The sequence below is a fragment of the Argiope bruennichi genome, chromosome 2 (genome assembly GCF_947563725.1).
Source record: "Argiope bruennichi chromosome 2, qqArgBrue1.1, whole genome shotgun sequence".
NCBI lineage: Eukaryota > Metazoa > Arthropoda > Arachnida > Araneae > Araneidae > Argiope > Argiope bruennichi.
In genome coordinates, this window is record NC_079152.1 from 101,060,596 (window position 1) to 101,204,774 (window position 144,179).

The 144,179-nt window shown below is 27.1% G+C and overlaps 5 protein-coding genes across 11 annotated transcripts in view; 2 read left to right on the forward strand and 3 right to left on the reverse strand.

Annotated features, from left to right (window-relative positions):
* Window positions 1-2,429: 2,429 nt before the first annotated feature.
* LOC129961594 (SEC14-like protein 4) lies at window positions 2,430-33,571 on the reverse strand. Of its 2 annotated transcripts, none has more exons than XM_056075098.1 (13): window positions 33,296-33,571; window positions 25,375-25,456; window positions 22,437-22,512; window positions 21,991-22,034; window positions 19,968-20,030; window positions 18,708-18,801; window positions 17,447-17,541; window positions 13,015-13,093; window positions 12,026-12,106; window positions 9,695-9,781; window positions 6,600-6,706; window positions 3,630-3,942; window positions 2,430-2,642 (listed from the first exon to the last, which is right to left on the reverse strand). In XM_056075098.1, exons 2-13 carry the CDS (start codon window positions 25,423-25,425, stop codon window positions 2,539-2,541), a joined length of 1,194 nt encoding a protein of 397 aa, XP_055931073.1. In that variant the 5' UTR covers window positions 25,426-25,456; window positions 33,296-33,571; the 3' UTR covers window positions 2,430-2,538. The 2 variants fall into 2 exon arrangements, with proteins under 2 accessions (XP_055931073.1, XP_055931074.1); XM_056075099.1 differs by lacking the exon at window positions 33,296-33,571 and adding an exon at window positions 25,572-25,643.
* A 14,599-nt stretch (window positions 33,572-48,170) lies between these two features.
* On the reverse strand, window positions 48,171-78,371 carry LOC129959702 (retinal-binding protein-like). 2 transcript variants are annotated; one of them, XM_056072593.1, is made up of 13 exons: window positions 78,276-78,371; window positions 75,258-75,324; window positions 73,316-73,391; window positions 66,506-66,549; window positions 63,837-63,899; window positions 62,721-62,811; window positions 61,444-61,538; window positions 58,746-58,824; window positions 56,933-57,013; window positions 55,786-55,869; window positions 54,289-54,395; window positions 52,188-52,500; window positions 48,171-48,387 (listed from the first exon to the last, which is right to left on the reverse strand). In XM_056072593.1, exons 2-13 carry the CDS (start codon window positions 75,306-75,308, stop codon window positions 48,269-48,271), a joined length of 1,203 nt encoding a protein of 400 aa, XP_055928568.1. In that variant the 5' UTR covers window positions 75,309-75,324; window positions 78,276-78,371; the 3' UTR covers window positions 48,171-48,268. The 2 variants fall into 2 exon arrangements, with proteins under 2 accessions (XP_055928568.1, XP_055928573.1); XM_056072598.1 differs by lacking the exon at window positions 48,171-48,387 and adding an exon at window positions 51,272-51,921.
* Window positions 78,372-96,598: 18,227 nt separating this feature from the next.
* On the forward strand, window positions 96,599-102,075 carry LOC129956317 (uncharacterized). The gene is made up of 6 exons (XM_056068292.1): window positions 96,599-96,953; window positions 97,652-97,710; window positions 98,781-98,885; window positions 100,149-100,184; window positions 100,823-100,864; window positions 101,922-102,075. The coding sequence occupies exons 1-6, from the start codon at window positions 96,833-96,835 to the stop codon at window positions 101,967-101,969; spliced, it is 411 nt and encodes a 136-aa protein (XP_055924267.1). The 5' UTR covers window positions 96,599-96,832; the 3' UTR covers window positions 101,970-102,075.
* A 3,455-nt stretch (window positions 102,076-105,530) lies between these two features.
* LOC129956261 (putative phosphatidate phosphatase) lies at window positions 105,531-139,091 on the reverse strand. Of its 5 annotated transcripts, none has more exons than XM_056068290.1 (9): window positions 139,023-139,090; window positions 122,967-123,052; window positions 117,298-117,375; window positions 116,104-116,177; window positions 111,772-111,926; window positions 111,133-111,440; window positions 109,902-109,959; window positions 108,421-108,597; window positions 105,531-106,513 (listed from the first exon to the last, which is right to left on the reverse strand). In XM_056068290.1, exons 4-9 carry the CDS (start codon window positions 116,171-116,173, stop codon window positions 106,415-106,417), a joined length of 867 nt encoding a protein of 288 aa, XP_055924265.1. In that variant the 5' UTR covers window positions 116,174-116,177; window positions 117,298-117,375; window positions 122,967-123,052; window positions 139,023-139,090; the 3' UTR covers window positions 105,531-106,414. The 5 variants fall into 5 exon arrangements, with proteins under 5 accessions (XP_055924265.1, XP_055924263.1, XP_055924266.1 ...); XM_056068288.1 differs by lacking the exon at window positions 139,023-139,090 and adding an exon at window positions 123,144-123,258; XM_056068291.1 differs by lacking the exon at window positions 117,298-117,375 and having other exon boundaries at window positions 139,023-139,091.
* LOC129956334 (uncharacterized) overlaps window positions 133,836-144,179 on the forward strand; it is an 11,413-nt gene continuing 1,069 nt past the window's right edge. The window contains exons 1-6 of the mRNA XM_056068293.1: window positions 133,836-133,851; window positions 134,159-134,283; window positions 136,587-136,645; window positions 137,645-137,749; window positions 143,066-143,098; window positions 143,255-143,293. Of these exons, the coding sequence (XP_055924268.1) occupies window positions 134,238-134,283; window positions 136,587-136,645; window positions 137,645-137,749; window positions 143,066-143,098; window positions 143,255-143,293 (282 nt within the window). The 5' untranslated portion in view covers window positions 133,836-133,851; window positions 134,159-134,237. The remainder of the gene's footprint in view (window positions 133,852-134,158; window positions 134,284-136,586; window positions 136,646-137,644; window positions 137,750-143,065; window positions 143,099-143,254; window positions 143,294-144,179) is intronic.

Here is a 144,179-nt window from a genome sequence, read left to right on the forward strand (position 1 = left end):
TTCAAAACCACTTAAATAGCTAAAAACAAAGATGCTAAGCATTTTTTAAAGGTCATTGATTGTTGTATAAGAATGATGTTCAAAAGCTCTTCTTAACTCAGTCGATTTCAGCCTCAAAAGAGTGTCATTTTCTTTCGCAAATATTGATTCCAAAAATATTTTACTAAAAATAATTTAAAGAACTGAGGGATTGTATAAAAATAAGATTGCGGAATTTTTTCTGCATATATTTATTGACAAACGACTTAAAATATAAATTTTTATACTGCAGTTAAAACATTTGCTCATTTGGATGTATATTTCATTTTTTAAGGTTTAAAAATTAAATATATTGTCATTATTTGAATGGTAATCCCACATATAAATAAATAATCCGGAATCAACTTGTTTCATACGCATTTACTCATATTTTTTTTTAAATGCTGCTCTTTTGTTTTGAGTTCAGTTATGTTTTAGAATGACCAAATTTCATAGTATACTTTCAGTTGGAATTACCAGAACAATCGATTTCGAATTCGGATAGTTTTTTATTAAATAATAAATATTATTGCTGAATTTTAATTCATCTTTTAATAGCATCAAAGTCACAGACATTTATTTATATTTTTTCCATATCTGCATATCTTGTAATTATGTATATGCATTAATTATCCTTATTTTATGTATATATATCTATATTTTGTATATTTATGCTTATCTCTAGTTATCTATATGCTTATCTCTAGTTGTTCTGAAACTGGACATAAATGAACCCTCTATAATTATCGTCTGTAATAGAAGGATAATGAAACTGATAAAAGAAAGTCTTTCGAGTTCTAAAGAATTCCTTGTGCCAACTTCACTAAATAAATTGATTTGGGATTATGAAAATATGACTTTCAAAGAAGAAAATTTTTTAAAATTTTTTCGAGAATTGGAATTTGCTTTTAATGGACAAATGTATTGGTATAATGTGAATAGTGCAACAGATCTTGTGAATGGAATAAGCACATTCTACATAGAAGACACTTCAACAAAGCAAAGTAGATGTTTGATGTTTCTGGTAAAAAAAAATGCCGAAGTAATCAAATATTTTAAAAATTGTAAACTAAACTTGATTTCAACTTTAAAAGTAGATTACAATAATATACATTATATTTCATAAAAAAAGAGATTGCAAAAGTTTAGGAAAATTTTACAAATTGATATATGTGTTCACTTCTCTACAGCTTTAAATTTATTAATATCTTGAAAACTCAGCTTTGCTCGGCACTTTTTTTTTTGTAAAACTATATTTTTTTGGAGAAAATATTTAGATATGAAACATATACTGATTACATATGAATACTTCTCAATATTACCTGCATATGAACTGGTCATTTAAACAAACAAAAAGAAACATTAATGCACTTAGTTTAACATGTTATTCGAAACAATCTGGTATATTTCAGTATTCATTTTACAGTTTATCTATCATTACTTATATTTGTGAAATTACACTCCGTTTTACCTTGTTCATATCTGGTCCGAGATGGCGTTATATGACATTGTCAGCATGAGAGCAGACAGTAAAAAGATCTACTAGTTAGTTATAAAAAAAGGTTTTTTTTGTGTGCAAAATCACATTTTTTTTGGAAAGACACCTATGCAGAGCTGTTTCCGAGGTACGAGGAATAAATAAATTTGTATATATACAAGAATTGCTAGTTTAAAATTATAAAATAAAGTTATGATTTAGAGATATAAGATTTTTATTTATACAAGTTTAAAGTTAAGTTATGCTATAATTCTTCACAGTATTTGAAACATAACCAATTAAGATATGCTTAATAATTAATTATTCAAATGTTCAATTTCAATTATAATAACAAATTGTATTAAAAACTGGATTCAAATTCTTGCAATTACTCTAAAATTTGAGAACTATCTTTTAATATTATATTGTTTTGCATATTTATAGTATTATAAATGAGCAGTTCCAAAAAGTTTCCGAAACTAGATACATTGTAAAATCTTCAGAAAATGAAACATAAGTTTTAGTAAGAATATAGATACAAAAATTAAATACTTGTAAATATTAATACTTATGCATTTATAAGTTTTTTTAAATGTATTTATCAAATTTTAGCTGTTTTAAAACAGAAAGTTCCACTCTTATAGCAATAACATAGGACGAATTTATTTCAGAAAATCATCACTTCCGAAACTGAAAATAGTTTTCAACTTGATGCAAGAATATAATAGTTATTTGAGTTTCTTTTTTTACAAAAGATTTTTAATCAACTTTTAATACTTACAGATAGTTGTATTATATTTAAATATCATATTAAAAAGAGAACTAAGCTGAAGATAATTATTAGAAATAATAATCTTGAAAATTTATTGCTAAATAATGTTTGATTCAAATGCCTAGATGTGTAAAATATGACAATGACAAAAAGGAAATGTAGTAGTGTTTTATAAAAATAGTGTTTATAAAAATGATCAAAATATTACATCGATAGAAAAAAATACCAAAATTTATAACATAATATACAAAAAAAAAGTTGATAATCTCAATTAAAGCAAGGCATTAGATTTCTCTTTAGGGCTCGCGAGACAAGTTAGGTAATAGACTTCCTTAGATTTAAACCAACTGTAGGTGTTATCGAAAACGATGATATCTGCAAAAGAAATAATAAGCAAATAATGACATTGAATGTTTTGTAAAATACAATTTCTTTCAAAATGTTCAAATTAAATTGGTCTGCCTTTGTCTGGCTGATAGCAAAACCGATATGATTTAATGGTTTGTTTCATAGTGTAAAAGTCGTTTTTAACCATGGCTCTCCTACAGAGCATGTTGTCTTTAAGGTAATCATTTTTATAATAAAAATATTAATATACTACGAATAATTACTGATGAAAAGAAATTGATAGCAAAGAGCTAAAAATACTTCAGTGATTTATTTTATTGGTTACATCATGAAAACATAAAAGAAGCTTTGGATAGAGGTCATTTGTCTTTTTATGAAGTCAGGCAATTATTATCAAATCTGTTTAGTCTAATTCTTTCAATTATTTCATTATTCATTCATTCATTTATTATTCGTAATAAGCATTTTATTGATAGAATGCATTGGCAATTGAAGAAGAATAAATATTTCCATTAATTTGATGTATTTCATCTGTGATGATGTATTTTAATCTAGTTTCCTGTTTAAATAAAATTCTGTATAATAATTTCTCAATAAAATAACTAGTTCATAAGTCAGATTTTTAAACAGTTCATTCCAAATATTCTGACATTTTTCAAAAAAAGAAACACGTTTAAGGTATCAAAGGTATATATAACAAAAATTCTTCCAATTAAATGTTTGAGCAATTTACAGATTAAAATTACAGCATATTTTAATTCTTGATTTACTAGTTGAATAAGCAAACAGATATTCTACACTTCTTAATTTATATTTTTATTTACGTAACTCAATATGCATTTAATTTCGACATGAAAATCTTAAATGAATCTAACTATTAGAACTCAAATAAAAAAAGTAACAATTTTGGCAAAAAAAAAGTCGCCCCATTTTTTTCAGAAATTTATTTATATATTTAAATAATATTAATAATAAATCAGTAATAATTTTTAATGTAAAATTCTTTATACTTACAAATTCCTTGTTTTTTACAAATGATGGATCCTCTTAATGGCTCATATTCCGTTTCAAATTTCTCCATTGGAATAATTTCTAGAGTTTCAGTTCCATTATGACATTTTTCTTCAAACAAAAGTTTGAAACCAATATCATGATACGCCACTTCGTATTCCCACTCTAGCATCAGTCCAGGGCGATTTACTTCCACTTTCACTTCAAAACTTGCTTGTCTAGGTATAATGACTTTCTTTACACCATTTAGCTTTGCGAAATTTTTAACATCTTTAGTCTTGAAGTAATGTTCGGGCACTGTACCAGCCCAATTAATCTTTAACAAAAATAAAAATAGGAAATGTTATTTTTTATTAATTAAACATATGAATATTTTGTGATATATACAATACCTGTGATGAAAAAAAAATTCAGTTTATGGTTAATTTCGTAATTATGTTACCATAATTATGAAAATTTCTTACAATGAGATTACTTAAATATCTCATGTACTATTTATTGAATGATAATAGGATATTATAATCATAATATTAATTTTATAGCAATTATGGGAGGTGTTTATTTTACATTCTTTATAAGAGATGGAAACGTTCTTTATCTTTCATTAATAGTTTTCATTATCATAGAAGAAAGAGGATAATATTAATAATGGTATAATTTCTTACCTATTTTTAAAATAAATAAATAAACAGATAGAAAACATTGAATCGACATTGAAATGTAATGTGTTCTAAGAGATTTGAAGTAAAGAAATTAAATACAGTGTTAAATGTGAAACAAAAATGAGCAATCGTGGAAAAAAAAGGAGCCATCCAGCTTTATTAAGCTGTCGGTTATAGTTTTATGAAATCCAAATTTATCATTTTAAAATTAATAATGGAGTACCCAAATATTATGTTTCTAAATTGTTTTGAAGTAATAATTTACCTAATTTAGACTGTACAGTCGTTAAAATTTCCTACGGCAACAACTTTTTTTTAATGCTATGAATAAGTTCTTCATGATAAAAGGTAACCGGAGTACAAATTTTGATTAATATACCATGGTAATTAATATATAATATATTTGAAATTTTTTGTCAACAGGTTTTTAAAAATATTTAGATGTATGTAGAGTTTTAATTAGTGGCCATTACCATTCCACTGTTATACTGAACGCATCCAATTCAATTTAGTTTTATTGCATTGTCATAGATGGCACCATGGGCTCTACTAATCGGAAGTGCTAAGTCACGTGATCATAGATTTTATATAAAACGAGCTGTTGGCAAGTCTCTCCTTACCGGGGATAAACCCCTGCCGGGGCTAGGCGCCCCGTCAACCCAACCATCAACGCTCGAGAGCAGAGAATTTATCAATCCTAGTAAAACTGAAAAATCATGTTCACTAAAAATCGAGTTTTCAAGGATTTCCGCCCAATTAAAATTAAAAATCAAAATATCCCGTGATCTAAGGAATGGAAATATTTAGGTGTCATTCTTGACAATAAACTTACTTGGAAACCCCACTTTATTTATGTTAAAAAGAAGTTTCGAGACCTAACTCGTAAATTTTATCCCTTAATTTCTCGAAACTCCAAAATGTATAGGGACAACAAAATACTTATTTACACAGCCTATCTGCGTCCAGTTTTAACTTACGCATGTCCGGTTTGGGGATACGCTGCTAAATCAAACCTAAGAATTATAGAAATTCAACAAAATAATCTTATTAGAAGATTTTGTAACTGCCATTGGTATATGCCAAACACCAACATGTATAAAGCACTTGACTACCCACCACTTAAAAATTTTATTAAAAAACTTGCTGAAAAATTCTTTAAAAATATTGACACTCATGATAATAAAGCAGTTCTAGATATTCCTAAATATACTCCTAATCTTCGTATTAAAAGACCCCGTAATATTCTGATTTAGCCCCCCCCCAATCTTTAGTTTTTCCATTTTATTTACATTTCATTTTATCTTAACTTAATTTTTTCATATCCTTATTAAATTGCTCGGCAGCGTCTTCCCAATCCATGTTGCACCTCCTTTCACATCCTGACAGCCAATAGAAACCTTAGCTTCGTCAAGCACCTCCCACCTCATCTCCTGCTAATACTATTTAAGCCAGTGCATCGGACTACGCTCGCCAAATATGGAAAGCCAGGCTCTTTAAAAGTTTGTCATCTACCGGAGATTAAGCCCCAACCATAAGGGCTAGGCGCTCCGTTAAACATATCATTAATCGCTCGAGAGCAGAGAAGGAAAGAGGCGTTGCATAGTTTAGCTATGAGCAGACATCTTGCTAGGCTTCGCCCTTTGTGCCATCTAAATATTTTACTTCTAACTTTAATGTAAATAATCTTTCCCGTCCTAATTGTTAATGTCCTTTTAATCGTGTTTACTGTAAATAAATTATTTGTTTTTATTTAAAAGTTTCTTAATCAGTACCCTAGACACTGATCTAAATGGGATTAAATGGGCATTTTGTCCCACCCAGTCCTACATGTATAAGATTTAAAATTTAGACGTCAGTAATAGTAATGTTATTTTCATACTTTAAAAGTATCTGTAAAGTTACAATGTATTTGTGACAATAGATTGCTATTTAACGCATGGTAAAATAGTAATAGATGTTGTAGTAGATGTTGATCATTTTCCAAACCTAAAAAAATGTTCTAAATTTTTGAAAATTTTGCCTAAATTGCGCTTGAGTCTGAATCTCCATTGTATTATTATATTATAGAAATATAAAAATTATAGTGGAAGACTTTGTTGAATCGGAATTATATTTTTAAATTAAATAAATATTTTGTTATTCGTTCGAAAGAAATATTTATTTTAGTGATAAAATAATATCTTACTAACAGTGAGAAAGAATAAAACTGATTTAATTACACATTTAATTACTGATTTAATTTTATCGAATTAAACTACATTATAAAGGAAAAAAAATGAAATTTTTACAAAGTAAACACAACGTTACTTACAATGGTATTACATTGCGGATTTCCATCTGGATCCGTTTTCTTTCCTCCAAGGCAGGCAGGTAACTCTTCTGCATCCATTATTTTCAAGAATTCTTCTTTCCATCCATCTATGATTAAATATTAAAGGCATAAATTAAAATACATGCATTGAGGTCTACTTCTATAAATTTAATTTATTTCCCTTTGACAAAAAAATAATGATATAGGAGAGATAGCTGAATGTCTTGATGTAAATTGACGATTGTTCTTTTTTTGCATTGTATTATTTTAAATAATGTTCTTAAAATTGCTGATATTGGAATATTGTAAAATGTTTATTCTAAGAAGTATTGTAATCATTTCTTCTGTTCATCTACAATCAAAGGTTCAGAAATGTTAGATGAAACACCTGAGTTCTTACTTCAGATCTGATTAATAACACATTCTACGGAAACGTGCATTAGGACCGACGTCTGAAAACTATGCTGTAGGACATCTATAACAATTTTTTTGTACGGTGATATATTGAAAGACTGATAATTGATTGGCTTGTCTTAGAAGGGTTATGGTTAATTTTTGTATTGTTTTGTAAGATCGCTGGATTCGTTAAAATGTTACCTGTAATTTGAAGGCTAATATTTTCTACATTTTTATTTTAAATTGTATAAATCAAAATATAACATAAAATTCCTAGAGAAACAGCTCTATTGGTTCATTTTTATGTTATTAAATTATACAGAAAATTATTTTTTATATTTATTCAAAAATAGTTTAAAATGCTGATTTTTATAATTAAAGAAGAATGTTTTATTTTTTACTTATAAGTTATAATTTTGTCTTATTAAATTATGAAATTTCTCAGGTTCATTCTCAAGTTCGAAAACCCTCAACGCTTTTGCACATACGTCAGGAAGCGTTTATTTCGTCAAAAAAGGAGAGAAGGATCGATGAAAAGAGACGTTTTTATTAAGAGTAAAAGAGTGAATTCATATTAATTGCGGAATTAGAGTAGTGATAACTTCTCCTCTTTCTATGTACCACCTATTTATGAAGTACAATGGCCCGAGATCCTGAAACGACTGGTAGATATGTATGTTTTTTTACATTTGTTAAGAAACATTTTTAAGAATAGATGATCTTAAAAAAATCCCAAGAATCATTAATGATATAGTTGAGACGAACATGAAAGAATTTATTAAAGGTAACTTTATGAAAATGTGATTAAATGGCCTATTACTCATTAAATGAACTTAGTATGAGTTGAAAAAAATTTTTCACACAACAATATATAGAAAATCTTAAAGAACATGGAACTTCCCTGATTCCTGTTTAAAAACTATAAATATATCATAATATTTATAAAGAAATGCCGACATAGTAAGGAACCAGAATTTATCGAACTGTAAACTAATTTCTATTTGTAACTGTTATTCTAATTTTTCGGTCGATTCTAAAATGTTAAGCCACCGAACCACAAGTATGCAAGAGATTTAAAAATATGAGTTATAAAGTTCCTGAAATGAGAATTGGTATTGGCAATAATACCAATAATATGTAATGATAGTAAATAATATGCTATTTGTTCCAATGCAAATAAATTAATTTGAAAAAAAATTCTGCAAATTTTTATACTTTTAGACACTATGCATCTGTAAATGCTTACTATCACCTTTCAAAAACAAGGGATATCCAAAAATTGTGTTTTCTGCCATATTGTCACAACGTTCAAATATAAATTATCAGAATATGACGAAATGATTTAAGTATCCTAACTTTGAAACCTGGGCCATTTAGATTCCTTCGAATAACCTTAATAAAGATTTGCTGCAAAAGAATCTTTTGCCTCATTAAATTTATAGTTTCCCAGATTTTTGAAAGTCTGAATAGTAACCTTTCCAGAGCTTTATAGCGTTGCAGACATAACATCTACAGCAGCAAACTGAATGGATATATTAAGTTGTATGTTGAAAATAAAGATTAATTTAGAAATGAAAACTTCTGAACATTTTATGAAACTTTATTGTAGGCAAGTTGCAATATTTTCATGTGGATTTCAAGAGCTGCAAAAGAAAAAAAAAATAATCCAATCCCAGCATTGCTATTCAGTACGATTAATTTAACTTGATTTATTCAAGCTTGTGTATTCGTTCTGAAAGTATGAGAAATTATGCAGGATATAAAAATTATCTGTGATTAAATCATTCGTCTTTCTCGCATTCTTGAATTTCAGAAAAAAAATGAGAAAAAGGATTCAAATAAAAAGTTAATTTCATATAAATGTATATTGCATAAATTATGAAGAATAAATTTTTATGTAATAGAAAATATTGAAATTACAGAAAGAAATAAAATCGATAAATTTCAATTGTATTAAATTGCGATTTTAATGAATATTATGAAAAAAATAAACATGTGTTGCATGAAAGACAAATTACGAATAATTTTTCACAAATTCATTTATTTAAGTTAGTCCCGATATATAAAAATTATTATTATTTTATGATTGTTGTAATATTAAATTTATCTGATTTATATTAAATATTTCTACTAACGATTGAATTATCCAGATGGAGCATTTATGCAGCAAAGAAGATATGAATAGGGAAAGAAGATATGAATGCTGCTATGAATGACAAATAGTAACACATTGTCACTTACCCTTGAATTGAATTAGATATGAATTGAATGGATTTTCCTTATCATAATGTAATTGACCTTTCTTAATATAATTAAACCTTGTTTATAAGTATTGGGAAATATTGCATTGAAGTTATAATGCGTGAAAAGAATTACGAAAGCAAAATTTAAAAAATAAATATATTAGTTGCATTATATTGATATATTTATTTCTGCAGTTGTTCATGACGATGTCAGTTTGTTAACAAGAAATTAAGGAAATAAAGGACTGAATTTCTACAATTAGTATATTTTTTGTAGAAAGTACATTTTTTTTTGTCTCAGTATAAAAGTGTTTTTTCTTTAACTTTAAAAAAATATTTTTTGAAAACAATAATTTAACGCTGAATAGCTTCAAATAAAATTTAATAAAAAACGACGTAGCACTTTTATAGCAAAACGCATTAAAAAAATATTTCCAATAGTAAAATTTCCCATACCTGTACCAAATATTTTCAATTTTCCGAGTATGGATCCAGAAAGTATAGCTTTGACGACTGGAAATACCATTGTAAAATACGTTGAAGCTATTGATAAAGCAGATGTTTTTCAACACTTAACATCGTAAACATTAAATAATCAAAGCAGCATTTTACGAAAAGAGACAATCCTTTAACAATAATTATTTAAAGCGAATAAATATTTATATAATTGCACAAATCTGCAGATTTCAATTTAATTATTTAAATTATAATCCTTATCTGAAAAATACAATAGTTATTTTGCAATCTTGTAATTTCGAATCATGGGCCAAGGAAGAGAAAGATATATTAATCAGTTTTACACCTTCTATAAAGTATCAGAAAAATATTTTGTTTCTATAAATTTAACTTGTTAAGGGCCAAGTATATATGTGAGCCCTTTTCGTCTAGTCCACAATGGCAGATTTCTTTGATATGCTGACAAAAAAAAGCTGCGATAAGACTGCGTGCATTTACATAGTTGCATTATCTAGCTATTTTCAAATTAAGATTCATTGATAGAATAATATAATTTACGAAACTTACGAAATAAGAAATGAAAGTATACTGTCAGTCTCCGGTGGATGACGGATGAATAGAAAGTTCATTGTTAGACACGAATGACTAACCAGACTCTAAATATGATAATGTCAACAAGATTCAAATACATCTCAGAATTTCCATGGAATTGGGTCATGAATCCGAGATTCTTGTATGAGGCTACGGCAGAGCCCAAAACGTTTATGATTATGTTTATTTATTTACCTTTATTATTGTAATTTGAAAAAATTTAAGGAAGAATTCAAGGTTTTCTCAATCATTAACGAAGTTCGCTTACTTTGTAAATGGTGGTACTAAAAAAATCATAATAATTTTTAACTATCTTCTTTGATGTAACAATCATCACTTGAACATATGGTATCTTTATTTTGTATATGTTTACTTATTGGAATTTCTTTAACGCAATTACTTATTTTTAATAAATAACATTGTCAATAATTTGAGAATATTGACAAATATAAATAAAATATATTCTTTATTTATTTATTTATTTTGAAATCTGTGCTTAATTATAATATATATTATTGCCATTTTAGAATCGCAATAGAATTTAAAGAATGTTTTCCTTTAATTTTCATATTAAGAATGTAATAAGGCAAATTCAACAATTAATGAGCTGTAATCTTGTTTACTATTATTTATTCGAAATCGTTAATTTTTTTTTTTTTTTTTTTTTTTTTTTTGTTTACTATGACATGATGAAGTATTTATGGAACTGCATTTTCTTTCCTTTTTACAGTTGAGAGGAAAACAAAATTAAAAAAATAATAAATGGTAAGTTGTGACTGCATTCAGGTTTTGGTTTATTTCTTCTTTTGAGCCAAAAGATGAATGAAAACTTGGTATTCAGTATTATAACATTTATTAAGCATATGTTAAAAAAGGTTTCAAGTTAATTTATGGTATACAACAGCATCATTAGTTCATTCGCGCATGTTTTTTTCAGATTCATATACCTAAAACTGAAGAAACATTAAAAAAATATCATATTTTAGCATGTTATTATATTAAAAATAAAATTTGCTACAAATTTTCATCGTGGGGAATTTATGTGCTATGTTTATATCAAGGCGACTAAATTTTTTCTTAGATATTTACCATATGCGATCATCATTTGGAAATTTGTTGACACCACTGATGGTATGTGTCTAGATACTCAATATCTTTTCTTATAAAGAATATTTAATATCATGACACAGTTTTATTTCATCTTAGTATATGTAGACAAAAACATTATGATTTGAAAATTAATGAGATCGTAAACAATATAACAGTACAAACGAATTCTGTATTTTATAAGAATTAAATTCTCATTCAAATATGTTGAATTTTAAAACAAACTCTTCCACTTGAGCTACATGAGTGTAAAAGATAATTCAGTTGCGGCGTTATCACGAGATACTCACGTTTTATTTTGTAACAACTCAACTCTCTGTGTATAGCTGGACCAACTCAACTTTTAATTTTTAAGTTTAAAACTGTTGTTGTAACATTTTTAAGTTTATAAAAAAAAGAATTCTAATTGCATTTGTGTTTGCGTTTGCGTTTAGAAGTCATTTATTACATGAGTGTTGCATAATATAATGATCCTGCTAACTTTAAAGCCAGATAAATAGAAGGAAAAACTATAGATAATAATATATATTGAGATAGATAGTAATATACATTGAGATTACAAACCAATAAATTATTTACAGGAAATATATAAATAACAAATTGAAATACAAAATATATATTAAAGATACTTACCATTTATGACATACACAGATTTCAACAGTTCAGGATAGTTGTCTTGAAATATATTGACCGCTATCAAAAAATGTTCTATACCTGCAAAGTGTATTGAATCACGAGAAGTAATAATTTTTAAAAATCTATGTTTTAATCTGTATATGAAATGAAACAATCTTGAATTATTTTAAACTCACTTTAAATTTTTCTATTTTAAATTATCATTTTTTTCAATTTCTTTTATTCGTGATTCTAAGTAACTAATTATAAACCAGCGGGAATGGCCTACCCGAAACGTTCTTGGATATTATGAAGTAAAGACCTGCACCCTCTGTCCGTATAAATTTGTGGACTATGGATACCCTTTGGCTTTGGCGACAATATAAATGAAATATAGATTTTTGGCATGGATCTAACATTTTCAATAAGTGGATCGTGTGAATATATATTTTATGAAAATAGAAATCTGAAAATTTTATTTAAATAAATTTCGTTCAAAAGTTGATAAAAATCTGCAAATTTTATTTAAATAAATTTCGTTCAAATGTTGATAGAAATCTGCAAATTTCATTTAAAGTACTGATACTAATTCAGATGATATATTCTGACATAATATCAGCTGTTTTTCTGCTAAATTTCTAAAATTTCGTTTAGTATCATCAATTGTTCTTTTCGACTCTAAACTGTCTTATGATTCCAGATTGTAAAGTGCTCTCTACTTTATTGCAAGTTGATGACATCCTGATATTGAGACAATTCGTATAAATATAAACATAATATCGAGCATTCTAGATAAAGTCTCAGAATGAAAGTTTCAGAAATATGTCGAATTGAATTAAAAATTGATTTCTCGTCAATAATTTAATGGTTTATTATGAATTCATATGTATTTTTAATTTATATTTGTTCTTTCCTCTACATTTAAAAGATACTTATTGTGAGCTCTTGGAAAAAGAGCAGATTTTTATAATTTACGATTACAATATTAAAAAAAAATCAGTCCTTACTGTATCTGTCAGTGGCTTTCGCTAAAGTCATTTTGTCCATATCATAGATATACACGCACTGAGTAACTGGTTTACCTAGCTTTAGAAAAACAAAAATAAAAAAGAATGTTTATATTTCAGTTTTGTGATCATTTTTGACATAAAAGAAAACCACGCATTTTTCGATTCAAAATAACAACTCTGAATTAATAAATCATATCATAAAATACTTACAATTTTTTTACAAATAATGGTAATTTCTATTCTATCAAATACCAAATAACAAAAATAAAAGTAACAGTAAATCAGAGCGACTCAATTTTGGCTCAAATAAATGATAACACCTAATTTCCTTCATAAATCAATGAAAATTTGATATCTTTCTGTAAATATGACTTAGCATTTGATGTTATAATAAAAATGTTATAATAAAAATAATAATGTTATAATGTTATAATAAAAATAATATTAGCGCCATGAGTCATGATGGCGCTAATATTATTTTTATTATAAAATCTATCTTAAAAATTTTACGCACATCACATGCAAATTTTAATACTAAAATTGTTAAAAATCTAAATAAAAATTTAAAATTTATCTGCAACGTATCTCAGTATTCAACTATTTTATTAAAAAAAATTGATTATAAATTAGCAACTTATGCAAAATTTTGTAAAAAATGATATATTTTGTTATGGTAAGCACTTTTTAACGATCTTATAACATAAGAAATTGGTTCAAAATTTCCTGATTATTCCTTTTACTTCTGCAAATCCGGATATTTCAAAAAAGTGTTTTATCGAAATAATAAAATTAGCAATACGTTTCGAAATTATGCAGCTGTATTTGGAACGCACCACATTCTTTAGAACCATGGTCACATGGAGAATACGGGATCTACTCCGGTAGTTAGTCTACAAAGTTCCACCCCTATCCGGCAAAAAATATTAGATTCCTCTGATTTTCCCGTAAATCATGTGGTACATAATATAGAATCGGATTACAAAGTAATGCCCCTACTACTCACTGAGCCTCTTCTATCTCTTGAAACAAATATTGTACAATTCATAAGATTGAATAAGATTTCGTCATTTTGTTCTCTTTCAATTTCCAAACAGATTGTACAAATTGAAATGAAATAAAATAATTGAATGAGCATTCTATTAGACTCAAAACTACATATCAAGCGTATCTAATCAATCGTATCTTAAAAATTAAAATAAAATTGAAATGAATATTATATTCCAAGGTTGAAAATAGCTTTAGAAATAATTTAGTGGCAAATAAAACAATTCAAAGCTTGATTATCTTTCATTCCTACTGCATTTAGAAGCCTATAAGCAATAGACATTCTGTAATAATTATAATTATGAGAAAAATATAATAAATCATAAACTATGGCGAAACCAGATCAAGCGAAAAAGTCTTTTCTGTAAAGAAGTATTGTTTCAATATAATTAGTTCAGACAGATAGAAGTGAACAAAGTATACGTCATATAGACAATGGAAAGAGGAAGCTTAACTATTCTTTCTGAAAGCTAAATAAGTTTAAAGTGACATTCAAATTATGTATCATTAGTGAAAAATGTTATTGTGTAGTTGATAATGATCGTTTGCTTGTTAAAAAATAGAAGAATAAATCGATCCTTATCTGGCAGATATTAGAAATGTGTTTAATTATTGCATTTAGCTTTTAATTCATGGTGAAATAAGAAAATGTTAATATTATGGAATAATCTTTTATGAAGGCTATACAATTTATGTTATTTATTCGAATGTTATCAACCAGTTCCAAAACAAGAAAAATGTCAAAGAAACTTAAAAAAAAAAAAAAAACACTTCAAAAATTTATAAACATGCAGCCGATGAAAAATATATAAAATCTATACATTTTAGACTTTGTTTTATTATAAACCAATTCTCATAATTTTTAAATAGTAAAGGGTTCTGCAACAAAGGAAAAATTATTATTTTTATTATTTGTAAATTATTTTTAATGCAGAAGATAATCATTTAGAAATAATATAATATTAAGAGAATCATTTAAAATTAATTTTTATATTAATTTAAAATTTGAATTAATTAAAGATTTTTATCTATAATTGTGCGAAATACCTAACGCAAATTTTCAATATAAAAAGCACTGTATCGTAATAACAACACGATATCATTACGATATATTATATTCGGAATATTGAATATATTGTGGAGATATCTTTCAATATTTTGTGCTTATAAAATTTAGTTGGTAAGATAGCAAGAAATTGTGACACATTTAATAACCGGGTGTCCCATAAATTTGTAAATACTTTAAAAATTCATCAAAATTGAAGTACTGGTATATTTCAATGCGGTTTGCAAAACTATTATTCTCATGAAGGGGGATTTTTTTTTTTTTGATACAGAAAAAAAAATAATAATAATTTAAAAAATTGTCAATAGAGGGCGCTGCACACAAGCAAATCAGTGGAAATATGCAAATTAAAGACTTATGAAAGGCAAAGTGAGCGATTGACACATCATTTCTAAAGGTTTGCATAAGGTTTGTATTAAGATGTTGACACTGGTGGATAAAGCACTATTGGTAAAGTTGTTTTATGTTAGCAACGAATCGGCGGCTGAAGCGTTACGAAAGTTTAGGACCCAGAAAAGATTGAAGAAAGGTTCAGGTCCAATCACTCCTGCTGGACTTGTTTCCCTAGTACGCCGTTTCGAAGAAACTGGAAGTTTGTGTCATCGGCCACGCAGTGGTGCACCTCGTTTAACAACAGTCCGTACCCCCGATGTCTCTTCGCAAATGGACACGCTAAGGGAACAGTCTACAAGTGCAGTCAGTAGCGCGCGAGAAGTGGCACGAATAACTGGTATACCAAAGACTTCGGGGTACCGTATTCTTCATGGTGTATTGCAATTGTACCCATACAAATTGCAATCGCTACATCAGCTCTTACCAAATGATAGAGCTAAAGCGGCGGTCCAACGACCTGCCACCTCACGGATTTGGTCATAAATCTGACATCCGACCCATTGGGGGACCACACTCCCCCGTCGCCCGTGGTACGCCCGTAGACGTCGGTGAGTTTCCCGCAAAATGTCGGTAAATGGACAAACATCAAAAATCCGGAAAATCTGTTTGGGCTATGGGGGTGGAGGGGGTAAAAAAAAACTGAGGTTTTTGAGCGGTCGAAAGGGGAACGCGTGCCATCTGAAGATTTCTCCGGTCGTAGGTCCGCAGCCACAGACGAGGGTGGCACCACGAAGGAAGGGTGACAGTTTTGTGACCACATCTGTGAAGATCCTCCGGTCGTAGGATCGCGGCTTAAGAGATTGGAATTCTCAAATTGGGCTTTGACGAAAATTGAAGATGATCCGCGATGGCTGCTGAAAATATTGTGGACAGATGAGGCTCATTTTGCTTTGCATGGAGCAGTTAATACCCATATCTGTAGAATATGGGCACATGAGAATCCACATGCTTACACTGAGAAGCCCCTGCATTCACCACGGGTTACTGTTTGGTGTGGTTTCACTGCATCCATTATTGTAGGCCCTTTTTTCTTTGAAAAGGCCTGTAAAAAGGCAGGATGGAAGACATGTTCAGTTAATGGAACAAGTTACTTGGAAATGTTACAGAAGGAAGCGATACCGTCCTTATTGGAACACGATGTCCTTGACACAGTGACATTCATGCAAGACGGGGCACCTCCTCACATCGACACCGAAGTGAAGGCATTTTTGAGAAGAACTTTTACTGATGAACAGATAATCAGCCGTCACTTTACACATAAATGCCCCCCCCGCTCACCAGATTTAACACCCCTTTATTTTTTGCTATGGGGTTACCTTAAGTCTCGGGTGTACCGCCATAGGCCAACTTCGTTAATGCAGCTAAAGGAAGCCATTCGCCACGAAATCTCATGCATTCATCCGGATATGCTGTATGATGCAGTTACCAGTGTTGTCTCCCGCTTCCAAACTGTTATTTGTGGTGATGGCGAACACATAGAACAAGTACTGTAGTACTGGTGTGATACGCATGTAAGCAATTGCTTGCATGCAAATAAAAGTATTTTTCCCGAAGAATTGTATGTTTTGCTTGTGTTTAGCGCCCTCTATTGACAAATTTTGGAACTATTTCTTTTCTTTTTTTTTTTTTTTTGTATGAAAAAAAATCCCCCTTCATGAGAATAACAGTTTCGCAAACCGCATTAAAATATACTCATTCCTTCAATTTTTATGAATTTTTAAAGTATTTACAAATTTATTATGATATGACATGAAGTAAAAAGATTTAACTAACTATATTAAAACAAATTATATCTGACATTAATTGGCCAAATTATAAGACTAGAAAACTTTCTTTTAAATATATATTTTTTCAGAAACTGTTTTTGAACATAATTAAAAGCAGTTAAAATGCAGTCATATTCAGAAAACTTAAAATTACAGTTACCTTTAAAGTCTGAAGCTTTGTCTGATAAAGTCCTCTTTCAATTACTTGGAGACAACATTTTAAGAAATCTACTTTATTTGCAGATCTGAAGACACCTATATAAAGCGTAACAGAAAAAAAGAACAATGTATTAAAATTAATATTTTTAATTATTAGATATACATAAAACATGGAAAAATAAGTTTTGATCTTTTTTCAGTCAATAAAAACTTTTATTAAAAATTTCTTTTCACATTTACGTAGAATTATTCTTGGTTATTCACTTTACAACATAGTAAAAATTCGAGTAAAATTTATAATTTCATCAGATTTGATCTGACTTTTCAGTTTAATATTAACACATTCAATGAATTGAGAGCTTTCAAATAAAATTTTGATTTCTTTTGAAAATTAAAAATGTATTTTGAAAAAAAAATTATATAAATTTAAAAAAGTATCTATTTTTTTCTTTCAAGTCAAAATATTTTTAAAAAAATATTTTTTTCCCTTCAAATTTATCCATTTTTATGCACTTTCAAAATGATAGTTTATTGCAAAATAAATACTTTGTATTATTATACAAAATCTTACTTTAATTATATATATATTTTATAATGTTGACATGAGTTATATTTCTGTAATATTAATGATAATTGTATGTGGAATCGGTTATACAATTTCGGAATGACATAGAAGATATTTTTTCCCATCTTTACAATACAGCAACATCTAAGAAAGATTATTTTTTGGAGTAAAGTTGTATCTCATCAATTCAAAATCAGACTATTTCTTTCAATGTACTAATTAGCATTGAATCCAAGGGGCATTCGAATTTTTCTGTACACGTTTAACCAAAAAGTTACATTGCAAAACATTTGAATATGATACGGTAAACTGAATACGGAATATGGAATAGCTGAATAATAAATCCATATTTGTTGATAGTTATATTTTTGGGAGATCCAGAGATAATACATGATTTTTTTTTAATTTATTAACAAACTCTAATATCTTGAATGTGCATTTCATGTAAAGGAAAATTTTTAAGTTGAAAAGAAAAATATAAAAAAATAAGAACCAAATGCTATATTTGAATAAAAGTAACACGGTAAAATATTTTCAATAATTAAGGTAAATGTACTGCAAAGAAACGTTCATCTTGTATTCAATAAATTTAACAAATTATTTTTTATTTTTAATACATTAAACAAAAAAAAATAATGTAAATATTACGTAATAAAATAAAATAAAATAATTTTTAATAAAATTTACTACTTATTACCTCTACTATCTATATTCCCAAATGCAGACATATAAACTGGAGAACCTTCTTTATCATAACCAAGAAAATTTTGAGATATATATTTTTCACATACCTATAAATATAAGATGTTCATATACTAAATCATATTAAAGGAAAAAAGTTAATATATGATTTCTTTAAAATTTAAGCGATTTTTCTGCGATAATTTGTAAAAATATTTCAACAAAAATGTTATCTTCAAATTCAAATCGCATCTTTATCTTTGATCTTAAAATTCAAATAGTTATCTTTTCAGCGATTCAAACATTTTTCCACCTAATATTTCCATTTTAAACGATTTTTTTTAAATATTATAAGCACATTTTTCAATTTATTGTTAAAATGAAATTTAAATCGCTTTCATTGTTACACATATTTCATCCCGGCCTATTTAAAATTTTGCTGATCGAAAAATAATTTAGAATTATTAATTTACTTTTTATGTTGATTATGATTACAATATACTTCCAATATTACAAATGGAAATTATTTGTACTTACACTTAAAGTTCAGTTTCAAAATCAAGAAATGTTGAAATTATTTTTAAAGTGCACCTGGCTTTTTTTATTGCGATATAAATGAAAATATAAATAGAAAATTAGAGAAATACATAGCACAATGAAAAAAAACGGAATAAGGCTTAGAATATAATATAAATTACATGTTTATCAAAATTTGAAATTAAAAAAAAAATGTGGCAGATAACTAAGTTTTCACAAAGTATTTACTAGAAATTTTTAGAAGCCATTAATCCGGCAAATCAACTGGTCATTAAGGCAACTAGAAAATCATATACATTTATTATAGCAAAAAATTTAATGTTCCTTTTTCTAATGTTGGGCACATTTTTATGTATGAAATTTCTTAATTGTTAGGAAAAGTAAAAGCATATAACTTGCAATTAAAGATGCGAAGGAATAAAACGATACAATTCTGAAAAAATCGCTTTTCATTTTCACCTTTAAAAAAGCATTTATATGGAAGTCATATTCTTAGAACTATGAACAATTCGACAGGAGAAACGATCTTTCTAGAAAATTTGGTATATTAAAAATTAAAGCAACGACTAAAAAGAATCTATATCTTTATCTGAATTTCAATTTTGTAACATAAGCAGCCTATGTACCATTAAATAAGTAATGAATTAAGAGAAATAATTCATTGAAAAAAATTAATTGAAATAAAAATTATGTGTGTATAATCGTGTTATTAAAAATGACAAAAAAGAAAAGATATTACCTCTGGTGCCTTATAATCTGTTAAAATGGTGTCGATTTGCGCAATTTTTCTGAATTTCAAATGCTAATAGGTTGAAAAAAATATAGAAAATTGAATAATTTGTTTTAGAAAATAGAAATGAAATTTAATAGAAATAGTGAAAAGCTACAGAAAAAAATAAATAGTACTTTTTCTTTCCTCTGAGTTATTCAAAACACATAAAAATATTTTCTTAAATTGTACATGTACCAAAAACTTAAAATTTATGTAATTCATTAGAATCCTAAGGTAAATCTTGTAATTAATATGAAAGGAATCATATTTTCCACTAATCTGCTTTGTTATCGAAATTATTAAATAAGATTTCATGGAACTAAATATTTAAATTATGTATCTTCACATTTCATCAAAATTCTTTTTTTACCTCCCTTGCATCTCTTTGGAAAATTCAAATTATAACATAATTACAAGTTGTTGATCATATGATACGCGTTAGCTTCTGCAAACCAAACACATTTCTTGGACATTATATATTATTTCAGTAGCTAGCATTTAGAGTTTTGACTAATTTTACTATTGTACAAATATAAAATACTATCAAAAGCATAAAACGTCAAATTAAGATAATTCTTAGCAAATAGAATTTAATACTATTCTGATAGTATTAAAATTATGTATATAATTCTAGATTTTTTTTTTTTTTTTTTGAGAAATTCTGCATTTTAGAAAGATTACGTTGATAATACGAAGGCTATTTCATTCTTTGTTCTAAACACCGACAGAAAAATATAAAAAAAGCGTACATGACAAAACGAATTCATTATAAAAGATAAGTTAAAAATATGTTTACTTTTCAACATTATTGTTGTAAAGATTCAGGCATTTGACATATAGAAAGATAGTTCGCATTCCCTTCTTTGAAGAATTTTGCATCCCCCCCCAAGGATGCGAAATGGACTTTAATGTTTCTTTGAAGTTTTCCTGTAATGTAGAGTTTTCTGTTATATTTTCTTTGAATTGAAAAATGAGAACAAGAATGTTTAAAGATTCACCATCTTGAATCGCAATTTCGGTATGTCCATTGCCTGGAATTTCAGAACCTTCTATTTCTTTTGAACGACATGTTCAACTCGTCGAGCAAATACTTCTGTTCAAGCATTATATCCTTGTACCCCTTCATGGAGGCCTTTAAAGGGTTTTTAGGGCCGAGTAATCTTTGTCTCTTCTCTGAATGGAAGAATTAATTAAGATGTCAAAATAAAAAAGTCAGACTAATGAGGAGCTTCAATGGAATGTTAAAGTCTATCTGACATCACTTGTGGCAATGATTAAATCCATTAGGATCTAATGTCCTCCCTCAGTTGTGGTGTGGAAGTTTGAAGAGGGGAGAGTCAGCTCAGGTATCCTTCTCGTAAAATAGCCACTATACGAGGTCCTTCCCATAATAGTGTTGCTGTAGTTGTTTAATAAACGGGACTTTAATTAACTAAACTAAACTAAATGGAACCCTGGAGGCAATTTCCTTAGAAAAGGAGAAATAAAAACTTTTCCACTAATATGATAAATGACTGAATCTTTACAGTGATTATATCGAACTGTAATTATACAGATTATGTTGAGCACAGATTCGTACAGATTACGTTTTTTATATCTAGGATCCATCAAAGCTAACAATTTAGTTCCGAATTTAGAAAGTTACAACCTTCTAATTCTTCCATACATAACCTCTTTATTCAGCAAATGTTCCTCAGATATTACAATATATATTAAAAATAATAAATATTATTCTCAGTATAATTTCCTCAAATTGTTATTCTGAAAACTAACAGATTAATCGGACTTAATTAAATCGGACCTATTTCAGTTAGTTAATTTTTCCTATAGATAGAAAAAAAATATATCGTTTATGGCGAATGTATATGACATATAAGAGGAAGGTAAGAAAGCGAAGAGGAAAATTATTAATAAATATCTTTTTATCAATAATTATCAATCCATAGTATTAAAATATAAGAATTAGGTCAGAAAGAAATTATTTTCTTACCTTTCTCAGCATAGATTCTGCTTGGTTGATGTTAAAATTGCGGGCTAAAGGAACCAAACATAATATTTTTGATTCTTTTATTACAAAGATTAAATCAATTTATGAGCACTTTATTTGAAGTTCGAAATAAAAATATTAATTCAAAGAGAATTGCACAAGTAATTACTAAATTAATAACTTGCTTGGCTACGGATATTTAGGAAAATATCCATTTTAATACTTTGAAACTGAAATTATGAAAACTTTGTTCAATATCTTATTAGCAGATGTATGATCCTTTATAACAATACATTTAATTTTTTTTTATTATAAAGCTGAAAAGTAACCAATTTTAATTCAATAAAAAATAATGCTTCTCTAATATTTTCCCCTTTAAATAATCTTTTTATAATGATTTCTTGAATAATGAATAATGTTAATACAAAGATTCCAGAATACAAATTTACCTTTGAGAAACTTGTAAAATGTAATAGTATCCTCATACATTTCTGGTGGAACATCATCTTTCAACCTCTGCCGTAGCTAAAAAATGAACAGGCTTTACTTATAAAAGTGGCTAATATATGTAGATTTCATAACACAAACATATCTAACACTTGATTTGACAGCATACAAAACACTATAAGTGTAAACGATAAACCTTTTTTTAAATTTTTTCAAACAAATTGATTTTAAAAAAAGGAATGTCTACTAAACGTTAGAGAAAGTTATTTAGTTTTGGAGCGTTAAAGTTTTAATCAAAAATTAAAATACATGAGCGCATAGTAAAAAAAGCAGTTCAATGCAATACAGCTACATGAGCTACATATTTATGGTAACGAAACATGTATACATATCATATAATACATCAACAAATATATGGAAAAATTCAAAATTGAACTGATGAATGCAAGATAGAAAAATTCCATAGCGTCAATAATGAATAAAGACGCTTTTTTCCACAAGGATACGTGGAACACAATCTCAAAAATAACAAAATGCAAATACACAGTAGCATGCAAGCCACAAATTGCTATTGTAAAACCACAAAGAACACAATTCACTCAGACATAAAAGATAGAGATTTTATTCAATTACTACTCTCTAAAATTGTCTGGTTCATTGCTGACTCATCTTTCGGATTCTCATAGCCCCCATAATAGGATATTAACTATTCTTGGACAAACTCTGGAAATTTAGACATAATGGAACTGCCGGCGAGATTCTAGAATATTCTGGGTTTTTCATTTGAGTCACAAATTTGTTACTAAATTTGACATTAAGATCAGATACTAATTGACCCGGAAACGACTGATCAACCGTTACTATATCTGCAAAATTATCTTCCCCACCAAGAAACTTGTTGAGGAGGGGGGCAATATTTTAAATTCGTGACAATTTATTCTTTGACAGAGTGTTCGTGAAATTAAAAACAAGTATGTGGTGTGTGATTCGACTGTAAGAAATGAATATTATAAGGTTAATACTAAGTTCGGAAATCTCTTAGTTTGAATTTTTTTTATCCATCATATCTAACTTTTAATTTTTATGAATAAATACCCACAATATATTGGCTTAAACTCTTTAATCGTTACAATGCATCAAAAATATTGCAGAACGTATTCATCGAAAAAATATTCTTTTCAAAGACAATTTTGAATCTTGGATAGCATGACTCGCTCTCTTCTTGCATAAGCATTCCAAAGTTTGAGAAATGATATCAAATAAATAACACAAAACTTTCATAAAATAAATAAAGTGAATTACTTCAAATCTCTAACTGTAGAATGAGGAAAGAGAAACGCCGTTAGAAATAAGTATATTCGTGGATGAACCACTTAAAACTTAATTCAAAGCTAAATATACTCTATCGACTAGATCACAAGCATGACTATGGTAAGATTAAAATAATATAACAATAACAAAACGATCATTTATATAATATGAATTATTTTGCTGTGACATTATTTAAATAGATTCATATGTTTTCCCTGTGCAATGAACTTACAGTTCACAATAACTTACAATTTATTGTAATTTGCAAATGTTTATTATATTGATTCGATAACTCTTAATGGAGAAAAAAAATGTGTGAAAAGGGGATTTTTTTTCTGTATTCCGATATTCAGAAATATGTGTTCAATGTTTAAAAACCAAATTCGGATTACTAAATAGGCAGAGAAGAAGATAGTCTAAAGGAATCCAAAAATCTGAAGGCCCAGAATCATAGATTTTTTTATATATATTTATATTTTATTTATGGCTATATTCAAAATAATAATTATTTGTGTTTTAATTTAATTAAAAATGAAGCACAATTGGTCTTAAACTGCACTGAAATAATATTATTCTTGTAAAATTAACAATTATTTGCCATTTTCAAGTTTTATATTAGGCTATTTTATAACTCTAAAAACGGTACTTTATAATTTTAAAAATGTCTGATCTGACAATTAAATGCTATTGAGAACGCATTAAAATAGTTTTGATTTTTTTTACTATATTATTTTAAGTTACTTTACAATTTTTAATTGCTTATTATTTGCACTTAATATACTGAAATGAAATGAAAGTAATCTGCAACAAAACATTTTACTATTTCAAATAAAACTTTGCTATTATTTATACATAGGTTAACATTACTTATATATAGGTTCAATTAAAATCGATTAATTATAACTGTTTTTCAATATCTGAGTAAAGAAAATATAGCGTTGAGACTTGAAGAACCGGATTAGAAGGCTAAATCCGGTTCTGTAAATAAATGCTAATAATAATTGAGATAAATCTCATTTTGCAAATAAATAAAATAATAAAAGTATAATGCAATGACTAATACAAAAAAATAACAACATTTTATTTTCCAACATTATAAATAATCTTATGTTTTTGAAAAATTATGATATGTAACTGTGATTTCATTCCTCAGATTTCTTTAAAATAATACTAAGAGATATAATAGAAATTAATATTTATTTTTGCATCAAAGTATGTATTTTATAGATCTAATTATATTAACAGGAATATTTATATGAACACATAGTTAATTTTTTTAAATGAATGCATTTTTTTAGTTTTATAAATATTTATACTTCTTACACTTATATACATACATGCACATTTACATATGCACACATACACACATGTCTGCACAAGTACATAAACACACACATGCGCATATACACATACATACTCATATAGAATAAAATACATGCATAAATAAACACATACACATACATACATAAATACACATATAAACAATGCACACACACATATGTATATATCTCTCTCACTCACTCTCACTCTCTCTCTCTCTCTCTCTCTCTCTCTATATATATATATATATATATATATATATATATATATATAAGCAGAGAAAGAGAGTATAAAATAAATTAAACTTACTTCTGCAATGGCATTTTCTTTCTTCTTCGTCAAGTCTTTCGGCAAATACATTGTATTGTAACAATAAATTATAAAAAAATACCTAGAATTAAAAATATATATTACAAATATGTTCCGTCAACCTGACAGAATAGCTAAAGTATAATGATTATAAACTATTGAAGAGGCAGCACGAAACTGTTTCAGAATTCAAATACCTTTTAAGAGTGAAGAAAGTGCCTGAAGTCAATTGAGGGTTGCTGAAGATTTGCTCTCTTTTATAAATTTAGCTTTCGCTTTCAATTTTTAAGGAAGCAGTGGGAGGTCATTAGGTATGCTAATAACTTCCGTGGAGATAAGTAAATCCCAGTCAATTGCTTAATAGAATGCTTGAGCGAAAAAAATAAGGATTTCAAAAATATTCCTTCTCAAGTATTGAATTCTCATAGAGCTCAACAGTTGGAGTTTTGCACGCTAATCGATGGAAAGTTATTGAAAAAAATTTTATATCTTGAGTTTTTACTCGCGCAAAGCCCTAAAATTTGGAAAATATGCAAAAAATATCTAAATTTACCTCTCAGCTAAAACTATGAAAATAACATTTTTTTTCCCGTTCTAATAACTTCCATAAATTTCATTTTAATTATCTGATAAAATTATATTTATAAACCACGTATTATAGGTCGTGTTTGGACAAAAAAAATTCAAATGTTTAAATTCTTTAAGGAAGCTAAATTCTAAAATTTAGAATTTAGTTTAAATGCTGATTTTTTTTTTAAATTTTACAAAGGGATGTCCTGTGGTATTCTAAATTATGAGAGTTCATCTTTTTAGTAATTGGTTAGTGTAAGAAATTTTATGCATTTTATTTTTGATAAGAATAAATCATTTTGCAATTTTACCCGATTTAATGTTTTTCATGAAATAATTCAGAACTCAACATGAGGGAGTGGGTGCACTTCGAGTTCTATTTAACCAAACAATATGTGCTAAATCATGTTTTCAAACTCAAAAATGTTATCTTTAATTCTTATTTTTTATTCTTATTTATTCGATCTGGGATGACTAAAATAAGAGTTCTTTTGCAGTAAGATCTGGAACACAATATCCGTCTGAATTGCTCTGACAGCATTTGGATGTCACTATCGGTCTTTATTTTGTTTAGTTTTATTTCATTTAATTTACTTGGTTAGTAATTTATAATGATTCCTTTTTTTCAGAATTAGTGAAATTTTTCACCATTTTTTTATTTCACACGAAAGTTTATTATTTTTAGTTATGTCATCAGTGGTTTTCAATTGGAGAGAAATAAAAAGACAATGTTTCATCGTACGTTGGATGTATGAAAAATTCATGACACAGTTCGTCAGTTCCAAAGACTGAACTGATTTCGAAAATCTGCAATTCATATGGAAGCTCATGGTCTCTAGATATGTGATCGTTTTTCGATTCACTCTATCACCCAACATTTTCGAGAAAAAAAAATTAACAAATACTTCACTCTACATTTTCTAAGGAGAAAATACACGATAGAAATCAATAGTCAAATCTATTCAACCAATTTCGAAAAGTATTCATTTGCATGAAAACCCATGGTCACTGAATGCGTAATCAACGGCCAATTATCATCTTTCCCATTTTTCACTTTGTAAAGTAAGTGTTCTTCTCTGTGAGGAAAATTTTGACAATGAAGACAACCATAATCATAGTACCGATTTTGAAAGTTTTTGCTTTATCTGAATGATCACGATTCCTAGATATGCCAAAAATTATCGTTCGTCTCTTACTTTCCATTTCGAAAGACATTCCGAAGTAAAATTTTTCTCTAGTATCAACAACAGGAAAGAAATTCCGAAATCCTCAATTTCAACAACTGGATGGATTAAATTTGGGAATTTATGTTACTGACTTCGCATTTTCGCCACTTTGTAGTTAACTAATTAGAGGGCTCTATAATTATTACGCAGTTTAAAATAATAAATTTGTTTGCTTTTAATTATATTATTGTAATTATACTTTTATTGTAATGAAATGTAGTTAATCAATATTGATTGAGCTGACAATAAATCTTACTAATGCTAGCCATCTTTGAAAACCATAATAATGCAATGATTATAGTTAGATCGAGAAATTTTGATGCAATTATTGAAAGCAAAAAAAAAAATATGTATTACTAATTTTAATGATAGAGTATTCTGATTGATTAGCTATGTTATATTAGCAATAAGCTAAGTCGAAAAATCGATTCGCTATAGAAATTCTCAAAATCAGTCCAGTTGGAGGTTTTACTAATTTTATTTTGAAATATATCTCGCAAAAAGAACTTGGTGATCCCGATGACTCTTGATGAAGCATCTTGGAATATTGAGCTTTCATAAGAAACAAGCATTGATGGAATCAATCATCGCATAATTTATTTAGTTTTTCTATTTGGGAATGCTGTTACGTTTCTATCCCAGAGAATGTACAGAGAAGTAATAAATGCTATTAAGATTTTTCTCAAAAATGGACCGTGGATGAAAGCAGAGGATAATTGATGGCTTATATCGGTGGCTCAGATGAGACAAAAATTGGCGAAATTAATACAGTTCTTGTTTTTGGGTCTTGAGTTCTGCTACTTTCAAATATAAAGATGTAGACGAGCAGCTGGATGCCGAGGGTATATATATATATATATATATATATATATATATATATATATATATATATATATACTAATCAAAAGAGGGATATATATATATATATATATATATATATATATATATCCCTCTTTTGATTAGTATATATCATATAATCAATGTACTTTCTCAGCAAATGATAATAAACAATGCAAAAGACAAATAACAGAAATAAGCTGCATGAAAATTCAAAATCCTAATTAGGAAACAAATGCTGGCTTAAAAAAAGCAGCCAAATATACCTTATACGAAATTTTCAGTAAACGAAGTCTACTGCATTACAGCTTTCTACTATTTGTATTACAGTAATTTTTTCAATTTGTTAATGCACCGATTTGATGCGCTAAAATAAAAAAAAAATAGCAACGAACCTTCAATTTTTTAAAATTTAACTCGAAAATAAAGACAATGAGCAGAATAGATTCAACACAAATTACGTTTACAATGAAATTGCTGATCTTAACAAATAGTTGTAGCATATATTACAGGGATTTCTGGTGCCCTGGACAGAAATTTTGGGAGGCTGTATAGTGAAAAACGCTAAATAAATTTTTCAGTGTAAGAAGAAAATTTCATTTGCATTATTTACATAGAATTCTATACAAATTATGTGGGTTTTTAAACATTTTAATAATTATTCACAATTTTCGATTTTCCACGACGTTAGATCAACTGGTACATTTAAAACTAAATTTTGTCAGTAATTGGAATTTTTTTCTTGGATTTCTTGTGAAAATAATTGTAAGAACCGTATGTAATTTGAAAATATTTTGGTTGATTGAAGGCAGCTATTAAAATTTTGATTCTTTTCTGAATTGTTTTTATTAATTGAATGTATCCATACTTTGCGTCTTAAATGATAAAAGGAAAATTATATTATATAATAAAATACCATACAAGAGGGAAAAAAATACTACTTTAATTCTATAATTATTTTTCATGTTTACTGTTAAATTAGACATATCATGTCCTATTTTAGCAATATACTGTATTAATGAACTAATAAGGAATACGTAGAATAATTAAAAAATCTGAAGATTATCTTATTTCTTATAACGTGATGGTTTAATTTGAGTTTGTAAATTTAAAAACAGAAAATTTGCATTTAACTTTATAAACTGAATTATCAACTTAAATCCTACCCAGTACTAGCTATATTTGATATGCTCAATTTCATTTACAATTTGGGAAATATTCACCTATGTGTTCGATATGAAACTGCCATATATATGCATACCATATTCTGTCAAAATACACAAATTTTAATATCCAGTATTTGCTGTTTATTGGAACGCTAACAATTTCATAACCAATGTGAATTAACAAAACTCTTCATGCTCAACTGTTCCCGTTTTTTAAAGTCCATGAGTTTCATCTATTCTTTAAATTATGTTAATATGAGTACCATTTTCACCTTTTATTTTATAGTTTTATGATAATTTACATGAACGTGATTTTAATACTTTATTCCGTTCATCATAATTAACTTCATGGCTCTTACGCCAATATATAATTAAATAAATAAAAATAAATCGATATCCTTATGATGCAAGGTGCGAAGAAAACAAAAATGCTAATTCACTCGAGAGGTGACTGAAACAAAATGTTTGGAAATCCGACTGTTATGAAAAAATTGTACCACAACTTATGTTAGCTCAAGATATTAATTATACAGTATATTTGAGATCGTGTTCGAAGCTCTGAATGCCAGAAAATAATCTAGGAAATATCGGTGGCAGTGCTATTGGGTATTTTGATTAATAAAATTATGAACTTTAATACGTTGAATTCGACTTTGCCTCAACAGTAAACAATGAAACCTAAAATTTTTAACCTACTTACGGCAGTCATTTTCTTGCATGTTATTCCTATGTTTAATATTTGCAGTATGATTCCATTGTGCTTACTCTACTCTACAATGCTGTCAAATTTTTGAAGAGGGAATATTGGAGTAGTTTAAAATTCTTTGTAAGTAAAGTGAGTGCCATTTTTATAAAATCAGAAAAATTATTTTTCACTCAGTTTTTTTCTAATTACTTTTTGAGGGTAGTAGATTCAGCAGCAAATTTTGAACACAATTTGATCACAAATTTCCAACTGAAAGTAAAGTCTTTAATAAATGATATAGGGTTCAACAATATTGGCACATATGTAAGTTATACACATGAAAACATTGTTTATTTTTAAGTCTGCAACATTTATTCTTGGAGTTAGCATTTTTATTGCCTCCGTTTTCTCAAAACTGAAATGTTAACCTCATTCTTGAGTAAAATTGCAAGGATTTCTTATCGTAATTATGGGACATAAAACGTGTTCTGTCAACTCCCTTTGATATTTTCATATGGTAAAATGTATTAAAATAGCTAATTTTTCCTTAATACTTTTTCTGAATTTCTAAATTATTATTAGAATAAACTCATTACTTTTAGTATAGAATTATTTAAAAAAATATTCATCATAAAATAATTTATATTCCATCACTAGAAAGAAACAATGATATAACTTTTTTTTTATATATAAACGATTCTTTTCCTTTACCTATACTTATATAAAGCTCAATGCGTGTGTTGTTGCCGCTCCACAGGCCAGACCGTTTGACCTACAGCTACCAAATTTGGTACATGTATACCTTGGAGGTCGGGAATGTGCACCTGGGGTTTTTTGAATTTTTAATTAGAATTTTAATTATTAATTAAAAACTAACTTTATCGCCAAAAAAAATCTTTTAATTTTTCCCACCGCCAAATGAGTAAGGCTTCAGTTTTTTTTCCCACGCTAATGAGGCTAGGCGTAAGATTTTTCGGCTGATTTTTTCTAACGATTCTGTTTATTTTCTTAATGTTTGATGCAGTTAAAATTAAACATTGTTAATTAATCTATCTTTCAGATTCATTCTGAAGTACTTTTGAATTAAAATAAAACAGAATAAAGGAAATTAAACATTTATAATCTGCATAGCTTTACCCCAACTGGCGTAGAAAAATTCAGGCATTTGCGTTACCGTAACTGGCGTTGAAATTCACGCATGCGCATTGTGTTCTGATTGTTGACAACCATTATCAACGGATACGGACTGGATTTAAATTATTTTTAGGTTTGTTGCATGCTTTTGTAATTAAATTGTATTTATGTTAGTTATATATTTTTTGTATATGCTTATAGTTTTAAGTACATCGTTTTTTAAATAGGTTTTTTTAACCGGTTTTCAACCGATTATTTTAAACGATTCGTTTTATTTTTTTAGTGTTTGATGCATTTAAAATTAAACATTGTTAATTAATTGATCTGATCATAATGAATCTGAGAAAATTTTGATGACAAATTCTTGAAATATTACATAAATTAAGAAAGATATTCTTTAGTGCCCATAAGGTTTAAATGCTCAGTGACTCTGTTTTCAGTAATCATATTACAAAAAAAATGATTTGTTTCAGTAAAAAATATTATTATATTAATTGCAGATTAATCCTTTCCACTTTAATTTAAAGGATAAATTCTACGGGAGCTAACAGAAAATTAGAGATATACATATTGCGTTATGACTGAAAGCCTTTATGATATTATGAGTGAATTATATGACTATCAAATTTGAAGTTTTAAAATTATTTGATGAAGAAGCTATTAAAGTGGGAATTGCATTAAATATTTAATTATTAAAATTTTAACGAACATTAAGATTGGTGAACCGGCTGGTCACCAAAAGCGGCTAGTGTAATATAATTTTTTAGAAATAATTCGAAATCCTACAAGACATAAAGCCAAAAAATTTGCCACTTGAAATATTAATAAAATGAAGCCGAAAGAAAAAAAATGCATTTATATATTCAGTTATGATAAAGAAAATTGAAGAAAAAATGTTGTTAAAAATGAGCAAAATAAAATTAAACAAGAATCTATAAAAGAATGACAAAAGCCAGCAAAGAAAAAAATTACTTCTGTTCATTTAATTCTCATAAGAAATTACTTCTGTTCATTTAATTCTCATAAAATTTATTCAGTTCATGATAGAATCAAAGCATTTCATTCTTTGAAAATTTATTACATCTATTTTTTAGTATTGATCGCTATATAAATTAAAGTATGTGCAACTGTTGTTGAAATATATTTATTTGGTTGGTTTAACAATATTTTTTTTTAAATTTATTTTTTAAATTGCAAATTCTAAATTAAGTGGGAAAATGCATAGTAACAAAAATATAAAGTCAGAAATGTTGACGGTACATGAAAAATATATATATAAATAATAATTAAACAAAAAGAGTTTCCAGCACTTCAAAAAACTAAAAATGCATAATCTGTAAAAGAACTGCCAGTGAATCAATAAAATGACAAAAAAAAAATCTCAACACACTTTAATACAAAAAAAGAAAAGAAAGAAAAAAAAACCGAGATAGAAACTTAATGTATATCAACAAAATCAAATACAAATTCAAGTAAATAATAATTATTTTATAAATTAGAAATAAATACTAAGTTTAAATTTAAAACAAGGAATAAAAGGGAATAAAAAGGAAGGAAAAGATGAATCCGGCCTGAAAACTTTATCAAGGGTCACCCTTAGGCAAAGATTCGAATCAAGGATTTTTTTCTGTGAGGCCCTTTTATCGCAAATACCTACCCAAATTGTTTGTTTAGAAACTTCTATTTTTAAATTAAAAATAATTATAAACATTAAATTAAAAATAATCTTAATGTGCTTAATTGAATAATAATTACATAATATTATGGTCTATAAGTATTAATTTTATTTAGATTTGGAATATAAATGCAAGTAACAAATTTTATGAAATTAAAATGATGGCTTAGAGTTTCTCAAATTTTTTGAAACTCAAACTTTACAAATGCAATTTAAGAAAATTAAAATATTCTAGTTTGGAAGGATTAAAAAATTCGATTTGTTATTGGAAGAAAAGAACCGTATAAGGCCTGAATAATAAAACAACTTTGAGTTTTCGATCAGTCAAAGAAATTTTTGTACAATGAAGAATAAAGTTTTTTTTAATTATTAAAAGAATAAATTAAAAACATTTAACTATATTATTAATAAATAATAGAAAACAAGTGCAATATCTAAAACTAAAAAGGATAGTACTTGATATACAATGAGTTAATTTTATCTAGAAAATATTTTTGTATATGCTGATTCAGCAAATTGCTATCTAAAAATTTAAGATAATACTAACTAAATGATGGATAATATAGTAATAATCCAAAGTAAAAAATAAATAAATTACCATTACAATTCACTTCAAAATTTTTCTTACCTTTCTGAATAACTTTTCACAATAAGACAACTTTGTTTTAATTTTTTTTAAATATCACTTAGCAAAACAGCGATGCTGGCAGTTTTTCTCCTGTTCCATAAATGGCAAACTGAATTTTTAATTTGAACTGTATTTTTCGAGCCTTTTTCACTATATATGATTCCAACAAAACTCGCAAAGATAGAGTAATATTTTCTTCAAATAAACTCAAAAACATTAATATTCTTCGAGTTTTTGACTAATTTCCTTCAAGTATGTATAACTCTTGAAATATTTCCTACAAACTAAACATCATTCAGTTTTCAGTTTATGGGAAATGTTTTTAAACATTGTCTCGATCACGTAATACACTTAAAGGAAAGTCATTTCAGTATAAATGTTGCTACTTTATTCATCGTAAAGGCTTCATTGCATTTCTCATTATTTTAACAAAAGTTCAACAAATTATCTTTCGTCAAATTATGCAATTTCTAGAGGCCAATTCATGATTCTCTGCAAAATTATATTTTATGGCGCGCTTCAAGGTCAATTGAAAAAAAAAAACATAACAGAATAACGAAACACGTAATTAAGATGTAGTTAAGTAATAAATGAATAATTATTTTGCATGCAAAATTTTCCTTTTAAAATACCGAACAATTTCTGACTCATGTTCATCAAGATATCATCAACTACATATGTAGATATGATACGTTTACTTATTTTTCTTTGATTTTAGGATCATATAAGAAATAATTATGGCATGACTCTTTTTACGTGATATTTTTCTTTTAGATCCTTGCATCTTTTTTTAAAATTCGTAGCGCAAATCATGTGGATTTAAAAATATAGACTTTGTCGGATTTTCTACTCATAAGTTTAAAACTTTTAACTTACCAAGAAATAAAATCTCAATTTTTCCTATTTTAACATGATTCTAAGAGAAAAATAGATCGAAATATCTTCCATAGAACGATTTATTATCTCTTTTGACTATTGAAATATATTTTTATCTTCCTTTTTCTATTTAAAACTTCTTATTTCTACAGATCTAGTAAAAAAACATGCATTCAAAGCAATTTGTTATTCAAGAATTTCATAATTCCAAAGCAAATGTTAACAAAATATTTGGTGTATCAGTCGTAAGTTTGAATTTTTTTCTTTATTTTTGAGAAATATTTAGCTGCAGATTTCAAAAATATATGAAAAATTTATTATAGCCTTAAATTTTTCTAAGCTTTTTTTCCGAAACTGGCTCAATTTAAAGGAAAGATAAAATGAAAAAATAAAATTGACTACTATTGATTTTGTATATTATATAACTATTGATATGTATATATATAAAACAGTAGAATTTCGGAGGTGTACGCTTTTACTAAAAATTCTTTGTAATTTTCAGTAAATTACAAAGAATTACTGATTTCTAGTATTGTGCTAGAATTCAGTTATTTTCAGAATCAGTTATTCAATTAATTATTTGAACACAGACTTATAATAGTAAAAATGCATCACACTTTTAAACAGAAATTGATGCAATCAATAGAGAAATGATATAACTAAAATTTCATTTTGTCTCATATATAATCCATTATAGTCGACAAATTGTAATCATTTGAAGTTCAAATATTTTAATGCACAAATTACAGTTATAATTACAGTAAACCAAAAACCTTAAAAAAAATCAGGATCATTGAAAAATGTCTCGAAATAATTTTACATCTGTGATGAAAGAATTATTCAATGATGTTAGATGGTTTTATAATGGTCAGTTTAAAGGAAAATGCTGTGAAAATTGAATTTGTTATCTAACTCTGTGCTGCTGAATTTCGAAAAAAGTCTGAAATACTACTGTTTACCAATGTAAAAGTGTGTATAAATTTAGTAATGCTATAGGACATTAAAAATATTATGGCACTAAAAATATGGCTGAAAAAAAGTATTACTTTCAAAATTAATTTCCCTTACTTTTGTGTATAAAAATTCCATTTTATAAGGCCATAGAACAGCCGTTTTAAATTAGGGTTTTTTAATTTTTTTTTATTCAAAAATTTACAACGATAGAAAATCCTTTTTAAGCCTCTTTCGTCAACCTAGATTTTGTTGGCAGAATTTTCTTGAAAAGTACTGCAAGTATAGATCTGAAATTTTATTAGTTTCTTTTTTTATTTATACTTTTTTTCTTTATACATACTTAAGTGGAGCACCAAAAATTTTGCTCAAATTAAAAAAAAAGATATATATATTTCTTAAATTATACGTTTTTAAAATTATTCCTGACTTAATTAAGCTACTTTTGATAACTCATTTTATTTTTTTTGACTTCTATAACTTTTCTATCTAAATATTCCTTCTCAGATTAGTAGTATTTTATTTAAGCTTGAAAAACCGATGTTTCAGTCTTCTCTTCTTTCCACCCTTCATCCGGCCTGATATCTGGGAGCAAATATTACGGCCTTTTATGAATGATCAACACAGCAATTTAAAGCAATGAAACTGCTGTAATGTGTTTGTTTCACATTTTGATATTTTTCTTGACGATTTGTCTAACCAATGATTGTAACAAATTGGACATTAATTTAAAGATTTCTTTATTTCTATCTTCTTCATCGATTCTAGAGCTGATATTTTAACTTCATTTACTTTTCAAAAGAGTAATTCTTCTAAGAAACATGGCGCTCTTCAAGCAATACTAAACAATCTTATTGACATGATAGCGAACCGCTTCCAGATGATGTCAAAAGTAATACAGAAGATGATGCAATTGTTTGCAAAAATTATAGCTACAAAAAAATTAAATTTTAATGTCCCTGATTCCAACCTAAAATATGTTACTCAAATGAAAGGAAAATTACAGTTGCAGCGGCGTTGTATCAAATATCAGTAAGTTAATGTCTTAGTAGATAGATGTCGTAGTCGTAGTCCCAATTTTATATCCGTAAGCAGCTTCTCATCAATATCCTCTCTTTTGGTTAGTTGCTTCCGAATTTCCTTGCGTGATGGATTCTACTAGACCAACACAAAGAGCAGTTATCTATTTTCTTGGATTAGGATGAAAAATTTGTACAGAAAATAAAAATTCGCATGGTGTACCATATTCCAGAGGTGTCAGCATTATTAGGCAGGAAGCATAAAAACCAAGGACTTGCCACTCCCTGAGCTGACGAATTTTTTGACAATGTTCCACGACTTTGGCTTTAGAAGAACTCATACAGCAGATTCATCCGATCACCGCAAACGAGATTGCTGTTGAAATGACAATAAGCTAAAGAACTGTGCATCAAATAACCTACAAAAAGCTTTGCCAAACTTTGCTCACAGTAGGTGGTATCTAAGCACCTGGATCCGTCAACAAGCCCGGAGTTTCTGTTTTGAGACCATCATCTCTTTTCCTGCGTGATGATATCAGTGTTTCAATGTCAATGGCGATTATTTCTAGCTGTACCCTTCTGGATGAGATGCCATTATATTATATATATTTTTTTTACTTTCTTAACATATAAATGTAGTCTTCATTTTATTTGGGCACACTTCATAAGTTTGTAGACATTTCTCCATGTTTTATTTATCAGGTGAATTTTTATACATCCAACTAAATAAAAATGATTTTTAGCACTAGGACTCAAGTAGCAATTTAATATCAAGCAGTATAAACATGTATTATGTAAAATACAAATAAATTAATATAAACTGTATAAAAAAGATGGTGTCTGTGAACTCTGCACCTATTACAAAATTTACATAAATGAAATTATTCTTGCAATAACTGGATATGTCCCAACAACCCATTGTCTTCTTAGTACTTCTTTAAGCTTGTTTAAGCCTATCAAGGTCAGTAACATTGATGACAAACACAACGAACTGTAGCTCAAAGTGTCACCTTGGCTACTTTACCTTATTGCTTACTATGTTGAACTTACAATAATTTGGCGTTAATCATATAATTGTCTCGTTAGCACAGCTTGAAATTCTATAGAATTTTAAACTGTTTATCCTTGTATGTTTGACTTCCTTGTCAACGAAAAGTACAAAGAAAAGGTGTTGTAATTATTGAATATATTGTCCACCAATTTTTCAAAAATATCCGCGTTTGAATTCCTTGAATATAGAAGTATTTTTTAGAATATTTTACAATTTTAGACTAATATGAAATGGTAAACCAAATCAGTCAAAGGAAACGTACCTAAAACGAATATTTCATTGTCTTCACTTACGACAATGCTAAACAAATGAGTATATTTTCATGTATAGCATTAGCATATGAGAAAATCAAGAAAATATCCTTCATAATTTTAAAAATTATTGAACAGACTTTATTTAGTGGAAACAGCCTATTCGATTCTTCAATTAAAATAATAAAACAGCTTAAAATTGATTATTTTGAATAATTAAACTGTAGCGTATAATTTAATTATTCTATATTATTCAAGATAAAAGCTAATATAGACTAAAATGTCTGATATTTTGTTAAACATTTAACGTGATTTTCCATTTGTATGATAATTTTATATGGAAAAGAGTTGATTTTTTTTCCAATTTGTAAAGAATGCATTTACATCAAACTTCAAATATTTTGTAAAATCTGGCAACAATGACTTTGAAAATGATGAGAAAGATAATTTAGTTAAATTTTGAAGTATTTTATGGGAAATGTAGAATTGAGTGGAATTGAAAAAAAATTATAATCTTTAAGTAATTTATAAAAATTAAGGAATTAATATCTTCCAAACCCCTCAAATTGAATGGAAACTTATTCGTTGCCTTTCTTTTTAAACTTGCAATATTCATATCAATCCTTATTTACTTGATACTTTTCACTCAGTAATTCATGCCTTCTTTTCTCAATTTTAATTCAGAAATTAAATGTAGCCGCTACTAGTTGTATAAATAAAAAAATGCATCCAACATTGAAAGTTAACTCTATTTAATGGAAAATATCCGAGACACTAAATTATTATTTCTGATATAAATAAGAAAAATATTATATACTTTACATATAAGTAATTGCCTTTATATATAATTACAAAAGGTTACTTCAAACCAACCAAAAGACTTCGGATAAATCTGAATAACCGGATCAGTGTGACCTAATTGGTGGAAATTAAGCGCGGCAACATCCCTTTTTTAGAAAACACGATCGTCCTTCTTCAAAGAACTTCGCCGCTAACAATATGAGATGTACCTTAATTTTCCTTTTACGTTCTTCGTTAATCTGGAGGTTCTTTTATAAGAATGTTTAAGCATTCACTGTCAAACCTGCAGTTTTGGTGTGTTAGTCTTCCAGTTTGTTGCTTGGCATTCATTCATCCACCATTTCCTTCAAATTACTTTCATTCAAACTTACGCATCTACTTGATCGCCCCATGGAATATAAATTGCTGTTGTTACAGACTTGCATTGTTAAAAGTAATTTCCATCTTTTCTTTAGATTGAAGAAGGGGCTAGAAGACCACAGCTGTTAGGCTAAAGAGGGATTGTATAGGAACTCCCAGATTCTTGATCACGGGCAGCTAAATACTTCGAAGAGGTCTTCAGAATCCTAGTGCGTAGATATGAAAAATGTCTAGATTTTCAAAACGATTATGTCAAAAAGTAAGAATAATTTGTATGCAACTTCTGATAGTAAAATTATTTTGTTTTCTCTTGTTGTCTAGTTTTTTTAGGTCAATCGGATATTGCAGAAAAAAATTCGTAGTAAACTAAAGAATAAAATTTAAATTAGCAATAATAATCCTTTATTACACACAGAGTTTTTAATAGCAAATTTTGCAAATTAAGATAATCGTCACGACAAATATTAGCAGCTTCCAAAACTGTTCAATAACTGCAAGAGTAATATATTTTATTTTGTCTGTAGCTTTGTTACCGAAAAAGTACAGCTTAAGAGTGATAGAGTAAAAGTGCATTATTGTTAGAAACGTTCTAATGAAGATAGAATAATACGAGAAATAAATCTCTGCTAATAAAATGATGGATCAATGGATGTGTCTATGTATTAATGCTCTATGGGACAAATTATTTGAACTATTTCAACTATCAAATTTAGAAAATATATACCTCAAAAAATGAAAATGGGCTATTTAAAAAAATTTTAGTTAGAATTTTAATTATTTAAAATTTAAACTGAATTTTTGAGTTTTTCTATGATAATTTTCGAAAATGCTATTGCGCAGTAATAAATTTTACACCGTTTCAAAATTTTAAAAAATTGTCTTTTTAATGAGAGCGAAGAAGTTTCGCAACATTTTTCTAAATTTTGACAATGTTATAAAAAGTTTTTTTGTCTAATTTTCAACAACAGATTAAATTGTTGTCTTGAAATTCAAATTGTTTTCAGTATTTAATTGAATATTTGATCATATAAATTTCTTCCACTGCTGAAAGCTACAGAAAGATTGTTTTGTTTCAGATGTGTATAGTTTTCAAGACAATAAAAAGAATGAAGTTAGGATACCGTGAAATTTAATTGACAGATGAACGGAAAATTTGCATTTGTAACAGCATTATGATGTCATTTAACTAGTTTCTGTTAGAACAGTTCACCTGCAAAATGAACAAAACTTATATAAAACTATTAAAATGTTACGACTTTAATAGCTATGTCACTTTGTTGTTTGAAAATGATTTGTTGAGGGAATCGTAGACATAAAGTTTTGTCTAAGACAGCGATTCTCAACCTGTGGGGCGCGCCCTCCTAGGGGGGCGTGAGCACACTAGAAGGAGGGCGAGCACACTAGAAGGGGGGCGAGAATATCCAAGAGAAAATATTATGACTGAAAGGAAAGCACACATACACATAGAAAACAAAATACATTTCGACATATTTAATAACTTATTGAAGTAAAACAACTTACTTAATCAAAACATACTAAATTAAAAACAAATTTAATAATTATTAGTGACTTCCTTGGGCCTGTCTTGCAGAGCAAAGTTTTTCGAAGGAAGGCTTAATATTAGAAATAGCCAGTCTCAGTTCTCGAATATGTCGACCAAGTACCTCAATTTAATCACAAATAAACTATCGCGAAAATTCTCGGCCTCCTGTCTGTTTTCTTCTTCTAGGAAATGGCGATTTCTTCTCTTAATTCAAAAACACGTTGCAAAAATTTCCCACATGATGACCATCTTGCCTCGCAATAAAATAGTAACGCTGAATGTACTGAACCCATATCTTCACAAAGTGAAGAAAAGATTCTCGATTTCAGGGATCTCGTTTTTATATAATTTACTACGGTTCAACTGTAGTTAACACAATATTCAAACCAGGACTCATTTCTTTCGAAGCCAAAGTTTCTCTGTGGATCATGCAATGTGTGCACTGAGGCGATTTTTGTTTAACAAGTGCTTGTATACCTTGGAATCTTCCGGACATTGAACAAGCACCACCGGTGCATATTCCGACGCAATTTTTACATTCTATGCTTGCCTCGTTCATAAAATCATTTAAAATAGCAAATAATGCGAGTGCTGATGTTTTGAGTTCTATTGGTTTGCAGAAAAGTAGTTCTATTACTGACATATTACCACGAATTCGAACATGGTAATTAAACGAGCATCTTTATTACTATCTGTTGCTTCGTCAAGCTGTATTGAAAACAATTTGTCACGCAAATTGTTATGATTGTTATTGCTTGTTATATGATTTTAATTTTAATTCGAAGAATTCTCTGGGTTTGTTCACGTACTCAATATGAAGTGTTTCCGAATGTCGTTTAAGTTTATTAGGTTTCATGCTGTCTTCGGCCAACAATTTTGAGCAAATGATACACAGGGGCCTTTTTTCTTCATTTACTTCAGTACTGGTAAACCCAAAATTTAAGTATTCTTGAGAATATTTCCTTGATTTTATTTTCGGAACCACGCTTGTCTGTGTACTTGTTGATGCTTGACTATCGTCTAATGCTTGCTTACTTCCGCTTAAAAATTTATTCATGAGTCTGCATAAATCTGCTGCCGTGAATATTTTATATGGTGAATTGCAATTAACACGAAAACATATATAACATACAAATTCACAATTGATTCGATAGCGATAAAAGGATCGACTCGAAATGAGACTGGCTGGATATGAAACTTGCGTATCGAATATTTTCCTTCTTCTTATGAGAAAACATTTACTCCGGAGATGCTCGAGACGGCCTCGGTCGTGTGGATTCTCTTGCACAAACATTCCTATTTTTTTCACTTTCGTTTTGTCATGCTCCTGTTTTATTTCTTTTATCATTCGAAAAAATGTATTCTCCGTTTCTAAATTTAGCTCACCCCGTCTAGGTTAACTTTCATTGATGAATTTTTCTACTTTCATATCCTTTTAACGTTATATCCCTATTTGGCTTTCGTTTCAAATATAATATTTAAATTTTCTCCGCTTTCATTCGCTTCATCTGTTCACTGTCCGCTTCTCCAAAATGCAAGATGTGGTTTCTCGCCAACGTTGGCTCGCTTTTACTCTTGTTTTGGCACTTAATTAAAAATAATTTAAAAACAGAATCCAAAATACTCAATATACATTATTGTTGTATACATTTTATTGTAAGGGGGGGCGCGATGAAAGTTATGATTGAAAACTGGGCCACGAATACTGAAAGGTTGAGAAACGCTGGTCTAAGAGATTTAATTGAAGTTAAATTATCCACATCCCCGGTGGAACAGCTAGCCACCAAAGGTATATATTCTTGAATATAATTTACAGCATAACTTTTGCATTTCTCTTTTTGTTTATAAGTAAATATGATTCAAAATTATCAAAATATTTCCTGATTTTGGAGGAAATTCAATTTTTGTATAAAAATAGGATTCGAAAGGAAAAGTTTCATAAAGTTTTGTCATATATAGCCAAATATTGCTAATTATATCTTAGGGTCCTTTTAGACATATTTACATTTAATTTCACTTTTTATAATTGATTTGTTTTCCTTATTAATTATAAATAAATTTAATTTTTCTTGTCGCGAAAATTTATAAAAAAGCAAACTCTTTCTAGCATACAGAACTCTATAAAATAAAAAAAAATTAAGATTGAATGCCAACAGACTTGTTTATTAAAAGTGCGTTTAATAAATTATTATATATGCCACGCACTTGTTTATTATTTCGATATAATAAATTATTATATATATCATTGCAATACGAAAATTCTACTAGTTACGTGGCCTAATTCTTGATGCAGTGATATAATATGACGAATTATAATATTTTTCGAATAATTAAAAAAATATATAAAATAATTATAGTCAATGCAAAAACAATTTTTTGAAACATTCTACTATCAGCTTGTATAGCAGCAAAATTTTTTATTTGAATTATTTCCTAGAATACAGTATAGTTTATTGTTCATTACTTTATTTATTAGAAGCATACTGAAAGAATTTATTTCTTATATTCAATACTAGATGGCACTACTCGTCTGAAATTAAAATTTGAATTAAAAAAATAGATGAGCTGAAAACAAAGCTCGTTTTTGTCGAAATAGTATATTATCATCGATAATACATAAAATGTCGAACTCTAAGATATAAGGAAAGTAATGAAGGAATCATTTCAAAATTTCATCATCGCAATTATAAAAGCGGTCATGTCAAATAAACATGTATAAAAGTATTATAAAGAACCTATAACTCTCTGTCCCTGTTATTTGCGTTCCCACATGAAATTCGCAATAATACAAGGAGGATTTTTTTGGCACTTGAATGGGCTTATGAACAATTTCCTGAAATAAATTATGAGAAACGGATTGAAAATGATTACTTCACTTCTATTGTTTCAGGAAATATTTTTTGTAAATGAGAGAGATCACAATGAAGCATATATATAATAATAAAAATATATACTCTGAAGAATTGAAAGGGAAAAAATGACTGTTCTTTATTGTTAATTAAATAGCTGTTTATGTACATCCTTAAAGCTTTCGAAATACAGGATGTTCAGTAATTGCACCCTAAACTCGGAACCGCGTGATTCTTCATTTTCAGAGAAGAAGACCAAATTTTTACGATTCCTAGTCTTCGAGAAAATAGCATTAAGGAAACAATTACTTCAAATTCAGTTTATTTAAAACAAGTCATATTCACTTAATCCCCTCCCCTCATTACTACGATCATTTGAGTTCAGGTACTCAATTCTGAAATACTCGAGTTTCTCTGACAATGATAAGTAAAGTTTTTTACCTTCCCTTAAAATTTTTAATCCCGAGTTTATAAAAAGATTATATCAAAAAAGTGACTTCACATTGCTAATGGCTACTAAGCAAATGCATGATCGGGCATCTTTTCCAGTTTTGAGAAAATCCTAGAACTGAAAATCCCAGTTTTTCACCCTTAAAGAAGGGAGAGAAAATCTTGCAATGATTTGCGGTGCCAGGCCATAATTTCGTTGATTGAGCATATGAGGCCTATAATACATTTACAAAAATTTTATGATTAGCTATTGGTATCTGTTCCACAAATGCATTTTTAAAAGTTTTTTCTAAACCGGGTTCAATGGTGAGTCTTTTTGCTAAAGCGATTTCAGTTCAGTATTCGAGTATTTCTTGACTATTTTTACTAGCATATCCTTTGACCCATCATAATTTCTAAATGTACTTTAATCCCACAGCAATTGAACCATTCTTATTATTATACGGGGTTGACTTATGATCCTATTCCCATAAAACGGCATTGATCCTGCATATGAAATATATATTTAAAATGAATTTAAAGCAATTGTATCTTTCTAAACTTAAAAAACAATGGATTCTATTCGAAAAATTAATTATTTTTTTGTAACGAAATGGAGTTTTGATTTGGAAATGTCAACTATTACAACAGCTTTTTATCTCTGTTCTTATCTTCAAGTAATTTATTAATGCACGACATTACATTTTCCATCATCATCATTTATTTATATATTTATTTAAATTTCCTTGTATTATTTTTCATCACTGTATTTCTTTAGGGCTTTTATTTTTTTTACTTTTCAATAGATTTTTCTCTTAAGCCTTTATTTTATTCTTTTTATATAAAACGGTTCTCCAATTGGTAAAACTAATTACATTACTGTCCAATACATATTCACAATTGGTAAAATGGCAATTGGGCATATGTAAAAGTTATTCTTAGGTGTATTTAGTTATAAATATAGGTGTAGATATAAATATTCATGAACATTTTAGTAATTTCATAAAATTTCTCTTCCACCATATCAAGAAATCAGAAACGGACAGATTTAGAACTCACTCATTTTCACTTGGATTCACACATATTCCTAAAATTATAAATACCCTAAATATACTGACATGGATATGAACACAAAGCTTTAAATGTGAGAGATTAGTAACAGCAGCTATTTTGTATGCTTTAATTGTATAAATTTCCTAGAAAAAAAGAATTATGGAAAGTAAAAATTTTAATTGTATTTTATCAGGAAAGCATTTCTGATATACTTAATGATTTTCTATTCAGAAATTGAGACTAAAACTATCACAATGAGTTCCTGTCTTATTTTATGTTAAGAATTTCTTTTATTCTTTAGACAAATTCTTTTATTTATTCATAAAGCAGCATTTATCTTATTTTTTTATACATTTGAAGAAGTGTAAGTTTCTAATTAATATAAAATAAGACATTTAGTTTAATTTTAATAGTAACCAATCAATCTCAAGACTGTATTCCGTCGCAATTGTCATTTTTTTGGTAATTTTAAAGAAAATCTAATTAAGAAGATCTAATTTGCCATGAGGCGATGTAATATTTCTCTCTATATATAACTGAAAAATCCGTTTGTTTGCTTTGTCTTTGTCTTCCCCACGACGACCCGCCTAGTCGACAGGGTGCAAGATTTTGAAGATCATTTGTTTGCTTGTAATATTTCTTTGTATGTTTGAGCCTTATGAAATTCCACACATCTTGTCAGCGACCCTTAGCCGTTAGAAATATGTTTTGTGCCATTCAGACATTTCTAAGACCCTTTAAATATTTTCCTTATTTTTTTCCTCCTAAAATTTGTGAAAAAATCATTGAATAAAAATTAATTGCATGTCGTCTTAAAATTAAAAAATAGTCTTTGGGTGACTTAAATTTCCTTTTTGGATAAATTAATTCTAATTCTAATCAGTTCTTAAAAAATTAATTTAATCATTTTATAACAATATTTTTTATAAAATATTTCGTTTATTTTACTAATACATTTTTCACTGGCGCGGTTTTACCAGCGTTGAAGTTATATTTTCCCTACATTTTTATTTTTCCTTTTTGCAGTTTTTTGAATTTGTGTTAAATTTGTTTCTTCTTTTCTACTAATAGGTGCATGCTGTAATTCTCTTTAAATGCTGTTGTTCGAAATTATTGAAACTCCTTTTAATTTTTTATTTAATTTCTCTCATACTTTTAGAAAAAATTAATACCGATATCGACATTTTTTTAAATATCTCGGTCTGTATCACGTTTTTTTTTTCAAATTTATTTAATAATTATGTTTATAGAAGATTTAAATGCAGATAATAAAACTGCACCAGAATAAAGATATTTTCACAATAAATAAATAAATCACTGCTAAAAGTATTTTCAAAATGCACGATACTGCTTCCAATACTTACATCGTATCTTATTCCATTAGTTACGCGTTACTTAAATTTTGTAACTACTGGAATTTCATTTTTAAGATCATTTGGGAACTTATTTTTACTATAATCCTTCGATTATAGAAATCATTTTATAAATTCCATTTTTGTGACCTAAGCTTTAATGATCTGTCCAGCTGTTAATGAAACTGTCCAACTCAGTTCCAAAAACCATATTTAATTATGTTAACGTTAAGTTTCATCGCCCTTCAAGTTTTAAAAAAGCTCATTTTTCAAATCACAAGAAGTTGTTGTTGTTCCTTATGGCACTTGCCACGGACGAACCCGCTGTTCAAAGACAGTCAATTTAAGCCTAAGGATAAGCGCCTCTTGTTTTTATCGTAGAGCCAACTTGGGCCAAGAGTACGACTTCACTACTCACGCATCACTCATTCGCTTGCACAACCCCTTTTTACAGAATGGCACATTCACACATCTCACAGCTAGAACAGGAAGAAAAATCATGCCCAAACCGGGACTCGAACCCGGGACGCCCAGATCACGGGGAAGACGCGCTACCCCTAATACTAGAAGTATTTATTGAATACCCATTAGAACAAAACTGAACCAAAAGACTGTATGGATTTTTAGGGCATTAAAATATTTATTTATTGGAATGAAAAGACGAAATCCCGCACAAAATTGATTGTGCAGTCGAACCCATACTTTGAATGGATTACCGATGTAGATATTATCATACATCAACAGAAAATCTCGTTTCATATTATATATCATACATCAAAATAGCAAGTACCAAGAATTTTAGAGGGTATTATTCTTTAAACCTTTACCGCAAGGGTTAAAAGTAAAAGAAAGGACACAGTAACAACCATTATTACAAGAATTATTATTACTCCGGTTAAGTAATTGTTACTACTTAATAAATGAATTCGAAATTTATGGTAGACCTTATTATTCCTCCTGTAACCCAAACACGACCATTTTCTCTTGTACAATAAAGAATATCCAACTACTATAAGAAATCAAAACTAGAAAAAAAGTTTGATCTTAAATACCAATCAATATATTCCAAAAATTTTCTCCAAAAAACTGTTTTAGTGAGAACTATCTGCAAATTCCTATTTGATCATTGAATTGTTTTGATTTATTCCAATTTTGATTTTTTAACGTTAGAAGAAGACAGCCTTTTTTACTAAAAAGAGATTCTGATTAGTAAGTACATTAAGAAGACAGATCTAATTAGCATCCGAGATCAAAATTCATTTAGATAACTTTTTCCTAGAATTCTTAATCTTTAAGTTAAAAGTTAATCTCTTCAAAACGCTAATATGAACCTAGAAACTCCTTGTTGCTCTTATGGACAATTATAAACAGCCATGAAAGTGAACACAATTCGTTACAAGTTTACCGTCAAATTATAATTGTTCTTTATCCGGTTTCTTCAGAGTAGTGACTAAATAGGAAATTGAAGTGTAAATCTTTCATGCATTGAATATAAAAATTGTACGACTTAGAATTATATGTGAATTATAGGTGATGCAGGCTAGTTAATTTATAAGATTTAATATTATGTTCATCTTTTGCTGTCCTGTAAAACTGGATAACTAACCCAATTATCAATGAATTCTGCAATTAATTAATTTCTAAACACGTGCTGAAGAAGTCTTAGATAAGATGGGTGACACAATTCACTTTTTTCTTCCACTCTTTTCTATTTCCAGTTATTGGAAATCTGCACGATTCTGCTTAAAAGGGAAAACAACGATATTAAGTCTAAGCAAGATTTTAATAGAATTCCTACATATTTCTATCACAGTAAAAGAAGCGATAAGGAAAACATATAATCTTAAAAACTGCATTATTGATCTACTACTAGAAAGAATAATTAAGTCTAAAATTTAAAAAATATATATATAAGAACATATATTTTAGGACTATAGAAGATGTCACTTTTCTTAATAAAATTTTGACTTCAAGAAAAAAGTCATGGATATTTAAGAGAAATTCGCTTTTAGAAATGCAGGCTTTATTATAGAAATCCTCGAACCAGAAGGAAAAAAAATTCTTTTTTTTTCTTACATACTTCTGATTTTTATACATTTTAATTGTTCTTATATTTTCATCTAATGTTAATTAAAACTGACTCGGATGTCATCAATCAGCTATCATCAATTTAATCTACTATTCATCAATTTAATTTACTATTTTCCTTGAATTATAATTATCTGCCTGCAATAATTTAAATGAAATTTCTTCATCACAAGTTAAACAAAGACAACGGATTACTGTGAAATAAAATAATGCTTTACAACCAACATCAAAAAACGTTTATTTCTCCTTTTAAAATGAGTACATTGAATATCAATACAATTTATTTACAAGATGAATTTAAGCATTACAAAGTTTAAAATGATTTTTATAATAGCATACAAGAAAAAAAATCATTCTTGTAAATCAATAGCTTCCAAAGTATTATTCTCATTCGGATGAACAATTTTGATTTTGTAATATACTTCCTTTTCAAATAACCAGCTGTAAGAATTATCAAATACAACAATATCTGAAAAAAATAATTAATAGGAATGATATCAGTTATTCAACTTTTTCTACTCATTTCATTTATCACAGAAAAAAAAACTACATTAGTTTTTGAGCAATCACATTAAAATATTAAGTGCAATCAGAAAAAAACAAACAAACGTATTATAGGAAATGAGATTTAGCATTCCTAAAATTCTATTTCGAGGTTAAAATTTTTTTAAATTTACTTGTATTCTAAAATACGAGTGCCCAATTTTCTTTTTATTTTCGACTTTATATATTGCAATTCACTTTTTAAAAAAGCATATTCACAGCGATCAACTTCATCCTTGGCGCAATGATTTTTTTAGACATATAGTACACGTTATTTAACAAAAAAGGTTTCATTGATCAAAAAGGAATTTTTGATAAGAAGGAAACATTTATTATTAAATAAAATAAATATTTACACAAATCATAATAAAACTGATGCGCCCCCCCCCCCCAAAAAAAAATCGAAAATTTGTGATTAGGGCGTAAACGAATCGAATCGAATGTTCATAGTTAATAATTAGGCGGGGAAGGTTTGAGTTGACACGAGGCGCTTGTTTGGGTATGGCTCTTTTTTTATCACTTTGCTACCATATAATTTAAAGACGATTTTAAGCCCACATTACATTTTTACAAATTGTGCAAATATATATATATATATATATATATATATTCAAGATTTTGTCGATTTGTTATCATTAAATAATTGTTAAATTAGTATCATTAAAAAATAATTTTGAAATTTTTTATAATGTATAAAAATCACTTTTATATAATAATATTTTATTACGGGAAAATCTAAAATCCAGCTTCCTTTTTAATTAATTGAAATTCTAATTAAAATTTCAAAAAACATCGTTCCAATGTGTGCATTTTCACCTTTTAAGGTATACTATATGTTGCAAATTCGGAAACTGCATGCAAAACATTAGTGTGCCAAAGTATGCATTCATTTTTTTTTAAATAATAGAGATACCAGTACTTAAATTCCATCCTAAATAATGCCGTATATTCTACAAGTAAGTTAAAAAAATAAAACTCAGCGTAATTGATATGTCAGATTATTTATATTTATAATAATATTTAATAAAGACTTTTATGAACCAATTATTGGAATTCTTGAGTGGAAAATGTTTGAAAATTAAATATCAGATTACTCCAATGCCGTAACATCTCTTTTGAAGATCATAAATATTCGTTTATTTTTTTTTTCAATACAAAGAGGGAAAAATAAAAATAAAAAATATTTCTTAACTTTCCGCTTTACTCGCTGCGCTTGGTTAATCAATGGGAACAAATGTTTTGTTATTCTGATCTTAATATGGCCTTGCTCACCTGAAACAAGCTTGCTTTTGCAATTTACTGCTTCATTATTTGATGCTTCTTTGCTTTTCAATACCTTCAGATGCTTAAATCTAAAATGATTCTTTTGATATGACCTTACTGATATCATGAAATGAGCTGTTTTATTCGAAAATAAATAAACAAAATGAATGAATTTCTATACCATCTGGAGTATAGAAATTTTAAAAATTTTCTCACATATTCTTTAATGAAAGTGTTAGCCTCTTTCCATCATATAATTATGGATTTGGGATAATGCCGCTAATACCAAATTTTTATTTTAACAGTCTCACAAATGGCATTTCGTACTTCATAGGATAATAATGAGAATCGAATATACCTGTTGCATCCATTTTTTTCAAATGATTGAATCCAAAATTTGACAATCAGTAACAAGATTATAAAGACAGACTAAAAATTTGAAGCATTATCTGATACTTCATTTCATTCCCCTTTGTGATCATGTTTTTGAGTTATCGAGATGCGAAAATGTAGAGTATGTGCGCGGAAGTACATATGATAGATGTTCAATCTTTTAGTTTATTTATTTCAAAATTTTGCAAGAATCTGCAGCGTAAATGATAAAAATATGCATCGAATTTCATTTATTCAAATTCTTGAGTATTGTGGTTATTATGTTTACTTGCATCTGGAAGTACGGATATACCGTCAACGATTCTTTGATGGATTTCATTCAAAATTTGAAGCAAAACATTACATTGGATATTAAACTATTTATCAATTTTTGTCTATTTATCAATTTTCTAGACAAACAGTCTTCCAATGAGTGGATTTCGTTCAAAAATTAACACCTATTGACGAATTTGTCCGTTTACCAAATTTCATCCATTTTGTTCAAATTATTTTTGAATTATCGTATTCACAGGTAGATAGATAAACATAATTCCAAAAATGTGTTTTTCGGGATCAGGAGTGTCCGAAACATGGAGATGTGTCAAATTTAGAGGCAGAATTTTTTGTTGATGATTATTCTGTCTATTTCAACATGAGAAAGTAATACCTGTTCAATATTGTGCAATCAAATCATGCAAAGCTTTCTTTGAGATTACGTTATTTATTTAAATACGGTCAGGAGAATAATTCTTCAGCAAAGCTATGAACATAGGTATGTTAGAATCTATTCAGAATCTTTCGCTTAGTAGACAATCTACTATATAGTGCCTAAATTACGAGATATTTCAATTTAGTTAGATTTTGGGACCTGAAGATAGTATTTTGAAAGAATTTTTAATTTCAAAATGAGACATAATGTATAAATCATCAAATTCTTGATAATTTATGCATTATTTCTCATGGTTCAAAAATTAAAAATGAAGAGAGACAAGAAGGCGATTACATTTATGATATTGACTACTTATATTTATCAAAATAAAAAAAAGACGCAACATAATTACAGAAAAGGAAACTATTAAAAACTTATTAAAAATATTAAAAACAAAAATTATATTAAATCCTTAAAGAATAATGGAAGAGCTTCTCTCAAGAGATAGCAATATTAAAAAAACAATACATATGAAAGGGGGGAAAAAAAGAGGAAACAGAATTATAGTAAAAAAATAAATACACCAAAAAAAGAAATTCATCATTAAAAATTTATCAATGACAAAAAAAATTAAATGTTGGTTCCAGCAGTGCCCAGCGACCGTTTACAACGCCAAAATATCTTAACAAAATTTCTTTCTTCCCTACTAAGTTTGATTGATTGCGTACGGTATGTATATGACTAGGTAGCGACTCACTCAGAAGGAGCTGGAATTTTCCCACATAAGTTTGTGTACGAAAGCTTCTAACAGCCATCGGTTAAACTTTACTTTTGTAAATCAATTCTTAAGTAATAAGAAATGCCATTGCGGTAGAAAAGGCAATAAGAATGCCAAGAGATAGAAAATTTTGATACTTATCAATTTTATAGAGACCATGAATCCAGATGAGCCAAAAGGACAAAACGACAAAAAAATCTGTTGCTGTTTTTAAAAACTGATAATAGTTTTTACACATACTCATCAGTTGACATATCGCCAATGTTCCTCAACTTTTTTCTTCTTTTTTTGTTGGCGATTATTATGAAACATGGCCTCCAATACAGATAGATCCCTTTAACTGCTAAATACCGTTTATATTTTAGCAAGAATTGAAGCATTTTCTTATTGGTAGGTATCTAGAAACACAAGAAGCATAGATTCATAACACAAATACCATATAAATTTTTACTATGAAAAGAGGGGAGGAGATACTAGTTATCCATTATTTTTATATCAATTATTTAGGAGAAGGGGAACAAAATGGAAAAAGATACCCGGTTGAAAGTTGCTCAACCTCTTGATTTGGGATCATACCAAAAGGTTGAAAACAACTGGTTTCAGTCTAACTTTGATGATCATAATTTTTTTCATTAGATTATAAAGTATAAAAAAATATACTTACATGTACCCGGTTGTTCACATTTAAAAATTCCCGTTTCAGGCTCATAATAAGTATCAATTCTTCGTTTTGGTAATAATTCGACAGGTTTGGATTCGTTGTGGGAATTTTCCTTAAAATACACCCCGAAAGCGATATCTTTATTCTTGGTTTCGAACTCCCACTCCAGAAGAGAATTGCCTTCCTCTACTTCGAAAGTGAGGTTTTCTTTGGAGAGTCGAGTTACAGTCAATTTCTTTGCTTCTGGGGAGTGGAGAAGATTCTTCTCTGATTTTTTTAGGTAATAACTTTCAGGTATTGTTGTTCCATGGGTTATCTAAAATAAATATTTCATGTGAAATATTGTTTTATAAATATTTGTCCAATTTGATAATTAAAATTGGGTAGTGTATAATTTATTAACTTTTTATTAAACTTAAAGGAATTTACTAAGAGGAACAAACTTCCCAACGTATTATCTTTCTTCTGAAAATAAATAATTAGTATTTAATTGTGGCTAGGCTGTACATGATTTTTATTAAAGAGGAAAGTCTTTTAACAACAAAAAAAACATTTTTCTCATATTTCTAGGAATAGGTGGATAAATGAATAACTTTTTACACATAATTTAAAATTTCAAGGATACATAAATCCTACAGTTATAGCATTTTTTCGCCGAAGAAAATGCTTAGAATTGTTATCTGGGGATATTTATTTATTTGATATTTTCTCTTTTGATATTTTCTAGATTTGATATTTTTCAGTAATTTTTTTTTAAAAATTTTAATTAAAATAAGCATTTAATTCTTAATTATTAATGAACATTTAAATTTTTTAAATCCATGTCCCTTTTTTCCAGCAGAATTATAAAGCTATTTTAGCATTTCAATTCAAATTTTATGTAGAAATAAAATACTATTAAAATTAAAATGTTAGCGAAATATATTGTATTTCATTGAAGCATTTTAATCTAAAATTTATTATAAAGGGTGCATATGATTGTCTAGTAAATTTATTTATATAATCCTTGGTCTTTCGCTATAGTATAAAGTTTTATAATTTTTGCCGAATTTATTTATATAATATCCATAAATACTGTGTATATTATAATAAAATAAAGATTATACATAAAGATTCCTCTGATTCGTCGCGTTTCTCGTCGATTTTTATCATCTTATTCTTTCAGCCATATATTGACGGTTACTGTTAAGTTGCTTGATCATGAATTTCAACAAAAGTTCAAAGAAAGTATCCCATAATTAGCTCAATTGTGAAAACAAACAAAAAATGGGATCGCATCTTGAGCTGTTAAAGTTACAATCTACAATCTTCGCATTGTATGCTCGATTCTAGATAATTATATCTTCAATTTGATGCATTAGTTTCATCTTCAATTCAAGATTTCCCCAGAAGTTTGATAAAATATGGAAGTCTGTAAATTTTCTAAATTGTCTTATTCTACAGAATGGAAAACGTGAAATAAAATGATTTGCCAATAATATGATTCGAATAAAGTGTTTCAAAATTATCATAAATTACATCATCAGAATATAGTTTAGTGTACCAATAACAAGCAATGTCAAAATAAGGAACAAACTTAATGTACTAACATCAAGAACTATGTGAAGAAATAAACATTAAAATGTGTTCTATTTATTTTATTATTTTTAAAATGCCTATTTTGATCTGATGCATCATTGGAAATAAAAATTTAGTGACAATAATATTTGAGATTTAGACATTGTTATTCAAATTTTAAATTTCAGCCTGTTGAAAGATAAAAAAAAAATTATAATTTAATTCCTTCATTGTAGCGCCCCAGCCTCATTCCTGCATTAAGTAATTTTATTTTCCAAATAATAAACTGAAATTAAATCACACATTTTATTATCCAATGCAAAAAATAAAGTTGCACCCAAAAATTATCACAAATATTTCATGAATTCTTAATGGAATCACACAACAACACTATCCCGAAGGAGAAAATGCTACCTAGAGAGATATTAGAGACAAATTTGAAGAGTTAAATTGAAATGAACTGATATTCAAAATAAGTTATTATTTTGTCTGTCATAATTTATAAGGGAGTTTCTAAGAAAAATTTTATCCCACATTTACTACTTACGAAAGTTTTGCAAAGAGGGTTTCCATCCGAATCTGTTTTATTACCCCCAAGAAAAGCTGGAAGCGCATCAGCATCAATAACTTCAATGAGTTCTTCTCTCCATTTTTCTGGAAATATATCGTTGAATATTAGTTGTTTCCTACTGTAGCTGTCTATAGAATAATTAGTTTCATGAAAATATTTTCACCTTTCAATAATAAATAAGTTTATTTAAAAAAATAATAAATATTTTTTCGTTCTTATTAAAAACTGTTACATATAGCAAATATATATTTTCTTCAATTTTTATACTGATTTTCTTTAAACTCTTGCAGTTCAATATTATATATTTTATTTTCACCACATGTTGTAAGATATTTTAATCTGAATGCAAGACTTCAAGAAGAATTGGAACCCTGTAAATATGCAAGCCAGGAGATCTTTTTTTTAATTTATAAATGTTGCTCTGATAAATTAACTGAGAAATTAAATTAGTAACACACGAACGCAAGCAGGTAACAACGATTCGGTATTTGCAATCCGCATCGGTATAAAAATGTTTCGGGTTTTCATCCAATTTTCAAAACAGTATTTTTTATATCTGATAAAACGATGATTACTTCGATAACAAATTTCAGGATAGTAGCTAGATCTTTCAGCGCCATTTTGTACTTTTGTAAGCATTAATGATACTGATCACCATATTTTTAATGGTAATTTCATTTCTTAATTTCCTATAATAAAACCGAAAAATGAAAATATGAATATGTGGCCAAGTAAAATTAAATATTATAGGGTAATTACAAACTGTGAGAAATTTTAAATGCTAAATAATTTTAAAAAATATTAATTGATTTTTTCCCTTTTATTGTGTAGTTGATCGTTTTTAGTCAAATATTATATCAGGGAAAGATTTTTTTGATATAGAAAATTATTTATTTATTTTGATGAAATTTTGTTTTAATAAATATTTTTGAATTTGGAGATTGAATTTTAAGAATTATGGATTTTGAATCATCTAATATCAATGGTTTCTAAAGATTTCTTTAAGCCTAACAACAAATGTTTTATATATTTCTTAATGCTTCAGTTTTATTAAATTCTTTTTCAAATTCATTCCGGTGATTAAAAGTGTTTCGTCATCAATCACTATATAGCTTATTTATAAAGTTATATTTATATGGATATTTTATATAGTGAAATTTTTGTTGCTCAGTGTTTAAGAAATTGGTTTCAGAAATAATTTGTACTCGGATATTTCATTTTTATTGCCCATAAAATTTGGTTTTGTAAATATATTTTGCTTGATTTCTGCCCGTTCTGGTCAGGTCATCTTCAGATGTGGTACTTGACTTCCAACACCAGTTCAAAACTGCGAGGCTTATCATAAATTTCCCCTTTCTAGTTTAGAGATAAATTTAACTTTCTTCAAAATATGTTTATAAGCCAAATTAAAAATGTGTTTTAAAAATTGGTATTACAAATGAGAAAAATATGTGCAATTGCGTTATCCTTTACCTGCAGCAAGAATATAAACCTTATTGAAGAGTTGCGGTGCTAGAGTCTTCACAACGGAGAACATTATTGAGAAATACGCTGCAGCTAAAAAAGAACATTTAAAAAAAATGCATTATACAAATTTGGAGCTACAAATTTCAAAACACAAAATTATAAGGCAACGTTTAAAAGAATTAACTTGTATATAATAAATCCTATGATACACGTTTTCTGGTGCTTAAAATTGAATTAAAAATTCAAAAACTGCTGGAGTTTTGATATATAAGTAGTTTGATGTTATTAACATTCAAGGATGAAAGACATATTTTATTTTTAAGATGAATAGAGCGGAGCATTAAAATTATTTAATAAACACTATTCTTAATAAATAAATTTGAATTAGTATACAAAATAGATTAATTATTATTTATTATAATTAATCTAATTAAATATTTTAATTTATTTTTTTATTAATGATGATTGAGTTATGAAAACATTGAAATAATTTATCTTTTCTATGAATGCATGAGTTTAAGGAATGACAGGTAACAATTAATGATGAACTTCCAAGACAGGGAATAATTAAAAAATCTATTGCAAAATTTCAGCTATGCCAATAAGGAACAATACAAGTTATATAGAAGTGCGTAAATATTAAGGATTTCATTTCATTTTTCATAACAAATACAAATAATCAATAGCAACAATAAATCTGTGTTGGAATTCCATGATATTCAATTTAGAAAGAAAATTTAAAATTTTATCCATAACAATTATATAAACAGTACATATTTTCTTAAGTGTACATAACCGCAATACTATTAAACACAAAATTAAAATTTTGATTGAAATATAAATTTGCAAAATATTTAAACCGTGTAAGGTATTAAATAACTTAATATAATAACCTAATATTTTATTATTTTTTAAATATATTAAAAAGTGCTAAGTTTATTTAAAAGCTATCTTACATCATTTATTACTATTCAAATACGATCTCATTTAAAGCGCTGATTATATTTTATGATAATATTATGAATATAAATTCATTCAAATAATATGAAACTGGAGAGTTTTTTTTAATGTAACAGATTTTAATTTATTAGAATATAATTGGTTTTATACTCTTTGAAAATTTTCTTCTACTTTTCTAACTAAATAAACTTACCATTAATAACATAAATTTCCTTCAATCTTTCTGGATAATTATCTTGGAATATCCTGGCTCCAAGAAGAAGCAATTCTATGGCTAAAATTAAATATTCATCATTAATACAAATTGTAAAACTCTGTTGTTGATGAATGAAAATTAATCTAGAAAATTTAAAATATATCTTAAATAGAAATTGTTCTCGTTTAGATTGAATCCTTTATCTCAAAGTTCTATCCATTTTTATGCAGATCATATTTATTTGCAGCATTTAAATTTTGATATTACACTGAATATGACCCACATAAAGTTTTTATGAAAAATGTGAAATATTTTTAAATTTCAAAGATCCTACAATTACTTAATAATGAAGTATTTTTATTTTATACACAAATATTCGTTTCATTTTATTTTTCATAATTGCTCCTTCATTGTATCATATATTATACATGTTTTTGTTCGTGCAGTTTTTTTTTTTTAATTTTTATATTAAACCTGGTAAAATTCAATTCGTTTTAATCTATCACTTCATTTAGATTTTCTGAATTCATTCTTATGTATTTATTTCCAAAACTTTGTTCTGAAAATGCAAAGATTAAAACCGAAGTTGAAATAAATAGTTAGAATTCAATTTCAGAATTTTTCATAAATTGTAAACATCAATTTGCCCTATTTTTTTGCTTTAGGTATTTGTAAAAGGTATTAGAGTGCTTTTTACTGTAATTTTTTAATAATCTTATTGAGCATTTCAACTTATTTTAATCAATATGTACGAAATAATAAAAATTCCTGCTAGGAGAAATTATAATAATTCCTGCGCAGGAGAAATTATAATAATGCAAATTACATATGTAAAAGAAATTTTTGAGAAATCATTGTCTATGCCTATTTGCATTAGTTTCTTTCATATTATATTACAAACATCTTTTTATGATATTTATTGTGCTTATTTTTACTATGTATTCTTATTCATCTTCATTATATGTAAAAATCCAATAAATATGATGTCATTAATATGCAATTACTTTGTAACGTTTTATATATATATATATATATATTTCAGGCATATTATATGGCATATTTTATGCCATAATCTAACAAGTCCTGTAACTTGATTCTCTAGTAGTAGGAGGTTTAGTCTGAAGCAAGTACATTAGTGAAATTTTGAACATTGTTTTGTATCCATCATGTATTAATACACTATGCCATTATTCAAGGCTAAGACTCGATTCCACAGTTGCAGGTTGCTGAAGTTCGAGTACATATAAAAGGTTTTACCTTCATCATCACATTTTAAGCTTATCCTTAGCTTGATATAAATGAGCCTTAAATGTAATTCTTTATTCTTTGTATATACTAATAACTGCCTTTTAATTTAATTGGAAATAACCAATTTAATGCCATTCTGATAATTTTTGTGTTTTACTTTTAAATAAAATAGATTTTCTGATTGGCAATTCTAATAGTGAAAATAGATTTTGATTGAACCGAGTAATCAACCTAAATGTTGATATTCTTCGAACTTCTGTAATAATATTCCAAGAAACATTATTATTTTACAGAAACAAAACAGCAGCAATTTATGTCATTAGTTTGATCTTGTTGCAAATTGGAAGTAGTTACGATAAAAATCAATTGCTTTTTCAATAATTGTATTTGAGACAAAAGTATCGTTGAAGCTTCATAATTTACGGATTATTGATCATATTTTCAAAAAATAGTTTTATATTTTCAAATAATAACATATAAAAACTTATACTCAAATTTATGAAAAAAAAATACTTTTAATAGTTTAGGTAGAAATTTCTGAGTACTACCAAAAGTTACTTACATGTTTTATCCGTTGCTTTGGAAATGGTCATGCCTTCAAAATTATAGATGTATGATACTTTAGTAATCGGCTTTCCAAGCTGTAAAGATGAATTTTAAATTTCACTATACCACGAATGATATGACAAATATTCTTTAGCTTCAATTACTTACATTGTTCTCTGTTTGTAATAACTTCGATTAGCATGAAATCTACAACTGTATAAATGTAGATATTTTAGAACAGATTTCGGAAGTCAATGAGATTGCAGAATAATTAAAAGTAAAAATTTTATAATGAAAGTCTGTATACCGAGTTTGCAATTTAGACGATTCGAGATAATCAGACGATATTAAGAATTTTTTTTTTAAATATCACGATTCTATTTAAATGAGTAAAGATATGCGGAAATGAAATTCTTATCTATATATTATTTATAAATTTCTGAACGTGGCATACAAAAGATAAATGCAATTTCTAGCAAAAATCTGAATTAAAAGAAATTAATACATTATGGAAGATATTTAAAAAAGATCAGAACGAATATTCTTTCAAAGAAAACTCAACGGAATTTTGCCATTTCTTAGGAGTATATTTTGAAGTTTGCATAAAATAACAATTTAAACATGCCGATATTTCATGAATTAATAAAATTATTTTGTTTTAGACAGAAACATGCAGAATGTTTATTTCCATTTAAAAATTAACAAAGACTACTCATTTAAATTTTGCGCATAAATTTTTTTTTAAAAAATTAATAAGGAAATACTACTACGGATTAATTTTCCAATACGATGTATATTAATAAATTAATTTTTATTTTATCTTATAAAAGGTAACAGGCGTCATTCAAAACATTGAATTTAAATAGTTCTAAGTCAACCTATTCCCATAACTGGTAAAGAAAAAAGATATTTGAATGGAGTTAGTTTGCCCATAGCATGAAATAAAAAAGCACATAACATCAAATAAAATTTTTTTAAAGAAGTTCGAATAGAGATATGGATAATAACTAACAGAAATTCAGATTTAAAAACTGAAATTTTGGGGTCAAGAAAAGAAAAAAATATATTTCATCTTCATTAGATCGTTTGTAATGCTCCCATGAAATATTTCACAGGATTATAATAAATGGTGTAAGTCAAAGGTAATTAAAATGTTATTCAAGATTCTTACAAAACCACTGGGGAGCAAGAAACGAAAGAAAAGAGAATTCAGTTATATTGTAAGGTAGAAAATTTCTGCTATTTTTTCATATAAAAATTATTTTTAGTTCAATTTAATTAAATTAACTTCCCATTTTGTAACGCCTACTTTATACAAAAAGAGTATTCTTCAAAAATGTCAACATGAATTTTTACATCTCATACTTTTCTAAGCTCAAAAAAATATTTTTGAAATTATGTTTGTTTCTCTATCTGTAAAAAAAAACAAAAAAAAAAAAAGATTAGTCACAAACAAAACATGCATGATGAATGAAAAATAATACGTGGTCTTAAAACAAAAATCGTAAATTTGTTTAATTTTGGATGTATTCTGTCTAATGTAAGTCTGTCAATTTGTAATTCCATGTAAATATGATATATAACTCGAAAATTACAACATATTAGTAAGATAAAATTTAAATATGGATATCTTATTAAAATTATATATATATATATATATATATATATATATGAAGCTACTTTTCATTTCTAAGTTCGTTTTATTCTTTTTAATCCATACCGGGAAGGCATAATTATTTACAAGGCGCGTACAAAGCACGTCCGCTCACAGCAACAGATTAGGCAAGAAGAGAAATAAAAAAAATGGAGAAACAAATTATCCCTGTCTTGTATAATATGAGTTCTGACAGGAATTTCTCACACGTGTCGATCTTGACAGGGACGCAGAGGGATCCTTTAGAAGAGTCTGTTTATATCAGCGATTCTCTATCCCTTCACTAGGCACGTGAGAACCGCTGATGCAATCATTTTTACAAAGATTCAGTTTAATTAATTAGAATTGAAATTAGAGATTAAAATATCATTAATCGTAATATAATAAATGAAATCAAGGGTTATTGATGTCCAAATTATGGAGCTAAAACAAATTTTTAGTCCAACTTTAAACAAAAAGTGAAAAAAAATAACAAAATGTCTTCATTGTACTCAGTCAATGGGAAAACATTCCATTGATTGAGGTTGCAGTTGGATACTCTTTGCCGGAGAGTTGGTTACTTTTTGTACAATAAATTTACAAAATAATAATAATAATAATGATGATAAAGCTAATACGAAGTGAAACGCATTTTCATGATGAAAGCTAGGCGGAAAGTAGGTGATAACGGAAATATACTGGTATAACACCATATTTTTTAGTAACCAAGCCTGCTATGCGGAAGTCTACAATTAGGTTAAGTCTTACGAAAGTGAAGAATTATTTCTAAGATTCAACTAAAGTCATTTTTTTCACCACCAAAAAAAAAATCACTTGCGAAATTGAAAAGCCTAGAGGCATTGCAGTCAATGTTGCAAACATAAGAAGAAGAATTCATTGTATTTGTCTTATTTGAACAATAAATGGACAGGGTGTTATCACTTTTACTTTGTATTTAATTTAAAAAAATCTAATAATAAAATTAATTTATTTTTTACAATGAAATATATTGTTTAGCATTACTTTAAAAAAACATTTTAAATTATTATCGCACCAAATTTAAACGGGACAAATATTTTACCTTTTGACTCTGTGCCTTTAATAATTCTGAATCTTGCTCAAGTTTGTAAATACTGAATTTTACGAGATCTGATTTCTTGACCGAATTGTAGATCCCTAAATAAAGGAAAAAAATAATGATTCATTCATAATATTCATTTAAGAAATTGATATTAGATCACTCTAAATATGTACCAATTGCTAATTTCTAAATTATCAATAATTTGGCTGTACTATTATGTAATTATCAGTCTAGTGTATATGCCTTTAAGTGAAATAATAAATATTTTTATACTATTTGAGTCAGCAAATGTACCAATGAAAAAATATGAGAAATTCACATTCTTATATCATTTTCGGACCTAATGAGTTAGATTTAAAATAATACTAATAATAAAAATCATTCTTTTGCGACTAAACTTGATCTAGTTCAGAAGCTTTGAATTGTTATAATTTAAGCCATCCACTTCCCAAGCTAAATTCATTGAGCCCAAACTTCTTCTTTTACTATAGTGTGGAAATATGGAGAGGATGTACATTTTAACATCTAACATGGTTTAAACTTATGAACCATATAGATTTTATATCGTTCAAAAAGGACACTAATCTAATCAAACATTCTATTTTGGAAAGGTCCAGATGTATAATTCTACATTCTCTTAATTTAAAGGCACTTTCATGAAGTTTTGTTTCCTGTACTCTTTCTGCGTAATTTTCATAATCATGATAAAATGTAGCTCATGGTATTATATGCAAAATTCCAGCAATAATTGTTGCAAGGTAATTAATTATGTGTAAAAAGAGAAATTCAGCTGATTGATCCAACAATAAATAGGTTGAAATGATGTGTCTCTGTCTGTCTGTTCAGTATTATTCAGCATCCGTGCGTGTTTATAATTACACAAATGATTTTAATTACAATAATTTATGTTTATATTTAATTATAATGAATAAAATAAAATAATGATGTCTGTATATAAAATAATTTTTTTCAATCATCATTTATAAGAAAAAACATTTATATTCTGAGAAAAGTCTGCCTACACCCACTTAAGGTGGAAAGGAATTGCAAGGAGAAAAGATCAAGGGCATACACAAATCTTAATTAATAAAAACAAAAATAAAAATATTGAATATTTTGTCATATTTACATGAACACATTGATAAGCAATATATGATATACAAGTTTAAGAAATAAAATCAATAATAAAAGTTTTTAAAAAGAAAATATATAATTTTGTATTTGAATACAATTAAATATATATAAAATAAACAAATATAAGTATATTCATATTGTACCTTTTTGATCCGTAGCAAAATCTATATAACGCACAGGGAAACCATTTTTATCATAACCAATAAAGCTAACTGGATAATATTTTTCCAAAACCTGAGAAGAACAATTTGTATGTATTTTTAAAAAAATCTTTTTAATGCATTTTTATTACATGAGAGTTCTTCGAATTTTAATAAGTAAACGATTTTTTCTTGAATTTATATGATTAAATGAAGAACAGAAATGTCTAATATTAGCAGTTAAAAATACGGGCAATAAAAATAATATTATAGTGGGTGAAACATTGACTTTGTAAAACTTTTTCAAGTTGAAGAATGAATTGTTTTTTTTTAATATTACTGTAAAAATTATACATTATTACGGCAACCACCAATTTCTCGGGAATATGCCGAATGTATTTTTAATCTTCAAATTATGCTAGACATTAAAACTGCGGATGTAATAAAGTTTAAAAGTAAGTAACAAAATTAAAATACTACTAGCCAAATTCTTTGATTTTCTGTCTCTTCTCTTTACATACTTCAGAAAGTGTGAATTACAAACATCCTATTTTCACTGATAACTGTAATTTAAAATGGCGGAAAGGTTTTAGCATACTCATTAATCAATTTATTATTGTTATTAATAATAGTATTATTATTTTTGCATTAAAGAGTTAAAAACCACAAAAACGTTTTTATTTACTAATAATATACAATTTAAATGTTGCTGGTGGAGAGTTCTGGCTTATTTTTTTCATATTTAAATGCATCAGAGATTCTGAACTATAAATAGCTTAGAATCATTAATCATATTTATTAAAAAAAAATTGAGAATTTGCATAAAAGAGACCAAAGATCATTTATGAGATAAAAATTGATAGAGAACGCCTTAAAAATGCTTAAAAAGAAAGTTTTTTCTCGTATTTTGAATTTATTTGATATTAATGAAGCATTTTCTATAAACGTATTTTCATAATAAATTTGTCTGTAAATCCATTTCAATGATTTTCTTATCTGTGTCAGCTACATTACAAAATGATGTACTCATTAGAGAATTACTGAACAGTATCGCATAATGAAAGAAAAGCGTTGATAGTATTTAACAAAAATGATAAAAAAAAACCATTAAAAACTTACTTCTGGTGGAGTATAATCTGTCAAAATGGTGTCAACATTATATCGTTTTCTCCATGCTATATTCTATACTCAGAAAAAAATAATAACATTCTTATATTTTGTTTAGTAACACACATAAATAAGCATAAATACCTTATTCAAGATCAAAGAAGTAATACGGTTATTATATCCCCTTAACAGATGATTATAAATTATTTTATAGTATGAAAGATTAATATAAGAATATAAAGTATTCTATACGGTTATATAGAATTCTTCCGACAAAAAAAAAGGATGGATGATAAACAATCTTAAATACATAATTTCATTTTAAATCCAAAAACGGAAAATAAAGACGAGCCAAAAAGGTGTTTTGATGTAACATAATATTGTCAGTGTAATGATGGAAAAAATTAAAAATATTAAATTATTAAAGTAATTATTAGAGAAGGAATTAATTAAGAAGAGGAGCATCAGAACCATACATAATGAATTTCCGAAAAACATATGATTTATAAACTGTTGCGGGATTTATGTAAAACGAACTATATTTTCTGCAAAACACTCAGTTAAGGCCGAAAACGTTAAATAAAAAGCAGCTTAACTGAACCAACAATAATTGATTGAAAAAGAATCTATGTCCTCTCTCAGTACATATAAAAAATACAATAAAATTAAATTATGGGCATATTATTAAAGATGGATTAGTTAAAGTATGACCTAATAGGTTATGGAAGCACGTTTTTAGAAACATGATCTTGGTCTACTTCGATTTCACTATGACTTGTGTGGTCATAGTGAATGATGCAGTTATATCATTATGAGATGTGATAGCTATCCTAGTGGTATAATTTCCATTTTCTGAGGACGGCGTATTTGACAAATGGTTCCAATGAAGATCATACATTTAAATAATCTCTAGGGGATTTAAATATTTTTACATTGAGGTAAAACGGAAAATATAAAAAATAGCCATTATGGGTAACTTGTCTCAAAACTCTTAACGTGTATCGTCAGAACAGAACACAAATTCAGAAGATAAAATAAAATTATCGACTTTTGAGGCACATTTCAAGTAAGATAAGGTCTGAGAAATGAAAGGGCATTATGAATATTGGCAAATTAAGAATCATTTGTTCAATATTTCCAAGGTAGATCATCTGGATGCATTGTAGTAGTAAAAGCCCCAAATATGTTCAACTTCTTTGAATATGCTTCATCAAAAAAAAAAAAAAAAATCTGCTGTTGTGTATTAAATAATATCATACCAGAGATCTTCACTTTCAGGAGTTCGCTATTTCATTCTGATTTTCTCTCTCTCTCTCTCTTGTTGTATAATGATTGAATAAAATTTTCAATTTCTATCAGTATGATTCCTTTATGAGAATATGGAAAAATATTCATTTTGCTGTGTTCTATTTACCACCATTTTGTGCAGTATGAATTTACTTTCATTCTGAATAACACAACATTTTGAATTGAAATCATATTCAGGGTGATTTTTATGACTTAATTTCGTTCAAGCATTTTTAGATCTTCAAAGTTACGCTTTTGTAATGATGAAAGTGTGTCCGAATTACTTTTAGTCAGAATATTAAAAACCACACTCTTCAAATCACAAAAAAAAAAAAAAAAAAAAAAAAAAAAAAAAAAAAAAAAACTCGTTGTTTTTTGCAAGTTTTTTTAGAGAAATTGCAGCGTCAACAGTAAATTATCGTTTAGGAATTTTAAAAATTAACCGTTAAATGTAATACATTAAGCCACTTGTTTATTATCTAACAAAACGTTAATGTGAGAATTGAACTAAGTTTTTGAAACTAGACATGTTTCGAGACATTTGACCTACTTAAAGAATAAATCTATGTCATATAAACCCAACTGCCTAAAACTATGGGTCAACTAAGCATGTTAACCTGTTTTTTTCATCACACATTATTTCACCTTTAACATGAATATCAACGAATGACCCTGGGGTCATTCGTTCATATCCATGTTAAAGTTGACTGATGGGGTCAATCCAGTTAAGTTACGCTTATCTGTAGGACTTAAACTTTAATTGCTTTGGATACAAAATTATTCTGTGTTCATTCAAAATTATTTCTAAGATAAAGAAGAAACTTTTGGACTTTTTAAGTAGTAATTAGAAAAGAAATCAGAAATATATTTTTAAAAAGTAATGCAAATTCAAATAGGGTGAAATTAAAAAAAAATATGTATGCGGCCACATGAAATAAATTGCATTATGTGAACAGCAAAAAACTATTTTTGTGATTCGCTTGTCTTATTCAATATAATAAACTATTATATTAAAATATTAAAATTCTTCTCTGATTTTTAATGCCTTTCTACTTTCTAGTGCAGGAGAAAATCCTATTGAAATACTTCGGAATATTCCATATTTTCAACCTGAAAATATGAGACGTCTTTTTTTTTCTTTCAAAAATATTGAGAAGATATGTATTATTATTTATTATAATGAATAGCAAGTAATAACAAATGCAAGCGATTTATTGTTGGAATATAATATTGTAATTTAACTGCATTTCATTTATACGTTTAGTTTTTTTTTTTTTTTTTCATTCACGAATTTGTTTATATCAATAGAAAGAAAAAAGCAAATTCTATTTGAAATCTATGGAAAATTAATCTGTGAAATGTACATTTATAGAAAGTAATCATAAAGATCTTACCTTTCTTAACATATCTTCTGCCTTTTGTAAATCAAACTCACGAGCTGAAACAATATATCAAATTACATATTTTAACTTTAATCTATCTAAAAAAAGACATCATAATTGATTGGTAATATGCATTGAAATATCATAGCATTGTCTGAATATGCCATTCATTGCATTGTCTGAAATTCTATGAAAATATTATTGTCATTTTGATTCAACATTTAATATTAGCCAATGATTTCTTTAATTTAGTTATAAGTATTCATTGCTAAAATGCAAAATCATCCTTAGCAAAATATTTAAATCTTTGGTTATATATAAAAAACGAGCAGAAATATTTATCACTCAGTAACGAAAATGTAATGTTATTTTAAAGATAATCTAAGTTTGAGGGAAAATCTGATCAATAAAAATAATTTAAAATTTGATTTCCACGTTAAACTGCTACTCCTATTTATTTTTCTGAAATTTTAAAACTACCATTTTTATTTACTGAAATTTCATCAATACATCAATCTGAATATTGCTATTTTAAGTCAAAATGGAATTTTTTTATTTACAAGGGAAATCAGCAAGTAAGTTTTCTGTACCAAGTAGTAAAAATGGTTAATCTTCATTCCGCTTTATCAAGAGCATAGAATATGGAATGGGAAGGTTCATACAAATTGGTTGGATAATATATTGAGTATTTTAAAATTCTATAACATTGTTTTACAAATTTAAAACAGTATATCAGTGACTTCGTTATATACTTCAAGATCCATTTTCAACACAGTAAAATATTGGTCCCAGTAATGTACAATTTAATTGCTAAGATTAATAAATTATGTATAGATTAAATGTTGGAAAAATCCTGCAGCATAATTTACTGGTTTTTATGCTATAATTTTTTAATCTCCGTTAATTGAATTGAACTGAATTGAATTGAACTTGAATTGTAAACTGTCCCTTAACTACCGTATTTTATCTACCTCGCAAAAGTTATGGGATCTGCAGATCCATAATAAATCACATTTAATCAAACCGAAAATTAATTTGTGGCCAGTTAACACTGTACGAGAGGTTGATGTCAAATTGACTCGCCTCCATATAGGACATACTCGTTACACGCACAGGCACCCAATTTTTGGCGAGGCGGCGCCAAAGTGCCCCACGTGTCGTGTTCATTTTACAATAAATCACATTTTATCTGAATGCCCATCTTTTAATTCCTTCCGTCTACACTTTTTTAAGTCTTCGTTATTAACTTTACAAAACCTGGTGGGAGAGAAATTCCACCCGAACATTTTCATATTTTTAAAAACTATTGGCTTTTATAGTTGTATCTAGTACTTTTTAACTTCTGCTCATGTTTGACTTTTTACATCGTTTTTATCGCATTAGTGTTTCATTCAGAATTACTAACATATTTATTTTCTGCATTTGTATTTGGATACCTTAAGATTTATATTTTAATATTTGTGCTTTTATTGTCTGCCCTATCTTCTTACCATTTGCTTGGCGCAGCATGGCCAAAAATGGCTTTTGCGCCAGAAAAAATAAAAAAAACCAACCAACCAAATCAACCGTTAATTGTATCAATATTTTTTTTTATTTCAGTTTTAACTTATTATGAGATTAGAAGCCTATACTGTTTGGTTGTGAACAAAGTTTTAACCATTAACAACGTTAGCGCGATCATAAATGGTAATAAGTGTGTATTACGAATTCAGTAAAACTGACGAAAACAATTTTCCTACAAATATTTTCTATTCAAAATGATAGAGATCTGTAGTCTTTCAAAATTAAATTTAAAATGTTTCATTCAACTGGAAGCACCTAAATCTATTCTCCATTTTACTGATAATCAATAAGGAAGCTTGCATTATTATGATATGCTTATACAATTATATTTATTTTTATTAAAAATATATCAGTAAATGAAACAGATGTTGTTGCTTAAATCATCATACATGCCAACGCAACAATGTATGATATTACGTTCCCTCAACTTTTAAAACATACTGATAGTCTGTAAAAAAATATAAAGACTTTTGTCCACATATTTATTAAAACATTTTACTTCTTTGTAAATATTCTATTTAATCATAATTATTACTTAACCCTTAACTGAGGAGGTGAAATTTTAGGACTTAACTGGAGAGGTGCGGTCTACGAGACAGCATTTCATTTAGACTCAAATTAAATTTTTTAATGAATGTATTGGTATTAAAAACTGCCAATATATTTTGCAGATATTTTTCTTGATATATAGATATGTTTTAGAATTTTTTCAAAATATATTGTCATTGAAAAAAGTAAATGCGTTGGAGCATACATTTTCTTCTCAAATTACATGTTACAATAAATAATATTCTTGAAAAAGCATATTACTTTTTACTTTTTAAATCATATTTATTTTTACAGTATATGAAGGTATATAGAAGACAATATAATGTAAAATTCAACAATTATATGAAAAATAAAAAAATTAACAATGATTAAAATTGGCCCTTTTTTTATCGGCTTGTGTGACTTTCATAGCACGGTTTTCTAGGACAATTTAAACATACAGGTTAAGAACTAGTATTAGAATCAACCTATAAATTCTGTATATATATTTCTTGGTATATTAATATATTTTATAAATTTTTCAAAATACATATCACTAGAAAATTGATTATGTTTGAACATACGTATCAAAATCAGTTCAAAGCGAACTTTCATCGAAAAACTCTTCTGTACAATTATCCTTATCACTAAAATAACTTTCTGCTTCATTTAAAAGTGTCTGGAGCACTGCTTCATAATAGGGTCAGTAAACTGGATAATATTTCGGGCCCCAAGTTTTAGCGCCATCTGCTAAGCCTTGTTTATCAATAGGACACTAACAGGGAGATGCGGTCTTAGAGACCGCGCTCGAAGAGATAACTGAATTATTTAAAAAAGTATCTGCTGAAATCGGTTGAAAAAGAGTACGTGTATTGAAGATCACAAAACAGGAAGCTACAGGGTCAATCGATTCAATTGAGCTAAAAATAGAATAGGGGTGACAGAAAATCCATCGCTAGAGGTCTCACAGATCGCACGTCTCCAGTTAAGGTTTAAAAATTCATTGTTTACTGTAGTATATTTAGGGTTAGTTTAGTATAAATATATTAAGGACTCGTTAGGAAATAACACGAAGGAGAATTTGAAATAGACCTTAGAATTTTATACCCCTGTCAGATGTCAAGGACAATGTTTGGAAGGACGATTTGATACTCATTCCCATTCCCGTTCCCGCACCACACTATTGGAAATATATTTGTTTCACGTTGTCAGATTTAGCGCGAAACAGATCCGCATATAAACAGTTCTCTAGTGGAATCGGGTCTTGAACTTGGAAATTTCTGGCGCCGGAAAGTAATTATTTGTTGTTATAAGAAACAATCATGGACAAAGCGTTTAATAGTCTTGAATTATTTTTTTAAAAATTGAAAGCTCTTAACTTATTGCTGAAAACGACTTATAATTCTTCTAAAATATGTTATGATTAAAACGCAATAAAAGAATTTTTAACTGAAAGCAATGGTAACAGTATCTCTAATAGTAATTTTATAGAAAAACTTCAAGTTCTAATTATGGCTATAACTTTATTAATAGTAGAAATAAAAAAAATAATAATCAACCTTTGGCTAAAATAATAAAGAGTTTTGTGTAATTATTGGTTTTTGTAGAAAACAAGGAGCATCATTTTTCTAGAAGAAAAAAGTCAGAACGTCATATAAAAATTCAACAATTTACAAACGTTTCGTTTTTGGTATACTATATCCTTTTCCTTTTCGTAAATTATAATTACTTAATTACAATTTAAATGCAATTGATCACGATTAGTTTCAAAATGTTTCTTTTCCGTTGCCTTGAAATTACAAATCTTGCTTTTACCTTTACAAATTTACGCCCTACCATTACATAACAAGTCATATAGCCACAATTCTGCTCCTTCTCACTATGAAATTAAATGAAAAAGAAAATTTTTAATTGAATATTCCTTGGGATACAAAATAATAGGATAGATATTCAGTTATTTGCTTTAAATTTTAAATGTTATTTCGCAAAAGGATATTATTTATTCATTTTTGAGATGTACAGTAAAACGTCATATACTCTAAATGACGCTAATTGAAAACGTTTTATCAAGGATTTATAAATTTTACCCATAAGTATCTAAGTAACTGAAATCTTAAGCTAAATTGGAATATTTGGTTAACTATTATTGTTTAATTTGGTAGGAAGATTCGGAACCAATGTAGCAATTTAGTGAGAAGTTAGGAACATTAAGCCAAGCAAAAATAATTTAGAGGCATAGAATTAACCCTTAGCTGGGGACGTGCGGTCTGTGAGACCGCTAGAGATGGATTTTCTGTCACCCCTATTCTATTTTTAGCTCAATTGAATGGATTGACCCTGTTGCTTTCTGTTTTATGACCTTGAATACACGTGCACTTTTTCAACAGATTTCATTAGATGTTTTTAAAATAATTGAGTTATTTTTTCGAGTGCGGTCTCTAAGACCGCATCTCCCCGTTAGTGTCCCAGTGATAAACAAGGCTTAGCAGATAGCGCTAAAACTTGGGCCCCGAAATATCATCCAGTTTACTGATCCTATTATGAAGCAGTGCTGCAGAAACTTTTAAATGAAGAATAAAGTGATTTTAGTGATAAGGAAAATTGTACAGAAGAGTTTTTCGATGAAAGTTCGCAGTCAACTGATTTTGATATGTATGTTCAAACATAATTAATTTTTCTACTGAAAATGTATTTTGAAAAATTTATAAAATATATTAATATACCAAGAGATATATATACAGAATTTATAGGTTGATTTTTATACTAGTTCTTAACCTGTATATTTAAAATGCCCTAGAAAACCGTGCTATGAAAGTCACGCAAACCGATAAAAAAAGGGCCAATTTTAAACATTGTCATTTTTTTTTCTTTTTCATATAATTGTTGAATTTTACATTATATTGTCTTCTATATACCTTCATATACTGTAAAAATGAATATGATTTAAAAAGTAAAAAGTAATATGCTTTTTCAAGAATATTATTTATTGTAACATGTAATTTGAGAAGAAAATGTATGCTCCAACGCATTTACTTTTTTCAATAATAATATATTTTGGAAAATTTCGAATGCATATCTGTATATCAAGAAAAATATCTTCAAAATATATTGGCAGTTTTTCATACTAATACAATTATTAGAAAATTTCATTTGAGTGTAAATGAAATGCGGTCTTGTAGACCTCACCTCCCCAGTTAAGTCCTAGAATTTCATCTCCCCAATTAATGGTTAAAGACCCTTCTATTATTGCTTGAAAGTTAGCGGCATCAATAAAGTAACAAGACCTGAAAAAGACTGGTTTTCTGTCTCCCGTTTTACCCATGGGTACAGCTATATATTTTTTTCAATAATCAATATGATTATTGGGCATAAGTTGCACATGTAGACATTGAACAATCAAATAACATAATGCACAGTAAGACTTTAACATCAATTTTGGACTGAAGATACTTCGACCGTGTCCCTCCGTAATCTACGGGAGATATATACTTTCAAAAAAGTGTTATGTCCAAAAAGTATATACTCTTGCAAAACAGTTATGTCAAAGAGAAAAAAGGGTTCCAACATTTAAAACATTTGCAGAAATTAAATAATAAATTATAGTTACATGCACCATCTTGAATCTTGTTCTATTAAATTATAGCAGCACCCCATCTGTGATCGCATTTTACATCATTTTGTTATGTAAAAATGATTTATTCTCTTATGATAAGTCTTCCAGTAAAATTATTCTGAATATGCCTCTATGTGCTATTTCCCAAGAAAATTTGATTTGATTAAGGATTTTGTGAAAAATCCCCAGAATGAAATTCTGGACTCGGTTCTGTTAAAAAGCGTATTGTTTTGTTCATCAATCTTACTTTAATCTAATGGAGCAATCTGGGGAGAAAGAGATGCATGTACAAAATCTTCTTATTCTCTTTCCTATTGCTTAGAAATGCATATTCACAAGTATGTTTCACAATGTCTTTTAAAAAGTTTCCCTAATCATTTGAGATACTAATTATTTTAGGTATTTAAAAAGATTCTGTTGTTTTCCATTGAAGGAAAAACATTAAATTAATTCTCAAACACTTAAAATAATTTAACACTTATAAGAATTCGTTGTCTTATGCTGCGGAATCATTCAGTCTCACAATCCACGAATTTACGATTCAAATACACAAACACCAGCTTTTAAAGTTTGTTTGAAATATTGTTTGTTAATCGAATAAAAGCTGTCAAATCTTTCTTCTAAATAATTAACTTTACTTGTCTTTAATTAGAGTTTATCTCTGTCAGATATCAGCATTTTTGTTTCGAGCTTTTAACAATGATGACAATTATTTTATTGAGTAGATTATTGTTTTTCAGGCTCAATGACAAATGTATTATGATCATTTCACAACAGATGTTGATGCATTTTCAAGATAATATAACAGAGTTGAAACTGTCGGAAATTTAATAATAATGAAAAGAAATCAAATGGTTTCTAAAATTTCTCTAAAATGGTGTTTCTAAAATCCATTTTAGAATCCCCTCTCTCCCTTTTTTCCCTTATTTTTTATTGTCACACGGCAACAACAGAAAAATTTTACATTTATCCATTACATTTCGGATGAAGCTGAATTTTGATAATGATGGTTTTTTTTTCATTTCTGTATCAAAATTTAAATTGGATTATTCATTTAAAAATGTAATAATGTTACATATAATAAAATTAATTATATAAGCATTAACTAATATATTTACCTTTCAAAAATCGATAAAATAAGTAGTTGTCTTCAAGCATTTTTGGTGTGACATCATTTATTGTTCGGTTTTTTAGCTGAAACAAAAATATTAAAAGTTAGCTCTTGTTACTTTATGCATTCTTATTCTTAAAATTAGTACAGGATATAACATAAATATTTCATTTTCAGAAACATTTTACAATAACTTTTTCATAAGTTTTAATGATATTTTTAAAATGTGATGTTATGTGAAGATCATTATTTGTTCGCTTTTTTTAGACTAGAATATTTATTCAATTTCTAGACGTAGATATAGATAACTATTGTTAGTAATCACATTTTAGAATATTTTTAGAAATCTTTCACTGTGAATTCTATTATAAGATTTATTATAATCATCAAGCGTAAATCGGTCAATGGTCGCACTAGTTGAGGAATTGATTGAATCTAATTTTAGTAGACATTTCGGACCACATATTTTCTTTCAATGAAATGATAAAATATTGAAGGATAGCGTAAGATAAATTTGTAAGCATGATCTTTAAAAGGGGACTGAATACATATTAAATATGCTTTACAATTACCCTTAATATACATCATACTATTCGCCAGGACTATTTGTTATTATACATGACATATGGAATTAGAATTTGTAATTTGGTTGTCCCTAAAACCCAAAATGTATTTTTTAATATTTTTGAATTTTTGTACTTTTTTGTCTATCATTATATTATTAAAGCGAGCAAATATTCTAATGCTTCTCGTAAACGCAGTGAAAAAGGAGCATGACAGCATGACAAAGATGATTTTGTTTCTTTCTGACGATCCTACAAGAAATGATGAAAACTTTGTTTCCATGATGAAAATGAGGAAAGACTGAGCATTTTCAAGGATACTTTTTAAATAAAGAATGCAAGATCATACTTATAGATAAATTACAGGTGAATAAATCATCTTCTTTCTATATTTCTGTAGTTAATAAATAGTTCTGTATTTTTTCTGTAGCTGCTAATTGATTCTGTAGTAAAGGTGTGTGTACACACTTGAAACTTCGAAAATCGTTCAAAATCCCGAATATTTTTTTTATTGCTTAATATTGTTCTCTGATCTTTTAGCTTTCAAACGATACCAAGATGTTTTCAATATTCGAAATATTTCTAGAGTTATAATTATTTTTCTTGAGGTGCTTTCATTCAAAACTCTATAGTTACGGTGTTTTCAAAAATCTTTTTTATGAAGAATGATATTTTTCCACTATGATGCATCATTCAAACAATCATAACTCAGCAAGAAATTAACCAAATACAGTTATTTATATATCAAAATAATCTGTATGAAATAGCGGATGTTTTGGGCCTCAATCGAAGTTATATTTATAGAAATAAATTTTTAATAGCTGTTTAAAAGTTAAAATTACATAAAATATCTCGCTTTTTCTATTCATCGTTGATGAAAAAATTGTTTTAAAAAAACTATACATTTTTATAACTTGTTTGAGGCAGACAACATGAAGACTAATATTAGGCATCATTTCCATATGGAATTGTGTGTTTGTACAAATTAGAATTTAAGATATCATGTTTCAAAAAATAGTCTAATTAGCTCCTTAAATATTAATTAATTAATTAATAATTAGTGCAATATGGTTTTTTTCTCACTGAAATCAGTTTAAACATATACTAATAACCTACTGTGAAAAAACTGGATTTTTAAAGTTAAAAAAAAAAATCTTCAAGTGTGTACGCACACCTTAATCAATTTTGATGAAATATGTTAACTATATAATATTTGATGAAAGCATAGTTTTATAAATCCCAATTTTACCAAAATCAATAAATTCATACAATTTATCATTTGTTTCTAAGCAAAAAGTTATATTTTCCTTTTAAAATTTTAATTTAGGAAATATTGCTCTTTTAAAATGATAATTACCACAGTCAGAAAACTTAAAACATATTTACCTCTTTCACAGCTGCTACCTGAGCAGGCGAGATATCCTCTGGGAATTTCATTTTTCAGCGTAATTCACTGAAAGAAATAAGATCAATATAAAAAATATTTGTTCATTCAAACTTAATTTAAAATATCTGTTTATTCTGTTATGTAATAGAATTAAAAAAATTCATTTGCAGGATAAATTAACTTAATTTAAATTTGCTTCCTAAAAGGATTTTATTTGAGCATCTTTCAAGATGTGGCATTGATTTTACAATTGTTAAAGTATTACTACGTGAAATGTTGCATTTTTTGCAAGAATGCACCATCATACTTTTATAATGGGCATTAAGTCATTTTTTCCATTAATTTTTTATTTTTTTATTAATTAAAATTTTTATTTCATTTAATTTTTAATTCGAATTCTTTACTTTGGAATTATGGTCTTCTACATGTAATATAATTTGTGTGAATGAAGACCCATAAGCAGTTTTAGTGAAGAAACTTGATAACAAAAATATTTTTCATGCAGCATTATTTATGCAATTAATGAAGTACTATAAAGTAGCATTATAATAATTGTTAATCCAGTAATTAAAGCTTCATAAATCTTCTCTGAATGACACTGTTTAATTTTTATGTTTATACGCCTCCACTGAGTTTTAGTATATGTAATTTCTAAGATTATTTTGTGCTATTTGAATTAATCAGTTCTACGTTTCCTGCATAAAAAAAATCAGTAGATAAATGCTATACAGAAATGGTAATTATTCACTTAGAAACTGAAATTTCACTTTTCATAAAAAAAGGTTAAAATAGTAGGAATAATGTTCCTAAATCAAACTTTATGACATGTTCTTAATTTTATGAGAGCATTATTATGAGACATGACATGACCTTAAGTTTATGACAACAATATTATGAGACATGACATGTCTCTAATTATAGAAATTTTACTGAATATTTAATATTTTATGAATTAAAAAATCAGCAATCACTTTATAAATTATCTGCATATAATTAGTTTTTTATTTTATAATATTTTATTCTGATTGAATGCTAAGAGATACAAAAAATGTACATCAAAAATCAGAAATTATTATTTCATTTTTAAAAAATGTTTTACTTACAAAGTGTCACGGCTTCAGAATAAATGCAGTGATATATTGCAGAATATTTGAATAAGCATTAAATATAACTCATTTGAAATGTTGAAAAAATTAGGCCTTTTTTCTGAAATTTTGATATATTTAGGTTTGGATATCGTTTATGTAATAATGATGATTTGACGCTTAATGATATACAATATATTTAAAAATTCAATGTTCACTTAAATTCTATTTAAAATCATAATCTTAGTTCAATGATTTATTATCTGTTTGTCTTTCATTCTCGTGAGAGAAATCATCAAAGTATGTCAGTAGAAATCGGTTTTGAAATTCCTGAATATAAGCTAAGAGATTAATATGGAAATTTCTTAAAAATATACATTTTTTGCCACAGATTAAGAAAAATGACTCATCGCTGCATTTTTGATTAGATTTTTCCTTAAGCCGTACTTGTATGCAATGCATTAGTAATAATTGATGTATTAGGATTTTTTTTCCTAAATCTGCATTATTTTAAAAATAGTAATGAGGAAAAATTCTGTTATTCAAATGTGGTTTTCATTTACAATTATAGCGTGTATTCTGAATTTGCTATCAATGACAAATTTTATTGTTTTCAACTTAAAATTTGCCAATTCTTTAGTATTTCCTTGACTATTAAGTTATTTTCAAAATTATGAATAATTAACTTTGAAATACATAGCATGATTCCGGATGTTTCGAAATCTTATATGATTATGAGATAAAAACTAAAAAGATAAAATTGTGATAACATTTAAGAAACTTTTATGAAATACTTTTAAAAAGATTGTATAATATAAAATTATCTTTGAATTAAGTTTTAACTCATTTGGTTCAATTTATAAGGAAAAAAAATTAAAGATATCCTGCTTCAAGTCTTTTTCAAAACATGTGTTTTGAAAAAAAAGTTAATAATTACTGTTAATAATATTCCAAATTTGTTTTCAAATTAGCTATAAAAATTAGATCTGAATTATTTTTCACTTAAATTTTATGGCTATGCTACTGTCATAAAAATTTTATTCTTCAGACAGAGCACAAAAAGTTAACAATATCATTTTGTTTAAAAAAGTATTTTTAAACAAAATAATTTTTGATCAAAATATTTTCAAACAAACACTCCATAAATTTATGATAATACCTCATTATCCACATCACGGAAAAACTTAAGTTGTTGTAAATCATCAATATATGATTGGTTGCAATTTTTATGCGAACAAATAAAGGATTTTGAACATTTTCAGTCAAGTAAATACACTTTGTTATTAAATACTTCGATTTGGCAAGAACATTTTTTTGTCATCAAATTTATCATAAGCATATTAAATTAAATGGGCGAATATCTATAGAAAATTTAAAAAAAAAAAAAAAACATTTTTTTTTTTTTTTTTTTTTTATTTACTCCTTACCTTTCAATAAACTTTTGACCAGCAAAATTTGTAAACTTTTAAGGCATAGATTAAGAAACATACATTTCATGCTAAGATCTCCCATATATTTCTCCATTACAAGTGCAATATTAAATTAAAATTTCAAAGCATGAAATTGAAAAAAAAGTATCCATTGCATTGTTAAAATTGCAATTAAACAGTATTGCAATAAGAAGAATTTTTTTTGTTACTGTAATTGCTGCAAATATAATCTGAGATTTAAAAAAAACAAGCAATGGATTTCGCTAATGAAGTGTTGTACAAGTTTCAAAAAAAGTTTTCAGTTCATTTTCAAATCGAAAAATGAAAGTTTTCTTAGGAAAAAAGACAGTTTATCGGATCACATATAAAACAGGATAACTCAGTTCAATATAAATTATTACACTTTAATAAAAATGCGTTTTTCTTATAATTTCAATGATAATACTATATTAACAATGTTTACAAAATTTCAAGAGCATGGAACTATGAAAGGGACACTCACCTAATTCACCTCAATTCACCTCAACAGCTGAATTCACTATACGACTTACGGTAGGAAAACCTACACAGCTGTCATTAAGAAAACCTGTACCGATGCTTTAAGTGCCGAAAGCAAAAAAGTTAATAGACCGGTTCAACTTGTCATTGCTTTGAAGATTATGCTGAGGAGAAAGTATCGGACAACAAAAAAAAGAGCATCTCTAATACAGCTCACTAATCACGTACTTGATAATTACTCTATTGATGGCTGAATGGAGCTCAAGGTTATGTCAGTAAACTATTGTAAACTGTGGGTCATGTTACGTATTGAAAGTATTCCAACATGTTATCTGAAACGCATTTTTATTAGATAATCAATTAATGAAAGAATAATGAATTGGATTTTCTCAAATTCACAACCAGATGGCTCTAGATGCACGAAATCGAAATTTAATTAAATTAATCTATTAGCTGATAGTTAAATTCTGAGAATGTAGCAAAAGTACATTGACTTTCAGAACCTCCATTAAAAAAAAAAAAGAAAATTACAAACTCAACCATATCAGAAAGTGGGTGAAAGCTCAATTACAAAATTCTGTTATTACAAAAATATAACAAATAAAATTAATTATTGATATTTAAAGTGCTGTTAAACATCATATTTACATGGATATAACATTTTTTTAAAAATTTAATTCTTTAAAATAATCCAATATTAAGAACAAATCATTTGTGAAAACAAACCCTTAAAGCCATATAAACGCTTTTCTTAATAAGAATATGTTGCATGGAAAAAAATTGAAAATCAGGAAATTTAATTATGCTTATTTAACTGTCTACTTGACTGTCTAATTGTCTTTATTTTATTTTGTGAAAACATTCTTATACAACGGCAAATTCTTTAATTTATTTTGCTTAAATTTAGAGACTTATTTTCTTTCTTTACTTTTTCTAAGAATATTTCTCCAATTATGACCCGGAAGTTAATATAAAATTAGACCTCGTGATTTCATTCATAATTCTCATAAACACATGCACGTACCATCTTCCTTTTTTTCTTTATTATGCCATTTATCACTTCATGCACATGCATCAAACTCAAATGCTCAATTTATACTAAAATCCTGCAAAGAATTTCCTGATGTAATTTGTCCTTACTTTAGATCTGAAAATATTTCCTGGATAAAAAAAAATTCATTTCAAGAAATAAAATTTCGTTCTTATATGAATTTTTAGCAAAATTGAAGGAATTAGAAAATAATTAATTATTAGTTGCTGAGAAAATAATATTAACGTTATTATATAAATTCACTTATTTCTAAAGAGTTATGGCCATTAATTATAGATTTCAAGAAATTATTTCTCGGAAAAATACGCCACTAAACAGAAATTTCTTTTTATTTCTATTCATCATTAAAATCTATGCTGCAAAATCGAATATCCTTTCAATTCCTATCTATGTAAATAACGATTTAAAACAATTTAATTAGCAATAAAACTTAATTAACTAAACTAAAGTAAAACATGATATTTGACTTAGTTTTTGTATTAAGAGTGTTCTTTTTTCTACGGCTTATCACAAATGAAAGAACAGTTCATGCAAATATAAGCTTATAACTTATAAAATGTCACAGAAAAAAAAGGACTCTACATATATGTAACATTCACTAACTACATATATAAACATTCGCCAACCGAACCAACAACCAAACATTCACTATTAAGTCCAATAAAAGTAATATATAAAAATAATTTTTAAGGATAATTTATACGATTACTTATCAAGCTGTATAAATTCCAATTATTTAAAATGGGTAAATATTGTGATATGTGTGATTTTTTGGTAGTCACATATATCTAATCTCGAAAGACTGTTTTCTTTTGACTTTAGGAAATTTAGATGGCTGATATTATCAAAATCAAGGACAATACTCTTTCTAAGTACTCTTCTAACCCGAGAATGTGGAACACAAATGAATAAGAATCAGAATTTACATTCAATTATTTTAATGAAATTTTATTTTTGTTTGATTCATTTGAGTCGATATTTTCTATATCTTAAAATAAATATAAAAATCGCAAACGATTACTTAGTGCAATACCTAATAGTTTATGTTAGTATCTTAAGAATCAAGATTATTTTACTAAATGAACGAATCTTTTTTTCATAGTATTTAAAATGCTGCAAGTGTAATAGACAGACACATTTAAAATTTTGTAAAACATTTTCTTCATGTCCAAATCTGAAAGCTATAAGCTCAAATATACATAGTAATAGTTAATGAATGAGTTTTGTTTAAAAAGATGAATTCTTTTTTTTTAACATTGATTTTAGACCTTTCTTTGGGTTTCCCATGTATACAGGCAAATACTACAATATCTGATTTAGAAGAGTATTCTTAAAATTAGACCTCAAATGAAATCTAAATTCTTATCTTTTAAATCAAGAATGTGCATCATTAGATCACACATGAAACACGCACATGATCACGTTATTGAAAAATTCGCTGCTTAAGAAGCTTATTGATGTAACTTAACTCTTAAAACTACAGAATCCATTTAGTATTCTATAACTTCTCGAGAATATTTTATAATGCTGATGCATATTTCAAATTTATTTTCAAAACTGTCATTTTCTAAAGTTAAAAAAAAATCACATCTAATTGGTGGGAAAACAGTTACAATTTATAAAACTGTAATTTAAAATTAAAAAAAAACTGTAAAAAATTAAAATCATTCAAAAAACTTGTCAGAATAGAGGTTTAAGTATGTTTTTCAAAACTTACATATTTTGTTATGTAGTGTGTACAACTTGGAAACGATGTATTCCTCTTTAAATACTTCGACCGAGATTACTACAGTTGGCAGCACGAAATAAAAAGAATTAACATTATTTATTAGAATAAACAACAAAAAATATCAATGATGATGACAAATTATACAAAACTTTGACATAAAAATAACTCTAAATTTTTCTCCTGACAAAAAATATTATTTTTTTAGACTATACTTTTAATGAGAACGCTTTGAATAAATAATTAAATAGCCATGACAAAATTTTCACTTCTATATGGGAAAAAATGATTTGATAAAGAAATTGCCTGAGAAAAATAATTTTAGAGTATTTTAGTTTTCGATGCAAAATATTCAAGTAAAAATGTTTTTTTATAAATTATTTAAAGTTCCACAGCTTTTTACTACTTATCATTATGTATCCCGCTGAGTTCCAACAATTATCAATATTCTGATTTTGACACATAAAAACTTTTCCCGCCTATGAATTGTGAAAAAAGGATGGTTACTTCACCCTAACAATTTCGCAGTACATTTTTAAAATGTCATAAAGTGGTGAACTTGCACGACCTACTTCCGAGTACTCTCTATCCAAAGGGCAAAATTGCGACTGAAAACAGACTATGAATACAAATATTTTCTTGTGTTTTTCAATGATAAACTGGCCATTCTGTTTTTTAAAAATCGAATTGAATTTTTGTGTCAGTATGAAGAAATCGCCTTTGACTACTAGTTGTTTAATTACTATATTAATTATGTTAATTTAGTTATTTCAATCAACTTTAATAAATTATGTCTTATTACAGGCAAAAGAAAGTTATATTTTAAATTATACTTTCAGAATAAATGTTGAGCAGTTGGAATGTTTATCTGTTTGCAGCGTAGTTAAATTAGTTGGTAAATAAAAGCGATAAAACTTCTATTTATTCAAGCTGAAAATTCTACCCAAATTTTGTTTTACAGTTTCTTTCGAAACTGTTGTGGGAGAATAGAAACCATTGTAGCCGTATCTAGAAATCATGAGTTTTTGCTTGAAATAAAAATTGCAGAAAGAGTACTATAACTGTGGTTGTAGAACACTGCAAATATTTCCTCCGAATGGAAATGGAATTTACGTAAAGTAATGATTTAAATTTTCTCTTGGAAATGTGGGTGGGTGTTGGTCAAAAATCCTTCGATAACGAATCTAATAATCACAAATTCTCATACAAAAAAGTTTACAAAATTGGACTAGTGGTTCGTCTATCAAATTCTGTACAGTTAATCACATAGAGAATTTACACTGAAATAGAATGTTTAATATTTCTGTCGAAAATACGTTGAGAGATTGTTCCTTAGTAATGGCATATCTAATGGTCATTAACTTTTATATGGAATAAACATTGGTGAAATTGGACCGTTGGTTGTGATCAGGGTATCGGTTCTTTGGTTTTGTTCATCAGCTAATGCATATAGATATTACAAGGTGTCTATATTAATAAAAAGTAAATTAGTCATGTTTTTAACTCCCTTGTTTACGAGACGTCATTATTTTTGAAAGCAAGTGGGGACAAAGATATAATTATAAGTGTAATCGTGTAAATGATGATAAATAATTTACACGATTTATAAAGAAAGACAAGGTTGACCAACTTCTGATATAAACTAATAATTATTTAAACTCAAGGATAGAAGACTGCAAGTATTTTTTGATGTAGATACATATCTAAAAATGTGGAGGAAATTTTAAATAATAATCTATATTAAAGGCATGCTATTTCAAAATTTATTATAAGTAGGAAATTTAATTATGTCTCATAAAATCCAAAAAAATTTCAATTTTTTCACAAAAAAACATAATATTACTCTATTTACTCTTTTCTCCGTTCTGCGATGCACATTATATAGTCCAATTCTTTTAGGAGGCATGCAGTTTCATTTCTTGAAATGATAGAATACAATTTCAGATGTAATAAGCGGTACATAATTTTTCAAATAATTGAGTGAAGACTATTTGTACACGCCTACCTTATCACCCAAATTTCTGTGGAACAGACTAAAAAGATCCACAACTTCATCTTCTAATAACGCTTGGTGTTTCTAAACTTCTTTCTTTTACAAAAATAACCAGTGTTGAACTGGTGAAATCACATGAGTATGATCTGATGGTTTAACTTTTCTATTGTCTGTGAATGTCCATTATTCGGAAACAAGTAAAGAAGATTTCACAAATCTTCAAACTGATAAGGCCTTATGCTCATTTTACTGATGCAGAATTTGAAAGAGGTTGCATTTTGAGATATGCCACATGAAAAAAAAAAAAAAAAAAAAAACTTTTGTTTCTTCAGTGCCTAGTTTGCAAATTAATATGCCCTTTATCAGATATTTTATGTGGAATAGTGATGTGAAAGATAAAAATATGATAAATGTTTCTTCTTCATCATATATGCTTGGAAGAGTATAATTTAAATTTTTAAAGTTAATTCTTTAAATTCTTAAAGTTAATCTTTAAACTTTTAAAGTTAATTCTTCACCATCTGATATTTATTACCCAAAATATTTCTTATCTATATATCTTCCTTATATTTGCATATTAAAAGAAAAAGAAAAATTACTGGAAGTTGAGCTAGAGCATTAGAGTTAAATTACCCTTCACTTTTATGAAATTCTTGATTTATTAATTTGCAAATTCCTAATTAACTTGAAAGTTGATGATAGATATTTGGTTAGAGTTAAGAATATAGTTTTGATCAATCTTTGTATTATAAGTCAACTAAAATATCTCAATATTGCTATAAATTTTTAAATAACCATTTAGTAATAATTAAATGTTTGTACCATCTGCTAATGCTCTTTAGTGTTATCTAGATCAAGCCAAGGTGAATTTTTGAAAGAGTATTTATGTGACAGCAAAGACAAGAATTAGGAAAATATCGTACTAATAAGTGTTTAGATAATATCCAAATTTAAACAAATTTAATTTTAAAAGGAAAGGGATTAAAATCTAAGAAGTTAAATTTTATTTTATTAAATTGAGATTAATGCATCAAAAAATTTTCAATTGAGTACTATTTATAAAATTGTCGTCTGATAATTATATAATATTTTAAACTGTTGTATCTATTTTTAACGAAAATTTCAGTTTTCTTTGAAATGTTTGAAAAAATATCTCCCATTATTCATTTTACTATTGTACATTTTTATGATTACACCTGTCTTAGCTTTCAAAGATTATTGTATATAGGGATTGCAATACCGGTATACCGGGATACCGAATACTGGTATTTTAAGCCATTTGTACAATTTTGTAATACCGGTATTCACAAGTTTAAATACCGGTTTTTCGGTATTTACTAGAAAATTTTAAAATTGTCTCCACTATATGTTCAGGGATCGACAACATAGCAATATAGTATATGTTTTTGTTTTTATGTATCCCTAACGGGCAAAATTAATTAGCTAAATAATGGCTTAATGAATTGCTTAAATCCAAATGAGCGAAACATGGATTATCCCTGAAAGAAAATATTGTATCCATAACGACTGATGGAGCAACAATTATGAAAAAAGTTGGAAAGTTGATTGGTGCAAATCAGCAGTTGTGCTATGCACATGGAATTAGGAGTAATAGATGTATTATACCAAAAAAACAAAGAACAGAAGAATCTAAATACTGTGGATATAGAAATTTCGGATTCCAACTTTGAAAAGAGTAAGAGTGAGAGTGATATTGACAATGAAGATAATGAACAATGTAATTGTTGAAGAAGATATTGCTAATGAGGATGAAATATTAACCTATCAAGAATTGTTTCCTATAATTTATAAAGTTCGAAAAATTGTTAAAATATTTAAACGTTCCCTTATAAAAAGGATATATTACTAAAATATATACTAACTGAAAATAAAACAGAATATATGTTAATATTAGATTCTAAAACACATTGGAACAGTTTACTCCTAATGATGGAACGATTTTTGAAACTGAGAAATCCAATCCAAAAAGCAATAATCGACTTAAATCAGTAAATTAATTTTTCAGATAGTGAATTCGACTTAATATCCAGAACTATATCAGCTCTACTTCCAATAAAACTGACTATTGAGGCATTATGTCGGAGAGATTCTAATTTATTAACAGTTAATGCAATAATAAATTTCATGTTGCAGTCACTGAAAGAACAGCACATATCACTATCTGAAGAATTATATATTACATTAAAAAAATTGCACAGAAGAAAGGCATACCGAAATAGAAAATGTCTTATGGTATTTACATAATTATAATGATTTTAAAAATGAAAATGAAAAAGAAGAAAAGAAAAGAATCAATTCAAATCTGATTGTTTATTGAAAATTTTCTTAACATTTTTTACCCACAAACCTATCCACATTCAGAAGAATTCGGTTCAGTTATCGAAGATTATGATGACAATAATGTCGATAGTGAAAAGGAATTGTCTCTTGATTAAAAATTAGAATTAGCGATAAATAAAAAATTTTCAACGAACCAAAATACTATACGGAAATTAGCTATATCCAAAACCATCCGACGAGAAATCGATTTATTTGAAGATGAGGGATTTAGAGGTAAATACTTGGAAAAAGTATATCGCGCATTGCTAACAGTACCGCCAACAAGCTTAGATGCCGAAAGAACGTTTTCGACAGTTCGTAATTTTGACACAAAATTACTTTTCAGATTGAATGACAGTACAATTGATGCATTATGTTTTTCAATATCACATTTCAAAAATTTGTAATAGTACCACAAACTGAATAGTGATATTTACACTTTTTTTGTGATTTAAATAAATAAGATGTTTCTTTACTTTTTTGTGATTATATACTGTTATAATTTATAAGTTACAAATTATTTTTTATGATATTTACACTCTCTAACAAAACTGACAAATAAAAAAAAGAAACATCTGTGTTTTCTTTCTTTTTCCAAAATTTCTAATATCGGTATTAAAACCGGTATCCCGGTATTAAGATTTAAAAAATACCGAATACCGGTATTGAAATTTTGGTCCGGTATTGCAATCCCTAATTGTATACAAAATTATTTGCTCATCTAACAGCTGAAAATTATCAACAAATAAGTTCCAATCATGTTAGGTTCGATTTTTTGAGAATTGTTAATTTCGAATCGGTCAGTATTGAGAACTAATCGTCTTTGGCGACTAGTTTATTTAATGAGGATTTTAATTATATTTAATTTCAGTTAAATTGCCTAGATTTAACTACATACCCATGATTTCTTCAAAATGTCAGGCTTTAAAACATTATTATTATTTAAATTGTTTTGCTTTTGTTCTGTTCATTCTGTAGAAGAATCTTTTTAATAAAGATTAGTCTCATGTAAATATCGTGATTTTAAAAACATAAATTTCCAGTCATTTATCTTTTAACTTTCGCGGCTTTATTATTAAATTTTTTTATTTGTCTTGCAAACTACAGATTTCAAACGAAATCTTTTTTTCTGGAAGAAAATCACGCTATCGATAAAATAATTAAAACAATCAATCTTTGCAAAAATTAAAACTTTTCTTAAAAACAAAAACGACATTTTCTTTTAAAAACTTCCGAAATTCAGAAACAAATTTGAATGGCTGCTAAATTGATATCATTAAAGATACTACTTTTTGCCCTGTTGTAAAATCCATTTTTCTGCAATAATATTTAAGTAAGTTATTTTTAAAAAATCCGTTAGCTCAACCTAATACTTAGTTAAATATAATTCTAATTATTTTTTTTAATACGCTCAGAGGATTATGCTTCCATCCAACAAAGTATATATGTATTACATTCGGCACCTAGTCAAACTTGGTCAAACGGTCTGGCCTAGAAAGTGCCTAATTACACACATAGGCACACATTCATGTTTATTATTAGCAGTGATTACTGATGATTCATAGCATATTTATATCTTTTTTTTGTACATAGTTTGACTCGCTTACATATGTTTATACACAACTCTCATGCAGACATAAAAATTATTTCTCTGATTTTGTAAATTTTCGAAACAAACATCGAATCAATTATTTACAATTTAATAAGTTACTCACCTAAAAGTTTAAATGCAAATTGTAGATTTAAAAAAATAATACTTAATGTATATTAATAAATTAATTTATAATTGAACTTTCAAGTAAAAATAATATACCCGATTGATGCTATTTTAACACTGAACATGATAAATATTAAACTGAATTATAACAAAACAAAAATCTCTTTCCTTTTTCCTTTCAGGTTATATAAAAAAACGCAAATCTTATAAAAATAAATAAAAGAGTTTTTCTCAATTATTTTTGACCTTTAGATGTGCTTGGCTGCTCAACGAGAAGATAAGTTTCGACTTCCTGACCCACTTCGTGTTTAAGTTTTATGAAACAATGAAGACACCTCAGCTGTTTTGTTTCATCACTTACTTTCCCTTTACCTTCTCGTGCCTTCAGATGCTTCAACGCTCTTTCGCCTCTATAATAACTTTCCTTGTTTATAGCCACAGTATCACAGAACAGATTGAATCACTGTTTTTTAGCGTATTTAATGTTAGAGTTGTTAAATAAAGGTAATGAAATAATCTGTTATAGAAGCTATGGTAATTAATTCTCTTCTTGAACATGGATGCTTTAGCTTTTATTTTCATTATAATAAAAGAAGACATGTAGATTGTGGTATTCAATTTCGGATACAACTTGGTTACTTATTAGCTCGTATACAGAATTAACGTTTTTTTTAAATAATTAACACGAACTCTAATTCAATGCTTAAATTACACACTGAATTTATTCACTCTGTTTCGTCTTTTATTTCTACTGCCCTCGAGCATAATATATTAACCTAGCTCTACTTTTTATTATATTATTTATTCAGTTATAATAATATCGCATTTTGGATTAAAACGAGGACTCTTTCAATTTTTAGTAATTAAATTAAAAAGTGAAAACTTTTTAAAGGTGGGATTTTTCCACAACTACTCAGCCCTTAATAAAAAGACATAGACAGCAACAATTCTGCTCATTTACAACAATTCTTTGCTACGATTTATGTAATAATAATCAACACTGTACAAATCCATATGAAATCGAATGATAACTGCTGTTATAATATTGAAATTATACAGTACCTCTATCAACGCGCACCCCAAATCTAGAGAGGAGAATCTTTAAGCATTATGGTTGATTCTTCTTCCCTGGTGAGTAAAGTGGGACTTGCTACTCTTTACAGATAACGGAACATAACCTCTATGGGAGGAATCACATTGTAGCCGTACCTCTTCATTGCCATTTTAAGTTAGCCGTAGCTCCCTTCAGGCTTCTGTCGTGGCGATGATGGTCGTTTAGTGTAACCCGGACGCTATGGCAGGGTGAGGATAGCACTTTGGCAGTTAAATCAGATAGCAATAATACCATTATTCACTTGAGGTACACAATCGCTTTCTACAATTAACTATGTTCTTAGGTATAAAATTTCCAGCACTAAGCCAAACGGTCTACTCTTTAAAATGCCAACACACACAACAATTGCATTTTCTTTCTCTTCTGTTATAAGTAGAGATTTTTGAATAATTATTTGATTATGATAAAAATTGTTTTTGTGTTAAAAAGCATAAATAAACGATAAAAATAGGATTGTTGTAATGCAAGCAAAAGAAAAATAACAGAGATTAGAATATTTGAAAGTTTAATCATTTGGCTCAAAAATTTGCTTCTGATTAATATATGATTAATAAGCTATTAATTCATAACAAATATTTTAAATTGAAGTAGAAAACACACTCATTGACTTACTACTGTTTGTATGAACTACTCAAGATAAAAAAAAATTTCTGTTTAACATAATAAGAATAAACAAAAGAAATATTAAGAGAAATAAAAAGAAATATAGTTTTATGAATTACTGTTACCTTAAATAGCAGGTCCTCCGGTAATAAATAACCGAAATTAAGAACGAATAACCGAAATTAAGAATATCCCAAAGAATGAGCTTGAGGAAAATTTAGAAGAATTTCATAACAGAGCATTAACAAGGCGGTAAAATCTCAGAGAGCTTTTCCATCTAAAAACATATGTTGAAATTTTTTATATCAATAGTAAAAACAGATTGTCAGAAAATAATAGTGTCTGTTATGCATTTAAGAACAAGATAACGCTTCATTATTGCAATTCTAATTTCATTTCAATTCCTTAAAGATAAGAAAAATTTATATATATATATATATATACATTGACAGAATGGGAGAAACTCGACCAGACAGCATAATGTGACGTCCTCTGTACAGTCGAGTCAATAGTGTGTCTGATTCCAGATAACGATTATGTCTCCGTTGCTAAAGAAGATCACAGGAGACATAATTCTAGTTTTGTAAACGAAATTACAAAATAATGCTGTGGACTCATGATTAGGAAATAAAAGTTTTATGCAAATAAACAGATGTGTTTTTGATTTTTAATTGGTGATAGTGCGAAAAAGTTGCCTTAAAAATAAATTGTAAACATAAAAAATATTGGAGTAGTTCTTGAGATACCGCAAAGACGTTAAAGTTTCCAAAAATTGATGTTTTTTATGCATTTTTAAGGGTTTTTTATGAAACAATCATCTATTGATTTTTAATTTGTAATAGCACGGAAAAGTTGCCTTTTGGTATAGATAAGATAAATAAAAAAAAAATTTTATTATTGGAGTACATCTTGATGGGCCGCAAGGACATTAAATTTACATAAAAACACACTTTTTGCAACTTTTTAAGGATTTCTGTGTGTCTCAATTATGAAATAAAAATCTTTCATTAGGCATTGTGATATGAATAAAAGTATAAAAATAATTATATTTTTGCACTTGCATGGCACTGAGTCGTCGCCGGAGCGGAGCGGTTATTCTTGAGGTAAGGCGGAGGTTTGTCTGCGTCCGTTGGCAACGGCCGACCCGGTTTCAAATCAGTAGCTTTGGCGAGTTCAGTTGAGTTGGCGTCTCCGCATCATCTATTGTGTAACTGATTAAAGTAACTAATTCGTTAGTTTGTGCGCTTGTGTGCTTTGCTATGAATAAAACGTCTGCGATATGCTGTCATAGCAGCATGGATTTCAGCTGTTCCAATACCAAATCACTACCTAAAGCTCTGCAAAGCAAAACAGCTAGTTGTATCAACAGTGTTCCGGTTTGTGCGAAATGAGGCCATCTGTAAGGACTTGCAATTTCTCGATGTTGCCGCATTTCCCAAGTCACTCCAAAAGTTCTTTTTATTGACATATTGCATTAAAAAACAAAGATTTAAGAAATTTTCAATAATGTAAGAAAATAAAAGAGAAGTCGAATACCATTTTGGGATCATGCCTTCCTTCTTCTGAGATACTACTCGACAACTCTTGTCATTAGGTGGACACTTGATTACATTAGGATTGGTAATTTGTCCAAATGTCCAAATACTTCTATAATAGGAGCAATAAACTTACCATAAATAAAGATCCCCTTTAACCTATGGGCTCAAAATGTTCAACAATATTGTCAACGATATTGTACCAAGCAAAATCGTGGAGATAAAGTGCATCAACTTGCGCTTAAAAAGTCATTTTGTATTAATACTGAAAACTGATGCATTGATTCTTATCCCACTTTCTTTTTAACAAATCACACCATTGAGTCCCTCAAAACGCCAATCATTGAACCTTACATTTTATGGGGGAATAAAAATTAAAGCCGAAAGTTATATTGATTGTCAAATAGCATATTAGTAATCTGATTTACATTATTTTTTCAATCAGAGAGAATGTTCATTTCAAAACTTATTTTCCTACTCTCAAATAAATGTATTATCCTCCTCCCGCCCTCATTAAATTGTGGATCTCTGATATAACTGCGAATGCCTTGTATGGTACTGGCGAAAGTATATACAAAATATAGAAATTTGACGACAATCTAACTGAATCTCGTCCGTACGCGCTTAATACACGGGAACTTGCAAATATAATTTGTATTTTGAAGCCCTTTTTTGCGAGTATCAAAACTAAAATTAGATATAGAATTACAATTATAACAAAATATTTTTCAAAGCTAATTGCATTCTTGAGTTATTGAATTTGCATTCATGCGGAAGTACCGACTGACAGACGGAAAACTTCTTAAGGGGTTTGGTTCAAAATTGAATATGGATCCAAATTTTAGGTGCTAAACCTTTCTATTAAATTTTATTTCTCTAACACTTCACGTTTTGTAGCTATCGTGTTGTTTTGTATTTTCAACTGAACAGAATGAATTTCATTCAAATTTTGTTAAAAATTTGCAAATTTGATGCAAAATCAAAATACCAGATTTCAATCATCTAATTCAAAGGGCCTTTGTTCATAGACAGACTAACAAACATATATGGAAAAATATATATAAGTGTGTGTTTTTCGGTTTCAGGAAAGTTTGAAACGGGAAGATTAAAAAAAATCTCAAATTTAAATTTCTTGACGATTTTTTTTAATACTTCGCATGCCAGAGAATAATAAAAAAATCAAGAAAAAATTTCTAAAAAAAAAATTCTGAATTAGTTTACGAAAACCTATGTAAACCTATATCTTACGAAAACCTATAAGACTTTCTCAGTTGAAATAAAGATGATAAGAGCTCTTTATAATTTCAAATAAAATTAATTAAACAAATTTTAATTAAAATGAATTTAATTTTTAAAAAATAATTTTTTTTCGAAACTACTATTTATTGTTAGGATAAAGAATGACTTAATTTTTCGATAATATAGGCTTAGGATACAATTTGAATTATATTTGTGAAGAGCCTTAAATAAAGTCACTATTAATAATCAAAATTTAGTTTATTTTTAAAGCAATTAAAAAAATAATTTAAATCAATTGCGTAATTAATTAATTTAAATTTTAAATTAATTAATTTTAGTTTTGTTAATTCTTTTTTAATTTATTGACGAATCTTCACAACTATGAAACTTACTGTCCACTGCTTCTAGATTGTGCCGCTATCTGTCGGGACTCTTATAAACTAATCGTAAAATTATCTGTCATTTTAATTTGGTTCAAAATAAAAAATCAAAAGATGTATTATTTTAGTATTAATATTGTATTAAATATTTTAGGGAAGCTTCGAATTCCTTATTTTTGTGCTTCTCATGTCAGTTTTTTTCTCTTTTGTTCGCCGATATTATGCTTGTCATTTAATAAGAAACTTTCGCTACGAATTCAGTTACACTCAGCATAAATTTTCGCATTTAAAATTAAACACGTATATTAAATTCATATTTCCTGCATTGAACTATTTTTTATAAAATAATAATAATAATCCATATAACCAAGAGCTTCAAAAGGAAAATAATTAATATAATACTTTCAGAAAAAAAAAAATCAAACAATGTTGGGAAAATATATACTTATTGCACAATCTAATAGTAGCATAGTGTCCTATTAAAACAAGTAATGTACAATACCTCTACGATATTGTTTGATATTCTTCATATTAGAGAAAATTCGTAGCAATACTTTTAGCTATTTTGTGCAAATAGGACCTTATTTTATATAGATAGACATGTACTGCGTACCAAAATATTGTTTAAATCACGTAAAAGTTTATATTTTATTAATGTGAATCAATAAATGAAACGCTGCAAAATTAGATCTTTTTCAATTTTCAATTTCAATAGCTATTTACCATATTTAGCCAAATATTCTTCACACGTTGCAAATCCAAGCAAAATAATAACAATAATAAAATTTTGTTATTTAACTCCTTTAAAGCTTCCGAATGCGTATCTGTAAATAGAGGCAGAGATTTGCCGATGGGGGGGGGGCAAGACAAATCCGACAGGGGGGCAAACACAATATCTCTAATTTGGCTTCAGAATAACTCATAAAATTATTTTTACATTTAATTAAAGAAGATTCAGTATTATTTTTTCAGTAATACTTTTTCTTTAATTCAGATCTTTTCTTTCATTGTTAAAACTTTACAAAGATATTTGTAAAAAATGTTTCTTTTACTGACCATCAAAAAAATTGTGAATTTTTGAGTATATTTCTTTATGAGACTCTTGAGATTGAATTTTCTGAAATCTAATTTTAGAAAAAATATGGTTATATTCCATTCTAAATTATAGTATTCAGATAGAAACACAGATTGCGCCAGACCGAAGTGTCATGCTAAATAAACAAATCCATATTCTTACTATTTTATATCAGAAGTTGAATATATAAAATGAATATCGAAACAAAAAGTTTTACTAAAAGAATTTTTTTAGAAATCTAGAATAATAAATAAAAAATATTCGATGTTTTCGCCAAAAATTGATTTTTCTGAATAGTCCCCTACTTAAAAATATTTGTTAAGTAAGGACTGCAACAACGAGCAGGAATTCAGATGTATTTCGAATCCGAGGAAAATAAGTGCTCGTACTCAACAAAAATTTACTATAGTTCGTACACGAACAATACAGAATAATGAAAAAAATATAATGAAGTTTTTTAATACAGCCGGAGAAAATATTTTGTAAATATATGTAGAAACTTATTATTTTATGTAAGATATGAAAAATATTCTTATTAAAAATGGGCTGCTTAAATGTTTGATCCCCCCTTTTATTTATCTTTCTATATATATTTAGGCTTAAAAAAACCAATGCATTTTATTAAAAAAACAATTAGGTCTTGAACATGAATTCATCTATCTTCATTTTTAGGCATGCATTCTTATGGTTAAGTACTTATTTTACTTCGAAGTTATTGCAAACTAACATTCCTCCCAAAAGGTGAGTTTTATCCCCTCAGATGCATGCATTAGTTTTTCTTAACTCCTTCGTATACAATGGCAAGTCTGATTCACTTTTGGAATTATTGAATTTTTAATTTTAAATCTGCAATTGAGTGAAAGTATAAAGTAATTTAAAATGCAAAAATCACTTGAAAACGCATCATTACCTCAAATCCCTTATATAATTCTAAGGATTAAAATAACAATAATTGTCCCAAATGAGATCTGCCATCTTATTAGGAAATTAAGTAAATTCGTATGTCAAGGGATTAATGTGTTATTTATGAATATTCTATGAATAATTATTTTAATCATCTTTTTATAAAGACATTCAAAGTCTACTAAAAATTTATTAGCATCTGAAATTATATACTTTTTGCCGCGAATAGTAATTAAAAAAACATATATAAACGATACTTTCTCTGATTATATAATCATATTATTGAATGAAAAGTTCAATAATTTAAATAGTAATTTGTTTAAAGAATTTAGTGCATACTTGGATAAACTTTTAGTGTAGCTAAAAAGCTACCATATCACTATTTTTTTTTTGTCGTCAGCTGCAGTCGGTAATATTTCTTTAGTATAATAATTGTAGCCTGATAAATTAGATTGCAAAAGAAAACAGATATTTTATTGTTAAATAAATTTCATTTACAATTATACAATTTACTTACTCCACTGATTTATAATGAATTCACATAATTTGACGACGGCAAAATAACTCTTTTTAGCATGCATACTCACAAGAGTGTAAAAAAAAACCCAGTGTTTTTTCTTAAATTTAGTTTAAGCATTAACTAGATTTTAGTCAGGCAATTCCTACAGTGAAATGAATAAAATAAATTTATCAATTCTTTACGAGGAAGTAACAATTATATGAATATTTGACGATTAATTTTAGAATTTGGATTTAAATTATGGATTATGGAAAACAATTCTATCGTCCTATTCATGAATAATATAAAAGCATCAAATTCTCTATTAATTCCATTTACAGGTAATCGATGGGCCCGATAAAAACAATTTTTTCCATAATCTACGATAAAATCTTAGCCGAAGGACAAAGATTAGTCAGGAAAAATGTGACCTCGGAAAAAATGCCAGATTATTGATTATTCTGTTAAATATAGTCTAATTTATATGCTGAATGAAAATTATGACATTTAAATAAGATGACTGAGAATTTGGATCGTCAACATCCATTCGCATTGAATTCTAGTGGACAAATCAAAATTTTTTGACAAAATGCGACATGTCTTATGTTTTATTCACATGTCGTCTTGTAGGTTATATTGCCAAAAGTAGTGCAAATTATAAGCTTAATGAACGACATTCGAATCAGATGTCCGAAAATCTGCAAACTTAAAGTCTTCGACATCCATTGCATTCAGTTCTTAGTTCGGTCTATCAAAAATTGTCCGCAAAATACAACATATTATTGACCTATCACCCTATCGATTATTTTGCCAAATATAGTCAAAACAATTTAACCGTTACTTGGGTATTTCAATTGTTTACAATATATTAACTTCTAGGCGGATTTTAAATAATCATATTCGATAATGCGCAACTCTCTACAACCATCCTGAAATGGTGAACACTTTTGCCGATAAAACTCTCAATCTCACCCCGACGGGAGAGAGGGGGGGGGCTGCCGACAGAAGGGCAGTTGCCCCCCTGCTACCGCCGCCTCTATCTTAAATCTCTTCAAATAACAACTCTTGTCTTGTTAACACCATTTTATTTTCGTGCAGATTTTGTGCCACTTCAAGTTGACTATCACAGATTGGGACACCTCTCTCAATACTGGCATTGGGTGCTACTTCTCGAACTCAGAAAACAGTTCTTCAGCTGAACGTTAAGATATAAAACGAACAAAGAAAAATTTTTCATGCGACAGAAGCGCCATCTATAGGTGTAAATAGTATCCAAAATGGAGTGCGATTTTTTGCTGAATTTCTGTAGCTTGAAATTGTTGAATTATAAGCGATTAATGCTTTCATAAGCTCGATATGAAAATAATTCGTCGATTTTTTACATAAACATGAATGTGCTAAAGGCATCATCATGAAAGAGCAAATAGGTTCTTTTTATTTTTTAATCTTTATAATATTTTATATAATTTTGTTGTTCTTGATAGCAACTCTCTGACAATTAAAGCTATTTTTCTGTTCTCTTAAATTAGTTATTGATTTATTAAATTCCAATAGCTATTAAGTATATCATATATCACCATGGAAAAAATGAATGCAGCCAATACATATTTGTCAAATTTATTTTAATTTCGCAAAATCTCCAGAATTGGATACTTTCTAATTTTGACTACTTTTTAAATCTCTTTAATGGAGTTTGCAACTCATATGATATATTGATATTCAGTTGAATTTTTCTGATCATTTTTTTTTTCTAATTACACTAATTTTATTTTATGAGCCTGTTTTTATTTTACATTTTCTTGTTATTCAAACTTTAAGTAACCAATTGCAAGCTTATTCCTGTTGTCACTGTATCAAATGAAAAAAAATATTCATATGAGAAAAGTACAACTAACTACATTTAAAAGTACTGTTATTCCAATTTCAAAATTTGCAGCATTTTTTCTTTCTTACATTCTACTCCTGATAAAATATGATGAGGATGGCAAAAATTTCATAAACGTTTGATGAATTCATTAAAACTTCTATATATATATATCAACGTCATATTTCTATATATATCATACACATCATCCTTATATGCATAAATTAACAGTTTTGTTATTGACACTACATGCAGCTGCCTGCTTTCTCATTTCTGATAATCTTTGCAACAGAAATATATCTTTGACAAAGGAAGGCTGCTTTTTATATGCAATACAAACAGATTGTGATGAGATGGCATTCAAATTTCGAATATCTTTAGCTTCTTCAACATCTATACTGTGGACGTGTGTCTATTATTCTTGAGTAGTGTCAAAGCACAGAATTTACGACAGGAAGGATTTTATTGTAATTCACAATTTCTTACAATATTTAACTGGTTAAAAGCCCCTTTTCTAAAATAATGAAATTCTATTTTAATCTCTTATTTGGCATAATATTGTATGAGTTTGTTAATATGTCTCAACATCAACCATTTATGTCAGATCAGGAATTCATGTCTATTTTGAATTGCACCGCAACATGTGAGTATTTATTACTAATTTCTTTTGTTTCAAGAAAATTTGCTACGTGACCTCAAACCATTAAAAATATAGAAATAGTTCATTCATTTTTAAAGCAGAAATTTTTGATAGTGTATCAATGTCATAAAAATGTTGATTTTAGAAAAATGACTAGGAAATAAATTCATAAACTAAATAAAGCAATACAATCCTTTTATTATATCAGAAATTTTTAAATGTATCAATAACATAAAAATGATGATTTTGCAAAGATGACTAGAAAATAAATTCATAAACTAAATAAAGCAAAACAATCTTTTTATTACATCAAAATTTTTTGAGTGTATCAATAACATAAAAAGGATGATTTTCCAAAAATAGATACAAAATAAATCCACAAACCAAATAAATCAATACAAACAATTTATTTTGAAATAAATGTCTAACGTGTTTTGTTATTCAAAATCTCATTCATCAATATTCCATCGAAAATATATTTTTGAATTATTAAAAATCTGAATTAGACAGCTTGTGTTTTTAAAAGTGCATTTATATATATATAGAATTACATCTAAAGAAAGGAAAATAGCCCATGTATATATTAAATCTTTTAAATATATATTAATTCATTAATTTGTTACATACAGTAAATTTCAATTAAATTTTCTTTTATATAATTTCTACAACATTTTTTAATCAGGATTTATTTTTCTTTCAAGCTGGGGATCAAGCCTTGTGTAATGAGTTCTTATACTGTGACGGATTGTTACCCTTGCCTGTTTGTATATATTATATTGCTATTTTTTCTTATTTATATTCTGAATTTTAAAATTTTTTTGACATCTAAAATGAAAGAGAATAAATAAAACTTTCTGTTGGAATTAGGGTACATTAATTTTCTCTCTTTAATATATTTCAGATAAAATATTTCTATTCTATATATTACAGTAAATTTATATGCAAAAGGTTTCCATTAAACATTCGAAATTTATAAATTTTAATCAAATTTCTATTCTATATATTACAGTAAATTTATATGCAAAAGGTTTCCATTAAGCATTCGAAATTTATAAATTTTAATCAAATTTCTATTCTATATATTACAGTAAATTTATATGCAAAAGGTTTCCATTAAACATTCGAACTTTATAAATTTTAATGAAATAAGCTTTGCATAGAGAATAAATATTGTTAGATATTGACTATTAAAATTCTGTAAATATTAAGTATGAATACGAAATATTTGGTTATAATATTGTCTTTTCACTTGTATTATATTTAGTGATACTAAATAAGAGATTTTATTTTAAACTTGGAAATAAGTAACGGTATACATTTAAGCATCGGCTATCATTTTAAACAAATATATTTTCAATATTGGAAAATGTATCATTGTAAAAAAAGAAATCCTCCGATTTAAGAAAGAACATAATTATTCATATAAATATAGAACTTAAAAATGCATAATTAATTTTTAAAAAATGCACAAAAATAATTTTTTTTCAGCATTATTTTGCTAAAATATATACGTTTCATTATGTCTTTCAGAGGTGGCCCTAGTTTCATAATTACATCAAAAAAATATATTTTGATTATTAGAATCTGATAAAAATAATTTAACGAAGAATTAAATATTTAATTATGCTTCTTCTCTTTCTAAAACATTCTTCTAAAATAACAAATCAATTTATTTATTCATTTTTTCATAATAATGACGCATTGTATTAATGAATATCATGAGAAAATGAAGGGAAAAACTCGCTAGTTATTTTGTCATCAGATATTAAGTCTTAAATTTTATATTATTATGACAATCTTTAAAATTATATCGCTAACATTTTATTACAGTACAACAAAGCTTACAATGATTGTGTAGCCTTCTATAACCCTAATGGTATCGGGTGCTGCACCGAAAATGAAGAGCTCTACCATTCAGCTGAATATCGTGAACTGGTAAGAATATAAACATGAAGAAAAATTACTCTTCATACAAAATGAAAAAGAATGTTTTATTTAAATGTTTATCAATATCAATCAATAATAAAGATGAATATGCTCGTTGGTGTTCTAAAACCAACCAATTTGATTTAAAGCTTTCAATTTCGGCAAATACATTCTTTGAAGGGTGGGAAAATTTACTTCTGCATTTGGATTTTAGAAGATTTTTTAAAAAATTTAATTCAAACTTTAATTAATTTAAAATGAAGCAAAATTGTAATGTTTTTCTAGCGTAAGTTAGGAGAATGGGTTGGCAATTCTGACGTTGCAAAGGAAATTCTGATTTTTTTTTTTTTTTTTTCTGATACACGAACTATACCAAGAAAAAGTAGTGTAATTTGCAAAAAATTCGAATGCGGGAATTTGGCGAATGTTCACATTTCAGAGTCCGAAAAACGCATTTTTGGAATTATATCTATCTATTTGTCAGCACGATAACTCAAAAATGGTTTCCGTTAATCAGAAAAAATTCTTATCATCAAATAAGAATTGATAAAATAAATAAATAGCAAATTTTTAATCCAGGAGAAGTATATCAATCTAGGTGTCTAATATAAAAAATCGGAAGCAGCAATAATATTTCTAATCTAATTATGTATTTTCGTTTACGAAAGAACTTCATTTTCTTGTCTCTCGAATAAACTATGTAGATAACAAACATCATCTTTCTACTGTACGTTTTGGCAATGAAAAAAATTCGGGAGATTCAATAATGGATGAACTGATGATTCGTATTTTATATTATATCCTTAAATGCTATTAAAACTTGCACAATTTTTTTAAAAATGTCGAATGCTAGGAAATAAATCTTTTGATTATTTATTTTGAATCATAAAAGAGACATTGATATGACCTTTAAAATATTTCCAGGAACTATTTTTTCATATGTGTGTGCAATCATATTTTAGAATGTTATCTCCAAAAAAAAAAAAATGAAAATCTCATCTAATTTTTAATTAATTGAACTCACAATTAATTAAAAATTAATTGTGTGGGATTAATATAAGGGATTAATTATTTTAAGAATTAATTATTTTAGGATGGCAATCACATTTCCATCCTACAGAGTATATTTATGGCAAAATGCATGGTTTCATTATATACAGTCTGGCTTGTCAGCAACAGACATTCTTTATTCGCAGTCTCATAATTAATTTTCGATAGATATTTCTCTAATTCATTGTCTGCTAAAATTAAAATTTTGATTTATATCTCTAGATCAATAACTGCATAGAACGCCAGGTAAACGTGGAGGTAAGTTATTTTTAAAATATAGATATGAGAATTTATATTATTTTAGAGCAAAGATTTTATTTAACCTTTCTCCTTATTTAAATAACAATTTATATTAATACTACTTTTAAAAAGCTAATAACTGGAATCGAATTAATTGTTTTAGAATATGAAAAGAGGTAAAAAAATATTAGACTAATTTCGAAGTAATATCAAGTGTATACAGGGGGTTATAAAAAGAACAATAAAAAAATAAAAAATAAATTTCCAAAAGCAGTTGTAATGTTAAAATAATAGAATTGGTTTAATTTTGTATTGCTTTAGAGACATTAGAAATAGAAAAGAATCGTATTGGTTTCTTAAATCTAATTCTTTCTTTCTGCTAGCAATTGAGAAAATACCTTAAAGAGAATGCTAATATTATCTAGTAAAATCAAATCAAATTGCAGAATCCATATTAATGTATTCATTGTTCATTGAATATTCCAATTACTTGCCCGAAACAACCTAACTAGAAAATTATTTTCATTTATTCCAGATAAAAATAAATAAAAATTTTCCAAAGAAGATAAAAATGAAATATAATTAAGTGTCCTAATCAACTATGTTCTAGTTTACTTTATTAATAAAATTATATCTCATATTTTGTTATGTTTCAGGAATTGACTGATTCAGAGTTGACAGAAGTGGACCAGTTTCAAGTAAAATTTTAAAGAAATCTTTGCTTTTATATAGTTATTTTTTTATTGCTATTGCGAACACAGGCGTAAAAAATTAATTCCTTTTCAGGGTGTTACAGAAATTTTTGTACATAATGAAGTATTTATTCCGATTTAAAAGAATGATATCGATTCATTTGTACCGTAAAAGTATTTTTTTTAAAAAGGCGAATATAAAAATACCGAATATGAAACATTGTTTAAAAACATTCGTATATGTTATTTTTAAAAAATTCATTATTTTAATAAATGTTATATTAAAAATTAATTAAAATGTATTTATTTTATCAGGAAGTTAACACAGTGTTATCAAGAATTTTCACTAAATAATTAGATACACTTTTTAACGTTCACATACGTTCTGATAAACGAAAATTTACTTTCTAAAATTTCTTTTGATGGTTACATTGGAATTTCATTTTTCCAGAATAATTTTTTTCTCATTTTGTAATTTCGAAACTTTCCACAGTTTCTGTTATTTTCTTTATTTATACTTTTATCTAAAGCCAGAATTCATATTATAAGTTATTTGCTGTTGAATGCATCTGGATAGTGTTAGCAGAAAATGGCAATCAGTAATTCATGATAATGCATTATGAAAACAAATTCTCTTCATTAGGAAAGAAATTATTTTCAAGTATGTTTCTTGAATACAATTTTTTACGCCTTTATGACAAAGATATGGAAATTAGAAATACTAATAATAGACTCAGGTATTTTTTACTAATTTTTAAATGAAAGCTCATGTTATGATCTATAAATTTTCGTTCTTGAATAATGATAATTATATCTTATTTAGCTTAACGATGTAAAATATTGCAAAAAAATAATTTTTCTTTATTTAAATTTTCCCGAATTACGGCCTTGATAATTTATACTATAACATAAAAATTAGAATTTTCTTCAATAAAATTTATCATCATTATTCTTTATTAAATATAAATGTTTATAAAAGTTTGTTTAATTGATTTTATGTTTTGAAAATTCTAAAAGATAAAAATATTTAAATAATATATAATTTTTTTAAAAACTTTTTCAGGACTGTATGAGGCAACTTAGCAGAAAATGTTTTGGAAGAATGTTTTAAAAGTGCATGTGTCTTAATAAACAATGTCAGTTCTTTTTACATTACTTGAGCTGCAAGAATAACTATCACTATTTGTAAAACTCCAAAAATAAATTTATTCAATATATATGAGTTTTATTTTGTTATTTATTGTTAAAATTACTCTACTTTTTGTCAATGAAATGAATCATTCAAAAATATTTTTGGTAGTAATATTTACACTTACTCTTAATAAAAATAAAATTCGTAGTGATTATGTATGTATACGCAAACATGTTTTCGCGGTTCCGTTGCTGAAAAGAAGAAATTTTTGATATTTTTACTTCGATTTTTTCCATACCAGGAGGCATAATTTGTACAAAAAACAATCATAAAAGATTTATCAGTCTACATTGCGAAACAGGAGTAAAAGGATCAGACATTTTTTCCTTCAGTGATTTTACTATAAGATATTACTAGGAAATTCTTTGATACGTGTCAATTTAAGAAAGTGAATCTTAAATATCTTTAAAAGATTGTAGTGGCCATTAGGAATTTTAATCTCTTCACTCGCAGCTTGTGAAAATGTGAAGCAGCAGTTTTATTGAGCGTGTGCTGAATTAATTAAATAAAAAAGTGTGAATTAGATCAGGAAACAATAGAAATCTTAGAATGAAGTTAATAGAGCTAAATTAAAATAAAATTTAGGAAATTTATTAGGATTTAAATTAGATTAAGAGATACCATTACGCATATATGTTACACATCTCCTCCTGGATATCTGGGCTAAATTCAATCAACTTTTGCCCACTTATTATATACTTTAAACTTTTCACACAAAATTTAATTCATTTTAGCACAAAAATTAATTAAATATTCATTTAATTCAAAGTCAACAAAACTTTTATCTTTCTTATATTTTGAAATGTTCAGTTTCCATAATTTCCTATTATTTTAACATGTCTCTTGATGATGAGTATTGTTCTAACCATATTTAAATTAAAGTCAATCGCTCAAACGAAAGCAATTTTTCTTATATTTGAACGTTTTGTGAACAAAATTTGTATTACTTAATGTAAATATTAATAAATTATGGAAAAAATCAGGTATCGGCATTTTTTTTTAAATTGTGTCAATTGATGCTCTCCTTTTAATCAAAAGTAGATGATAAAGAATAAAATGATAAACAATGAAATGATCTTACCTCTTATCATATTTTATTCAAAAGTACTTTAAAAGTATTATACATGACTTTACTTTACTTTAAAAGTATTATACATGGAATAATTTTATTTCAGAGCAAAAGCGGGTATATCAATTATTGCCCAAATATATTTAATCACAAAACAGTTAATGCATTATGAATTGTCGTAACCTATAAAAGTTTCATAAAAATTTCATCATTTTCATCATTGTTATATTTATTACTATTTAATCATCGTTCACAAGCATGAACTGAATAAAAATTCTATGTAAAAAATTTTTGAAATTTAATGCTCTATTTCTTTTCAGTTTGTAATAAAATGTTTTTTTTAATGTTTAGAACGTTCACTTATAACTGACAACATCAAGGAAAGGTTTTTGAAGAAGGGAATCGCACATTTTTTAGCACTGAACGGCATTAAACATCGATTTATAAAAATGTGTTTACATTGCAGTGATACGCGTCGGCATTTTATTAAAAAAAATCCTTTTCTTTAAATACGTACACTAGCAAAAGAATTAACTAAAATATTAATAAAGAATTTGATTAAAATTTTATTGAGATTAAAAAAAAAATGATTTCGCATTTATAACATGAATCACAAAATTTTCTATTAAAAATTTACTACTACCATTTATATTTACAAATATTCGAAGATAAATATCATGCCACTCGCATGTGTTTGTGCCTTTTTTGTTGGAGAACTCACAGAAAATTAAGAATTAAAAAATGCTGAATTCGATTTCGAGTAGTAAATTTATTCTTATCTGTAAAATAAATTACAATTGCACTCGAAACAGATTAATTCAACATATTAGATGTTTCAAAATAATTTTGACACATTCTTTATTTAAAAAAAAATTGATTTTCTGAATTTTATTATATACTTAATTTGAAGTGCATCACCATTAAGTTTCGTTTCTGAAATCCCATCTAGAATGATATCCCTATATAATGATAATAGTGTAAATATAAAAGTGGTTTTTTTTTAAAATAATTTTTATGAAAATAGTATTTTTAAGTATATTTTTTAGCTTACTTTTTACTTTATATATAAATGCTAAGAATGAAATCTATAAATGTTATGGAAATTATTAATTCATACAAAATATTAAGCCAAATATATTTTCTGTTGCTGGTGAATAAATTCCTATAAAAATTTAACTTTAGGAATTAAGGTAAAATAAAATAAAAACATTTTAATATGTAGATATAAGTTCAAATATTTATTCATAATTATAGAAGCTTTAATTAGCCCGTAAATTTCCACCAAAATAGCTTTTAGAAGCGCACTAGATAGTTTTATGAATGTTTAATATAAGTAAAGGCAGAAAAGGAAATCTCTCAATTTCAATTTCACTGTTTTTTAAAATATATTCTCATCTGTAATATTCCAACTGAAACCATATAATTATCTTTAAACATTGCCACCAGTTTTTTACAGGTGGTCTTTAGCAAATCTAATCTAACTGGAGGTATTAGCAGCGAAATAGAAACAGGAATAACATACTGTCTTTAACCTACAAGTTATTCTGGTATATTTCATTGGTCACTGTTTTCACTAAATAATATTCCATGTGATTTTTTACCTTTGAATTTTGAGAAAATTCTGTCTTGTAAAAAGAAACGAAGACTTTATTAACCTCAAAAAGTCATAGATAGATTTTATAATTCTTTCAGCTCTAAACAAGAAATATTTTAATTTGCATCTGGAAACCTTTTGCTCAGATTACGCTATCATGTTATGTTTAAAGGTTCACAGTTTATTTTGATACATTTTATTTTTTCCTTCATTGCATCCTAGACCCAAAACTATTTTTTTTATAAATATGACTAGATGAAAAGTCTATTAAATAATTAGACTGTGTACATGGATTACTGAAGTAGACAGAACTGACCAAAGATTGGATCAAAAGCGAAGGGATTGTATAAAAACCTTTACTAGAGGTTGACCAAAGATTGGATCTAACGAGAAGGGATTATTTAAAAACTTTATTAGAGATTACGATTCGAATACTATTGGCAAAAGTGATTTGGGACGGGTGCGAGCAGCTGCTACGGTGACTAATACGAGTATGAGAACTAGTATTAGAACTAGAAGTGATGCTGAGTATACATAGTATGAACAGGCATATACGGCTCAACTATTACACTTATATATCAGCTGCAGTTATAGGCTATAAGCAGCGAAATCTGATTCAGATTTCACTGTATATTTAGATATGAAGAAAGATTATTTATTCAACGAGTTTCTCTGTGTTTTACACTATAAAATAAAGTAGGAGAGATAATACAGATCTGGCATGAAAGCTGTCTTTACAGTTAATTGCTAACAAGAAAGTGATTCAAAAGTTATTTCAGATCATGTCTGTAGATTAAACAAAATTCATGCCATATACTGAGTATAAAAATATTTTTATTACAAATTTAATTATCAAGCTCATAGTTTTGCTGGAAAAAATATCCAAAAATGCAAACAAGCATGCAACGCGACAAACAGAAATATCCAAAACTACTACGTGAAAACATGAAATAAACTTTTTTTTCTTAGGTTTTATATGATGATACAGCAGAATGATTACTTTTCACCCCAAAACATACTATTTATATCAATTCAAACTCATTGCATATTTTTGTTTTGTTTTTATCAACAGTGAATATTTTTGAGATCATATAAAACAATTTCGGGAATTTTTATGATTTTATAATTTCATATATAAAAAAATCTGAAATAAAGAAGTTTTTTATTTAAATCATTATTTATTATTCACCACATGAGACATTTCAAAATAATTACAATATAAATATATTGAAATAATTGGAGAAAATAAAGACAAAGGTGCAAAAACAAAATGTTAATATGAAAATAATGGTAAAATTAATATCTGCGAAATTTCCAAAAGGGCAAATTATTAGTTAGACTAATAATTATTTCTAATGGGATGCAAAATACATTTAAATAAAAAAAAATTAGAATCTCCATGTAATAATTGAAATGAAATCTTTTTATAGTGTTTTAAATTAAAATATACCTATTATAATCGAAAATTCCTTATTTTAAACTATATTTCTCAAAACTCGATTGCCTGTATTATCCCCTGTTACAGTTAATAGTTCTTTATATTTAAACAAATATGAAAAAAAATGTGACAATTATTTTGATGAAAAATTGATGAGATTCTAAAATGCATTTCATGTAATAATAATCTATTCTAGTTCAGGAATTATAAATCCATTGTCTTGATATAATAAAATAACATATAATACTGAACTTTGACCATTCTCAAATTGATCCGTATAACTCCAAGTTAGTCGACATCTTTTGTCCTTCTTTCATTTTTGCCTCCTCTGATCTGGCAAGATTATTTCGTGGAATGTAAAACTATAATAAAAGGAAAACAAAATAATAAATAATTTTAAGTGAGTTTATTTAAATTCCATAATAAATAATTTCAGTTGTGTTTACTAAAACTTCGACACATGAATTCATCAGATAATAATAAGTGTTTCTTACCAACAAACGCAATGAAGCATCATTTATGTTTCTTATTTACGCGTCATCTACATTTATAAGTAGTTTCTTCACAATCACGATTCAGTCGTAGGAATTGCAATGGTAAAGAACTTTATTTATGACACAAAATGCGTACATTTTCGATAATGAAGACTGGAAAGCAATGTGAGCAGAAATAACTTTCGAGATGATGTCATTATCATTAAGGTCGGTTCACACTCGGACAATTATAAGATAGCCTGTAGGCAGCGCATGTGCAGAAAGGCCGAAAAATTCTATTCACTCCATGGCAAGTACTTGTCTCGATGGGATAACAACATACCGCTGCATTGTATTTTTTTTCCTTACTGCGCATGCGTTTGCAGCATATGGGGGGTGTTTTTTTTTTTTTTTTTGCGTGACAAAATAGTTTTTTTAATTTTTGTTCTTTATTCTTTCTGATGCGAGGTTCTGTTTCTTTTTTCACTTTATTTGCCATTTTTTCTATAGTTTTCCAAATTCAGGTATGTTGACCCTCCCTTTTTTTAATTTTACTATGTTTCTTTGTGTAAATATCCATCATTTTTATAAGATACGCAGTGAAAAAGAAAAAATATGGGACACCAAAACGGCAATTTATAGCCAAGCTTGAAATGTCTGTATCTATCTTATGAAATTGTGGCAAACATAAATCAGTCCCTTTCTGAGCATCCGTAGTTTTACTGACCGTCTTATAACTTGCTGAGTACAAACTCTCCTTTACTTTGGAAATTTTTCATAGCTAATGAATTAGCAGAAGAAATATAAGTCAGCGGTAATTTTAATGATATAAAGAAGAATTTAATGTAGCACCTTGCTTTAACGTTACAGTGAATTCTACTGAGAAACATCGAATTTATTTTCCTTGTTAGGTTTCTAACGAGAAAGCTTTAGGTGAATCTAATTCAACTCATAAAGCTTATTTAATATTTACAGAAACACAACTTTTCACATAATGATAAAAATTTTAGTTTTAAACTGAGTGTTTGCATTTTTGCCCATTATATCATTTAAAGCAAAAATACACATTCCTCACTAATGATAAACTATAAAGATATGATTTTTCCCCTATTCTAATGGCAATTTTTAAGAGAAATTAAATTATTGTTTCTAATACTATGTAGTAATATATTAATAATATCATTATTATTTTTTAAATTAATTTATAATATTAGCACCAAATTTTAATAATCAATTTTGTATTTTAACTATATGCCGTTTTATGTCAGTCCTTTGTATATTATTCTACGTAAAATTGTTGCTTTATTGGATTCTATTTAAGTATTCTGACTAAATGGCATTTAGTTTGTTTTACTTTTTTTTGTTATTAACATTTTCTGATTTATACACCATCAAACATACAGATAAATTTGCATTTGTGTAAAATGTTATCTTATCAAGTATATAGAAGTAACTAAAAATAACAGAAAATGTTCAAATAATGAACATTCTAATTAGTCTTCAAAATCAAATTTTTTCTGGTATATGAACGCCATAACATAAATGAGAAGCCATATAAAAAAATAATTGCTAGCCAATGGATTTTTTTCTTTGTTTTATTTCAAATTGTGTTTTAATCGGTTAATGGAAGAAGATACAGAAGCTGTGTTTGAATATTTTTACTGCATTAAAAACGTGAGCTCAAAATGTGTCAAACTTTGTAAGTGTGATAATCGAGAATCATTTATTTAAAATATGGATCAAAACGCAGAAATACATGTACTTAGTACTACAGTTATTCTTTCACAAGAACATACCATTAAAACAGCTGAGACGACTCCCAAAACACTGCCTGCAATGACGTCACTCCAGTGATGCTTATTATCTCCAATACGAGAAACAGCAGTGTAAGCACCCATTAACAATAAAATGAATTGCAAAGCAGGTCTTACGAATTTCGAATGTGGACAGATTAAACACTTCTGCATATATATCTGAAATAAAAAAAAAACTGTTTTTAAGCATCTTTTCTAAATGAATTTACAATAACTTTAAATTTACAAACAGTTAGATTTTTTTATTAGTAAGTTAGCATTCTTACTATTACGTTATTATAGAATATGAATTTATAACGGTGGATAAGTTTAAAATTATACCAATATTTGACGATTGACCAATTGATTGACGATTTTTAAGAAGGAAATGAAGAGAAAAATGCCCACTAAAAAGGAATGAATATTTTAGTTTAAATTAATTTTCAAATAATTTATAAGCGATAACATAATTAAATAAATTTTACAATCTACGATTTATTTTCTTGTGGTTTTTAATTTCATATTTTAGCATTAGTTGTGATTATCTTGTTTAGTCTTTATAGGACAAAAACTAATGTAGAAATAAATATATTTAAGAGTGCTATTTTATCCAGCTTTATGCATTTTTTCCGATTAATTGCTGACATAAAATTGAACATTTCGACAGTTTGAGATTTATTACTTTAAAATTTAAAAATATTTCATTAGTAGTAATATTTTCAGGATATAAAGTCTTATAAATTAAATACTATAACAAAATTTAATTTTATAATATTAATTGAATTTATGCAATAAAAATTTCGTCACTTGCAATTTTATAAATAATCAGCCTACTTCTGATATTAAAATTATTTATTGCACTATTATCATTTTCATATAATTTCTCACTCTGTGATAATAATACCTTATTTACTTTTGTTAGTATGAAAATTTAAGATATGCTAAGTCAAGCAGATTATCTTTCTAATCAAACAGATATGTTAAATCAATGAGATAATAGGAAAAACTCTCTTATTTTTTAAAACCATGTAATAGGTCAAAAGTAGAGTGCATAACATTAAATTTTAAAGACGGTTCAGCTCAAATGTTGAACATTTTTCTCTGCTTGACAATTTATAATTCATGTCATTCAAACAGTCAAAGGGTGAAAAGAATTTTATATATGTTATCTTCAGAGGTTAAAGAAACATCAGTGACATTAAAAGTATTAAAACTTTGAAGACACTTGAAGTCGCAGTAATTATTTCAAAATACTGCAATCGAGGCTAAAGCTTTATAAAATTTTTTCAAGAAGTTCAAATAACAGAAATTTTAAAATTCTTTTGAATATAATATTTTAAGTTCAAAGAAACTATTTTCTGTAAACACCGTTTAATATCTGCAAAATTAAATCACTGAAAAATACACTACGCATTTACTTCACCTTATTTGACCTATATTTTTATTTCCATAATAATGGCTACTTGTTAAGTACATTTACTCACCACTGAAAATAGTATGGCGTATATTGCGAAAGAAGAATGGCCAGAAGGAAATGACAGCCTACAAAAAAGGAGCAAATGTATTATTTAGTTATCAAAACTGTTGATTAAAGTATAGTTGAAGGGATACCGACCAATGTAAAATCCGTTGCATTTTCGTTTTAATTTCATTAAAACATTATTAATAGCATTTATTAAAATAATTTCCGTAATTTTGATAAATCTTATACAAGTACTGTAAATCGAAATGTAATATTAATCGTTTAATTTTATCAAAATGTGATGGTAACATGTTTTTTAAAGTAACCTGAATTTCTATTATTTATACAAGATTTTATATAAATAAAGTAATTTGAAATTTTTATTCACTATAACAAATTCAATTAGAATAACTAGCAGAAATCCGAAATTCTTATTTGTTTAGAAATTAACAAATTATTAAACAAGTATCATTAAAGCCTCATTCCACAAACAAATATTCATAACACGCCCGGAGAAAGGAATTGAGATAAAAATTCATGATAATTTCTAATTTAACTCATTGAATTTTTTTAAAGAAATCAAAAATGTCTAACTTTTACTAAAAGAAATTCCAAATATCATGTTCAATGTCTTACTGCTTTTATTATTCAATAATATCTGGGAAGCCAAGCTTCACTCGGATTTTTTTTTTGAGAAAATATTTAGATACGAATCACATACTGATTGCACATGAATATTTTTCAATATTACCTTATCTCACATCCGTCAGCGTCATCTCATAACATTTTGAGGTACCAGTAGGTTATCATCCTCTAGCTCAATGCAAGTATCACAAAAATTTACGAGATGGCGCTATATGACATTATTAGAATGAGAGCAGATAGAAAAAGGCTCTTATAGTTAGTTACATAAAACATTTTTTTAAAGGTTTCAGGAAATACACATTCATAGATAAAAACCTTATCTAACTATATAATTTGATCCAAATCGTTAGAGCCGTTTCCGAGATACACACACACATATATATATATATAAGAATTACTCTATTAAAGTTATAAGATTACTTTCAATGCAGAAATAACTAGTTATTTTGAATGAAAAATCTTCAAAATAAATAGTTATGACTTCAATATGTGTTATTTACATCTGCCTTTATAACTTAGGAAAGATTCTATTTCTTTTTAAAATAAACTCTAAAATCAATATAAAGTTTTAAGAATATATATATATATATATATATAATAAAAAATACCTAGAATCATCTACGCTGTAAGTATCTGGATTGGTACAAGTATAATTTTCAACAAATTTATGCGGATTCGTCAAAGATGAACAGTCAAAATCTGGTTTGCATACATCGATGAAATTTGGTCTCAATCTCCCAAGGGTATATTTGATGAAATCCGTGGCTACTTCAACAATAAAACATCCAAATAGGAACAAACTTGTACTAGCATAAATATACAGAGCAGTGGCAGGCACTCGCCTGCCGAAAATATGAAACTCGCTTTCGTCCTCTGGCTTCACAAATAATTTTCTGACAAACTCACACAAGAAGATCTGAAAAAAAAAAGATTCTTATAAACAGCTAACCTATGCAATTCTAAATTTTTTTTAAAAACGAAAATTTTTTTAATATATCGCACTTTTTATATTATTTTTATTTGCGCAATATTTAATAACGAATGAGTGAAAAACAATTTTGAACATAACTACCAAAGGAAAGTTTTCATTTACAAAAAAAGATGAATAGAAACAAAGAAAAAAATCTTGTAAACGTTCGAGTAGAAATTTGATTCAAAAAACATAATGTTCAGAATGTTTTAAAAAATGCGCATTTTTTTAAAATTTGATTTTTTTTAAAAATTAAAAAATATTTCTATTATCTTACTGTAAGAATTCCTATTGCTAAACCTCCAACGTACAGTGAGAAATCAGATACAGTTGAGTCTCTGTATGGATATCGTATAGTTTCATCATCACAGAAAAATCCTCGTTGATATGGCGTAAACACTCCAGTATAAAATAAAGGAATAGGTATTGCAGCTGTAAAAAATAAACATTAATTAAAATAAAGCATTATAAAGCTGAGAGAAAAATAAGTTCGTTGTCAAATTATTGAAAGGGGACATAAAGCTCTTTCTTTGAATAAACATTTAAATAAAAGAAAAAAAAAATGTTTATGAAGCGGCAGCATTTTCATTTGCGGCGAATAAACATTTTTATTCTTGAAAAGTAAACAAACATCTTTAATGATTTATGATCCATTTAAATCCTTTTGGCAATCGTCAACCATAGAGCTGAGATACTGATAGAGGGAGTGCAACCCTACTTTGGTGTAGGACAAGATAAAATCACGTGTCCTTCGGACAGAATTTGTGTTCGCTGTAACCGCATTCTCCGTTCCCCATTATATTTCAATGTCAGGTTTTTTCTCGCCTTTTATTTATTGGATTTTAAAACTTATTTAAGCCATGGTTCACTATTGCTGTGCAACTGATGCAAAGAAAATGCTTCTAAGGATAGTCCTGTATCATTTCACAGGTATGTACAATAAACATATTCTGTTTATATCCCTTTTAAGTCAATTTAAAATTTCGTAACCACCATCACTCATTGATTTTGGTGTTATAACTGAATGATATATCAAAGTTTTGCTTAGTTATGGTATTAAATTTATTTAAATTGTTATTAAGCTTCATTTAAACTGATGTAACTGCATTATATTTTGTTATTTGTTTTATTTTAATCTCGAATTTGTTGCAAGTGCTTGGCTGTAAGCTTGGCGTGATTTTTTCTGGCCAATACAAGTGTTTACATCAACATTATTGACTGATTAATACTTGTGTATTTATTTTAGTGCAAATAAAGTTCCTTATTATTACCAATATGTTGTTTCTTTTTAAATATAAATATTCTAATCGTATAATACCTTGAAATATATTAAATCCTCATTGTAAATGAAATAGTGAAACTAAAACGTATGTTTTATTGAAAATGTTATACAGTAAAATTTCATAAATGTGCTATCAGTAATTGCATGTTTTTATTAATTTTAATTAAGATCTATAAAGAAATTAATGGATATTCTAAAGATAAGAAACTATTAAAGAAAGAAATGTTATCGTTACAGATAAAAATTTTGTCTGAATGTTAACATTTATTAATAACTTGCGATATGCACATATCTTAAAATCACCGTTTTCGTAAAAATTTCGAATTTTCTTATTCTTTTGTATTAAATCAACACATTTAAGATTCCAAAAATTATTTAGTTTCTGCGGTATTTAGAAGCAAAGTTACCCCTCAAAACCATAAACCAGAAGCGAAATATTTAAAACTAATATTAACAAGGTCAAGGTTAAATCACGAGGTTTAAAACTGAGTTCGGAATGAGATTTTGTATAATGATAGTATACATTTAGAATGTTTATTAATAAAAATATTAAGACTCAATAGTCAACTTTAAAACATTCAAATTAACTTATATACTAATAATGTGTTACCCGAACGAGCGTTTGAGTAATTTAGTGGTTAGGGCACTGGCGTAGCATTCAGGATACATGAATTCGATTCCGGGCTAGTGATTTTTTTTTTCTTTCTAAATTATTTCAAAATAATTTAACAGTTTTAATTAATATCTTTTTCATTTTTTATGCAAAAACAAATATTTATTCTCCTAATTCTTGGATTATAATTTAATTTTTAATAAGAAAATTAATTATAAATACGAATGCTTTTTTTTAAATATTCGAAATATTCAGAAAAAAAAGGTCACTTTATATAATCTGCTTTTATAAAAAGGTTTTTTTTATCAATATGAGGTAATGATAAAAGTATTTGAACATGTAATGTAAAATTAAAAGATGTTTTTAGGTAGGTAAAGAAAAGAAATAAAATGTTTACTTAAAGAAGAAAAATAATCACTTTTAATTAATGCACAAAAACAAAGTAAAAAACTAAACATAATTTAAATCAACAAACTCGGCTACCGATGTAAAAAAAGAAAACATTATTTTCGAAACCAGTTTGTATATATATATATATAAAACTGTTAGGAAATGTTAACCGAAAATGAAAACCGACAGGACCCAATGCCGGGAAGCAAAATGTTGCGCGACAGTTTTTAAGTATGTCAAGATTTGTGATATGGCGCCAGAAAAGGTATTCTTATTTCCAGATTTCGCCCAAGTCACGTGACCCATGTTGGGTACACTTGTTTAGACAAGAAACAAGCGACCAGCTCCCTCCATTTATATATCAGCTCTTTGTCTTCAACGGTCTCTGTTGATAAATATTAATTATGGCAACAGATTATGGCATTTGAAGAAACATAGACGTTAAAATAATTAAAAATTTGATACGAAAAACATAAAGCTCTTTTTTTTTTAAATGAAACATTTTAATCAAAAACGGCAGCTCACAAAATGTGATTTTTTTTATTTGTTTTTGATGAATAAAAATTATATTTTAAAAAAATATATTTTTTAGGTAAAAAAAAAAAGAGATTTTTATTATTGCAGAATAAACAAACATTAATGATTTATGATTCAATTAAAATATTTTGACAGATCACAGATTGGACAACCAAAATTTAATCGCATTTCCTTGTATTATTTTGAGATTCTATTAACCAAGAATAATAATAAAAAAAAAATTATTATTAAAAAAATATTTTTTTTCACAATTTTTTTTTTTAATTTTTTCATCCAAAGTTGAATTAATCTGCATTTATGATGGTAAAGAATGAAGAAAAGGATTTGAAAAATTTAATTTTGAGTATAATTCAAAAAAATTAGTTTGTGAAAAATTATAATTATTTTTAATTAAAAACTTCTGAATACAACTCTTTATATCTATTCAAAAAATTAATATGTATTTTTATTAAATAATTATCAGATTGTTTAACTTTAAATAAAAGAAATAAAAAGAAATATTGATGCAATTATAAATCTTTTCAGAATGAAGTTTTTTTTTATTAGTAAATAATATTATATCCCAATGTTAATTTCTCCTTTCCATAAAATTTATGATTCAAAAGCACATTTCGTTCGAAATAAAACAACTTTTTTTATTATTTTGAATTTTATAAGAATCTTCTGTATGAATACAATTTTTTCATTCTTAAGGGAATATTTATAAATGAAATATATTTAAATCATATATAAGATATACATAAACCAAACTGTTGATATGAAAATATTCCATATTCGAGCGCAGCAATAATTTCAATGAATGATTGCACCTTTTCAATTAAATTTATATGCACCTGAAATTCAGGCTTGAGAATTGAAAGCATTTACATCTTCAAGGTTAAAAGTGACGCAGATGGCATATATGTATGAGTCATGGTTTGATTTCTCACTGATTTCTCAACGTCAAGTTCGTGACAAACATGTTCGTGAAAACACAAACAAAGATTAAAAAAAACTCATGTCTCTTTTTACAATCAGGAAACTACAAGAATACATTGCAAAGAATTTCAAATTTTAGCAATTTATAATTACGTGTCTTACGTAAACAAAAAAAAATGTTAATACTAAATGTTGATACTTGTAAAATATAAATGGATAAAAAAAAATTAGAATTTATGCATCAATTTTATGCCAAAGTTAATTTTTATTTCAGCTTTTTTTTAATTAATCATCACGTAATTCATTTTTCTTTAAATAATTGACAATTCACTAATTTCTTCAAGAAATACTTACCGACGATGAATTCATAAAGAAAGAAACATTAAATTTAAATGCGAAAGAAAAAAAAGTAACTATAATAATGAAACCCTCTTTGTATAATCCACTCTGCATTGAATTATCACATTTTTTCTAAAATAAAAGCAGATTTTTTTTTCAGACGTTTTATTTCTGTAAAAGATAATGTAGGAACTAATAATCCAAATACTCTAGGACTTTTATATGATTAATATTTCAATAAAAGAAATAGCAATACAGTAAAGGAAAAAAATGTTAAATACACTAGAAAAAATTTTTGTAGCAAATATTGATTTTAGTGAATTAAACACAACTTTCAGAAATTAGAAGAAATTCTTTTTTAATTAATTAATTCATTTCGAACATCTATAACAGAAACAATTAAAAAAGCCACATGTGTATGTATAATAAATGAGTTTTTGCATAAAACATATTACATATATAATTATTTTATCAAGTTTTATCAAATGTTCAATACGACATGAAAAACAATATTGAAAAGTTCCATTTACCAATGATCAGAAGAACCACATCAATTATAATCCTGGTCGATATCTTCTCTTCTGCTTTACTGGAAATCATGTCTCTATAATAAGAATTGAAATTCCACATGACCAAATATAAACTCTATATTAAATTTCAAGAGAAAAACTTGAGAGCTAGTTTGATTTTTCTAAAAATATTTAATTAATCTCAATTCAAAAATAATTTTTCAAAATTCTACTTTTACACTATCTTTTTTAAGAACTGCTTAAACTATACATCATTCGTATCTCAGTAGACGTATGAATAATTTCTGCTTGGTGAAAATTTTTGAGAGCCAGCAATGCTTTCGTGAATGATGACGCATTCTTTTATGCTTTAAAAGACGAAGGTAGCATAAATCATTCCGACTTTTGTGTTTGTTTGCTCGTTGTATTTCAAAATTCTGCCTCAGTAGCTCATATTTTGATGAACGACAATGATGTTTTTGATGTTTGATTTATCTCTTTCCGAGAATAAAACGCCAGACGAAGGAAATACAAGGTGTATCATCATTGTTAAATATATTGCAACATCAGGCAAATGATGAGTTATTCTAAATATTTTTGTTTGTTTAAACGATTATTCTTTAAATTGAATATATTGATATTGGTGTGATACTTTGAATGTCACATATGAACATTTTCTAGCTTCTTAGATATTTGCCAATAGTTATTATTAGTGCACTTTTAGCACTTAAGCATTACAGATATTATATTATAAATGCGAATGTAATCAAATCTAGCATTTATTTCAGCATAACAAACATTAGCAATTTTGCAAACTGAATCAGTAATGCTAATAATAACAATAAAATCTTTAAACTAATACGTATTTTGAAGATGTTATTTCCAAATTTTATTTTCAAAATAGCACTTAGTTTTACTGTTAACATGCATTATATCAATTAAAAAGGAAATTCACCAAAATATACAAAAATAGAAAATTTAATAGAAATTTTAATAGAAATTTAAATTTAAAATAATTTAATTAAATAATTCGCGAACTTATACAGTTGAAGAATCATTTAAATTCATTTAGTTCCTTGGATTTTTTTTCATAAACTATATTAAAAATAGATATTGGATAAAACTATCTATTTACGGTTTGTAAGAAATTTTAGTTTAACACTATCAAGTGTTACCAAACAGTAAAATCTTTTACTGAATCCACATTTTTCTTACCTGCGGCTCTAGACAATGTCAGTTCTTCTTAAGATTTCAAGGATTAGTTAAACTTCGGTTTAGATTTTCATCATATAACTAAACGGATAAAATAATAATCAAATTGTGGATTGAAGAAAGTTGATTATTTTGTAGACATGTCAGATTTAAATACGCATCATTGAAATGTTTTGAAAATCAATGAAAATTACTATCACGAAACAAAGAAGACAACCCTCCCGCAAATATGAGAAAGCGAATGAAAAATCTTTACTTTGATTAGGCCACAGTATTACGAACATAATGTTGTATGTTGTATATTGTATTGAAATTTTTACCAGCGGCACTTATTTTTTTCGACTACAACTCTACAACTTCATGAGATGCTTGAGAAGGAATATTAACCCGAGATAAAAATGACAGCTCTTAATTCATTCCAACTGACGGAATATGTTGAGCTGTGAACAGATGTTCTTACTTCATCCTATAAATCGTTCATACATACTGCTATCATAGTGTGATGGAGAAGTCTGAATTGTCAGAACAGATAACATTCTTCCGCTCATCACATCTATTTCTTATGCCACAATAACCATTTTTGTTCTATTTTTCATTTTTTCAAAGGGTCTATTGTTAATCACAGATAACAACACAAGTGGAAGAATTTTTTAGTATTCACAGAAGATATTTTTTAATTATTCTTGACCCTCCTATGATCGTAAGAACAAGTGCCACTTATATTATGAGCCTTACAATAAAAGCAACAAGTGCGACTTATTTGGACATATTAATTCTGATAATCCTAATGCTGAGGTTTATTCAAAATGTGTGCTCAATGATCATTAGTTGTTAGAATGTGAAATTTCTTCCACTTGTGTTAACTGTACTTTAGCCAATACAAAACTTAATTTGAACAAGGATTTTAAATAGTATAACAAATGGCATAAGATGCACTGCCCTTTGTTGCAATGGGAACGAAAATTCGAAAAAAGAAAGGAGATTTATTCCCTAATTTAAAGGACAAAATATATCTGATAACCTAATTTTGAAAATAAAATTGCGCATCCTAATTAATGTTATGTATTTGTGACCACTAAATAGGATAGAAAGTAGCGGAAGACTAGATAATTATTATTTCATGTGTTAGGAGCTCTTCTGATTCGTCAACGCGTAGTTGGAGTTCTTTCATAAGCAAAATGTTTCTTCCGTGACTCTTCAAAATATAATTATTTCGAAAAGAAAAATTGCAGTCCATGAAAGTGTCTTCCTCAAGCAAATATCGCTGCTTTAATTACTCTCATCCGAAATCTCCTTTTTATGATTATCTCAATCTACTGAAGAACTACTACTACTGATACTACCTTTCGAAGACATCGAGAATACAATAGTAAATTTAGAATGATTCCTCCAGTCTCGTCACAATCTAATGGTTATTGCTGGAGATTTCAATGCTGAGGGGTATGACTGAGCAAATTTGTATAGAAATTGTATTAACGAGTGAACTCTTCGGAATTCAATACGACGTGCCAAAAAATAAACGGATTGCAGATCATTTCAACTTACAGCTGTAAAAAAAATAGATAAAAATTTAGATCTTATGCCTTCAAGAAGCAATTTACACATCCTGAACTTTCACAATGAATGAAGCTGTCATTGCACTGTTTCATATAAATATTCTCAAAGATTGTGATCCTCCTTGTAGTAACTCGGATTACCTCCCTTCTCACGTTTGGAATTTGAAAAAATATATATTTTAAGATCTTAATTGACAAGAAATCTCAAAATCCGATAAGACTCGTTAGAAATTTTATCCCCAGAATTATGTAGTCAAACAATTCTGAATTTGGACGATGGAATTGTTTAGCTGCACTTGGCCAAGACCCAAATCGGCGTTGTAGAAACTAAAGTTTCTGATTGGTAGGCTAAAATTGTATCCACTAAATTTGAGACAGTTATATATCCTGGTAGGGCACAGAGATCCGTCAAAATGTACTTCCACAAATCCTTGCTAGAGGAATGACAAATTAGGTAAGACAGCGGAGAAAATAATTTTAATTAATTAATTATTTATCAAATAATCCCCCAATTAAACAATGAATGCTTGATAAATACGTAGCACAAGTAAACCCCAGTCATAATTTATCACTCTTAAATATAGTTGTAGATGAGGAACTATTTCAGATTCCATATTACATAACATTTTTAATTTCCTCTCCCATTTTTACGTCATGAAATGCATTCGTCAACAAATGAGTGCAACTAGTCAGCAACAAAAGGTTTGCTATTGGAAATAAGACCTTTCTGTTCTATAACGATAGAAGTATTTTCCAAATGGATAAACAGATAGTCTGTCTTGCAACCATTGGGACTTGTTTATGGTACCTCTGAACTTTCTTGTGAACACCTATGTGATTTCTTGTAAATAGTATATAAGGTGTTCTAATTCCTTCTTTTTTCCTTAAGTTTTATTTTATTTTTATTATGCTTTTTCCACTGTTTATTACTGTCATTTATAGGTTTTTGTTTTGTCTTGTTTTTTTTTTCTCTTCCTCTGTTACTTTACGACATTGTCTGCACTTCTATATTTAGTAATTGCATTTCTCTAACTGTCTTTTGTTTCATTCATTTACATTAAATCATTATCTACAAAATGTTTACAGATAAACATAAATTATTATCAAAGGAATTGAGTTCAGATAAACTAGTTAAGTATCAAAATTCTAAATATCTGATTGTTTACTTCTGAGATTTTTAAAAATAAGTAACAGCACTGATGGTACGCGCTTACCCTCATTAATCTTGAGATCGTAATTTTGTAATAATTTTTTAATAGGAATTTTAACGCGCGAGCATAATAATATTCCGAGTAATAAAGTTAATAGAAAATTATAAGCAAACCCTTTCATTTGAAATTCGTCAACAGGCCTTAACTTAATGAATTAGTTACATCTCCTTAAATATAAAATAAAAGTCATGAAAAAGGATTCTTATTAACAAAAGTCCTATAGCTGATTCCTGAGAACTAGCTGAGACAAATTTTTTGTTTGTTTTATTCTGAATTTTGATTCTGATTCTGATGATGTTATGATGTTTTTATTGAGCTTGTATATTTAATGCGTATTGTTTCATTTCTGCAAAAATAGAATATTTTATAGATTTTTCAATTGCTTCCCAATGTACCAGGTATTTGAAATTTTGTACATCTGATTAGTTTTGATGACGGTTATCTGATGATAATATTTGATTTTTTCAGAATTTAACTGTCACTTAATTATTAATTAAATTTTAATTGGTAATCAGTCGTGATAATGAGTTTGTAAAACAAATGATATTAAATATTTGAGTCACGTCTAGCAACTCATGATTGAATTGGCGAATTATTGAAATATATATATATATATATATATATATATATATATATATATATATATATATATATATATATATATATTTATATATATATATATATATATATTTATATATATATATATATATATAAAATATACTCAGAACCTTATAAAAGTTTGATTTAAAAGCTATATTGAATTTATCAAATCTTTGGCCCCAATACTGGTTAATTAACTTCACAATTAAATTATGTGTCAACTAAATTTTATTTTGATATATAATGAAACAGAATTGGCTTGAGTAAATTCCAATTTTTAATTGTTTTGTGAATTATATCAAGCTTTTGTTTCAAATACTGAATTTACAACCTGTTATATATGGCATTCAAATATCTAGCACTCTTCAGAAAAAGATATTTTTAATTTGTTTTCCATTTCTTTAAATTTAAATTTTCAATTATATTCAAACTTTCTATCGATAAAGCAATGGGTAATATTAATTAAATAATTCGAGGACTGCTTTCAAAAATAGCTTTAAATTAATAAAATTTCAAATTTAATCAACGCACTTCCAATTTAACTAGTCTTAATAGAAAATTGGAACAAATTTTTTAATTGAAAAAGTGCGAAGTTCTATTTTATTAAAAAAATTTAATACATATTTTAAATAGAACAAGAATTTTAAAGTGGTGTATATCGAATATTTGCCCTTTTTTTTAATTTAATTTTATGTGTCAAAACTAAAACTGAACCTTCAGTAATTTTTTTTTATCTAATTGATCAATTTCTTTATAAGAAAACAGATATCAAAATGTCAGTCAAATAAATCAAAGGGCAAAATGATAAATTCTACACATTTATCTGCAGTTGCACAATATTGCCATTTATCTTTGGAAATTGAAGGCACCAATTTTATCATCATTTTATTATTTTCTATTTATGATAAAATTAAGAAAACAAATGCACAATATAGCAATATGTAAGCAGTTTGAAGTTAAAAAAAATTGTTATTAGCTATGTAATATCTGGGAACCTGTCAGATTAAAATTCGATTCACCTATTAAAAAGCCTTCTTCATTAATATCTGCTCCAACTGATTTTTTTAAAAATTGCCATTCAAGCTGTTTGTACTTTGTTCAAGATGAAAATAGATTATTTGACATTTTTTTTTTAAATATTAAAAAAAGCAATTATTATATTTACAAATAAAAAATAAAAATATTGAATTTATAGTGATAATCATTTAAGAACAAAAATTAAATATTTAAACCATAAAAATATTTGTGAAAGATATTTAAAAAAATAATATTGAATAAATGTTATTTACAATATAATAATATATTATTTATAATACGTTTCATAAAATATAAATTTCATCCATACATAATAAAAAATATTAAATATAAATAATATAAGAATATTGCTATTTCGAAATTATCTCTTGGCTTCTTTTTTTTTCTTTTATTACAGCCAATTTCTCCACCCATAAGAATTCTATTTATTAAAAAAAATAATTACATAAAAGTTCATATGCAATAGTAATTCATGCAAACTATTTAAAATTAAACTTAAAAATTATTGAATGGTTCATTGTTAAATTTTATGGTTAAAAATTATGAAATTGTTTTAATTATACTTTACAAATCGATACATATTTGTACTAATCGAAACTTTATACACCAATGTTCTATTGAAATAAGGCATTGTATGGCCAAAGAACAGGATTCGGAGGGAAAATACTGAGGATTCTATCTTAATCCCATAACTAGTATTATCCACTACTGTTAACCAGTGTTATTCAAAAATTGGTTGACTGGCGAGTGGTTTAGCAACAAATTGCATGCTGAGATCGAGATATCTGCTGTAAATTCTCTTCTGAAAAAACGCAAATATGGGTTAGTTTCCCTTGAAAGACCTTTAGTAGATATCTACATCAGGCACTCCGAATCGTTTCAGAAACATTCGATGCAGCCCTTCTACTTGATCTAGTTATGATAGAGGGATTAAAATAATCATTACAACAATTCTTTCCTCTTTTTCTTACACTAAATTTATCTCATTTATTCTTTTTTGAATAATATTATATTTGTTAAATAAATTAAAATTAAATGGAAATTTTATTTCCTAAATTAAATAATTTCAGTTTAAACTAAAGCTCAAAATTCCACATTAATTTATAATTCCTATATTTTAACATTCTTTTATATAGATATGCAAAATTCACTTGTTAAATAAAAAAATAAACAAAAATAACCTAGCGTTTACACAGATACCTTACATTCTGAGTGAAAAAAACTATATTAACTAGAACATTAAATTATTACAGCTGAAGAGAATACTCACCACAAGTATAAATATATCTGTTGTAGATTTCAAGCATCACTACTCAGAAAAACAATGCTTGAAACAAATTCTTGTTTAACTTCCCCCTGAAAGTTTGAAGAATGAAATAAAAATGAAACATTAAAATTTTCAATTTATATATCGTAATAATTGTAGAGAGAATGAAATGCAAGAAACCTTATATCAACTACAAAAATTACAAACACTTTTTAAATTTTTAGCAGCAGCACATTAGGCATATATTGAAATATTTCTTATTAGGTTGTTTGAATGTTAAAAAAAAGAAATTAATTTACTTCGTATTTGAAGGCGTTTATCACAAATTAGATAAACATATTATGCGATAACAGCCTAAACGCAATAACGCCTCAATCTGTCCAAAGAAAAATAGTAAACTTAAGATAACAAAGAATCAAGTCGAGAGTCTTCGACAATGCCACTGAATGATGATAAGTAGGTTATGGTTACGGTAATACTCGATATACTCATTTTATGTGAAAATTTAAATTTATATTATAAAATATAAAATCCAGTTTATATTCATCTCCAAAAATTTTTCTGTTTTTTTTTTTTTCCTATTATCCTGCTAATGATTTAAGAAAATGTTTATAAAAAAATATAGCTGCAGATTTTCCAGTCACCCTCCCCCCCCCCAAAAAAAAAATAGAATGAATGTTTTTTAAATAAATTATCTGGAGTAGTTTCGTCAAAACTTTTTCTCACATTTCTAGTAAATGTGTTATCCCCTTTCCTTAGCAATAAATTGTAAACTTAGGGTAATAGCGTGAATACACTGCATGCCATTTACGAAATATAGATGTTTGCTGCGAAACTACCAATTCTATTAATGCGATACTGCGATCTTTGACGATTCTGTTGGTGATTAATTGCTGATATGTAGTTAAAATACTATTACTAAAAGATTAAATATGTATTTTTGACGCCTTTTTCCCTACTAATTGAAAACTAAACGTGACATAGATCTACGAATGTAGTCATCAAATCATATACCAAATTTCATTTAACTTTTTTTTTCCTTTCGTGTCAGAACATTTATATGCATAAAAAATAACAGATCGACAGACTATCTCGTTCAAAATTTAAAAAGAATTTACAAATGTTAAATCTGTGCAACAATTTCTATTTATCTAGCGTTTTAAGTTTCTAAATAATCAAATTCATTTGCACATGGGCATCTAGACGGATGAACTTCTGAATGGATTTCATTCAAAATGTATTGAAAATGAAAAATCATTTTTAAATTATCGTATTCACAAACCGATGCACAGAGACTTATGAATTCAAAAATTTGTTTTTCGGACTTGGAAAAATTTAAAACGTAAAGATTATTCAAAATTCCGAGCTCCAATTTTTTGGCGACTTCAATTCTTTCTCTTTGTATAATTTATATATGAGAGCTATTATAGAATTACATTTTTGAGCTTCTCGTTGTTGTTTTTTTGTCCTTGTGTATGCGCTATTATAAAAGTTGCAACTCTAAGTTACTAGAATTTGAAGTAATTCTCAAGGTTGATATATAAGATGTTTGATTGCCCTGCAGATAATTTTACTTATTTTGTTATTTCATAATATGTGGTATAATAAAATAGATTTTTAATCAGGAAAAAAGGGGGTTATTAAAGGGATTTCAAAATTTCAATCTTTCTGATCTTCAATCTGAAATACTTTCTGGGCCAAAATATCTGGCTCAGATTTCCATTTTTAGTGATGAATACAAAGGAGTTTGCAGAATACATCTATGTGTATTTATCTGGTAAGTACTCGCGTATACTTAAGGCCATCGTATTTACTTGACGATTTTCAAATCATGGCAAGATAACGGGTTTACATGGCAATTTTCATGTTACGCCAAAATCAGAAAGCTTCAATATATCTGAGATACCAAAATGTTTGCATTTACGAGTTTACCTGGCAGTTTCCAGATTGCACCAAAATCAACAACGTTAATTATACGATTGGCAACTGTTTGTATTTTTTGGTGATTTATTGCGAAGTCTGAAAGTGTGCGCAAGTTCCTCTGGCTCTCTACCAGTTAGACTACTTGACCTAAACCGATCAAAGTCGCCACGTAATTAAAGGGATTAAATTGCGCATCTTGATATAATTTTATCTTGAAATTTTAATTAATTAATGATTAAAAGAGATTTTATGTTTTCCCACAAAAACTTCTAATAGAACAAATCTAATCTCTGCACCATTTTGAAATTTAAAAGAGAAATATCTTTTTTATGATATGAATTCAACTTCTGTGTAATTTTTATAAAATTTTACGAATTTTTTAAAATATTTTTTAAACCTTATTTTAATAATGCAACATTTTGCTCCAGTAGTATTTAAACTATTTCAAGTATTCCATCAAATATTTAATAAAAGCGATTTCTTCCATTATTAAAAACTGAAGAAGAAATGTACTGCTTAATATCTACACTATTTGCATGAAGAATATGAAAATAAAGTTTCAATTTTCAAAAGAAAAGTAACGTGTAATTTAAAAATAGTTTACCAGATTTTTTATTTTTTTATTTTTAATGATGTCATGAGAATCGACTTCATTTGAAAAATTCATGTTCACAATAAATGGAATAGATCATAACTATTTAAAAGTCACGGAATATCTATCGTAATGTTGTGTTTAAAAATACTTTATGGAGGGGATCGTAAATATCATGTAATGCATGAACGATTGAGAATGAGTGAAAAGAAAAGAAAAAGAAAAGGAATAGGCGTGGTCAGTTTGAATCAAGAGAAACGAACAGATGCTCTTCTTCATCGAGACATAGCATCATTTTTTTATTCCATTGATAAGGGAAAACTTTTCAAAACAATCCGATAATGCTTCCAGAATTATTATCACGGATTATCAGATAGGGTTCGGTTTCAAATTAGACAAAACATGCTCTTGGTCTATAAAAATTGTACCTACAAACAGTATAGTTGGAGTAATCCTAAGCAGAATTTCGTATTTATATTAGAAAAGAAAATTCTATACTTATCAGAGCCTGCAATTTTATTGGTATACATTTCAGACCACAGGGAGAAGAAAATGAAAATAAATTCACAAAAGGATAATAGGAAAAAAAAATGTCCTAATCTTGGCGCAGCATGGTTTTTAGCAGCCAAAAACCTATATATTTACCTGTTTATTTCGGGTGATTAGAATTGACGTTTCCCATTCAGATCCATTGTAGATACAGTATTCCATGCATCCTATAAAGAATAATCTAAAAACAATAGATCTGGTGGTACCGGTCTTTAAAGTTATAAAAAGTTTAAGAAAGAATTCTTTCTTTAAAGGACAGAAACTTTCTTTAAAGGAAGTTTCATAAATAAGATTATGGAAAAAATAAAGGGGCAAGCCTAATATCTCCTCTTTGTAAAGAAATTTCATCATAGCTGAGAAATATAATAATTACGGAAGATAAATGATAAAGAAGTGCAGTAAATACTATATGAATAATTAAATATCCATTTATTTAAAGCACATAAGATGAGAAATTCTAAGGTAAAAAATAAAACTTCAATTTTACATGATGATTATTTTTATTTTAATTCTCTTTCTTTTTCAAACATAATGGTTTCCATAAGATTCATATATGTCCTATCAAGAGCTGCCTTTACTATTAACATTATATTTCTTTATTTGTTATTATCTATATAAAAGAACATTTAATATTATCTGAACTATCTATTTTAAGTCTGACCATATTTTATTCTAAAATTAATACAGAAAAATTTAAATGCAGTAGTTATATTAATTAAAGATGGACCTTTAAATTAACCAAAAAAGACCAAAGATCTATATTTTATAGTTGATGGACTTAGCACCCCCAAAATATGCTTTAAATGAATTTTTCAAAAAGTATTTTGAAATTTTCAATGATTCTTTCTTTAGATTTATATGTATTTGAAATCCTTTAATTTTTTAGAACAATTTCATACGTTTAATTATATGGATTCCTATAATAAATTAAAGTATATTTGGGCTTCAATTTTAGATTTCTACATCATTCAAACAGTTAAAAGTCAGTATTAGTTTAAAAAAAGTACAAAATTTCTATGAAAAATCAGAATAGATATATAAAAATGTTTCTGAATATTAAATCTCAAATAAAACAAAAAATATCAAATTATTTTGCAAAATCTACTTTTACATAGTAACAAAATTTATATTAAAAAAAATAAAAATCAGAACGCGTGGAGCATTTTAAGAATAATATCATAAAAATGATTTTTATCAGTATATTCAGCTTAAAAGCTTTTAAGCATATCTAATATCTAGCCTATCATAAAATCATAAATTAATTTGATTCTGTAAGTTCATACTGAACAGATTCCAATATATATTTATATGGATATAAAATTTCATAAGTTTCACTCAATAACATAAAAAAAAACTCTCAGTAAAATCCAATTTTCCAAAATATTTGTATAATTTTTAAAATATACAAAATATTTGTATAATTTTCATATTAAACTTCAGACGTTAAAATAAATTTTCACATTAAATTTAAAACCTATAAATAAATAAATTTTTAAATTAAATTTTATATGCATAAATAAATAAATTCCATATTAAATTTTAGACGAGTTAATAGTAGTTAATAGTTAATAGTATAGATGAGTGCTTAGTAGTGAAAAGACAATAATCGATGATAAATGCTTCCGCTTAATTTGAGACAAACATTTTCATTATTATTTTCTTATCTTTAAAAAAAAAATTCACGACAGACAATTGATCAATAACTGATCAAAATCGCTATATGTTATCGCTCTATCGATACATGTTATCCATAGCATCAGCAATATTAATGAGGTTTCACAAATAATTAATCATGCAGTTAACTGCCTTTTTTTTCTGAGTGTTTATTCGACCAAAGCATTATTGGTCGAAGGTCGTATCCCACATTTACCGCCAGTGGAGCATGAAATTTTGAAATTCAGCTGAAATCAACGAAGCATGTCCCGAACAGTTATCATTCTATTCTAATAAAAAAGATATAGTTTATAAAGTTTTCATAAGTGTCAGAGGTTTTTAAAATATATTGTATCTAAGATTTTTTTTAAAAATTTCTAATGATAATATTATTTTACATGTGTACCCTCTTTTCCTTCGGAAAAGGAGCAGAAATGAAAACGCAGGTTCTAAGGATTAAAATAATTTATTTTGTAGACGACTTTTAACGTAAGAAAGTGTAAAAACAAGTATGTGAACAAGTAGTTTTACTTAACACAAAACTCAAAGCAATAGAATTATGAAATACAAAGTTCTAAAGCACAGTAAGCTTTAACGAATTCCATAACTCGGCAAACTCTAAAGCTGAACTCTAGGACAGTTCTTCATATTTTATAGTCTGAATTGATGAGGAATCGAACTTTCAGGAAATTTCTACGTTTCTCAAAATACAAGTTTCGTCAAACCTCAACACATCACGCTTCTTGAACAGGCACTTGCAGCGAAATTTATCACAGATTCTCCAAAAAATGTAGCCAAGTTAAAATCGCCGTAACATTGCAAATATTAATTTTTTTTTAAAAAATTATAATAATTTAGAGATATTATTTTAAAAATCAGAAATATTATCTCTGAGTAATAATGCACATCATAATCTCAAATAATTTATGTTATATATGTCCTCATACAATATACAGGGTGTTTATAAAGTCCCGGGCCCATTTTGATGTTTCATAACTCGTAAAATAACAAAGATATAAACAAACTTATGGCATTTATTGATGGAATAACTCATATATTTTCTTTTTCAGGTTTGAATATTTTTACTTTTGTAAATATCGTCTGCACGTGTGGTTAATTTCAGATAATTTCATTTTCCAGTCTAAATATCTGTACTTTTCTAAATATTGTCTGATTATTAATTGCATTTTTCTATCTTTTGTTTTTGGCAACTATTGCAATGTTATGTTTACTTTTGATGTGTTTGTTCTATGTAGTACTTTTGTATGTGATGTTTTATTCTAGCGGATATTAAGGAGAATGCATACACCACAAGAGAAAACACAGATTTTATGGTGGTTCATAGAAATGAAATCTATAGTGCAAGCACAGAGAAATTTCAGAAGAATTTACCAAAAAGATCCTCCATCGAAAAACAGCATCTTGCGGTGGAAAAAGAATTTTCTAGAAATTGGAAGTATCGAAGATAAGAAACGTTCCAGACGTCCTTGCACAAGTGATTTTGATGTTGAGCGTGTCAGAGAGACATTTTTACACAATCCTAGAATATCTGTGAGATCAGCGGCAACAGAATTGGATATGCCAATTTCGACGGTGTACAAGGTTATTAAGAAAAAATTAAGACTGCATGCATACAAAGTTCAAATTGTTCAAGTTTTGGAACCGAACGATAGACCTAGGAGGATGGCCTTTGCAACAGATATGCTAAGGAGGATAGAAGATGCTGCTGATTTTCTGAAGAGCATAATGTTCTCCGATGAAGCATCCTTTCATGTTTCTGGCATTGTCAATCTGCGCAAATGGCTCTGTGGATGCCGACATGCTTGTCGCTACCTGGCGTGAAATTGACTACCGACTTGATATTCTCCGTGCGACGAAGGGGGCACACGTGGAAGTTCATTGACAAGGGTCATGAAACTTTTTGAGTCTATTTAACCATTTATGTTATTAATTTAAATCTATCTTTATTATTTTATGAGTTATTAAACATCAAAATGGGTCCGGGACTTTATAAACACCCTGTATATATGTCCTTAAAAAGATTTCTCTCAACATAAAATGTGCTAACATATAAATGTGCAATAACGTGCTCATAAGAACATAGTCCAACAAATGTATGAAGTACTTGTGATATATCCCATGCATCATATGTTGTTGTGTTGTGCTGTGACTTGTGGCACTTTACAAGGCCGCTGAAAATATCATATGATATAATAAAATGTTATTATTGTTAATCAAATTCATAAATTAACACCAAAAAGCTGGAATTGCATCATGCATCACGATAAAGGAATTTCATTACTTGCACGAAACCAAAATTATAACACATAACAAAGAAAATGTTTCTGTTAAGAAAGACGGAATGATAGAACTACTTAACATTTCTAGGTAAACATTTAAACATTGGTTTACAATCTGACTTTTAAGCATCATGAGGTAATATTACATACAGCATTATACAAAACTTATAAAAGTTATAAAACGTTACTTAGTTTAAAACGATTCTCTGAAAATGACTGAAATGTCATGGACATTTTCTAGATATTTTAATCCTATTCATTTAAAGCATCAGAAAGCCTGAATATAAAAAGCGTAAATATTATAATCAAACAAATAAATTGGATTAGGAAGCAATATTTATAGCTTCCACCATTTTTCTCAGAAAGGTTATTCAAATCTCAGGCTGTATACAAATTCGATTTTTAGCAGAATAGATGTGAAGTTTCTATTATTTTCACTGACTTTTTCAAAACAACAGCGCAATTGCATGACAATCAATGGCATAAATTCCCAAACAACACAAACATTCCGTATAAATATTTATACTGACAATGAAATAACTGACAATAAACATCCCAATCGAATTTCAACACTTTTTTGCGAATAACAAAATTAAATATTATTCTGTAAGAGCGAAAGCCTTTCAGTTATCTTTTTTCGTAAGGTTACTATATGATTTACAACTTAAAAAATTCTCAAATCATCGAAAATACAGAATTCTTTATGGCTTTCAGTCACATATATAAAATATCAGTCAGAAAGCGTTTAAATCAACCAGTTAATGATGTGCAAGGCAAGTTCGTTCGGGTATTTCTGTGAAAATTTAAAATTATTGCATGATCTGGAGGGAAAAAATTTCTCGAACAACATGCAACCTGGTGTAACATAAGAAAAGGGAGCATTACTTTCTCAAAATATAACTCACTTTTCATAATGTCAACGACAGAACATAATCTTCCACTCAGAAAGTTCTCAAGCCATCAAAACAAACAAAAATTTGTTTCTATCACATAAATGAAAAGCAGGTTAAACTATCATAATCGGCCTTCAATATATTTCTCGGATGAAATAGATCTGTCTTTAATAGAATGGCTTCTGAAGGGAATATGATGTTGCAGCAAATAGAGGCACCTGTGTAAATCTCCGTGTAATTGTTCCATTGCATATCATATTTTGTTTTGTATACATTTCTTTTCAGTTTCCGGAAAGGCAGAAATTTTCTGGATTTGTTTTACTAAAGCGTATGAAATTAAAAATGGATCCATATTCTTTTAGTAAACATGTGTATAGTTTCCACATTTTTAATGAGACAATGTTCATTGTTTTACAAAAGTTTTCTAAATTTTCGAATCATATTTATATAGAATGGAAGAAATGTCTGATCTTAAACAATAAATTCACCAAAAAAATACGTTTTTAAGAGTTTATGTCCGTTCTTATCATCATAATGAGAAATTAATAATTGTTCAAAAGTTTCTTAAAATTTGATATGTATAAATGGAAAATCAAAAAAAAAAAAAAATTCCTAAACTTAATATTAGAAAAGTATACATCACCATAAATATATCAGTAAAGTTACTGGATTGCCTTTATTAATGATTACAGTGCCGTTGTAGTTACAGATGACATATTACCATTTGAATTTAACCAAAATCTCCATTTATTTAAAATTTTTCGAAACCTTTCCAGCAACTGATCTTCAAGAAATTATTTATTTTTATATCAATTTTACTACAATTGGGCATAGATTTTTCGGAATAAAAGAATAATATATGTTAATTTTAGCAAACCCTGTTCAAATCGTTATTAGAAATACTTATATATGTAGAGAATAAGCGAAATAATATTATATTAATAATGAAATTTTAAAACTTCCAACTTTATTCATGGTATATTCTGTTGCATTCGTTTAAATGCAACTTTTCATTGAATCCGCCCTTTTTAAAATAATGTTATAATATTGGGAAATAAAAACTTATTGCAAAATTATTTTTACCTAAGAAACAGAACCAAGCATACTTTTTAATGTTTAATCATCGCTAAAAGCTAACCCTTATGATATCAACATGAAATAAATATATTTTGTTTATTTTATATTTAGTCTTAATTTCAGAATTTATTTCAATAAATTTCTGCTAAAATGCAACTTGTATACAAAATTTGATTCTCATTTTTACATTATTATTCTATTAGAATTGTGTGGGATAATATTAAATGTAAAAATAATTAATACACTAAATACATATTTTTTTTCAAAATTAGAGCTTGAGAGGATCGCACTTCTACAGTTTATTTCGTCTTTCAAATTAAAATTTCGTTAAATCGTTACCAAGAAATTTTGAAGATTTTTCTTATGATCGGAATTACTAATTCGTTATAATTCTATGCGACTTTTAAAACTGACATATAAGTAGATATTATTTTTATTGATCTAACAATATTACAATAACTCTTTTGTCAAGAATGACATATATAATACTTGGATTGAATTATAGGACGTCTGTAACTAATGTATTATTGTGACACTTTTAGATATCAAAGAAAAAAAATGAAGGCCCAAAATTAAATTTTTTAAGAATATTTAAAAATGTTTTGCAAAACTACTATTATTACCCATGATTTCCGATATACAATACGTCACCCAATTATGAAATAAAAATTTTAATTCTTATGTCAATAGGCAAGATATACGGACGACTTATTAATATAGTTTAGAAATATTTCTGATTCGTATTGCTAGAAAATCAAATTTCTAATAATAGAATTTTATTAGAAATATAATAGACACTTAATTTTAAGGCATTGTGATAATTTGTATTGTTACCTTTACTTTATATATCTTATTCTTTCTGTAAAAAATTGCAAAAATTTTTGCATACTTTACGGAAAATTAGAAAGAAAACTTTTTTATATATACTGATCTCTTTTAAAAGCTCTTTCTTTTAAATATGGCAAATAGGAGTGCATTTAAAATAACTTTATTTAAATTATTTCAATTGGCGACCCAAAGAGTTTTCAAATTTAAACTTCTTCATAAGTTCTAAATTCCCTAATTTATGATTCTTTAGACACACAGCAAAATAAAAGAAATTAAAAAACACACACAAAAATGAAGTTTTTCAGTGAAAACTGTTGAATAATATTTTCGCTCTGCTAATGCATATATTTATATATATTTTTTTTTAATCTTTAAAAATAAAGACCTAAAATATAACAGAAATTAAAATTTCTTGATTTTTAATAATTCTCTAATCGTGCATAAAAATAATAAATTATTATTAAGTTTTTATTCTTATAACAATTTCCTTTTTGTGAATGCTCTAAAAATGTAGATTTTTTTACAAAATATGCTTATATAACTTTAAAAAATAATTTTAAAGAAATCTGATAAAAATCATTTATTTAACAGAGGAATTTTATTGATTTCATTAAATTGTTTCAAAACTGTTTCTACGCTTTTCTTAAGTATTTGGTTGCAAATAAAAAAAATAGCAAACTTCAAATTTAGCAAAGCGAAGAAATTAAAAAGAAAAGCACCATTAATTTGTCACATTCTGCATATCATTACATAAATGTATAGCATCTGCATAAATGTATTATATAAAATTCATAATTTTTCTATCTTTAAAAAACATAATGAATTGTTTTAAAATTCTAAATATTGAAACTTGTTTTTGGTAATGATAATACCTCTATTGACTGTAACAGTTAAGTAATAATGCAAACGAAATGAACTCTGTTGTAAAAATTCTATTAAATTAATTCTCCTTAATGATAATTTATATCAAATGTTTTTAATTTAAAATCGCCGTCGAATGATTTGCCAACACTTTTTTTCTAGTAAGAACTAATCGTCTGAAAACGTGCTTTGGAATCTGTAGCGTCTCTACGGTAAGCGATTTCTTGCAACTCAATGAACCATACAATAAAATAGAATAATCCCTTGCCTGCTTACACATATTGAATTTTCAAATGCATAACGCAAAACAACCTTGAAAAAATGTATTTCTATCTTAGAAAATCTCAAGTACTTTCTTAGTGGTAGAATTAATTAAATCAATCAATCGAAATTTTGAAGGTCTGTGAATGCTTATATAAAGTCGTTTTCTCTTTTTTTGCTCTTGTTACTGAAACTCCGATAACCATAGTGTATTTGCTATTTGTTAATTTCCTTCGCTGAAAAAATGAACCCTTTTAGCTTCCAAGTTTTCAGTGGACTATTTGTACTTTTTGTTTGTGTTTATTCAGAGAAATCTCCTGAAGCTCAACTCGTTACGATGACAAAAAGTGAATTGGAGGAAATAGTGCATTGTCTTTCAGAATGTGAGTAATTCTTTAAATAATTTCTTTGGCATTCCTTTTTATGAAGATTTTTTAGCTAATTTTCCATCATCAGGTGCACATTATTTTACTAATAAAAGAATTCTTGAAATTTGAGTTAAATAAAATTCTTCAATGGCTAGTTTGATACAAAATATAGTATATATTTTAAAATATATATGCCCATCGGAAAATTTACTATAAATCTGTGATGCATTTAAAAAAATTGAGTTTATTTACTGGAAACCTCTTATGATGGTTGCATATTTACTTACATAACTTTAATAGATTGCAGCATTTATTCCTATCTTAGTGAAATCAAACACAGACAACTATTTTTAGTGTATATTAAACAAACCATATTTTTTCCGTAAATTCCTATTTTTATTTTTTACAAAAATAAAACCAAAATTCAATTTATTTACGCTAAAATTATTTATTCAGCCTGTGAAAATAACAGAGGAACTCATAAGCAGTAACATATTTTAAACTAAACAAATAAACAATAGTCTTTTTTTTTTTTTTTTTTACAAAATAAGCTGCTTTTTGAATTTTTCTTCTTCATCAAAGAACATATTAGATGTTTTTAAATGAAACCAGCATGAGAGTTAGATGTCTCGCGTAGCTATAATATGGGCACATTTCGTGCTCTTAATTTAATACCTAAAAGAGCTACTCTCGACCTGCCATAGTATCTGGGATAAGCTGAATGATCCGCATTATCACGCTACACTTTGGCGGGATCTTATCGGTTATCGCCAGCCACCGTACAGTTTCTCTCGCAGGAGATATGTCTCATTTTCTAGCATAGTGAGGAAAAACTGGCATGAATTTTAGAATTTTTATTATGGCCTAAAGTTTAATGCCGATCTAAGTGTACTACAAAATGGTGAGAAACTCTAATATTTATTTTTCACAATTGTTCTAAAACTTTTTTTCTACTATTTTTATATCTCATATACGAAGCATTTAAAAAATTTAAAGTAAATGAAAGCATAAAAAAAGATTGAAAGAATGAATTAATCTCTGCGTTTCAGATCAACCCTGAACACGAACTGTTATGCGGTCTTTATTCCAAATTTGTATATTTCTATCAAATTTTGGATGAAATCCTCAAAGGAAATCTTCCTATCCGGTTGTCCTATTATAAGTTATGATTATAAAATAATTATAAAACGCAGGAAGCTAGCTGTATAAAGTTTGGTGCATGTATTTAGTATCTAAAGTGTAGATATGAATCGAATTTGGAACCACATCCATTAAAGAGTTGACATCCATGCCTGCTTTTATTGTACAAATTGGATCATCATATTTATTTGATCGCTTTAAAATCTCTCTCTCTCTCTCTCTCTTTTTTCTCTCCATTTTGAGAATACATAACCTGCAATATTTCTGTCTATGTTTATTGTTTTTTTTTGTTTATGTGATTTCCTTTATATTATATTTTTGTTTCAAACGTGAGGCTCCTAAAATGAATCTATCACCTTAATAGTACCTATTGGGTACCTTGTAGTACATATAAGACTCTCTCTCTCAATTCTTATTGATTGAATACGTCCACTAAATAAGTTTGGCATTTCAAATTGGTATGCTACATTGGTGCCGAAATCCAATATATATATATCGTTCTTTCTTTAATAAAATTGTCTCCTTTTTCTCCCTAATTTATTTTTTTACCTTATACCTCGTGTGTCTTATAGAATTCAAATTAATTATTGGTTGAAACAACTGTAATGAGTTTTACATTTTTCTTATAATAGAATATTTTATATTATACTGCGGCATTTCATGAAATATTAATGAAGAAAAAAGAAGAAGAAATGTGGAGGTACTTAATTTGTTAAATTAATAGGTAAAAAATAAAACATACCAAATAAAATGTGATATAGTGCTTTGAAAATATCTGTATATTTATTTTTTAAGTATTAATTTTCTAAAAATTAAGTAATAATTAAATTTTAGTAACTACTTGTTTATTTATTTTTTAAGCATTAATTTTTGCCAGTTTTTAATCTGAATTTAATAGTATCATATTTTAATATCATTAATTTTAATTGACGCAATGCTTTTATTAAAATGGTTCTAATATCTTTACGCTGAGATATTTCTTCATTACTCTTCTTTCTAAAAATATACAATGGATTCTATGCATAAGTTTTAAAAGAAATCGCAGAATCATGTACTTGAAACTATATATTTAAATAAATCTCAACAATTAAATTCGCAGTTGTCTTCAACCGTTAAGCATTTCAATGTTTTATTTCACACTGAAATATATGTTAATAACTATTTCTTTCTCATTTTAGCAAAAAATCAACGTTTGTGCGACAGGTTTCAGATTTGCAACACGCTTATGCCAGAACAGGTAATAAATTACCCATTTCAAAAATCTCATTTTCAATATTTTTATGTAAATATAAATTTACAACATTTTTGTTAAGTTAAGATAAAAATTATTAATTTTTTACTAAATCCATTTCGTTTTTCTTGTCTATCAATATATTTTATTTAGAACAAAAAATAAAAATTATTTTCATAATTATTCAGTATTTATACAATGCACATTATAATAAAAATTAGACAATAAAAAACTGGTCTTATAATGATTACTATAAAATGCTTCCAAATGTAAAAAAAAAAACTGATGTTGCTATCAAAAAATATCACTCAAGATTACATAAAATTCAAACAGTTGAATCTCAATCAATTACCGAAACTGAAAAATATAAAGACAAAGATATTTGGATTTATAAACTAATGGGACTAATATCATTTACGAAGTTATTTTGGTTTTAGTAGGCGTATTTCAATTTATTTATTATCTGTTTCGTGAACATACACATTGTATACGGAATCTATTTTTTACAATACACTTGCAAAAACAATTTTTGAGAATGCTTTACTACCTTACACTTTCGTTCAAAATTAGGCACAAATTGTTTATTTTAAGCTTGCTTGCTTAAAACAGGCAACTGAAATCAAATCCAGATAATTAAGGATTACTAGAATGCATCACCTAAAAAAATTATTTTTTTAAATAAATATTTACATTCATTTTAATATTTAAAACAGATTTTATATACAATCAATTTTGATTGTCAGGAATTGAGAATAGTTGTAGTATTAAGTAATTAACACGCATACAAAGTAAATTTCCTTATATATATTATGTGATTATAAATTTTATATTCATTTGAAATTTCATCCATATTTATTTTTGATTAGAAATATGATACGAGAATTTCTTATTAAAGAATTTTTAATAGGAATAAATACCAGCCTGTTGTTAAATCTGTCTTGAAAAAAGAAGATAAAAATTTAAGAAATTTATTTTATTAATTGTCAAATTCCATCCTTCCTTTAGGTAAAAATGGCTCTTTTCAAATGTGAAAGAATAATTGACCCAAGTGGAAAGAGAAGATGTAACGAAAAGGAAAAACTATATTCCTCTCGAGAGGTATTTTCAAAGGTAATGATTTTATATAATTTTTAATGCTGAATTTTACATTCCAAATTAGATTAAAATTTATTATTAAATGAAAAGATTTCATTTTAAACAATTTTTAATTCCCTGAATTGTAATGACTGCTGCATCAATATTAATTCTTAAACAAAAATTTTCTTCAAGAGTTTTCTGAATTGAATTATAATAAACTATTCAAATGTTTTACCACCTGATGCCAATCCTTCAATTATTACCATGTGAGAACATGATGTTGTTTTGGTTTGAAGATTTTGAGGCCCCAAAACGCAAAGGCAGAAAATTGGCACTTGAGGCATTATTTTTTCGCTTTTAGGGTTATTAGAAAGTGATAAAGAATAAGCGTAATGATAAAGTATTGTCACATTTGGTGATTTATCAAAAACAAAAAATTACAACTTGGCGTGAATGTCCGCCATGTATTCGATTCTCTGTCAGGTCAGAAAGTCAAAATTGTGCCAATCTCCAAACTCTCGCCAAAAAATTACCATCCTGGATGGATACCAGAAATGATAACAAAAGGCTTTTAGCGATAGTATTAAAAAATTGTTACGATTACATTTGGTGAGAAATCGCTCCAAATATTTCAATTTTGGCGACTGTACATTAATGTTAAGCCTAGTTGCAGTCGTTAGGACTTTCCTACGGAAATTGATATACTACGGAATATTTCAGACAGTCATATCTTCCAACAAATAGTCAATTTTTTTAATGATTTCACATCTGTACAGTTTTCACTTCATTTTAATAATATTTTTAATTCAATTTGATACACTATCTGAAATAGTCTTTTTAAATGCTATGGTGTCATCCATCAAAATATTGAATTGCGTGTTTTTACCAATCATTAACTCAGTTGTAGGATATTCACACTCGCTTTCTTTCATAATCTATACATTTTTTCAATCTGCAATAAACTAACTCATTTAATTTATGTGTTTTAATCGGATTTCTGTCGGAGTGATACCACGGGACTTAAAAAAAAACAAAGTTCTCACATGAAAACTTAAAATTTGTGATAGAAGATTTCATTTTATATATTCATAAACATCCCATATTTCACACAGATACTTAATAAAATTTACATTTAAAATTTAGGTCATCATTCGACCTAAAAAGCATACATTCACTGATACTTTATTAGTTCTAGTACATTCTTTTCATCTAAATAACTGGAGAACCTTCTTGAACATTATTTAATCCTATATCAAAATATGGTAAACTCTGAGCAAATGGAAGGAGGAAAAAAAGCATATCTTACCAAAACTTTTTGAGAAATTCAACAAAATAAAAGAAATCATTGTTCTCCGCATCGAAACAGGAAAATTATGAGATACATAAATTATAAAATGAAAATCTAAGAACCGACTTCATTATTTACATTTAGCACCTGGAACAACATGGTAGAGGATGTCTTTTATAGCTTAATCAAAATGGAATAAAGTTTCAATAAAAAGAATTTATCTTAAAACTTTCTGTATTTCAATAATAACCATTTGCTACAATATGTTATCTTCCTGCCTGAATTATAGCTTTGTTAAAAAGTGTTATTTATCATAACAAACACATCATTTGAATATTGCTAAAAGATTTTATTAAAAATGCTGTTTCTGTAATTATTGCTTATAAATTTATTCATATTTTATTTTAAGCGGCTAAATATTTCCAATAAAAAACTGCGAAGAATTTAATTTAAATGTTCATTGAAATAATAGCATAATCACAAAACATTTTTGGAATCGTCTTAGATGTACAGCAAAAAATTCCTATTTGTCGATATTTGAAATAAAAATTTATCTGAACATGATAAATTACCCCAAAGGAAAATTAATTTTTTTCTCAATTTTTGTTTTGTTTTGTTTTAATATTTGAAAAAAAAATGCTTTGAAAATCCAACTTTTAACTCATAAAAAAGGGCATTTTTTTTTTTTTTTTTTTTTTTTTTTTGTTATCCTCAGTATCATTATTGAGAGGCAATTTTATTTTTTCAAAACTCGAAAGGAATAAGTAAATAATTATATCTACTTAATTTAGGCTATTTAATATAAACACTTGTTATTTATTAAAAAGTTGCGTTAAATTGTTAATAAAACAGTTAATGATAAGCAACAGTATCAAAAAATTTGGCAAAATGATATTATTTAGTTTACAGGTTGATAAAAGTACAAAAAGGTGATGAATTACAGGAAGAACAAATAAAACGAACAAATGTTTTTTACACGAGGACAGCTGCAGGAAACGATATAAAAGAAAAGTGGGGGGAGGGGAGAAGAAAAGAAAGAAGGAGAGGTGGAAAAAGTTTCGCTGTACTTAATTAAGCGCTGCGGCGCCATCTACTGGAAAGCATAATAGTTAAGGGAGGTATTGGTAAAGTTGGTTTGAAAATCCATTGAAAGAATCGTTAACGATAGAAATCCCAGTTCTTGAGGGTACAAAAGTTCATTATAAAATTAATTTAAACTTGATCAAAGTTGCCATAATTTGAACTGGAATAATTTATCACAATTCAATTAAAAAATTTGTCGAGGAAAGTTTTTGTTCAAGAGTTAGTTTTGGTGCAGTCATACTATCAAAAGGATGAAACATTATTAAGCTATTTTCATCTAATAAAATTAAGTATTAGACTTACACAAAATTAATGAAGCGGTAGAATTTTCGAATCATTAAAACATTTTTCTCGGTTTGGCAAACATTCATAAAGAACGAAAAAAAAAATATTTTATGTGTCTCTCTTTTTTGTCGAGTTATTATTATTTTGTATTGAGTATTCAATACAAATTTAGATATATTAATTCACTGAGTAATTCTAGAATTGAATTTTATAAAATTCATAAATTAAGTAATTCTAGAATGAAAATTTTAAAAAATCATAAATTGCATTCATCTTTTCTTTTTTTTTTTTCGAGTTTTAAACTTAGTAACTATTTATTATGTAAAAAATAAAAATAATAACTAACTTTTTAAAAGTAATTACTGAAGTAAATTTCGTTTTTAGCATTCACAATCGGATTCCTTTTAGTTCAATAACAAAATTCAAAAACGCTTTTATACATTATGATTTTTTTTCTATAGATGTACGACAATCAAAGGGGTAAAAATCGAATTTTGAAAATAACTTTACATTTTGAAATTATAATCCAGAAAACTAGGCTGACCTTCACTTCCTTTACCGTAGAATTTATTCAGTGTGAAGTGGAATTTTGCAAAGCTGAAATATCTACAAAGTTTTGCTTTTAAAAAAAACCCGTCTACATAGCTACTGGAGAATATCTAAAACTAGTAAAGAATATTAATTATTGTGAAAAACCGACATTTTGCAGATGCCGATATTCTTTGATAAATGTCAGCTTTCTCCCATTCCTTTGGTGCAAGACTGAAATATTTGTTAATAATTACTAATATGTTTATAAACAAATACATGGATACATTAATAATAATATATATTAATTATTGAAATATATTTATAATATTGCATCGGCAAATGTAGTCAGCAATCAGCACGTATTAATGATGATTTTCGAATAAAACTGTTTTTCTTCCTTGAAGACACAGCTGTAACGTTTTAAACAATATTTTGCTATTAAAAATATATTATGATGTATATCAAAATATCTGAAAGCTCGAGCAGTAGTATATGTTAATAAAGAGTTGAAAGCAATAATAAAGATCCTTAAAAATTATGTGATTAGTGTTATATAAGCTTATTTATTACAAAATAATTTAATTGTTATGTTTGCCTAATTAGTTATGTCTTCTCGGTTTGGCTATCTCCAGAGCTTATCTGGGTTTGTTAACATATGCCGGCAATAGTTCTGAATGTATAAAATATTCAAAAGTCAAATATTCGGTTTTTCACTAGACTATTTGGAATTTTCGACACTGATTGAAGATAAAAGACATTCTCTAGTTTCAGTCTTTCCCTGTAACAAATATACTTATTACGCAATTTTAAAACTTTATATACTGTACAATTTTAATTGGGTTTACTAGTAAACAATAAATGCTCAAATTAATGCTAACTGAAACACGACACATCCAATATATAAACGTAGGTTACAAAAATATTAATATTTTGATTAGAACATAAGTCATGGTTATGTTTAACAGTACTGAAAGTATTTTAAAATCAAATTCAATCGTTATCATTAAACTTTCTACTAAAGCAGACATTTGTAGATTTTGGATTAGCAGTGTTTTAACAAAGTTAAGAAGATAGTTGATTAATTATGTTATTATTTTTTGAAGTATCATTTAAAGTTCGTCAACATTTGCTCTACCGTGTGATTCTTGCCGATTTTTAGGCTATTAATGTTTGGAATGCAATTAACAGCAAATTTGAGTTTTAGATCCTTTTAAAAAGCGAATTAAATCAAAATGTTACACAGAAGTAATTAAAGTCACGAAATTACATAGATTTAATGTTTTGTGTTTTTGAGCTATCACTTTTTACATGCTTATGAAAATACTGTTTGTTATACCAGCATACCTACTGACAGACAGCCAATCCACTGACAGATATGATCTTTAATTTGATTAGAATCTACGTTTTAAATATAAATCTATGTACTAAATTTTATTTCACTAGTTCTTTTCCATTTGTTGTTGTCATGTTAACTTATATTTGGACAGTCAGCGAGATATACTTTGAAAGGATTTCGTTCAAAATTTGAACACGATAACTACAAACCTGGTATTGCGTCCCAATTAATTTATCGTGTTCACAGACGACAAACATAATTCCAAATAGCCTAAGCTTTCAAATATTATGCATAATAGAGTGAGAATGATTCTCATGGTTTTACATTGAAATATCTTTCCTTTCGTTTAGTTCCTTTCAGAATTTAATAAATATAAATCAGTATGAATAAAATTAATTAAAAAGTTTTGATTTCCATTTATATTCGTCTATATATAAGTAAATAAACAATTTTAGTTGAAGTCATTTATTCTTTTATGCTTAATAATTGCTACAGTGTTTGCCTATTTTTAAAGAAGTTTTTATATTTTATTTCATGGAGCAGAATAACGGTACACTGTATTAAAGCTGTTTCAAATTTTATTTGCCATACTTTGTCTATATAAAGAGAAAAAATACACAATATATAAAAATAAAAGAAGACATTGTCAGCTGAAATAGGCAGCAGTGTTTACAACACTTACTGTAGTAAATGTATATTTAAAATCTCCCATATATACTTATATAAAATCAACCTTAAAATGTACGAATTTTGTTGAAAAGTTAAAATGCTTATTCGAAAATATTATTTAAATTCTTATTTTGAAATTTTTATTAATCTTTTCCAGATATTTGATTGCATCAGCCAAAATGCCTTTAAGGTGAGTTGTTTTTATATAGAACGCCAATTAAATAGCTAATTCCTATTTAATACTTTATATTTAATATCATCAACATGCTTTGTCATAATCTCTTTAATATTCAGAATACCATCTTGATTTGCAGCTTAATTATCATTCTTTTTCTTCTCTTTTTAGTTTACCGCAGAGGAAAGTAGGAAAATGGTGGAGTTTGAGGTAAGTGACATGAAAATGATACTTGAATTCTCATTAAATTTTAATTCCAGCAAAATCATTCTAGATAATTGTAAAATATGGACTCACATAATTATACGTACAAGCGTATATTAACGACCTATTATGCCTGTAAGATTTTGCTTGTTTTAATTGGCCTTCGTGAATCTCGAACATTTTGTTTGTAGATTTCACTGAAAAAATAAACTCTCTGACTTAATCCATTTTAATTATGCGTACGTTAAGAATCAGTTTTTATGTATTCTATTACTATCGTAATTTCTCTTAATAAATTTATTTATAATTTTCAAAAAATAAGTCTTTTCATAATCTATTCCTATTATTAAGAATTATATAGGTATATGTTTTTGTGTTACGTTTTTAATAAGGTTCAGACAAATTTCTAAATTTGTCATCAATAAATAATTTTACAGTTCACAAAAAAAATCCTACAGCTTTTAAAGATAGCTATATTTTTAGATCCTATTTTGAAGCAACACAAGAGGTATTTTGGGACAGACCATGTAATTTTAAACTGTGGTCAAGTCACAAAGATGGTGCCTGAACAGCTGCAATCGTCTCTAAACTTAGACCTCACACCATAGGCAAAGAATTTGGACTTTAAAATAGAATAGCGTATTTAAAATAGAAAAAAAGAGCTCATACTGTGGTTCCTCACACTTGGTCCATATTTTCGTGATTAAATATAGCATCATATAGTATATTCTAGAAATGGCACCTTATTTTAGACATTTGTATTGAATTTAAGTCAACAGTAGCGATAAACTGCTTTTAGTAATGCGTTTAAAACGAAATTCTCGTATAACAATACCCTTCTCTCTGCTATTTAAAGTCAAAATATAAATAAATATTACTTTTAATTTAAACA

Bases quoted from the DNA above. Each gene is read 5' to 3' on its own strand.
- LOC129961594 (XM_056075098.1), bottom strand. From the start codon at position 25,425: ATGTATTTGCCGAAAGACTTGACGAAGAAGAAAGAAAATGCCATTGCA. The intron at 22,035-22,436 runs GTAAATTTGTAT...TGGTTCCTTTAG, and splicing joins ATTTTACAAGTTTCTCAAAG to CCCGCAATTTTAACATCAAC. The intron at 12,107-13,014 runs GTAAGGACTGAT...TACACTTTGCAG, and splicing joins GAAAGCCACTGACAGATACA to GTATAGAACATTTTTTGATA.
- LOC129959702 (XM_056072593.1), bottom strand. From the start codon at position 75,308: ATGAAATTCCCAGAGGATATCTCGCCTGCTCAGGTAGCAGCTGTGAAA. The intron at 73,392-75,257 runs GTAAATATGTTT...TTTTTGTTTCAG, and splicing joins AGGTAGCAGCTGTGAAAGAG to CTAAAAAACCGAACAATAAA. The intron at 48,388-52,187 runs GTAAGTATATTT...TATTTTTTTCAG, and splicing joins ATGTGAACAACCGGGTACAT to ATATTGTTGTATTTGATAAT.
- LOC129956317 (XM_056068292.1), top strand. From the start codon at position 96,833: ATGAAATTCTATTTTAATCTCTTATTTGGCATAATATTGTATGAGTTT. The intron at 100,185-100,822 runs GTAAGTTATTTT...GTTATGTTTCAG, and splicing joins AACGCCAGGTAAACGTGGAG to GAATTGACTGATTCAGAGTT. The intron at 100,865-101,921 runs GTAAAATTTTAA...AAACTTTTTCAG, and splicing joins CAGAAGTGGACCAGTTTCAA to GACTGTATGAGGCAACTTAG.
- LOC129956261 (XM_056068287.1), bottom strand. From the start codon at position 116,203: ATGTGGAATTTCAATTCTTATTATAGAGACATGATTTCCAGTAAAGCA. The intron at 108,598-109,901 runs GTGAGTAAATGT...TTTTTATTTCAG, and splicing joins ACGCCATACTATTTTCAGTG to ATATATATGCAGAAGTGTTT. The intron at 106,514-108,420 runs GTATGTTCTTGT...CTTTTATTATAG, and splicing joins TCGTCTCAGCTGTTTTAATG to TTTTACATTCCACGAAATAA.